The 144179-nt window shown below is 41.7% G+C and overlaps 1 protein-coding gene across 13 annotated transcripts; it reads right to left on the reverse strand.

Moving 5' to 3' along the window:
• Positions 1-10322: 10322 nt before the first annotated feature.
• Positions 10323-104219, reverse strand: ELAVL2 (ELAV like RNA binding protein 2). 13 transcript variants are annotated; one of them, XM_075411385.1, is made up of 8 exons: positions 104151-104219; positions 64410-64500; positions 61702-61939; positions 36508-36611; positions 19527-19680; positions 17050-17275; positions 13482-13520; positions 10323-12992 (listed from the first exon to the last, which is right to left on the reverse strand). In XM_075411385.1, the coding sequence occupies exons 2-8, from the start codon at positions 64479-64481 to the stop codon at positions 12665-12667; spliced, it is 1161 nt and encodes a 386-aa protein (XP_075267500.1). In that variant the 5' UTR covers positions 64482-64500; positions 104151-104219; the 3' UTR covers positions 10323-12664. The 13 variants fall into 13 exon arrangements, with proteins under 13 accessions (XP_075267500.1, XP_075267499.1, XP_075267498.1 ...); XM_075411384.1 differs by having other exon boundaries at positions 10323-12995; XM_075411383.1 differs by having other exon boundaries at positions 61702-61942.
• Between the last annotated feature and the right edge of the window lie 39960 nt (positions 104220-144179).

Here is a 144179-nt window from a genome sequence, read left to right on the forward strand (position 1 = left end):
TTTGAAACCTGGAGGTGGTGTTGGTCTTGACCAGGAGACGGAGACAGATGACTTAGAAAAAATTTTTCAAAAAACCAAAAGGAAAATCCATAAAATCCATTTGTTTTCAAGCATTGTTTCCACTAATGGGTGGGCCTCTTGTTGCTTTTACCATTCTGCCTCTGTTTCATGCAATAGGTCCATTTCGCAGCGAATCTTGGAAAGAGCAAATCTGTTTGGAATAGCATCTAACTGGATGAAGATTTCATGTTCTTAGCCTCTTTGTTTCTTTTCTTCTCCTTACTGTTGGTTTTATACAGAATATTTGCTGCACTGTTCCCAGACTACAGAATTCACAAACCCAACTGATTGTCTCAGCTGATTACCCAGCTCATCATATAACATCTCTTGCTATGCACAAAACTACTGTTTTGACAGCATAGAACTGGAAGTCTTACTTTGCCTTTGATCTTGCAATTCCAATGAAACTGCATATAAATTCACCTGCCAGTGGTACAGCGGAAATCAGTGGGAAGTCTGGTTTTCCTCTCAACAGTGATAATGTGCAATAAAAAAAATCATTAGCAGTAGAATTTACATAACAGAACTGAAACTAAATGGTGGTTTATTTTTGCACAGTTTATTTGCCTGCAGCAGACAGGGTAAAAATATTTTTTCCTTGACTATGCTGGGAAAGAGGGAATCTGCGTACCTCTACCGAACAGAACAATTAATAACCATTCTTATTGAATAGCAATTAATTATTGGTATTTCCAAATACCTGATACTAAACAAATGCAGCTCCACTTCATCCAGGGTCTGGGGAAGAAGAAAGCATTTTCATAGATACAGGACTTTAATGACTAATTTAACCTGACTTCTTTGTCTATATATACATTTTTTCGTGAAAATCAGCTACTTGATTTCATAATGGGCTCTATGCTTCATTAACATCTTAGAAAATTCTTGAACACCAAGAGAACACACCACCACACAGGCTAGTTTCACTAATCAGAGATTTGACCTTAACCCTTCAGATACAATTTGACATCTTCAGTGAAACACACTACATGGCTCACTTTCAGGAAAAATAATCACCTAGCAGCTTCCAAAAATTTCAATATATTTACAAACTCAATTTGAAGTGTAGAGAAGTGTGAATAGCTATAGAAAGAAGGGTTAACAAGATCACAGTGAAAAATGACTATTATTAGAACTATTCTTGTTCTAGAAGAAATAAAGCAAGTCTATCTCAGTGCTATTTTTCTCTTTTGAACTCATCATTATCACATAATTTTCTACTTTTCACAGTGAATTTCTGAAATTTCCTAGGACAAAGGCTCCTAAAAAAAAGCCTATCCCAGTAAGTTGTATTAACATTTATAATCTATTTAAAGGTCAGTTTCCAAAAAAAACTTTAACAGGTTTCAGAGTAACCACCCATAAGTGTTCAGGGCTAGGCTTGGCTTATTGCCAAGATATGGACCAGATAGCGAACTACAAGTGGCACAGCCCTATGGCCAGAGAGAAATCACACCAGGACACACTGTGTCCTCCAACACCAGCGTGACCCTGTACAAGAAGTCCTCACGCTGAAGAGACCAAGCAAACTCTGCATCAGAGATGCCCATGATCCCACGCTACATTTGAAGTCGGGTTTTGTCTTGCCGCCACTTCAGCTCTGAGGAAGGGAGGGGAGGAGGTGTGACAGGTTCCCTATAAACGTGCCAGACCTGGCATGGGAGATGCCCAACACAACATCCAACCTCTCATACACAAAGAGCAAGACCCTTGTTTCCCTCTTCATATATAGCTATTTTGTATATAGAATCATAGAATCACAAAATCATTAAGGTTGGAAAAGACCTCTAAGATCCAACTGTCAACCCAACACCACCATGACTACTAAACCATGTCCTGAAGCGCCATGTCTACACCTTTTTTCAACACCTCCAGGGATGGTGACTCTACTTCCCTGGGCAGCCTGCTCTAAAGCTTTACAACTCTGTCAGTAAAAAAATTTTTCCCAATATACAATCCAAACCTCCCCTGACGTAACTTGAGGCCATTGCCTCTCATCCTATAGCTAGTTACTTGTGAAAAGAGACCAATACCTGCCTCACTACAACCTCCTTTCAGGTAGTTGTAGAGAGTGGTAAGATCTCCCCCTCAGCCTCCTCTTCTCCAGACTAAAAAACTCCCCTTCTCCAGACCCTTCACCAGCTTCGTTGCCCTTCTCTGAACCAGCAACTCAATATCCTTCTTGTAGTGAGGGGCTCAAAACTGAACACAGTACTCCAGGTGCAGCCTCACCAGTCCCAGTACAGCGGCACGATCACATCCCAACTCCTGATTCCCTGCTTGTCCTGCACTTGCCCGGTGAGCGCACTCAAGATGAACCACTCCATAATCTTCCCCTCCACCAAGGTCAGGCTGACAGGCCTGTAGTTCCCTGGATCTTCCTCCCAGCCCTTCCTGTAAATGGGTGCTACACTGGTGATCCTCCAGTCATCTGGGACCTCCCCTGTTAGCCAGCACTGCTGACAGATGATGGTGAGTGGCTTGGCCAGCTCCTCCGCCTGCTCCCTCAGCACTCTTGGGTGGATCCCATCCAGCCCCATAGACTTGCAAGTGACCGGAGGCATAGCAGGTCATTAACTGCTTCCTCCTGTATTATGGGAGGTTTATTCTGCTCTCCTTCCCTATCTTCCAGCACTGGGGGTTGAGTACCCTGGGAATAACCAGTCTGACTATTAAAGACTAAGGCAAAGAATATCTTTAGCACTGTATGACAGTTTATGATTTCCTGACATGTGCTTTTAGGGAGCTGTTATGACTGTGAACAATTTAGCATGCATCGAACCTACTCCTGTTAAAAATTCACTATGTTATTCACAAGAGCACACATGCCAGAAGTACATTTTGGGGGAAAAGTAGAATGAAAAGTGCAGTGCTTACATGGGAATATAAATGCTGTTCACACATGCAAAATTACACGGTGGATTTGCCTACCTTACGTGGGATCTCTCCCTCTAAGCTGAACATGCAGAAACATCAGTGCCATATGTTTAAAAACACTTAGGCTGTTGGTCCTACACTCCTCTCAAATCTTCCTTTCAACTCTGAAGCAGTGAAAAGCTTATGCTTAAATACACAGAAAGAAAAAGATTACACTGAAGTTATGAACAATGCAATTTTTTCTTACCGTAAAGACCTCTGCTAGCAGGGGAATCCAGACGAGCTTCAAATTGCATAAGAAAATGCCTTTCCATCCATCCCAGTCAACGAGGTAGTTGATCTTTTTCTTTGGGTTCTCCCTCTATCAGCACCTTGAACAGATGCAACTTGTCAACTGTACCTATACATCTTGTAGCAACAGAAAAAGCATGTGCAGTCTCAAGTAAAGGAAAAAAAAGTTAGCATTTACACCTCAAGGTAACTTTCATTCCCTCATAAACCTTCCCCCAATGAATTGCTCCCTCATGTTTGGGGAGATTTATTTTTATTTGGCATACCTACTGAAGCTGTAGTAGTTCCAGAGCACCTGATTTCTTTCATAACTTAATCTGTAGTCATGGGAATTTATGATCTTCTGACTGCATCAGTTATACATGCAGTAGGGTGCTGCTGTAATTTTAGGACAGAAAAAAAATTAATACAGACTTGAGAGCAACACTGCATTTCAGTCCACACAGTAGGAAAGAGCACAGCCTTGGTGAAAAATGCTTAGCTTGCAAGCTCATGTTAGTAGCCAAAAGGAGAGGACAACATACCAGTATTCAAAGTGAAATGACACTCATATCCTTCTGCTCCCTTCTTTTCTCCAGAGTCTGAAAACATCATAGTGGCAATATTAATATACTAATATTAATAAATCCAAATGTGAAGCTACACTCCTTCCATAAAGCATTATGCACAAAATATCAGGCCGAAGCTGGAGGTGACAACACACAGGCAGCTGAGAGAAAAAAACCTCTCCCCCAAACCAACTTTGCTTCATTTACTAAGAAAATCAGATTCTTAAGAGGGTTGACAGAGCCTAGCTGTGAGCAAATGCTTGGATTTCGAAAAGAATGGTTCAGAATCTGCAAAGGAGCCTGGACAGCAAGAATTAAACTAGGTAGATCTCACATGATATTTCTATGGCAGCCTGGAGTTCCTCAAGGAAGACAGACAACAGTACCAGCATGTAGCTTCTGGCATGCAAGCAGGTTCATCTAAAATTAAACAGCATGTCAGCATGTCTGATGGAAGGTTTTCATCCTGAAGAAGAGAAGGCTGTGAGGGGACCTAATACATACTTACAAATACCTGAAGGGTGGGTGTCAGGAGGATGGGGCCAAACTCTTTCCAGTGGTGCCCACTGACAGGACAAGGGGCAATGGGCACAAACTGAAGCACAGGAAGTTCCATCTGAACATGAGGAAGAACTTCTTCCCTCTGAGGGTGACAGAGCACTGGAACAGTCTGCCCAGGGAGGTTGTGGAGTCTCCTTCTCTGGAGATATTCAAGAGCCGCCTGGGCAAGATCCTGTGCAGCCTGCTGTAGGTGACCCTGCTTTGGCAGGAGGGTTGGACTAGATGACCCACAGAGGTCCCTTCCAATCCCTACCATTCTGTGGTTCTGTGATTCATTGGATGCCTCCAAGAGACTATCTCCTCTCCTCCACAGCCAGGCTGAGCTGTTTTAAGAAGCTGAAGTGCATCTCTTCTGGCTAGACAGGCTCCTACAACCAAGTGCAGAGCTGCTCACTGCATCCCATTTGTTACTGTCATTTTGGTGACTTCCACTGCATAATGTACACATTCCTGGAGAAACACTAAAGAAGTTCAAGGCAACTTTCTGAACCCAAATTCTCAACTCTTAAATTTTCCACCTGTCTTGGTGGCTAAGTGAAACCAGATTATGACAGGAATGGGGTCTCTCTCAGAGCCTGACACTGCCTTCTCCCAGTGTATGGACACTTGGAGAAGACTGCTTTGCCCAAAACCACACAGAAACCCAAATGAGCTTCCAGCCCAAAAACCTGCTGGTATCTGTTACTGTGACTACTGCTGGATTCTGCCAAATAGCTTTGAATTTGCAAATTTACCCAACTCTTCGAAGCCCCCTCTGCTGAAGGGATACTTGACACAGGGTAGATTCACCAGATTACAGTGTTGTTTTCTAAACAGGGTATTTGGAAAAAGCTAAAGATCAGAATTTGAGGAGAAATACTTTGTGACATGTCACAATACTGCCATACTACTGAAGGACCTTTCATGTTTAGGAGTCATCTAAGAAGAAAACACTGTCAAATAACAGCAAACATGGTCACATAATGCCTTGACAAGACTCCCTGAAATCATATACCATGTTGCCCCTGGATTAGATCTTGTAAAGCTTGTTTACAGTTCAAAATTTATAAAAGTAAAAGATTAAGAATTAGACAATGCTCTAAGATTATCTCAGCCTTAATACCCTGAAACAAAACAAACCTTTCCCACCTGCAATATTTTACAAAAATTGACGTTCATCAGTGGAAGAAAGTACCTGCTAGTTCTGAAGAGACAAGACGCAAAAGAAAGGCTTTGCTACAGCATCTTCAGTAACATTACATAGTTGGAGAAGTCTCAACTTTTTCCAAGAAAACTGCTTTTGCCTTTAAGTGCCTGGTATGGGCCAGTTCCTACAGAAATCCTCATCTAGAGCAGCTGCTAAGGAAAAACATCTGTGGAACAGAAAACAAAGGAAGTAATTTTGATACATCTAATAATTACTTCAAATTCCATCATAAATAAGCAAATTTGGTCAACCCTTCACATCCTTTTCTAGGTAATAGCTACAGAACCTTATTGTGAAGGAATGCTTAAAGTCTCTTCAAAGATTTACCAGGACCAGGTGAAGTCCTCAAGAAATACACAACACAGGTGGCAATTCAGTCAACCAAGGAGGAAGTTAAAAATCTAATAAAGCAGAAGTGATTTTATTAGAAGTTTGCTTCTGATTTCTGTTTTTTTTTCTGATCTCTATGCTTTGCATAGATTTCAAAGAAGCCTACTATCAACTGACAGAACTGCTGAAATTTGGCATCACAAATTGAAAGCTCCTTTTCAGGTTTCTGTTGCCTTTGCTTTCAGTTTTTTTTCATATCCTTTTTTAGCTTCTCCAGAAAAGCAGAAGCAAAGCAATCTCGCTAGCAGGAAATGAAACACCCATTTCCCAGAGAAAGTAAGAACAAGCCGAAGGATGAAAGAGGGTAATCTCTGAAACAAGAGAAGTCTTAATGAGCCTCAGACAATCTGAATTTTCAACAATTTTAAACTTTCCTTTTTGGTCCAGACTTCACCCCTTCGGGGTTCCCACTTCCCCGAATTGTTCTGAGGGATGGCCATATAAATTCCTAAGGCATCAGCTTCAGGGTTATGGCAAGTACAGTTAAGCCATCTAGAATGTGGAAGAGCCTGTTTTCAATCAGGAAAGTAAGGTGTAGCATCCAGGAATGAGTTCTCACTAGGAAGCACGTTGCTAATCAGCTGTGGATCAGTGTGTGTAAGTCCTGTATAGGCAACCTAAAGTAATTAATTTGAAGATTAGTTTTGCCCTTTTGGGTCTTCCCTGAAGTCTATAAAATCACGGCCTACATTTTTGTTCTTAAGCTTTTCCCCTGTAACTTGCACAAGTCTATTTGCATGGCTTGGATACACAATGAACAGGTTGGTTAATAACAGATTGAAGAGGTGGAATGTGGCACAACACACGTCCTATAGCTGTTGAGTGTTGTAGCACAACGAGCAGGAATCTGAGGAAGCCTAAACTCACTTTTACTAAATATTTTGCCTATATAAAAAAAGCCCACCATCAGTGAGCATCATTTACAGCAAGCATTACAGTTATTTTCAAAATTCAGATTTATAACATAACTGAGTTTGTGGTAATAAAAATGGATACTGTAGCTGTTCTTGAATATGCAACACACCACTTCAAGAAGTAATTAAACCAGAAAGTCTCTGGAATCGTAACTTCTCAGAAACATGAAGGGTTGAACAGGGAAGACAGGCAGCTTGAAGTGTACAACTGAGCTGTTTTGGACCATCAGCATAGTGCTAATGTTAATCAAGCACATAAACAGTGCTTGCTGTATTTTGTATGACAGCACAAAGCACAGACAGCAGGAAAGAAGTGTTTCACTTTGACATATCTTCACCTTCCAACAGAACTGGCTGCCACAGAATGCCTTGCATTTCTGAAAGTTATTACCAAACTTTTGACACAGGTAGACAAGAAGAAGTGGTGGACTAGCTTTCAAAGCTATTTTAATTTTTTGTTAGAGAATATTGTCTTTCCTAAGTGCTGGCAAATAGCCCTGTTGTATCAGCACCTGGGTGACCTGCAGGAGCTTTTATCACCAGAATATTCATGTAAACATTTGAAATTAATAACATCCTTTCACTCAAAGCAACAGAAATACATGTGCTGTAGTAAGCAAGGGTCCTACGGCATAAATGAGAATAATTTAGTAAGAGTTGTTGCAAATTGAAATTCAGCTCCTCATGTTAAGAATGCACTGTATATAGTCAGCACTGTGCCTGCATTACAGTCACTAAAAATGTCATATTGACTTAAATTCACTTACATATAGGAGTCACATGATCTAGTACATAAAGAATCAGGTATTTTATTAACAGTCTGCAGCTATGCTTGGTTTTTAGAGTTGCCTTACACCTATGAAAAAATTAGTAAGTTCTCCTTGTTCCCATTTATGTCTCAGAGCAGAATGTTGGTCAAAAACATAAAATATGAGAGTAGTTACAATGTAAAGCAGCAACACATGAGACTTGATAGCACAAAATCAGGCAACTCTTAACCCACTGAACTCACTCATGTCACTTTGAATGTACCTGAAAGTTTACATCATTTCCCAAATTTTTGCGGTAATTACTAAATATGGGCAAGCAGCCAAGCTTCTCAGATCAAAACTGCTCCTCACTCCAACAGCAGACTTCCCACACGTTATCAGCTTACCTGTTCCATCTTCTCCCACCAAAAGACCCAGTCTCTCCCCCAGCTTTACTTTAAGCTGCTTGGCTCAGATGACCTCTGATGTGCTAGCACATCTGCTGGCCCAAAGCATTAGTCATCACAGCAGTAGTTTTGTAGACAGGTATCTCTATAGCAAATTATGGCATTTTAGTTTAAATTAGTTTAATTAGGAAAATTTCAGTGTAAAAATCAGTGTGCTCTTCTTGGTTATGAGATGTATACAAGTTCAAATACCGCAAGACAAAGCAGACAAAGCCCAACATGAAAGAAGGTGCAAGCACAGCTGCATCACCACTGCTGACAAGGATGAAATACTACAGTCCCAGACTACTATTTTACCCATGATGGAGCAAATCTCAAACTGTGTTCATTTCTCAAACAGTTACAGTAAAAAAACCTGAGATACTCTCTGCTAGTCATAAAATCAAGTTGTGAGCTTTTATACAGTAAGTTGTAACTAGTTTATGCTTTTCAAGATTTAAGTCTCCATTCCTATACATTTAGTCACCTTCACAGTGTCTGCTCTAGTCAGTACAGGTAAGTGTCCCAGACTTACCATACTCGACGACCCCTGCGTGTTATGCAACGAATACATACTGTGCATAACCCTAACAGGCAGACATTCACTTTAGAAAAAGGCATCTTTTTCATTCACACTGGGAAAGTGCTCTCCTCCTGAAGAAAGACTGCTGTAGACACAGGTGGGAAGTTCACCTGTCACAGCTCATTACATTGCATACCCCTCTTGCAGAAGAGGTCACACAAGCCTCAGGCATGTTTCTGGAGTAACACAGCCCCCCCCCCAAGTGCCCCAGCTAACTCATATGCCCCAATTACAGTCACACTTCCAGCTCGTCTTCTCTACCACTGTTAGTCCCACACAGATATTTATGTGTGTTTCTGGAACTCTTTATTATTTGGGTATAAAAGGAACTAGTTCTCCTCCACCACACTGCATAAAGCAGTCTCACATTTTCTTCCTTAGCTTTACCATAATAGAAAAGTACTACCTCTGTGTAAGTTTGAACCAGGTTCCCTTACTCATGAGCTCTGACTGCCCACAGGTGCTCAGCTACATATCAAACTCTCTCTCAGCAGTGACTTTTTCTCTGGGAAACTGCACAAGAACCTGGTCATTTTTAGTGTTGCTCTGACTGCCTCCTTGTCTGCAGCTAACCCTCAAAATATAAGGAATTTTTATTTTAAACTGAAGGCAGTTACATAAACACATTTTGTCCTCATTTTCATACAGCAAAATAATTCGACCACGGCTGGTTACACTCTATGCAAACTGGTGTAAGTCAAGAACTAGAATCATGCTCCTGTGAAAGCGTGGAAGCTGAACACAGACGTCCCTGCTGAAATATGAACTCCAAATATAGCTCCTCATTTGCTGCCAAGCACTGTCTTGCATCCTTTCGTTACTGCAGCCACCAAAGAATGTAACTACATGAAAAGTCATCAGTACACACTATTTCTGCAAGTAAAGAGAGTCAGTGTGTTAACACTAGTTATTGACTAACGTCTTGAGGTACTATTGTTTGTGTGTTGTTCACAGACTTATGACCTCATCATTCAACTAAACTTGGTTCCATGACACTGTAGCAATGGGAGATGCTCCACATCACAACACATGCTACAAGGTTTTGTATTGAAAAAAATCTCACAATAAAGATGTAAAAGAGAAGCTGAATGAAAACAGTTTAAAAAAGCTATACTGCATCAGCCACCTTTGGAATTGTATTCTCACCAGTGGAAATTCATCCAACTGAGCAAAGCAAATGAATCTAGCAGTCTATGTACTTTTAAAGGGCAAGAGACAGCTGACTAATCTTTAAAGAAATTCTTTAAGAGCTGGGAAAGGCAAAGAACAGCAAACTAAGGTTAACTGAATATCCTCTCAATTAATGGAGCCCGGAAATTAATGCAGTAATTAAACAGCAAATGGATATTGCAATAAAGAGTAAATCCTCCCTCCTATATTTATCCTAACACACTAGGACATTAACTTAGTTAAAGTGAACAGCAGTCAGCTAGACAGAAAGTTAATTTTTACAGAATGTGTTTAATGACCCTCATTTATTGTATCAGCGTAGTAGTGAGTGGGTCCATATGAAACCAAAGTGAAAAGATTTGAAACTAACTAACATAATAGAACTGGTACACAGCTCCAGTCTTACCTCCTTGCTGGTAACTAGGATCCTAAGCCACACTAAATGGAGCTCAAGCGCTTTGCAGAAACCTTTCACTCAGGCTGCTTACCCATTAAAGCAGCAGACAATACGGTAAAAGACCTGCTCATGACACTGTTTTCCCTTCAACTTTGTTTATTGATGTACTGAACATGAAAAAGTACAAAGGATCCAAACACAAAAGAAAACATGTACAACCTCTTAAATACTCAACGGAATATATTTTCTATTCCAACAGATGTGAATTAAGTCATACTATACAACTTCAAATAAATACCAGCCTTATGTTTTACTAAGTGCATTGATAAACACTGTAAAGTGAAGCCAAATTTACATGCCTTCTCATCAATGCTGTTAGTTGCTACAGTAGTATAGGAAAGAAGCATGTAGCTACTGTTTTCCCCACATTGGAAAGTTTGTGATTTCTATAGTATATACAATTTTTAATGCAGAGGATTAGCTTTAACAATCTAAATGCACCTAAGAATGAGGAAGTGCTCAGGAAGCCAATTGTTTTTTGAATAGCATTGAGTGGGTCAGCATGAAAACTCGCTTATTCACTTTAGCACGCGCTTCACAGTGTATGTACTGTACTATACTGAAAAATTTATAATTACAATTTAAAAGAGTAAGAACCAAAAGCAACTGCAAAGATAGTGTACAACTATGTTATGCATAGAACATTGCTTTTTCCAAGGGGAAGCATATGAGCATCTCAGTTCATACAAAAAGCAGGACGTAACTACATAGTTTTCAGTGCATCCTGGTGAAGGCATCAAACCCTCAGCTTATTTTTTAAATTTAATTATAAGCTAGATGCTAATCAGAAAATATTCTGTATTTTTTTTTCTTAAATTTCTTCAATACATGGTAAAGACTTTTTCTATTTCCCCAAATAGTGATTTAAGCATCATACAAAGTTAAATTTCAATAGCATACAGGTATTTATGGTTTTTGTACGAAAAATGTAAGGAAATTTGTTCAAAACCTATGACTATACTCTTTTTTTTTACCACAAACATATTTATAAACAGCTGAAGCTAGACTATCTACAGACAAAAACAGCAACAGATCTGATGCACTGTAAATTCAAGTCCTCAGGACAACAAAAATGAATAAGCAGACCTCAAGTAACAATGTTAATGCCATTTACAAAGAAAAAACTCATACAAAAACATTCAAAATTGAACATCACTTGGCATGTAACTTAAAAAATAAACTAAAATCAAAATCAGCTGAAAGGTTCATAACTCAAGGTCTTATTTACATTACACGAAGCTCAGGTGCTAGCCTTGAACATAACTTTCAAAATACCTCCAAATATACCCAACTCAGACCCCTTCTGCTGATTTGCTACCCTGCAAACCATGCTCAATGTCTTTTCTTAAGACAAAACAATTCTTCAAACAATAGCAAGTACATCACTAAACACCATGAGCTCTATCTGAAGGGAAGTCTTTAGGAAGAACAGATTTTTTCCCCCATCTCTCAGTATTTTAAGTTTTCTGCTTGCTCTTATATTCTTTTTTTACATTTTCATTTGCTTCAAAAATCACAGTGAGCCACCTATCACTTAATAACCAGGATGATCAAAGACTCCACTGATGATTACAAAAATGAAACCAACAGTGCATCCATTGACTCCTTAATACAAAGGTCTCAGAAGTATTTCTACATCATGAATCTTTCTAAATTTTCCTCAACAACTGCAAATTTCCTGGTAAGTTTCAAAAGCTCACTAGGTGTCATATGAAGAGATTTCTCAAAGTATTCAAGTCAAAATATTTGTTCCAGGACCAGTAAAAAGTTTCTCCAAATTTTTTTTTTTTTTTTTATAAAAATAGATGCTTTTTTAAACCCACATCAAAGAGGCTCTTATCTCTTTGGCAAGGTACTGCTTTATGAAAAGTTCTCCAGTATTCTTACAATAAGCTTTTATAATGTGTTCCCATTCCCCAACCCAAATGATAATTATAAAATAAATACTGCTTATAACTTCATAAATAAAATGTAAACTTCAAATACTTTTCTTGAACAACAAAACAGCAATGCATTAAAGTGTAAATTAAACACAAGGCAAATTAAGAAATAATGAAACCAACTCAAAAAAGTATAACACAAAGCCTCAGTATTTACTTATACATTAAAGGCAGTCATGTAAAGAGAAAAAACTTCTTCCCTTAGCTGAAACATTTTAAAAGGTCTACCTTCTTCAAAGAAGGCAATAGAATATGCACTGTGACAGGTAAAAACCCTGTACCTCTTGTCAATATTCAAACACAAAAGATATTTAACAAGTTTTAATTCAAATATTAGCAATAAAAAAATCTCACATATTCTTAGGATGCTAAGTAGTCATTTTATCCCCATTTCCACACTGACATACAACAAAGGCATTTACTAATGCACAAAGCTTCTTGTAAATTGCCTTTGTTGTACAGTTTTCAGATTAATGCACTGAGAATAACTTGTTAGGCTTTGTGCGTTTTGTTTGTTTTGAAGGAGACCTGCAATACTCTGTCCCCGAGGCGATATCCATTCAGGCTGGCTATTGCCATAGCTGCCTCATCATAGTTTGTCATAGTCACAAATCCAAAACCTTTGCACTTGTTGGTGTTGAAGTCACGGATGACTTTTACATTGGTTACTGCTCCAAAGGGTCCAAACATTTGCCAGAGGATACTCTCATCAGCATCAGGGGCCAAATTGTACACAAAAATGCACCATCCAGTTCCTGCATGTCCGGGGATATTAATTCCTGCCAAACTCGTCATTCCATCAATGGTCATTGGAGGAAATCTACTAAAGAATGGGGAACACAAGACAGAATCATAAAGTAGCGATTCACAGAAAATCCCAGCAAAAAAAAAAAATCTCAAAATAAAGCCGGAAATTATACGGGGCTTTTCACAGCATGAACACTGGCCAGACTAATAAGGTAACATCACAAATGTTTTTTCCCCCCCAACTGCACAAACACTATGTACAATACTATATACAAGTAGGGGGAACAGTGCTAGCTCTGTCTGAAATGAGTGCTAGGTCCGTCTGAAATGAGTTTAACACAGAAAACCAAAAAAAAGCATGCTATAAAACCAATGAGGATTAGTAAGTCATTAGAAACAGGAATTCCCTGGAAGTGCTGCAAAGGATTTGTATCCTTCATGCACCATGCACTAAAATGAACAATTTCAGCTAAAGTTCCAACACATCCCATGTAAGTCTTACTGAAGAGTATGCAAAAGACTTAAGTTCATAATAACTAAATTGCCTTAAGTCCTTTATTACCTCTTTACTCCATAAGCCATGTTGAGCAGATTGTCCAACCTGCAAAACATTTAGCAAAGTGTTCAGTCAGACTTTTCCACCCCTTAACCCTGACAAAACTTGGTATATTATTGCTACTTCTACATGAGGTTCTGTACAGTGCAGCAAAGTTAAAGTATCACTACTGAAAGAGCTGTGGCACCTTGATAAGCCTGATACAGTTGGTGAATACAAAACATATGTTCTTAGGTAGCATCCACAACCATACACAGTTCACTTCAGAATGTGCACCACTACCACAAGTTCAGCCTAACTCAAATACTGTCAGCAACCACCTCAAAGCAATTTTCCAGATTACTAACTTGTTTTGGATGAAGACTTTACTGAGGCTTCTGACAGTTTGCTGACATGAGTACCCAGGCAGACACAGGGTTTTGGAGCAGTAACAAATGTTACAACACGAACTGCAAAAAAGATTGTTCATTTTCCTACTACTTTCTAGAATAAAGTGTCTTTAGAATATACACACGAATGAGACTGTAAGCTCTCTCTATGCGTTTCTTCCCTCACCTCCCTCCAAGCTGCTGAACTGTACTATGCTACCACAACTCCAAATCCTTTGGAATTACTTAGCCAATACCCAGAATGTGCAGTGCCTACTAATTCTATTCCTGAAGTCCCTTACAGTCCTCTCTAAGAAAATTTCTGCCCTAAAGAAGCTCTGGTTTCTTCCTGGCAAAGCCCAGACATATGAAGAGAAAGTCTTGTTAAAGATTCTCTTCAGGACTCCAAAAACTATGAGCTTAGGTAAAAAAGGTAAAGGTACAATTCATTTAGTTTTTAGTTTACAGCTGCCTTACAGATCTGTACTTTATTGGGATTTCTCTCCAGTAATGACCTATATGATTTAAGAACCATTACTTGTTTACAGAATCCAAGCTCAAGTGCTGCAGTAGTGTAACTACACATGCACAAAAACCTTGAAGCAGAAGCATTTGGTCTTGTTTGCAGCTAAGTAAAGGTCTTAAACTACAGAACATGATGATTCTGCAGTGAGCAGGGTTTGTGAGATGCACGGACAAGAAAGCAAGCCACTGAACCCCTAAAAGAGCAGAAAAGAGGAAATTAAAAAAACCCTGAGTGTTATCAACAGGCTTAGTGTAGATGACAAGAGGTCTGATGTCATTAACATTTGGGGGTGGAGGGGAAGGTGAAGATCGCATACAAGTCCTTGCTGCAGAGCAGTTGGCTGAGGACTTCAGTCCTCAGTAATGGTATCACCGTAACACTTTTTATCAGTTACCTAAACCACTTAAACCATCTGGAATAATTCTCAGTGGCATTCACTGGAGAATTTTTAAAGATGCCTTAAGCTACACATCCTACAGAAACTGAGGAACAATTATGTATTTTGAAAGTCCAGCCCAAGATTTTTCTTACTAAGAAAAAAAGCAGCATTGTAGCGATCCTACTGTTCTTCACTACTAAAGTTTATCCTGACCGTTTTCAGGCCTCTGTCAACTGTTAACAGATATAGGGCAACTGTATCAGGTAATCCCATCTGAAATGTCAACAGCTAAGTTTTCTTGTATGTGAAAGACATGAAAGATCTGAAGCATCGGTGCAATCTGAACATGTAGTCAGCAACAGAGCTGGAATGGTGCAACAGCGAAGCAAAGACCTAAAAAACCAGAAGCGACAGATTTCCCTTCACAGCTATAAAAATTTAAAATATGGCAAGATTGTCTTTTAGAGACACAGAAGCCTGAAGGCCTTCCCGAAAAATATGAAGAAAAAAATCCAATTTTGCCTGCAACCCTAGCTTACCTTGTGACCAGTCATTTCAAGCTTGTTCTTCTTTCCACATCAATAAAAGTGAGAAAGATTTTCCTCTCCCTCTTATTCACTACAGACTTGGTATCTACTCAGTACTTTTTGTTACCATTGTATTTTTAAGTGTCACAAATCACAGTATCTCTTATGGTTGTTTCAGACATCATTTTACATTTAGTATCTCAGGGAAGAAAAAAACTTTTTAGTAAAATTTAAATGGACATTCATAAAACTACACTTCCTTTTTAAACAAAAACAAATCACAAACAACCAAATACAATTTTCAAGATTCAAAGAATAACTTTTCAGGACAGGAGTAATCTACTGAAACTACTTAACTGCAAAAACTTTAGGTTCTATCCAAACAAAAACACCACCAAAAGCTGGAGAATTTTCAAAAGTCTTGATAGATCTATCTCGCATATCAGTTAAATACAGATACTGTCCCAGCCAGGATCACAGCAGTACCAAACAGCCAAGTATCTGGGAACAAGTGCACCCCGGAAGAACTCGGACAAACATGCCCAGGATACGCTGAATGCTTTAACACAAAGGCTGTGTGCACCACCCCCAGCTCCATCATGATCTTGTTTCATACAGTGCACTTGGGTCTGTTCTGCAAGTGCAACTTCTACCCCTATGTTCTGTCTATGGAACAACTACAAGCCCACTTTTATTCAATATCCAGCACACTGTTTAAATTAACCCTTTTATTCCCTAAGAAACAGCAAGAAAATCTACCAAGTTATGAATAAAATTGGTTATCCCTTCCTTTAGGGCCGAAAGCCTACTTTAGTGCTGACCCCCACATCTGAGAGACACTTGCAGCACCTAAGGCTTAAAAGGTGAAAAGAATTCAGAAGTTCTACCAGAAGTGCAGTCCATGAACTCTGAATGTTTGGCCTAAAAGTGAGGGTAGCCAATACAGAGCTTTTGAAGTTTGGTGTATTCTCTTTGAAGCAAACTGCCAGCTGATTTCTTTTCTTGAAAAAATTGGTTTTAGTATATTACTGTTTAACACATTCCAGTCACATAGCCCAGGGGCAGAGGGTGGAAAGAAATGACCAAAACCACTGAAAAAACCCTGAGGTACTTATGAATGTAGATAATACAATATTTGTTTCACTTTGTCTCACCATCTGTCCTTTTCAATACACTAAATACCACAGCGAACTGTATGGCTGTAGATTCAACATAATGGGAATCTAAATCCACAAACACATGCAGAAAATATTTGAATAATCTTCCTTACAAAAGTTGTGGTAAGAGAAGACAAAGCGTAGCATGCAGGATTTAGACAACTGACAAGGAAAAAAACTGAAAGCCAGAACATGGAGGAAAGACAGGGGGTGGGGAAGAGGAGGGTGGCTGTGGCATGCCATATGGCTAAGAAGAAAACTGAATTGTCTAGGTCAGTGTTAACTGAATCAACTTGCACATTAATCAATAGTAATCTAGGAAGTTAAAAATAACCTTTAAAAAGTTTTTTTTTAGTGACTGTGTAGAATAAAAAGATGTCATCTCAGTTTAACTCCAAGTAGGTTTATTAGATACCAAAACGTTATCAATAGGATGGAATGCATTTTTGCTTTTAGCTGTATTGTAGGAGCATAGCTGAAGTTCAGCATTTTCATGTGTTTTCCTCACACACAGAAATTAGACAAACAGGGAAGGCAAACAGTGGAGGAAAACAAACAGGCCCCATGGGAACACGCGGCTTCAAGCATAGTTGCACACAAGTATGCATCTGACTTACCTAAAACGTTGAGCCTGCTGAGCTAGAGGTGCCGGATACCTTCTGTTTGGAGAATGGTACAGGTGGGAAAGGATGGCCTGATTGGTTTTTTGGCTTGGATTGTTAGCAAACTTTACAGTGATGGGCTCTGTGGCACCTGGAGGTTTCTGGCCATTCAAGCCTTTGATAGCTTCTTCTGCTTCAATTCGCTTGTCAAACCGGATAAACCCCACGCCCCTTGATACCCCTGCATAGTATGAAGGAAGCACACAATTATTTCAGAGACTCTGGAATATTAGAACTTAACATTTGATCTTCATAGCCAATTGCTATGTTAGTGGCCAACTGCTGTGAACACATGATAATTCTGAGCTTGTTAGAATCGAACTTTTGCTCAAAGTAGTTAACACTTTTCTACTATGTTTTTTTTTTTTTATAAATTGAACAGGATAAGATGTGTTGTATAGAAAGCTCGTATGGTTGAGGGAAAACACAATGGATACAACTTAACACAGTTAGCCAAAGGGGTAATTCTGAAACAAAGCAAATGGGGGGTGTGTGGGGGTGGGCGTAGAGGTGAACCTAGAAACAGCTGCACTGTAACCTCTGTTCAGTTCTGCTACTCTGCAGCATCTAAATTCACAGAAATTCTGTAAACAGCTGAGTGATCTGCTTCCAAGCAGCAAGAAATGGCTTATGCTTTCCTCGCAGCACCTCTTGAAGTCCGCTCCCTTGGAACCAATGAGAGAATAAAGAACGGAGTGCAGCTTCTAGATTGCAGTAGTGGGAATTATGGCCCTGTTTTAAAAGTTCACGGCTACCTCGAAGTAAAAGATTCCGTTTCAGCATACCACCATCTCTTGTAGGTGGTGCTTTTGAAGGAAGCTTTTCTTGGGCCATAGATTCTTTCTCAGTATAGAGAAGTCAAAGACAACATGTAAGGGAATCAGCAAGTGTTTATGGAAGGTCTTAGGAACATCGCACCTCAAATTTATACTGTGGCTTAAATATAAACACACTGAGGCATCAATACTTGAACCAATTAACATTAAAGCTGCTACAGTCTACACTACTTAGTTGCATGCTTTGTTGTAACACTCCTAAATCCATTTAGAGGCCCCTTGTATTTTGGTTCATGCATGAACAGACAAGTTAGATACTTATCTTCACTTGAGAAAGACATTAACAACAAGAAATGTGTTCTGTTCATAAACAATGATGATTTAAACCATTAAAGTGACAAAGTTTTGAAGAGGCAATCATCACAGCTTCAACTTTGCATTTTTCATCTGCCAGTTTGTGTCACAACCTTATTATTCATACCATTTAGAGTCCACCCCTTCCAAATTACTAACGGAAGAATGCTTTAACTTAAACAGTATATGCCAGAAAACTACTGTGCATGTACTAGGATTTACGAGTACTTAGAATTACAGTACACATTTAAAATTTTAACTACATTTACTTACCTGGCCCTTTTGTCAAATCCCACCATTTTTATGCATTAATATACAGGAACACACTGTAAACACCTATTTACTGCGCACAGACTGGAAATTTGACCCCCAAAGCTGCTGCTTCTGTAAGTCACTACTTGGCCTTTAGCTTGGCCTTTGGTCAACTACAAAAAAAATCCAAGCCAGCTTATTATTTGGGGAATAATTATGTAAGTGAATTTTTCCACCCCACACCCCTAGTTTTTTGGAAAGATGAAAATTTGGAGAGTCCTGCTCCTTTGTATTTTGCTTTGCACACTCAATACTTGTCATGTACTCAGCATTTCATTTGATTGCTTATTTTTAGAACAGGCCTGCTGCGAGCAGGTAAGGCAGCAAATTATAAAGCTCCTCAAAACCAGCCACCTGTGCCAGAGAAACCACATTACTGTAAATCAGCAGAGTAACCACAGAGTATCACTGACATCCACTCACCAGTTAAGACACATACTGTAACAACGTAACTAACCTGCTAGAGCTTAGTTCTTCAAGGCACTGCTAAGCACAGAACTTATCCGCTCCCAAGGAACTCAAAGCTCATGTTCTTCAGCATGCCCAAAGTTAATGAGGCAACCTTGAAAACAGCCTTAACAGCAATTGCCAGTCTGGGTCTTTTGTAATCCCAGACTCACGAGAACCAGCTGTGCATTTCTGCATAAAGCTTTATTTTTATAAAAAGAGTGTTTAATAGTGTTTCATAAGGCACATAGGGACTATTTTCACACAGCAGCTTGGAAAGAAAGATTACAGCGGATGTAAATTTATTACAAGCCATGAAACAGGCTTCAAACCTGCACCTCCAGGGTAGAAATGACTCAAGCTGGCTCAGTACACTCAATCTATTTTTGTCCATGCATATTTATGAACAATTCCAGCAGAAAATTGCGTTTTCTAGCCTATATACACCTTTCATACATTCTAGAGACAAGACTAATATACTGAAAGGTGAAATATTTCTTAAACAGTGCAAAAATTAGAGGAAGTATGAAACTGCCTACTTACCAGTGACTTGGTCAACCAAAATACGAGAAGTTATAATGCGTCCATATTGTGAAAAGAGCTGTTCTAGTTCTTTCTGTGTCATTGTTTTTGGAAGTCCACTAACATACAAATTTGCATCTCTGATAGAAGCTGAACTTGGTCGTGCATAGGAAACCTTAGGAAGAAGGAAGTAAAAAAGCTAGAAATCAAACACTTTAAAAACAGCTGAAATAGGACAGTGTCATTTGTTCTGAGACACTGAAATGTTTTTAAGGTCAGCCAGAAAAGTTATCTTGCAAAGCCAGTCAAGTGTTTTTTTTGGTGCTGGCTTCTGTGAAAACACTGAAAGAATGCAGCATAGACCACGCAGCAGAGGCTGACTACGTGAATTCATCTGTAAGGAGTATTTCCAAATAAAGGAGAAAAGCTAGGTACACACTCCAGCAAGCCTTAGTGGAGGAAAAGTGTTCTCAGCTTGCTTATGATAAGACTAAGACTACAAATTTAAGAAGATCCAATAATATTTTCCTTTAAATTATCACCAAAAAGCACTGCAAAATAGAACGAATAGAAATTTCACTTTGATACCTAGGTCAAAAACACAGAAAGGCAGTCCAAAGCACTTACGGGTTTCCAAGTGTTTTTGAAGTGCTGTACCCTTTGCACATCTGCTGAGCTTGCTATCAAATGACACACAATCATTCATGGGGTCAAGATAAACTCTGCTACATCACTGTTATACGGCTATGAATGGCACAAGTAGGAATGCAACTTGCATTTCGGTTGTTCAGCAGCTTGCCAGTTTCTGCAACACAGAAGTCTTGCAACCAGATGGCAACAGTGAGCTTCTCGGGTCCTTCTGGACAGAAGTTTTTATGTGCTGCCTCAAACTGTCATTCAGGTTATTAAGATTATCAGTTAAATCATAGAATGGTTTGGGTTGGAAGGGACCTTATAGATCACCTTGTTCCACCCCCCCTGCCACGGCCAGGGACACCTTCCACCAGCCCAGGGTGCCCAAAGCCCCATCCAACCTGGCCTTGAACACTGCCAGGGAGGGGGCAGCCACAGCTTCTCTGGGCAAGCCATTCCAGTGTTTCACCACCCTCCATGGAAAAAAAAAAAAATTCTTCCTTATATGCAGTCTATATCCATGCTATTAGTTTAAAACCATTACCCCTCATGCTATCACAACAGGACCCACTAAAATGATTGTCCTCGTCTTTTTTTTTAAGGCCCCTTTAGGTACTGGAAGGCCATAGTAAGGTCTCCCTGAAGCCTTCTCTCCTCCAGGCTGAACAGACCCAACTCACTCAGCCTTTTCTCACAGCAGAGGTGCTCCAGCCCTCTGATCATTTCCATAGCCTCCTCTGGCCCTGCTTCAACAGCTCCAGGTCTCTCCTGTGCTGAGGGCTCCAGAGCTGGATGCAGGACTACAGGTGAAGTCAGAGCAGAGGAACAGAATCCCCTCCCTCACCCTGCTAGCCATGCTGCTGGGGATGCAGCCCAGGATGTTGTTGGTCTTCTGGGCTGTGAGTGCACATTGCTGGGTCATGCTGAGCTTCCCAGTCTGCACCCACCCTTACACATATGCTACAAAACGAGCATGATGACTTCATTACCTCCCACTGAAGTCTGTAAAAGTGTTTTATCCTTATTACAGGGAAGGTTAGAACAGAACCATCATGTTGTGGAATACGACAGGACAAACTACTTTGTTCAGAGTTCTCCCTGTACAGAATATAAAGATAAAAAGGAGCCTCCAGAAGTGGTCAGATTCATCTCCTTTCCTTCCCTCCCTGCAACGCAGTCAGCCAACTCTGGGCAGCTAGAACTTCAACTCTGTAAATGTATCCTTCGCCTAATCCTGGGATATATTTTCAAATCCTCCCCGTCTCATTTCCATGCAGATCAGCAGATACTTAAAGACTCCTGTGGAAGCATAACAAAAAAGGCAATTGAGACAGAGCACACTGGAGACTAAACAAGCAGTACCCTGAACAGTGCTGTGATCGTTGGGCATTGTACCCAGGGGCTTTGTGCAAGGTGTCTTCCAAAGCTGGCTGAACAGGACCGACCTACAAAACTCGAAGCTATCAGAGAACACACTATCCAGCATAACAGCCCTGCAAGCCGTTCGTTGATCTTTCAACACAAAAGCCACACAAGTGCTAAACACCTGTGTTCAGAGTGCTTGTCTTATCTCCCACACAGGCAGCTGGAAATAACCTCAGCCTTTTCTCCTATTTCTTTTTTTGTAAAGATGCACAAATATAATCATAATAGAAAAGCTGCCAGTGTCCAGTTTTACAGAAGGAATGACAAAAGTTCTCAGTTTCCATGCTGTTTGTTTTGACTCCACTTAAAGCCAAAGCCACATTGAAGAACAGTTTATTTTACACTGGAGCTAAGCCCACGGAGCTGAAGATAACTTCAGTCCTCTTTCTTCTATATGCCCCCTCACTTTTTTATATTATTAGAAATACGCACTACGGTACTGTCCACAGATGAGCTCATGAAAATCACCACCATCAAGCTGCCAGCTAGAAAGCCACGGACCCTTTAGCAAAAATTGATTCAGTGTCTATGATGCCAAGTGTAAAAAACCAACCAGACAACTCCACCAAATACTAAAAAATACTCCTCACATCCAGTCATGGTGGGAATCTGCTATGCAACTTTGGACAAATCTTGCCACCTCAGCTTCCCATGTCACAGGAACCTCTTCTATAGTCCAGCACCATTTTAAATTACAGCAATGACAGAATCTTGTCAACTACTGGAAACAAGACACACTATAACAGTTGTTAAGAACAGCAGTCATGTTCCTGTACATGTCAGAATACTTGATTCCCAAGAGTCTTTCACAAGGTACATGAGAAATTTAACAGGTCCTTTAGGAAAGGCAAACACATAATCCTGATTTCTTAAAAACTTCCTACAAGTACATTAAAGACTGAAGTCCATATCTCATCGGGAACATTAGCTCTTTCAGAGGAAGAAAGCAAAGGACAGACCCTACTGTCTTTTGCTGTTTTTGTTAAACTAACCATGCCCTTTCCTTAGATGGTATTTGCAAAGTCAAGGATAATGAGTAACAGTGGAGCTACCAGAAATAGAGATGAGGACTGAGCACAGACTTGCAAGGCAGAAAAACAGAAGAGCAATCAGACTCCAGCTACCAGCTGTATGGCAGATTCTGATGCAGCTGTGTCAAGTGACTGATTTTGCCACATCTGTGCTGAAGAGACTGAAGTTTTGTAAAAACAGTTTTTTCCTGAAGTGGTAAATCTGTAACCATTATATGGCTGTGTAGCCAAAGCCCAATACTTGCAAGTTGTGTTAGAAACTAAATTCTTTTTTTATTCTGTATATTCAACTCTCACACTACGTACACGTCTATTTGAAAGGACAGTTTCTAGATCTTCAGTCATTTTTCCTACTCTTCTACAGGCAAAAGTATACACCTATGTCACCCCCAGGTGCACACAGTCTGAGACAGAAGCTGCACCAGAGACAGGAAAAGAGTGAAGCTTGCCTGCATTCAGCCAAAGAAGCAGCAAGGACACTGATGCCTACCCAAGAGGTAGAAAAATACATCAGCTAAGGAATGAAAGAACCTGCCCAACTTGCCTACTTTAGCTATGATCTTCTTGAAGAAATAAAGCTCCATGCCACACTTGGCAGGATAACCTTAAGGAGACCCAAGGCCAGAGAACAGAGCCAGACTGACAGGGGAACAAGACTAGACAACAAAATCCTGAATTATCAAAACCAAGCAGTTCTGAAGAACTAAGTAAACATTTATTTTCAAAAGGAACCCTTCCACCTCTCCCAATTTAATTCTATGTGGTAGGAGGACAGAGCAACCCAGTCCATTTTTTAACTGAACATAATGATGAACTGTTATTAATGTAAAGTTTGACACCAATGGAAACAGGGGAGGACAGACACTAGTTACAGATAAACTAGACAGGCAGCTGCATGCATCACTGGCACATGTCCATTTTATCTGTCAGTTTTGAAGACTCTCTAATTGAGATACACTGAAAACTGTTCTATCCAGTCCTATTTAAGCTGTGAGAGGGAAGTGTTTCTTTCCATATGCTTTTGGCCAGGTCTTCTGGAGAAAAGCCAGAAATCCTGGGAATGACCATCAGCTAAGGAAGGAAAAAAGTGACCTGACTTTCTATTTAACAAGAAAACTATGCAACTACTGGTCAAACATCATTTCACTGAGAAACCCAAAAAATACCCCACAGGTTGCTGAAGATTCAGGAGATATTGCGGACTTTAGCTTTAAACTCAAATAAATACCTGTTACTAAGCCATTTTCCAAGCATGCATACTTGCAAGTACTCAGAACAGAGGCTGCAGAATATAAGCCTCAAACTCATTTCAAATGTGATGAAAGTCTGTATGAATAGAAGATACCAAAGGCCTGCCGAAACCCCTAAGCCATACTTCATTGTGCTACTATTTTCCCAGTCTCCAAACTATCTAGGCTTTGGTCTAGTAGTTCTATAGACACTGATAGATTAAATAGCTCAATTTTCTATGCAATCTAATGCACTAATTGGACTTTCCCTCCAGCCACCAACTGCTTAACTGTCCAGAGTCATTCTGATTTTTACACATTAGATAGAATAAAATTGAGAAAGTACAATGTAAGCAGGAGTTGCGCTCTTATGAAAAGAGAAGGGCATACACAAAAAGCTAAGAAAAAGTCAAGTAAGTCACCTGTGAATCAATGCTTAACACCTAAAACTTCTTTCCCTCCTAGTCAGCGATGCTAAGATGGGCTAGAAGCAAATAGTTAATTAACAAGGTCTGCCTGATCCACAGTTCAAGTTCAGTAGTGATGAGAATGAAATCAAAATTCTCCCTTCTTACCCATACATCACACTGATGGGCCTCCGTGCTGGCTACCACAGCACAGCAGCACAGGTGGACACCGCAGCTCTTACAAAGCAAGCTGCTAGAACAGCTTTATAGGTCTAGAAATAATGTTGATGCCTCAGCTCACCATTTCTATTTATTGCAGGATCACCTCCAAGCCAAAGGTCCATTCTAGCTAGCAGGAAATCAAGTAAAGCTGTCTGTGGGCCTACCTGGATAAACAAGGGATCAAATTCCAACATAAAAACAATGTGTACAGGACAAAAGGACATATATGTACATGGTGTCCAATCACGCATGGACAAGATTACTAAAGCTAAAGCCCACCTGGATTTGAATTTGATGAGAGATCTGAATGGCAACAAAAAATATCTGTACAATATATTGTCAGCAAAAGGAAGACTGGGGAAAACCCACTGCTGAACAGGGCAGGGAAAGTGCTGACCAGGGACACAGAGAAGCACTGGATATTTAGTACTTTCCTTGCCTCAGTCTTTACCAGTACAATTGCCCTTCAGGGATCCCAGGCTCATGAGACAGTAGAAAGCCCGGAACAAGGAATACTTACCCTTAACGAAGGCAGATCACACCAAGCAATATTTGAACTGCAGACAAAAGTCCACAGGGCCTGAAAGATTGCACCCACAAGTGCCGAGAGAGTTGATGGATGTCACTGCAAGGCAACTCTTGGCTGTCTTTAAAAGGTCATGGGGAACAGGGAAGGTTTCTGAGGAGTGGGAAGAAGCAAGTATCACCCATCTTCAAAAGCAGCAAGAAGCTCTCTTGCTCTCTGGGTAGCTACAGACCTGTCAATCTCCACTCAATCACTGGAAAGGTGATTGAGCTACTAATCATGAAAATCTCCTCCAGTCACATGAACGACATGGGGGAACAAATTCCAGGGAGGAATAATCCCATATACCAGAAGATGCTGAGAGCAGACTGGCTGAAAAGCAGCTTGACAAACAACCTTGGAGTCCTGCTGGACACCAAGCTGATCACGAGCCAGCAGAATGTACTCTTAGAACAAAGATGGCCAACAGCCACAGGAATAACATACATAAAACTGAAATCCATACTTTATTACCAATATCCAGATACTACCTCTATTCATCTTGCAAGATGCAAGCACCAGAAATTCTAGCCAGGCAAGATCTCAAAGAAACACAGAACTTCAGAAACCCAGTGTAATTGAAATTTGACTGCCTTGGCCAAAACATTACTAGTGATCTGTGATTACTGCAAGTTAGCACCACTAGAGAAAAACAAGGACACCACAAAATGTTACTGGTATAAGAGAACTAATTCCCATACAAAAGGCTTGCCTGGAGGATGGGATATACAGTTTCAATTCATTATTGATATAAAATTCCAACTCTTTCACTTGCGATACAGATTTAAAGCAGAGACCCTCCAGACGCAAAGCACAGATTCTCCAGATTCATCTCCCTACCTGTATGCTGTCAGTTGGCTCATTCAGTAATTACTTGCCAATAGTTCTAGATTCAGTCTCTTCAAACAACATACATAGGCACTGAATTAACAGCTGTACTAAAGTATTACTTCCAGAGCTGCTTCAATAGCTGAATATTTAATAGATAAACATTAAGGTTATGCAATGTCAAAGCCATTGAACACAATGCAAGTCAAGCAGCAGCCAGAAAGCCTACAGTTTTAAATATTTAATGACACACACTGTATAACACTGAACACAGCTACTCTGGAGACATCAACTTAAGAACAGTTTTACTGGAATTTTCCACTGAAACCAGTAGCAAACACACTTGTTTCTAGAAAGGCAAACATCACAACACCAAATCAAAGTATTTTCACTGCTTTAATATTTGATTTCTTAACATCAAGAACTGATTCACAATTTTCAAGTCAAAACTGAACAGGTTAAAGAAGTTGCCAAAAAGAATAGACACCCATTCCCTACAAATGAATGTTTCAGTTTCTTACTATCTGCCTCTACCTTTAGGCACCTCAGTACCATACTTCATTTTTTTTTTCTTACAGCTTATTAGTAGTATAGAGGGCAAACAGTGTTTGTATTACCTGCAAGAACTTTAGGAAAAATTGATATTAAATTCCAAACACCTCTACTTAAGGTATTCTTGCAAGTCTTTAAACTTGTAATCTTTAAATATTAAAATAAGGATTTTTAGTAAATGCATTCAATTACTTTCAGCGTAAACTTTCAGCTTAAAACACTGCCTTATGGATAGTATCTAGTTCTTTTAAAATGCATGTTTCAATAGGGAAAAAACTCCAGACAAATTATCACCCAGTCTGTGAGGATGGAAATGGAATAAACCTTCCTGTAAACCAGACAGATTTATCTTGGGAAGAGGAATACACTAGGAATATATAAGCCCACTTGGCAGGCACAATAAAAACAAGGACATATTTCTTTGCTTTTGTTACAGCAATGTTCTCCAAGACAATTGTGCCAAGCAAGTGTTCTTAACTTGCACTTAAATTAGTGTATCAGACACCATGGCTCAAGAACTCTTCTTGATTTGATTTCCAGTAACAAGATGCTGCAGAGCACAGCAGAGATGTGTCTCAGCTGTCGCTAGCCTGTGATAGGTTGTTGTCTGAAAAAGGAGAGTACAATGCTGTAGACTCATCTCTGTGGACTACAAAAACATACTACTCAACACAGCTTCACTTATATATGTATTAAGTTAATAAATATAAACATATCCCATACAAGCTCTGCTTTTACAGCCTGCCCTGCAATAGGTAACACATTCATAAACTGGACACAGAATTAACAGCCTTTCAGCACTACCATCAGAAAAAGTTTTGCTGTTTTAGTCCATGTCTCACAGAGTGCCAGCTCTGACAGCTACAACTCATGCCAGAGTTGCAGTTGTGAGGTCAGCCAAGGGATCCACATCTGTTCTGTGCCCGTGCAGCTGAGGGCATGAATGCACCAACCCAACAGTTTGTGGCCTTTAGAAGGACTACAACAGAAGAACATTTTAGAGTCTGTAGTTGAAATTATCATTGTCTATTTAAACATAAGAAGTACTTAAATTCTAAGTACAAAGGAAAGATAAGAAGCAAAAGGACACCCAGTTTCCAAGCATTTCTAATTTCTTACCTCTCACTTTGATAGCCTTAAAGTCCTTCCTCCACACTTTGCATTCCTGATTCTGTCCTGATGACCACTCCCTCCCCACTCATGCACAACCACTGAGTATGAGAACCTCAAATTTTGGACATTTCCAATAAAAAGCTGTAACATTTCATACTGTCAGAGGACAAGAGTACACAGAATAATATCCAGCCCTCCACAGGAATAATATGAACAAGACCAAAATCTCACAACAGCAGATTCCCAACCTTCCTTCTGTTTCGAGAACTGAGGTGAATCTTTTCACAAGTTTTCCCTTCTTCTGAAGGAAACAAGTATACTTCTACTTCATGTTTGTGTCTAGGGAGCTGCTGCCAGACACTGGCAAGCACATCCCTTGGGTCTCTACTGCGTTCTTCATTCCAGAGACGCCTTGCAGAAATGCAGAAAACACTTATCAATTGCCATTTATAGTTATTGCTTCACTGGAGTATCTTACAACCTTTCACGAAAAACTATTACTGCATGGATGAAAGACACTCAGAGTCAATATTTAATTAGTATGTCAAAAACTTGAAAGCAACTAACTTAAGAGGTGAATTTGTCTCAAGACCTCCATAATTTCAAAAATAAGTGCAGCTATATTTTACAATAGTAAAAGTATTCTTAGCGAGAAAAAAAACTATTTAGATTTTAAAAAGCTCCAGACACATCTGCATGCCTGGCATTTGCAGCATTTTGGACCCATGCAGAAAGCTGTATCTCAAAGGACTTCGCACAGCACAAGCATGGCAGAGGACAGGACAATGCATCATCCCTCTCCGTAGTAACAAGCAGGTTTTTGTTGGTTTTGTTGGCTTTTTTCACTTGGTTAAAGCTTGGCTTTTGAGCAATGCCTGAAGTCTTCCTTCAGCTTCATACATTACTGTTGGCCCTTTCTAACATCCCCATTTCTGCGTCAGAAACCCCCTATGCAGGCTCAGAAAGGATCTTGCTGCACCACAGAGGTTTCTGGCTGCATGCAAACCTACTCAGCAGTATTGATCTAAGACCCTCTGCCCCAGGGAAAGCAGGAACAGACTCCTGCAAAAAACTAATTTGCTGCAATACAGTAGCTGGGGTCCAAACAAAAAACAAGCCATATAGTTGCTGAAGGTGAGATTAGCACATTTTGTAGCTCGGTCTGACACACTGTGTTATTTTCCTCAGAGTGGTTAGGCATTAATGAACAACCATGTGGCCGTAATGAGGTTTACAGGAAGCAACAGCAATATACATTCAGAAGCAAATCCTCCTCTCAGTATTATCCAGCAACATGAAAAACAAGGAGCCATCTTAAACTGGTTAAATAACATTCAAAGTCTGTGGGCATTTGAACTCCAGCGAAGAACAGAATTTACCTGGGGGTGAAAAGGCATGTGTGGGGTGGGGAGGGGGTTTAAAATGGAAATGCTGTCAAAGCTTTAACTGTAACATACCTAAAAGACTGTATAATTACCATTTATATAACTCCTGCAGAAATTTCAGGGAAAAAAACCACCTTTACCTTTGTTCCAAGACAAATTGTTCTTCTGTTAGAGCACTTCCAATTTTACCTTGAGAATACAGTCCTGAGGTATTTAATTAACCTGTCAAGACCACTAAATAGTCTGGCACAGTGCCCCCTCCTCTCAATCTTTGCTGATTGATAGTATCAGTAAAACTCACTAGCTTTAATTAAACCTCCAAATAGGATCCTCTTTTGCTGCTCACTAGATCGACGTTCTTTAGCACTGGAAGAAAAACCAAGAAGGTAAGGAGGGGCTTCTCTCACCTTCACAGCTCACTTGCTTTTGGTATTTCAACAGACTTTTTACACAACTCACATTTCATTGCTCCCCATGGACATTAGTTGATGAAAAAATTACTACAAAGAGTGACACTACCAAAATGTCCAGAGTGAGACCAGAGGAGGCCACAAAAAAGATGAGAGGGCTGGAGCACCTTTGCTACGAGGACAGGCTGAGAGAGTTGGGGCTGTTCAGCCTGGGCTGTTCAGCCTGGACAAGAGAAAGCTGTGGGGAGACCTGATTGTGGCCTTTGAGTACTCAAAGGGGGCCTGTAGGAAAGATGGGTACAGACTTTTTAGCAAGGCCTGTTGTGACAGTACAAAGGGTAATGGTTTTAAACTAAAGGACCGGAGAAAGGCCAATGTCACGCCAATCTTCAAAAAGGGCAAGACGGAGGACCCAGGGAACTACAGGCCGGTCAGCCTCGCCTCCATCCCGGGAAAGGTGATGGAGCAGCTTATCCTGGAGGCCATCATCAAGCAAGTGGAGGAAAAGAAGGTTATCAGGAGTAGTCAGCATGGATTCACCAAAGGGAAATCATGCCTCACCAATCTGATAGCTTTCTACGATGACATGACTGGCTGGGTAGATGAAGGGAGAGCCGTGGATGTTGGAGGTGACGTGGATGTTTCCTGGTGACGGAGGATGCGGAGAAGGCAGAGCTAATGAATGCCGCCTTTGCTTCAGTCTTCAGTGCTAAGACTGGCCCTCAGGAATCCCAGGCCCCGGAGGTAAGAGATGAAGCCTACAAAGAGAACGACTTTCCCTTGGTCAAGGAGGACTGTGTGAGGGATCGCTTAAGCGATCTGGACGTCCACAAATCCATGGGCCCCAATGGAATGCACCCACGAGTGCTGAGGGAGCTGGCGGATGTCATTGCTGAGCCACTCTCCATCATCTTTGAGAGGTCCTGGAGGACAGGAGAGGTGCCCGAGGACTGGAGAAAGGCCAATGTCACTCCAATCTTCAAAAAGGGCAAGAAGGAGGACCCAGGGAACTACAGGCCGGTCAGCCTCACCTCCATCCCGGGAAAGGTGATGGAGCAGCTTATCCTGGAGGCCATCATCAAGCAAGTGGAAGAAAAGAAGGTTATCAGGAATAGTCAGCATGGATTCACCAAGGGGAAATCATGCCTGACCAATCTGATAGCTTTCTATGATGGCATGACTGGCTGGGTAGACGAAGGGAGAGCCGTGGATGTTATCTACCTTGACTTCAGCAAGGCTTTCGACACAGTCTCTCATGATATCCTCCTGGGGAAGCTGAGGAAGTGTGGGCTGGATGAGTGGTCGGTGAAGTGGATAGAGAACTGGTTGAATGGCAGAACTCAGAGGGTTGTCATCAGCGGCGCTGAGTCTAGTTGGAGGCTGGTGACAAGTGGAGTCCCTCAGGGGTCAGTACTGGGCCCAGTCTTGTTTAACTTCTTCATCAACGACCTGGATGAAGAGTTAGAATGTACCCTCAGCAAGTTTGCTGATGACACCAAACTGGGAGGTGTGGTAGATACACCAGAAGGCTGTGCTGCCATTCAGCGTGACCTGGATAGGCTGGAAAGCTGGCCAGAGAGGAACCTGATGAGGTTCAACAAGGGCAAGTGCAGGGTCCTGCACCTGCGGAGGAACAACCTCATGCACCAGTACAGGCTTGGGGTAGACCTGCTGGAGAGCAGCTCTGCGGAGAGGGACCTGGGTGTCCTGGTGGACGACAGGTTAACCATGAGCCAGCAGTGTGCCCTGGCTGCCAAGAAAGCCAATGGGATCCTGGGGTGCATCAAGAAGAGTGTGGCCAGCAGGACAAGGGAGGTTCTCCTTCCCCTCTACACTGCCCTGGTGAGGCCCCATCTGGAGTACTGTGTCCAGTTCTGGGCTCCCCAGTTCAAGAAGGATGAAGAGCTACTGGAGAGAGTCCAGCGGAGGGCTACGAGGATGGTGAGGGGACTGGAGCATCTCCACTACGAGGAGAGGTTGAGGGAACTGGGCTTGTTCAGCCTGAAGAAGAGAAGGCTGCGAGGGGACCTTATAAATGCTTACAAATATCTGAAGGGTGGGTGTCAGGAGGATGGGGACAAGCTCTTTTCAGTGGTGCCCAGTGACAGGACAAGGGGCAATGGGCACAAACTGAGGCACAGGAAGTTCCGTCTGAACATGAGGAGGAACTTCTTCCCTCTGAGGGTGATGGAGCACTGGAACAGGCTGCCCAGGGAGGTTGTGGAGTCTCCTTCTCTGGAGATATTCAAGACCCGCCTGGACAAGATCCTGTGCAGCCTACTGTAGGTGACCCTGCTTCGGCAGGGGGGTTGGACTAGATGACCCACAGAGGTCCCTTCCAACCCCTACTATTCTGTGATTCTGTGATGTTGTCTACCTGGACTTCAGCAAGGCTTTCGACACAGTCTCCCATGATATCCTCCTAGGGAAGCTGAGGAAGTGTGGGCTGGATGAGTGGTCCGTGAAGTGGATAGAGAACTGGCTGAATGGCAGAACTCAGAGGGTTGTCATCAGTGGCGCTGAGTCTAGTTGGAGGCTGGTGACAAGTGGTGTCCCCCAGGGGTCAGTACTGGGCCCAGTCTTGTTTAACTTCTTCATCAACGACCTGGATGAAGAGTTAGAATGTACCCTCAGCAAGTTTGCTGATGACACCAAACTGGGAGGTGTGGTAGATACACCAGAAGGCCGTGCTGCCATTCAGCGTGACCTGGATAGGCTGGGAAGCTGGGCAGAGAGGAACCTGATGAGGTTCAACAAGGGCAAGTGCAGGGTCCTGCACCTGCGGAGGAACAACCCCAGGCACCAGTACAGGCTTGGGGTGGACCTGCTGGAGAGCAGCTCTGCGGAGAGGGACCTGGGTGTCCTGGTGGACGACAGGTTAACCATGAGCCAGCAGTGTGCCCTGGCTGCCAAGAAAGCCAATGGGATCCTGGGGTGCATCAAGAAGAGTGTGGCTAGCAGGAGGAGGGAGGTTCTCCTTCCCCTCTACACTGCCCTGGTGAGGCCTCATCTGGAGTACTGTGTCCAGTTCTGACCTCCCCAGTTCAAGAAAGATAAAGAGCTACTGGAGAGAGTCCAGCGGAGGGCTACAAGGATGATGAGGGGACTGGAGCATCTCCTCTATGAGGAGAGGTTGAGGGAACTGGGCTTGTTCAGCCTGAAGAAGAGAAGGCTGCGAGGGGACCTTATAAATGCTTACAAATATCTGAAGGGTGGGTGTCAGGAGGATGGGGACAAGCTCTTTTCAGTGGTGCCCAGCGACAGGACAAGGGGCAATGGGCACAAACTGAGGCACAGGAAGTTCCCTCTGAACATGAGGAAGAACTTCTTCCCTCTGAGGGTGATGGAGCACTGGAACAGGCTGCCCAGGGAGGTTGTGGAGTCTCCTTCTCTGGAGATATTCAAGACCCACCTGGACGGGGTCCTGTGCGGCCTGCTGTAGGTGACCCTGCTTTGGCAGGGGGGTTGGACTAGATGACCCACAGAGGTCCCTTCCAACCCCTACTATTCTGTGATTCTGTGATTCTGTAAAGGAGGGCAGATTTAGACTGGATATGAAGAACTTTTTCATGATGAGGGCAATGAAACACTGGCACAGGTTGCCCAGAGAGGTGATAGATACCCCATCCCTAGAAACATTCAAGGTCAGGTTGCACAGGGCTCTGAGCAGCCTGATCTGGTTGAAGATGTCCCTGCTCACTGCAGGGGAGTTGGGCTAGATGACCTCTAAAGGTCCCTTCCAACCCAAAGCATCCAATGATTCTATAATGTCTGTGCTTGCAGCCAAAGAATTTGTCAAGCTTCATTCCAACAGGAAGCTGACAGAATGTTTCATGTGAAACCTCATTTTTTTTAAATATATGCAAACCTATAAAGGAGTGGGAAGAAAACCTACAGATGTAATACTTTAGATAAAATATTTCTTAAATCTTTATTCCCCTGACAGGTGATAATTACCTGTGTAAACACCCTAATAGTCCAAAGAATTTAGGAGGAGGAAGCCTTACTAAGTCTGATTGTTAAGAAGCATAGCTATGTACAACACAGCTAGACATTCAAAGCTTTCTTATAAAAAACGACAACTCCTAGGCCTCTAGCCTGGAAAAAGTATTTTCCTTCCCTTTTCCAACACATACTTAAATACATGTTTACGTACGTATCACCAGCATTAATGAGTAAGACAACTGCCTGCCAGGTCTGGCACACAGAGGCTCTGCCACTTCAGGCCCTCTCACCCTGGAGAGCTGGCAACAGGGCAGCAAAAAGCTCCTCAGCCCCCAGTTCACCCAGTGAAGGAGGAAGGAGCACTGCGTTGCTGCCATCTGCATTGTTTCCTTGCCAGTCACCATCCACAAAAGACCACGTCGACCATTCAAGCAGTTTAGCATCCACATAGAAACAGCAAAGCGATATTGCTCTGTCCTCCTGCTACCCCTAATAATCTAGGTAAAAAGCTGTCTCTTCTTCAGCATCTTAAACAGCTCCACACCAGTTCAAGGATAGGCCATTTGTTTGCCCTCTTCTCTTTAGACAGACAATTTTATTGCACTTTCTTGTTAACGCAGAAGTCTTTTACAGCACACTAAAACATATTCCTATTCAGGCAATCTCACAATAAATTCACCTGTTTTTTTTCTTGAAGGAGTTTTCCCAGGAGCAAGGAGAGGGGAAGTCACTGAAAGCAGAAGCCAAGCCAACAGAACATGCACTGAATTTTCTTATCACTATGTGCAAGTCAGTGACTCATATGCTGTTTGCTACTCTGAATTGCCCACGTTTTGGCAGAATGATCTTTGCAGGACAACCCAAATGAAAAAAGGCATGGACAAGCAAGAAGGTAACCAGAAAATTCACTTCAGAGACAGAAATCCACATTTTCACCAGCTCTTGGATAGAACAGAGATCTCTTCAGTGACTTCCCTCCATCCCAGATGTTGCCCCAGAGGCAGCCAAGGCCTCAGACATCAACTTTTACCTCTGCTTGGTATTGCCTCCAGGCTCATCTGAGGAATATGTAAATTACAAAGTGCTTCACAGCAGGCTGGGCATTTCTATTAGTTCACAGTTAAAGGCAGACACTGTTGACCAGTCTCCTTTCAAGTCACTGTCACACGGACATCTTTGTTCTTTTAACAGGAGAAGCAACTGTCCAATGTATAAATGCCTTAGCCTTAAAACCTTTTAAGGATCCCCTTTCTGCAGTGTGGAACGAGGTAGAACCACCATCTTTAAATATCTCTGGAGAATCCAGTCATGAAGACTTGGCCTGAAACCAAGCTTGGGTCCAAGAAGGAAGAACAGTAAAATGGTGAAGGGAATAAAGCAGTTTTCCCCCCCTCAGATCAAGCACACTAACACTGAAAGATGCTGCTGAAGTTAAACAGGGCTGCATGCAAGCAGCTAGAGTCAGAATTCTACCTGTAACATGAACAAACGACATCTATAGATACTTTCTTCCTAACTAAACAGAGATTTTCTTTATTTTGGTGAAGAGGTCATTATTTCACCTTGTGAAAACTCAAATGTTTCAGATTTTCTTTAGCTAAGGACATCTGAGGCACAAATCCTCTAGCGTCACTGCAAGGGTCACTGTGTGGTATTGTTTATAACATGCGATTCTACTTTCAAGTCCTGGGAATTCAGGTGAGAAGCAGTGTCATTAGACATAGATCTGTCTACTCCATTTTCACTTCCCACCCCAAATTTTTGTTACAATCAACTTTTAGCTGCAGAAATACAGTGGCTGTTTGCATTAGTCACATAGCAAGGTGAAAGAGGATTAAGAATTCATATACCAGCAGTGTAAAACAAGTCACTGGAAACTCCCCACCCCCTTAAGGGATCATTTTGATTTGGGAGACCTGGCTTGATTCTCTATAACACCACCCTTTTCTGCCTGGCTATATAGTCACTGGAACTTCCAACTCATCACCCTGGACAGACATATCTTATTTGTCCAATCCAAGACATTAAATGTAAATATACACTGTATCTGCAATGATACTGGAATGCAAACCCATTCCCTTTCTCACCACTCCCCAGAAGACAGCTTCAAAAAAGCTGGAGCACAAAATGACTTTCCCGAGTTTTCCCTCAGAACAAAACATAGGGGAGACTGCCTGTGGGCAAGAAGTCTGCCAGAAGCACACGTCTTTCATCCTTTATTGTGAGCCATGATTCACTGTTTGTTAAACAGCAGTATTTAAGTTTCAAATAGTGTAATCCACTACTAAATCTTACAAATCCAGAAAAGACAGGGCATTCTAACCATAATTACTGCCACGTTATTTTTGTCTCAGTCATCTTTAGGTGGCTCTGCACTGCTTTTTAAGTTCAAATCTATTTAGAGGTGAGCTTTATGTTATGGCTCAAATATGACTCTAGTTTGAGGATATTCACTAAGTGATCAACTAGCAAACCCTGCTGTTTAATGAGGAAGAATGGGCTCACGGACTGCCTTCAGCCACCAACACCTGTTAAACATGTTCAAAATCTGCATTCTGTGATAAATTTTATTTCATATCCTCTCTCTATTTCTGAGCCCAAACAACTCCTCAAATGAGTATCCTCACTCTTCTGATAGTGGAGTAAGACAGTAGATGAGAAAAAGTACCTCTTGAGATTTTTGCTTTTAGAAATTCAAGAAACTGAATTCAGTAAACAAGATGTACAGGAGTTACAACACAAACAAAAATCCAGGAATCTCAAACATTAGAGACAGAGACTAGAGCCCTAGGAGTCCAGTAATTCATAGATAACCAAAATAGTTACTTCAGCTTTCCATTTTAAGGATTCGTAAGAGAAACGAGACACCAGCGACCTAAAAAAGGGAGTCTTAAGCAAGTTATACCATCATCTTTGATAAAGTAAGGAAGAAGCATATAGTCCAGTGTTCAGACTATGTGCAACACTGCATGTCTGCAACTAAAGCATACAACACAATTTCTCAGTTAAAAAAATCCAAGCTCACATCTAAAATGTTACCAAGTGCATAAAAAAATTTCAAAGTTTCCTATACGTAATCATAATCTACCTCTAAACAGACTACAAAGGACCAACCATCTGCTACATGGTGGAAGTCCTAGTCTATTCTATTGATATTAGCAGAATGCTTAAGGTACACTTGGAAAGAGAAAACAAATGCATCCGATCAACAAGTCAAAACATTTCAGTTTCTTTAAATCATAATTAACACTACATACTTTTATGGTTTTAGTCTGAAGTCTCAATCCATTCAGAGTGTTGATAGCTTTTTCAGCATCCTTGGGGTCAACGTAGTTCACAAAACCATAACCCAAACTCTGTCCTGATAAAAAAAGAGGAAGAAGAGTGATCATTAGTACCACAATGCTATGCAATTAGTAACTATTGGGGCTTAAAACCTAGACAAACACATTGAGCAAAAATTGTTTCTATTGTGAACAGTTTCTGCCCCAGATGAAGTTTCAAAGGCTCACAACACCTAGTTTCTGCAGCAAGGTTAGTGTTTTTTAACCAGCTTCCTCTGTTCCTGTGGTCTGCTCCAAGTCCAACACAGAAATGGCTATAGTGAGTTTAATGAAAGGCTTAAAAACTGCTACACAAAATAGGTTCAGGAGCTTGTTATGATCTGTTAGAGACTAAAGGAAGTGAAGGAGCTTCAAGGTTAAGATGACATAAAACTCCACTACTCATTTCTGAACTTTTTAATTGAACACAGAGAGTATAGTGGCAAAATTCTGAATCAGTACTTCAAAATACGTGTGTCAAATATACTTCAGTATCAAAATTTGAGCCAAATTTGAAGCCAAGTATTTCTACAAATGTTATTCACACATTAACTAGAGCCTCTCAGTAACAAGAAGTTTAGAGGCTCATTTTGTTTCTATAGTCAAAACAACTAGTACAAGTAAGTGGTCATGCGCTAAATATCATTCAGTAATAACGCAACGTTTTCAGCTTCTTTCAACACTGGTAATTCAGATGACAGATGGACATACAGCATTTTTAATTTGCTTTTAATCACTGAATCACAGCCCATTTCTAACAGTGTATTCTGACTAAGCACTTCTAAGAAGTGAGAGCTTGGCAGTAGTCATCTTGACAACTTCAAAGTATACCATCCTTAACCAGCTGCCTTCAGCATACCCCTTTAAAAATATTTTTTAGTGTATCAGAATGCAAAAAGGTAGAAAAATTTAATGTAGCAAAAGCATACCACTTAAGAATACTATCCTTCATTAACGTGGATCTTTTCAGAAACACTCTCCCACACCTTCACCGTTCTTTTTTTAGCAACTAAAACAAGGTCCAAAATCCAGTCAACAAGCCAAAGGGAAGCATCCAATGTATCTAATTCACAGTATGCTAGTTTGAGAGCTTGGAGATACAACAGTATTAAAGGATAAACAGTATTAGATAAAACACAGATGGCAAATTCATTTATTGCCAGAAAAGACACAAAGGAACCTATGCAATATTGTGTTTTTGTATGGTATCTATACAGCATATGTTAAATAGCATATCAAGCAAAAAAATTATGGGAAGTTTATAATTGATGAAGACAGGACAGGCTTTAGTAACAAGCCCACTACTGTTGACATTCACAATTTTGTACAAAATAGTCTACCACAGCACCAAAAGTTAGAGGACACCACCACCTCTCACTCCCCCAGGCTACCCGCATTCTTCCTAATCTCCTCCTCAAAACAGCACACACAAACACAAATAAATTGGCTAGATAAAGCCATGAACAGGTTACTATATGCAAAGTTATTAACAAAAAACATCCAAAACCCAACTGGACAAAGTCCTGAGCAACATGCTCTACACAGCCCTGCTCTGAGCAGCACGCTGAACAATGTGATCTCCACAAGTGGCTCCAACCTCAGCAATTCAGTTCTTCCATAACAAATAATATGGAAATATACAGAAGCATTACTGTAATCAAACTAATAAGGAAAAAGGCACTTCTAGGTTAAGCAACTTAGCTGTATCTAGGTGGAGCTGTAAATTAATACAGAAGAGCAATTTCTATACCTGTCACCTCTATGACTCCCACTGTCTGCAGAAACTCTTCCCAGCAGTATCTCCAAAATAGAGCAACTTAAAGGAATGTCTCTTTTTGTGCATGGCTTTTATTTTAGTCTTATCTCCTAATGCAGAAATGCTGATTTTTGGTGTTGTTACTAACCTAGTAAGGAACCCATTTAAACCACAACCTTAAAAGATGTTAAAAATCTCCAAGTGAAAGCTATTTCATGTAAGATGTTCCAAATACTCCACTACTCACAAATTCCAGAGTGAACAGAAAAAGATGTGCAGAAATGGTTTTTACTGCTTTCTATTCACATGATCTATTTTTCACATTAAAAACACCCAGACCATGGCAGGCAAAAAGTATACCTAGCTATTACAAAAGATATCATTCATGACCAGCTCTTCTGCAGACATTCTATTAGTTAAGCTTGATGAGTATTAGGCAGACTAATCTAGGAAGCTGCAAAACCAAAATCCAGTAATTTATTCAGGACAAGCTTGAACTCATTTCTGCATGTTTATTCTACAATTTTGCAATTAAAAAACCTTTTACTGTGAGGGTGGTGAAACACTGATGCAGGCCTCCCAGAGGGGTTGTGAAGTCTCCATTACTGGAGATAGTCAAAGTCTGACTGGACATAGTCCTGGGCAATCTACTCAGGAAGCACCTGCTTGATGAAGAGAAGTTGACTAGATTATCTCCAGAAGTCCTTTTTGCCTTCATCAATTCTGTGAATGATTTATTTAAATCAGTTTTGTTTAATTTGGACTACCATCTAAAATTCAAAGGTGTTCAGATCTAACATTCTAAGGTCCCTACATGACTGAAAAGGTTAAGAAATGGTAAAACTTCTTTAAGAGATCAAAATTTTGCCTGAAGATCAAGTGGTTCAATTACACATTATCAATAATTCAGAGTAAAAAATAACTTTCTTCATAGAAGCACATAAGAAAGAAGAATCTTGGCACTCTAAAAAATCAATACAAATAAGTAGAAATTGTACCTGATTTCTGGAATCAGAGGCTTGAGGGACCACCCTTAAGTCTTCCAGCTTGTGTTAAGGGAAGATGCTTAAGAGGTCTGCCAGTTCATATACAGGTGGCTCAGTTTTAGAAAATTCAGATAAGCATTTAAAAAAATACAGCAGCAGCTATATCAAATGACCCATCAAATACCCCAACTGTTGCAAAGTATGTCTGACAGGTGGTGGTACTTCTCACTTCATGAGAAAGTGCCAGCTGGGTTACAAGAACATAGAATCCCAGTTCTTTGAGTGTACAGGACTTCAGCCAAAACTTCTGTTAGTATCACTGAGGCTGTACAAGCCAGAGAAGTCCCATCTGATTGTGGATTTCAGATTGGGAAAGGGCAGCATACGCACTTCACACAAATTTTAAATCAAATTAAGTTAGAGATACCTGGCCAGTATAATCCAAACAAGTTCTCCTTGTGTGCAGCTGTTTCCCCCCTCCTCAGTGTCTAAACTTTTTACTTTCAAGACAAACCACATAGAAGCTAGATGCACTTAAACCCAATTAGCCACCACTTAGAATATCTAAAAAGAAGTCCTTCATTATTTAACTGTAATGATTAATTTGTATTGCCTGAAGCCAAAGAATTAACTGAACACTGACTGAAAATGGCTCTGGACTCTTCTATCTGTGCCCTTTCTACATTAAACTCCATTCTCCGAGACAGAAATCAGCAGAACACACCCTTGTTTCCAAGTCTACTAATACACTCCAAGCAGATTATGTGTCCGAGTCCACAATGGTGTGATGGAATGAAGAAGGTAAATCTACAGTTGTCCACAAGTTATATAATCCTCAGATTTAACCGTATATCAAAAAGCAGCATAGTCTCCCACTGTTTTAAGACAGGAATCAGTTCCATCTGGCTCTTGTCTCAGCTTTGTTTTTCTAACTTGTGCTTAATGACAGTATAGTCTAAAAACCTCTTGACACCTCTCCAGGTTAGCTGTCCTGGTCCTCTGTGTACTATGATGTGTTTAGGTATTCTGAATATCCAGTTTAGCCCTTCCTAGATCTTCAAAAATATGGCCTACTCAGCCTTACAGACAAGAAACTATCTGTGCACATCAGCTATTTATTCCATCACTCTGACCTATAAACAGTATTAAATTTAGCTTATTTAAAGAAAGTGACTGAGTTTCTTGGTTTTGTGAGTTATTACTTGTGCCAGTAAGAAGAAAACACTCACCACCTTCAAGGGGACTGCTCTGCTCATTTGCAGCAGCGAGCAATACTTCAGAAGTTACATGCTAAAACGATCAGTTGAGCTGCTTCTCCTTTAATGTTCCTGCAGCTACTTCACAGTACTGTTTAAAGCCGTTTCTGTACACTTTCCACTAAATTTTCTGCTTGAGACACTATGAACATTTGACAATGTGGTGCAACATAGAACAATATCTAAACAACTGGTAAAAGATGAAATCACCCAAAGTCAGCTGAAGGAAATCGCCCAAAGGAAAAGCCAAAACGACAAAATGATCTGGAAGGAATGAGGAAATGAATGAGCAAAAGCTGCTTGACTTGAATTTTGCTTCAACAAAATCTGATAAAAAAACAAAACCTGCACAGAAGTGCATCTCACAGGTCTGTAAGACAGCAAAGAACTTAAAGCAAAGGTTATGATTTGAAATTTCATATTCATTAGTTTTTTTATGTTTGATACAACTGACACTTCCAAAGGCAAATTCCAGCAGAGGTAGCAAAAAAATTCTTTTCAGTCAGGCATCTCTGAACCCAGGCATGCTATATCCACCACTAAGTGGATCACAACTTGCAAGTACATGGCCTGTAAGAAAACTTGAACTGGAAAGCACTATGCTACTTACTTTAATGAGCGAAACTGTTCCGTATATGTTTCAAGCGTATGAGCTTCATAAATGCCACTTGACCACCATCTATGATGACGATGCAAACACAGTACTTTATTAGATAACGACTACTTTTTTGGTATTACCATCAATATACAGAATGGATTTTGATAGGACAGTGGCAAAAAATAATTTCATGTGATTTATTTCTAATCAGTCTTTGAAAAGACTGCTCTAGAGACTGAGTGGAGATCCACATGCACACTAGAAAAGTGTAGACAGTAATTTACCATTAAATATGAAGCAAGAACAGCAATTCAGTATTTAGGAAAGAAAAGTAGACAGACTTCAAAAGCACTGGTCAGCAAAAGACCAAAAAAGTTTCAAGCAGGACAAGGGAAATAAACAAGTTGGAAGGTATAGCCATGGTCACAGTGCTCCTGAATTTACTACTGTGCCTTGGAAAACGTCACTTTTTGCTTTAAAAGTGCACAGGCTATAATTCACAATACTTAGTGGAAGAATCACAAATGAACTAGTTCTGTCCTGCACAAGTTGCTTCACAAGTGTTTACTATAGATAAAGCCTATTTAAATACTACACACAGCCTAAAGAAAATCCTCTGCCATACAGCACTCAGAGGAAGTCCCAAATGGATGCTATCCACAGAGCAAATGGTCATACAAAGTAGAATTGACACCTGTTATCCATTCTTAATGTTTTCCTTTAAAAACACCAGCAATATTCCTTAAAGCTGAATAAAGCCCTTTTAATATAATTGGTAAAACAGTATTTTCCTCCTGACAAAAACATTCAACTTTCCAAATAGGAATAATCTCATTCTAGAACTCTACTTATGTGAAAGGACTCCTTGATTATTTCCAGAAACTGCTTCAACATTTTTAAGGAGATAAATTATAGCAGAGCCCTGCTGCAAGAATTGAATTTTGTAAGTAAAAGTCATGATGAAGACTCAGGTTGGATGACCGCAGATGTGACAAGTGAAGAAATAAGAAAAAGAATTAAGAAACTTAACTGGTTGTTTTGCAAAATCCAAGCTAGGTCTAATTTTTGCTTAAGGTAACTCAGCAGGATTGTGGGATAAAAACATGCATCACTGCATAAAAAGTGACATGCATAATTGCTAACTGCATCACTGAAAAAACATACACTGGACTGTGCATTTCCATGAGGCACAGCTATTTACACCGTCTAAAAGAGGTTACTGCTGAATTACAGAATGCTCAAAAGCAATTACAAACCTGCTCACTTTATTACCATTAACTACTTACATAAAGCACTCACGAACTTCGAGAGGAACAGGAGATCTAGAAACTAGGAGATTTTTTCCTATTACCCTTTTACTACTGAAATTTTTCATAATGGAAATATAAGAAAGAGTTAGTGACATAAAAGAAAGAAAATGAAGAAATAAATACTGAGGCCATGTTGAACACTAATGCATCTCACTACCTTAAAAGAGTCCTCTGCTGGAGAAGCATTTGTGCATGACACGCTTGGTTGCATGAAAGCCTTGTGTCCTGAGGCATCCCCCAGTTGAGTGCTGGGAGACTAGCTAGTGAGACCTGTCACATAAGACAAGAGATTACTCTAGATAGGACAATTAATAGGACATTCTCAAGTAAGAGTATGGAGTAACATGTCACCTATTTTTCTGATCATTGCTGTAGTCTAAGGGTTTCACTTCAAGCCCACTTCCACAGTAAACACAGTTCATCTGCATTTGAAGGGGAAACCTGATATCACTTGTTTCTTGCAGTATATGGTGCCATTCTCAGCTGTATACATCCTCCCCCTACTTTGTTATCAATTTAGAGATCATATATTCTGATAAAATGAAGCACACTTTTTCTACATTCAAACGAAGTGTTTTCACTCTAAATGATGGTGGTGTCTTCTTGCTGTTGTCTGTCTATTGACAGTTTTAAGTGCTGGACTGTTAGTGGTGATTGCCTGTCCAATGCAGCAATTTACGCCTCAACTGGACTGAGGGAAGCACATGTAAACAGTAATGAACAGTTGTATACAAGTGCAGGATAACATGACAAAGGTTTTAGTCTCCCTCGATAATCCACACATAATTACCACCTTTTAGTAGTTTGGTCTTCTCAATTTTTACTGCATCTAAGCTTCCTGTTTCTCTAGAAAACGCAGAACTTATTTCCAAACAGCAATTCAGCTACACTGGAACATAAGAAAAACTGAGAGAAAGACTTTCCAAATTAAGTTATCTACCCCCACCAAGCCTGTTTTCTTCTTTCCAATAAACCTGCATTAAGATTCTACTGGTATGTTAAGGAGTTACACAAACAGCTGAACCAGGTCATGTAGTCCAACCACACTAGGCTAGTAGTTAAGATGTTTTACAGCCTCTTGTCTCAATTTCCATCGGAAGTTGCCTGCCCGACAACTTTTCTTACAAGAAGTGTACTCGGTCAACCTTCATTTCCTCTCCTTTTCTCTTTGGAAGCAGCTGCAACAGCCACAGACAGTGGCTTTTCTTCTAAAGCTTTAATGCATCTGCCACATAACAACTAAATTCCTCTATGCTGTACTTCCAAAAAGGACAAGAGCCTTCAGATCAGACAGCTTCCTTCAAGGCCAAGTTTAAAGATATCCTCTCCCTTTGACTACTATACCCATAAACCTGATAAGCAGGTGAAAGTAAATTTTAAAAGTGGGACTACAACATGTAACAAGATAAAACACCTGTAACTAGACAGATATGCAGGAATGTCTGCATAGCTGCTCCCTTCTGCAGTGGCTAAAGCATGACAGTTTATTTTATAACAGCCCTTGGAGTGCAGAACAGCTGCAAAATGCTTCTGTTATGCTTTCAATCTACAAGCTACCACTCAGTTTCAGGAAGAATATTCCCTAAAGCCTGTAGGCACCTCAGAACTAAGAAATACTATTTCGGACACCAGCGGCAAAGGCAGCATTTTCAACAGGTTTTCACTTAATGCTGGTGGGCTGGATGCATAGTAAGAGAGAGTTCAGTGATCTGAATGACACAGTACTGTTCTTGAGTTTGCCAGAAAGTGCTGAAGTGTCATTTACAATCTGTTACACCTTAAAAGAAAGGCTTGAAAGGTAGACAAATAAGCTTTAACTTAACACATGTTAAGGACGCCGTTTCAAAAGCTACTTCTGAAATACTGTGAGAGCTGTGTCACAGGAAAAGTCCTTGCAAGGTTATAAATGTGCACTGAACTCAAAAGCTGCTTTTTCAGTAGTCTTGCAACATTTTAACACTCCTGAAAAAGAATGCATGTTGTTTTCTGCACAACATCATGATTAGAGAGCAGGTGATTAGTACAGTTTTACTGTATGCCTGATTAAAGCATCTTGGGAAATTAACAGGTCTTCTCTGAATGTTTTTTGAGCAGAAACACAAAGTCTGACCCCAGAAATTTATGGCCAATACCAAGCCCACTTATCTTCTCATCTTGAAGTCTCCTGCCATCTACTGAGTCTGTGTCCTCATGATTCTCCTCTCTAAACAGCTGTTGCTAAAGATAGTTTCCCTACATGCATGATTGTGAGAAGCCAGTCTCCCCATACACAATTTGGCCAGTGCCGTAGAACTGTATCTTTGCTTGAGCACACAGCTGGTATTTTTTTTCAGCACTGCTCCATTAGTATACAATGGTATCATCAGCAGGTGACTAACAAGCACTGAAAAACAGCAGCTTTGGTACTACAATAGTTTCCACTGCTGCATTTCTTCCCAGGGTCAACTACTTGCATTATTTCAACAGTCTCCAATCTTCTTAAAAAAAGATGTCTTTGAAACCTTGGCACACCCACCACACGAGGGAGTCCTAGGCTGCTATTTCCCATCAGAGCTATTAAATACCCAGTCACAGGGCTGAGTGAGCTACCTTTTTGGAAGTAATTGCTATCATAAATTACCAGAGTACCCAGCTAATCCTGCACCTTGCCTGGAACTCTTCAACATTCTTGTAAGGTCTGAAGACCAAACAGAATAGACAATTTCAAACAATAACTTTTTCTACCCAAAAAGTTAAGAGTCAAAACGAACACTACAAATCAGCCAAGCTATCAAAAGCCTTTTAAGGATGTACTCAACTTCTGACTGAATGAGCTCTGTGAAACAAACTGGTTGATTTTAAGGAGCAAACAGGCTAGGTTTCTAAGTCCCACCTCCTCTCCTCCACCTACTGGTCTCCTTAACAGGTAAAAGTACTGCAAGAAAAGTAGACCCACTGATTGAGTGCTACCAACATTAATTCTTAGAATAAAAGGAGCCCAAAACTGTAACTCACTTTCAAAATGTCATCCTGATAAGCATATTAAATGAAAAGCAAGAAAAAACCCAGAGAAACACGTTTAGTTAGTAATACATCTGAAAACTAAGCTATAAAACTAGTTTCATGGTCTAGTACAAAAATTTACCACAAGCACACACTACTCATACTCTGGAAAATTACAGAATCACAGAATAGTATAGGTTGGAAGGGACCTCTGTGGGTCATCTAGTCCAACCCCCCTGCCGAAGCAGGGTCACCTACAGCAGGCTGCACAGGACCTTGTCCAGGCAGGTCTTGAATATCTCCAGAGAAGGAGACTCTACAACCTCCCTGGGCAGCCCGTTCCAGTGCTCCGTCACACTCAGAGGGAAGAAGTTCTTCCTCATGTTCAGACGGAACTTCCTGTGCCTCAGTTTGTGCCCATTGCCCCTTGTCCTGTCACTGGGCACCACTGAAAAGAACTTGTCCCCATCCTCCTGACACCCACCCTTCAGATATTTATAAGCATTTCTAAGGTCCCCTCGCAGCCTTCTCTTCTTCAGGCTGAACAAGCCCAGCTCCCTCAGCCTCTCCTTGTAGGGGAGATGTTCCAGTCTCTCATCATCCTTGTAGCCCTCTGCTGGACTCTCTCCAGTAGCTCTTCATCTTTCTTGAACTGGGGAGCCCAGAACTGGACACAGTACTCCAGATGAGGCCTCACTAGGGCAGTGTAGAGGGGAAGGAGAACCTCCCTCCTCCTGCTAGCCACACTCCTCCTAATGCATCCCAGGATTCCATTGGCTTTCTTGGCAGCCAGGGCACACTGCTGGCTCATGGTTAACCTGTTGTCCACCAGGACACCCAGGTCCCTCTCTGCACAGCTGCACTCCAGCAGGTCCGTCCCAAGCCTGTACTGGTGCATGAGGTTGTTCCTCCGCAGGTGCAGGACCCTGCACTTGCCCTTGTTGAACCTCATCAGGTTCCTCTCTGCCCAGCTTTCCAGCCTGTCCAGGTCACGCTGAATGGCAGCACAGCCTTCCGGTGTCTACCACACCTCCCAGTTTGGTGTCATCAGCAAACTTGCTGAGGGTACATTCTAACTCTTCATCCAGGTTGTTGATGAAGAAGTTAAACAAGACTGGGCCCAGTACTGACCCCTGGGGGACACCACTTGTTACCAGCCTCCAACTAGACTCAGCGCCACTGATGACAACCCTCTGAGTTCTGCCATTCAGCCAGTTCTCTATCCACTTCACTGACCACTCATCCAGCCCACACTTCTTCAGCTTCCCTAGGAGGATATCATGGGAGACTGTGTCGAAAGCCTTGCTGAAGTCCAGGTAGACAACATCCACAGCTCTCCCTTCATCTACCCAACCAGTCATGTCATCGTAGAAAGCTATTAGATTGGTCAGGCATGATTTCCCCTTGGTGAATCCATGCTGACTACTCCTGATAACCTTCTTTTCTTCCACTTGCTTCATGATGGCCTCCAGAATAAGCTGCTCCATCACCTTTCCCGGGATGGAGGTGAGGCTGACTGGCCTGTAGTTCCCTGGGTCCTCCTTCTTGCCCTTTTTGAAGATTGGAGTGACATTGGTCTTTCTCCAGTCCTCGGGCACCTCTCCTGTTCTCCAGGACCTCTCAAAGATGATGGAGAGTGGCTCAGCAATGACATCCGCCAGCTCTCTCAGCACTCGTGGGTGCATTCCATCGGGGCCCATGGATTTGTGGACGTCCAGATCGCTTAAGCGATCCCTCACACAGTCCTCCTCGACCAAGGGAAAGTCATCCTCTTTGTAGGCTTCATCTCTTACCTCCGGGGCCTGGGATTCCTGAGGGCCAGTCTTAGCACTGAAGACTGAAGCAAAGGCGGCATTCAGTAGCTCTGCCTTCTCCGCATCCTCCGTCACCAGGACACCCGCCTCATTCAGCAGCGGTCCCACATTGTCCCTAGCCTTCCTTTTGCTGCTGATGTAGTTGAAGCCCTTCTTGTTGTTTTTGTTTTGTTGTTTTTGACATCCCTTGCCAGCTTCAATTCCAGGTGGGCCCTGGCCTTCCTCGTCGCAAACCTGCATGCTCTCACCATGTTCCTGTACTCTTCCCAAGTGGCCTGCCCCTCTTTCCACATTCCATGGACCTTTCTCTTCTGCCTGATCTCCGCTAGAAGCTCCTTGTTTAACCATGGAGGTCTCCTGCATGGTTAAATTAAAAATCTCAACATCAAATAACACGTATTCACACATCTACCTTCCACAGAGGCAATAAAAAAAAATTTTAAGACAAACAGGCACTTAAATGCCATTTTTCTGCAATACAGTCATTGATTTCAGTACAGCGACATTTCAGGCTATTTCAACTTCTGCAAAAAAGACCGTACTCCAAAAATAATAAATTAAAGGAATATAAGCAGCAAAAGCTACAATATCACACAGAAGAAACATTAGAAAAGCCTATCTTCCAAAAAAATTACCTACTATTGGCATCAATATATGACAGTGAAGAACACAGTACTGAGGTTAAGTATTAAAGCCTAGGAGCTGAAACTCCATGCCTGTAAGGCTACAGCAAAAAAAAACAGAAGAACTTTACTAGACTAGGGACTTTTTTATAATTCAACTTCAGTTACATACGCTGCCTTCAGCGCTTTACTCCCTGAAGATCTGTCAGCCAGTCCTTGACTGAAAGGGAATAGTCCATTTTCTAGTGAACATTAACAGATTTTGTCACCCACTATGCAAGTGTTCATTTTACATCCAACACTATTTTCAATGAATTAAGCATAACTTTGTTTAAAGCCGCAAACTTCTGTCTCTGTATGAAGTTCATCAGTAATGACCCACCAAAGTACTGTAAAAACAAGTCAACTTCCTATTTTTGTAAAGAAGACTAAGTCAAGTTCACAATGACTTGACATTAGGTTTTATTCTGCCTTTCATCACTCCTAAGTTGAACACAGTGGAAGAATGCTGTCAAGAGAACACACATAACATTACAAGCCTATATACAAGGGCTCTTGTTTGAATTAGTCTCTTGGACCCACACAATCTTTCACAAGTCTCCTAATATTTCAGAGTGGAGATGTGTTCCCCCACCAGCACACAAAAGCAGAAATGCCACTGCATAAAAGACACAGCATTATGTTAAGATCAACCTAAAAACTGCAAGTAGTCACAGCCTACAGTGTCCTGAAGGCAAGCCAGTGGGGCCATGGGAAAGATCAACAGCACTTCTGGCCTGTAGTCCAACTTCCAGACCATGAGAAGTTTCACAAAGAATTTTCAGATGTAGGAATAGGAAACACTCAAACCTTTTGTTGTTTGCATTCGCACCTCAAGATATCAGAATGCTGCACAATATGCTAGGGTGATCTTCCCAAGGGACAAGCCCACAGAGCACTCCTGTGCCAAGACAGAAGGATCATTCAGCTGGTACCAGCTTTTTTACAAAAAAGTTACTGTATCTGCATAAATCACCACTGTCAACTGCACCCCAGTTAAGCCACCACAGTATTATTTTGACACTGAATAAGGCTAGAAGCAGACCCATACATGCAATTCACTTACCTGCAGAACTGTACCTAAAACTACCTCCATAGCTACGGTCTCTCTAACAAGGACTAAAGGGAGTAAGTACAGAATACGATCCCTGTTGCTTTCTTCCCATTTAAACATATATTATTGTTCAAGTTTCACAGGTCTTTGTTTGCATTAAGGCTTGAATTGTATTTTAAAAGCAGCTTCAGCAACTGGAGGGAAACTGCATGAGCCACACTGTGCAATCCCTAATTTCACTGCAGTTTGCTCATAGTTCCAGTAGATGGATTCTATTTACTGAACGCTCTTACAGCACTGAGCTAGCTAGGCAGCTTGCAAGAAAACATCCATAAACCACGATCACTGCTACAATTCAGTATTTGATACTTTGATGTTTCTTTCTCCTCAACCCGGTTTCTCAGCTATTGCTCTCAATCTGAAGAAACAGAAGTTGAAAACTGAATCAAAAGGATCAAACATTGACTTGACAGTTTATCCTGTCACACAGTAAGATTATGTCTAACAGCTATTAACAAAGCTGTAAGTTACCCTAAAAATCAGAATTTATCAGTAAGAGAAATGAAGTTTCATCTCAGCCAGGTTCAACCCTGCCACTTTACTAGCTTAGTGCCATGCTCTTCCCTTACATCTTGCACAGTTCTTGACACGACATGGAACATCATCTGCTACTTCAACACACACTCGATGTCAGATACAAAATGAGGGTGCAGCTCTGGTTCTTCCCTGCCGCAGGCGGAGAAGAAAGTCAAGGGTAGGGGGTTTTATGGATGCCAAGATTTACATGAACCTGATCAAAGATGTTCAGTAAGCCAGAAGAAACATTAACTGAGGGTTACTAACAGATACATCATGTCCAAACAGGGAATCTCAACCCCAGGAAGCACAGCTGGAAACAGGGACTGTGTGAGAAGGTGTATGCTTTCACACAAGCAAAAGTAACAAGGCATTTTATTATGGACACTACAGGAGGTTGAACACTCATAGTCTTGCCTGTTACGGCCTCTTGTGTTCAAATGTAACTAGTGACAACCATGAACTGCTCAAAATAACAATGACCGACCTAGGGAGTATGCTTTCTTAAAAGCTAAATTGTCATATTACAAGTAGAAGCTCCTTACTATGCTCAGGTGAAACTATACCATGGAATTTGCTAAATCAGTTACTTTTCTTGAAAGCTGGCTTGACCCTTCACTTTTTACCACTATTAGTACTAACATTTTCTATGCAGCTGAGAAGTTCTCTTCTGCATTTAATTTGTTCCTTGTTAGGAATACAGTCAGCAGTGTCAAATGTTCTGCCCTAATGTAACACCTAGTCATCTTAAACAACAGGCAGGTGGATAAAGCACCTTGTTCTGCCACTGGGGTGTTTAGAAGCATGCAGTAATTTGTGCCTCCAAGTAAAAAGGTAGCACAACACTTCAACAAATTCTTCTCCCAAACTTCACATTAATACATATAATTGTTGGGGTTTTGTTTTTCTTTCAGACTATCTGCTACTTATCTCAAGAGTTTTGAAAGACATTATGAAATGTACTGTGGTGAAAAGTTTGAAAACTGTATTTTGCCCCCTAGGGCACATTTTGCAAAAGTTACCTTGCAGTGTTGCTTTCAATCATGTGAGGTTTTTTTCTGGTCTTTACTGATGACTGAAAAACAGCAATGAGGTGATAAATGCTTCTCAAAAGAAATTTTTTCCCTAGCCTACATGTTAAATGTTAACTCAAAAAATATGCCCTTGCAAGTATGTCAAAGGGGAATATCCTTCTTTCAGTTTTAGTAACTATTATTAACAAACAAGAGTGACTACTAATCTGCAATACCGAGTAGTAGAAAACAAATGACTATTCATTGTAGTTGATCAATACACACACGAAAGGATACACTGAGAAAAGCTGACATTTTCTCATTGCTTGAAACTGAAATATGTCTGCAAAAAGTAATTCTTATAGGAATACAGCAAAATTCTTCCCAAAGGAAGCTTTTTTTATTCAAAAAGGATGGGAATAATAATCATCATATCTCTCTATAGATCCAAGACTTCATAACCACTGTGCAGCAACATTAGGCTTCAAATACATTCCAAAAAGGGCTACGGCTTAACCTGCCCGAAGCCATAGGTATTAGAGCAACCAGGATAAAAAAAAAAGCAACTTTTATCTTCAATAGCTCCAGAAACCTGGAAGACATGAAAGAATTCAGATTACAAGTCTCCGGTTTTAGACAGTTCTACCAAATGTCTCAAATAAGAAAAGCTAAAACCAGTAACTGAAACAACTGGTCAGTAGTGTGGAAAGTTTGAAGATAACATGGCTGTCTGTGCCTTTGATAACTCCAGGAGTTCGATAGATTTCCAAAAATTGTTAAAGGAATCATAAAATGAAATGTAGGACCTGAGTTGCATTTGTGTCAGTTATTTTGCCTTTACATGTGGATTAAAGTATGGTGTCACTAAAGCTAGAAGCTTGCACATTTTTCTTCTGTTGTTCTATAACTTTCTACCTACTTCTACTCACACTTGGCATACTCCAGGAAAACAAAAAACTCCATAGAAAATAGTGACATAAATCCTTTTCTGCAGTTGTGCACAAAGAAACATGATGTCGGCCTGGCAAATTCATACTGTAAGAACTGCCAGTTGAAGTGCACCATGATGAAAGAAAACGAAGTGTAAAGTGCTTTCATATAGTAAGTATAAATACAGGAAGCTAAAGAAAGTTCTTTGCATGTATTTAAGGTCTTGCTTCTATAATGCAATATACTAGCTGCTTCAATATATAATGGTCCAAACACAAACCAATTAGGACCATCTGGAGGAGCTTGTAGTCTTCTTACTTGCCACTCTGCTTACGGTGGCTGAGAGGAAGTACCTGCTTTCTGTAGGAACACCCAGGTCCCTGCAGTGAAAAGGGCTTCAGGGTGTGCAGGTCAGCAACACTGCTACACAAACTGAGGTAGACTTCACTGAGACACACCTTGATTGTTATAAATACATTGCACTAATCTCACAGTAGAGTTACCCTGAAAGGCAGTGATGCCTACAAAAACCTTCAGACTACTTGAGGTGTCTTTACGTTAGTTTCTATTAGAATGAACATGTATTCAAACAGCTAGCCTAGAATCGCTAGGACTTAACAGCAATACATACCTACACACACCTGTGCAAGCAAGCAGTGATTAAGACATGCCAAACAGGCAGCATGGGGACTGTCAAGGTGGAAGCAAAGAGCACCACCCTCTGCTAAAAACACACAAGATATGCCATATCACTAGAGGACCAGTGCCAATTTGCAAGACTCAATGCTTTCATGGGGTCTTTGTAAGTTACCGCAGTCACTGACAAGAGCAAATTTTCATCTGTCTGCAGAAAGTTTGAGAATGTATACTGCATTAATCCCCATCAAAAAGCACAGTGCTTGCTGAAAAGCAGTGATTTAATGAAGCTGATCTGATTCACTACATTCAGAGATGTACCTAATCATATTTAGCCTTATAAAAAAGTTCCAGTTTTAAAACATTAAGTCCCTACTTATGCTGTACACTGCGATCAGCTCAATAATTCAGGTTAATATATGGATGAATAAATGGCTTAACCATTTTAAAAATAGCTTGTTTCCTCAATATCAGTAGTAAAAACTGACTAATTAGACAACTAGACAACTTTACCAAATCTCTGGAACAGACTATGCAGGTTTAGTCAAACAGTTTTTTGCTACCTTTTTATTCATAAAGCCTGTAAACTTCTGAAAAGTCAAAACAGTCTCATGCCTGCAAAAGTGAAAAGCAAGTGGATGGAAGCACAAAGACAATCAAGTGCTATCTTGAGTAGTATACGATGGAACAAGTTCCTTCATTTCCACCTGCTTGCATGACTCACTTCCAGGAGACAAGTGAAGTAGAATAAATTACAGTTTACTACAAAAAAGCACAGTAAATGCCGCTAAGTCTGTTTCAATAACATTAAATAGCACTATGTAGAATCAGAGAAGAGCAACTATTAATATTGTAAGGATACAATATTAATGAGGCTTAAGACAAGTCTCCATTAATACTGCTCTGGATCTACACATAAGGCTTGTCTGAAAACATAACTCTTTCAGGATTGTTCCTGCAGTCCAGACAACAGGACAGTACTCCAGCCACCAGCTAGGTCGGCCAATGGTCTGCTGTTGCAGTTTTTCCAACAAGCACACAAAAGTTCAAAATTACTTTATCACCTTTACGGTACAACACACCAAGTCCCTACGGCCACATCAGAGACTGCATTTTACCAGCTGCAGAGTTCAAAACATGGACCACTTTGAAAATTAAAAAGCTGATGTTAAGAACAACCCTCCTCTTCACACAAAACCTCAGACAAATCTATGCTTTGAGGTCTTCAAGCAAGTTGCTCCAGAGAAGAGATAAAACAGTCATCATACATAAATTTGCTTCCAATCCCACTAGGTTTTTATTCTTGATTTCATTTTATAGTCAATGTCTGCACACGTCGTCCTGCTGGGAAGATACAGTTTGCCAGGCAATACCTTTTGTCCACAACCCTGCCTAAACCAGAAATTATCAGGCTGACAGAACTCATTCCTTATCTCAGCACACCACTAAGCAGTAGCTAGCAGCCCTGCCTCTTGACAAACTCAGCACACCACAAAAGAGCACCCAGCTTCAGCTAGCTTCAGCTGCTAAACTACTCTCCCATCACTGGTGCACTCAAAATCTTGCAGACACATCTGTAAGATTAGAGTGGTATAGGACTGCAAACATCATGGACATTGGGAGTAAAGGCTAAGTAGTAAAAAGAGCTGGGGAGTTTCACAAAAATACCCAACCTCTTTTGTAAAGTGGTAAAGTTGTAGTTGTCCACTCACGTGGTCCTCCCTGTATCAGGCACTAGTGCTACATAAGCAAATACCTGGAATTCTAGCTAATCACTGCCCTACCATCCTCAAAATCTTCATCTTTGTCATGAGAATGTCTAAAATTTTATAAAAGGTGGATAAACAGTCACTTTGCAGACTAAGCTGCTCCACAGATATGCCATACTACTTGTCTCCTCTTACTTCCTCTGGGACATGAAGAAAAAAGGAAAACAATTTGCCTAGTTTGTCTCGTACCTCATCTCCACATAAAGTACTTCAAGGCAGCAACAAGTCTAGCGTCTAAGACTAAGGCATAAGTATATGGCCATATTATCTTCCCATATTCCTGTAACATTACTTTAGATGCCCTACAATTAGTCTTACCTTAAGGCAAGTGAAAGATTTAGGGCTGAATCACAGAATTGCAGAATGGTAGGGGTTGGAAGGAACCTGTGGAGATCATCTAGCCCAACTCCCCTGCTAAAGCAGGTTTACCTAGAGCAGGGTGCACAGGACCACATCCAGGTGGGTAAGACGAGGAGTAAGCTTACACTGTTCAAAGTAACAGTGACAAGAGACTTTAAAGACACTGCTAGCCCAGGCTCAACTGAACAATAAGATCACTCTGAAACTTAAAGTTCACATATAGAAAAAGTCAGAAGCTTTGCAGTTATCACTGACAATGAATAAGGCTCCCAACAGCTCTGCTCTTGCCAGACACTAACATGGCCTAGGAGGTTTTGCTTTGGTATGACAGAAATAGAGACAACTAGGGAGCTTTGAGTTTCACATGTCCTACATTCAAGCAGCCAGTCAGACAACACTTTCTACTGCTTCCACTGAGGAGGCACAGTATCTCTCCCTTTATTACCAGAAGACTGCTGTAGAAGTCACAGCAAGTGTACGAGCTATCACTAAGAGACCAGTGTTTCACCCACGCTCTGTTGAGACAGAGCACCTACCCCACAGAAATAACCCCTTCTCCACCTCACAGCCTCGGCTGTTTGGGCAGACTACAACTCGGTGTTGTCTCCAGCTGTTTCCTCAGACTCTGCACCAGAAGACAGTACTCTAACCAAGGATCTGACAGCGTGGAGTCACTCCTAGCATAGCTCACACTGAATTACGACCAATGTTACTAGAACTATTACTGCTGTTAACATAAGCTCAGCTGTGATGACCTCAACTCGGTGTATGTTTTCTGTTTTATTCTGTGACCAGCCCAGAATCCTTTGCATTTATTACCATGTTTCTTCAATGAAACCAGAGAACATGCATGATAAATTTCAGTATTAACAACTGAAAACTACTTCTGTACAAACTTTAATTGCAAACATAACTACAGCTGCATCAACCACTTTCTGGAAGTGTTCAACTTCTAGGCAATTTTGACACAGTTGATCTGGACACCTGCAGAGTTGGGCACACATTTTGCACCTGCACTATGTGCAAAAGAGTAATTAGGCTATACATCTAAGCATGTGAGAAACTAGTATCTGCAGAGGGCAAGATGAAATATGTACAATTAAACAAGACAGATATGCCTGCTTCCATAGACTCAAGTTGACAGGACAGAAGGAGAAATGCAACTTCTCCTCTACGTGTCTGTCCATCACACTAATATTTCTAGACTGTAAAAGTCTACAAAATTTAAGGGTCACATAATAAAACCTAAGAATCATAGATTCTCTGAGACTATGACATTGACAACAAAGCAACACCACCACAATGTGACAGACAGTTAACAGCCACAGGCCAAACAGGAACACACGATTTTTGGAAAATGGTGTGCAAAAGGATCAGGCTTTCGACCAACACGTAAGCTTCACAATAAGGCAACCGAATCAGGTATGAAACAGTCCCACATAGCAGCAAACAGTAAGAATGTCCTGGAACAGACTTTATCTTTGTCTTCAGGTTTCGAAGGCAGGAAGCAATGCAAAAAACCTTCAGGTGGGAAGCACCTGGCTCCTTGTACTAAATGGAACAGTCTGTTACCAGGGCTTCAGAGCTACACAAGCCTACGAATGTGAAATACTGTTCCAGGCTAGATCTCTAAACACATCCTGCCTCATTTTCTAGGTAGTACAAGCAGGCATGCTAAACCACAAATGAAGTCTACATATATGCATTATTACTAGTTCAAACACATTCTGTCAAAAAGACAAGAAAACCTGACCGATCACAGAATCACTCTTTCAGAGAACTTAAGTTGCAGATTTTATGAGCATATGATTATCATAAGAGAACAGTACAGGAGTTTGAAGTCAAGAACACTAAGAAATTCTCCCAAATTTATGAGATCTGATTTCAGCTGCTCTCTGATACGAGAATCTGAATTCCATTCAGTTTAGCTAACAACTCCACAACTAATCCTGCGTAAGCAACAAAGAAACAAAGGCCTGAAATCACGGAGATTATTCCACAACATGAAAACTAAGCATTTGTCTTCCACACGTACAACTGAAATTGCACTAAAGAATGGGCATTAAAAAGAAATGCAGTATTTTTTGTAAGGACACCACATTCATGGCCATTTTTACTTATATTCAGGTTTCAGAAAGGCAGGTCTAGAAAATGAAGTTTGCCATACTAGGTGTTCATTTTTAAGTGGTAGCTGCCACTGTCTCTTGCATTTTGCCAACAGCCACTAAATCTACCTGTGTTGCACAAGCTTGTGCTTTAAGTGACTGAACACAGACAGTTTAATAATGAGACTTCATTCCATTTTACCTACTTCCCTCACATTTAAAATATTTTTATAATTATGCATGCTTAACATCAGATTAAGTAAAGTGTTATCTGCTGCTTTTGAATATGTAAAAGCACTTAAGAATCAAAACTAAACTACTATCTAGAGCAGCTGATAGCAATTCAGTTATGATGCTTTGTTGAGACTGCGGTCTTCCAGCTATTTTCGAACTATAATTAGTTCATGTGTTAGTTCTGTATCTCACATATACATACATCTGCATTAGTCAAAAACATACAAGAGTTAACAGACCCCCAAACATCTGGGCACAACGACTCATTCCAGACAGATCCTCTAGTTAGCAAGTAAAGATAAGCAACATTCATGCCCCACTTCTCAGATGCTGCTGCTCTTGATGGGATTCTCACATGAAGAGACTCTTGTTCAGCACCCTTTAAAATCTTCATTAGTATCAAGGTTTAATTTCTCTACCTTCGGTAAAACAACAGAACAGCAATCAGCTATTTTAGTTCCTGCTGAGAACACTTTCAACGTTTTTCCATTAGCTGAGCAAGTAAACTTCAGCTACCACAGTTGCCTCAAAAGCAAGTTACCTCCCTGGACTGAACTGCATGCTTGGAGATGACCAGCAGGAACCTTCTGTAATCCAGCTTTCTTTCCTACCTCCCTCACAACTAAATCCTTAGATAAAAAAATTAGTAAGGGACACAAACTTTGTTAACAGTACACTGCAAGGAACTATAGCCACTGGTTGAAATTATTGAAGTATTGTTTTAGCAAATTCCACTCCATGGAAAAAGCATTACTAAAACTACCAGAATAGCCCTTCATAAACAGGGATTCATACTGCTCACAGGAAATTAAGAAGTGAATTCCAGGGTGCCTTCCTTCCCTCCAGCAGGTTTCCCAGAGGCAGGCAGGCCCTCAAGCTCAACTCATCTCAGTCCTAAAGTGTGCAGACAGCTTCGAGGAACTGGAACACTGCTATAGTGCAGTCTTAAACGCACTCCAGTGCTGCAGATGTGACTGCAGACTAAATATTAATTAAGTCACAAGACAATTTGGTTCAATCCACAGCATACTCTGGCAAACATTTGGGTGAAGACAGCAGTAGCCATCCTTGATCCCTCTGAATTTCAACACGTGGCATGGGTGACTCAGTATGGAACAGACTCCTTAAGTTAAAACTTCCTAGTGGATCACATCAGTGAGGTACGGTCTGGGATGCTGACACTGCCTACTAACACTGTCAGATAGGTTAGAATTTCTTGTTTTCTTCAAAAAACGTTTCACTGCTAAGAAATGGTTCACCTGCACGTTTCAGTTCATTTACTCATGGAGATACTACCAAGATTTCTTAGCATTCCTACACTGGAGCTGTCTCATCTGCTTAGCACACAGTTCCAATATATCATAAATGAAGTTTCACCTCATGAAGCAACCAGAGGATGAATCGAATACTGATATGGATTAGCCTGAATTAGTCAAAGGCAGACCAAAGCTTTGCCCCTTATCAATTCTCATTTGCAGTTTAGCTTGTATGAAAGTGTATTATTGTTTCTAAGCTCCCTTAAACTTCTCCTCAGTTAAAGGTATTGACCAAGTATCTAGTACTCATGACAATTCATTTAAGATGAAAAAAAATACTTTTTTAATACAGGAATTAAACCCATGTAATCCTGGTATTTATGCCACATCTCTCCCTTCACAGAAACCTGGTATATTCCCTGTCTGGAATTGTAAAAAGAAAAGGAGAATCTGCTGTTCAAAAACTCTCTAGAAAACTTGAAAACGAGTAAGCATAGGACTGGAACTAGAGCATTCTCTCCCCAGCATCCACAAACACAATGTGATCTTGCTCCAGGCCACTTAAATCAGAAGTATCAGTCCCAATGCAATTAATAAGGTTAGATACCACATTTCTCAATTATTTATACCAAAATCTTTCCAAACAAGACTGATGTAGTGTTATTGCTGGCAGCTGGAAGTATGCCTCAAAGCCAAGGAATTGCTTTCTGATAAAGGAGAAACACCACCTGTATCTCCAATAGTTCCAACCCTGGAGTTCTCACTAAGAATGTAACTGAAATTCAAGATCCTTCTTAAGCATCACTTTCTGCTATACAGAAGACATGACACCTTCAAATAAGAGGTCTGCAACTAAGTCTTGCTCCATTCCACTCCCAGGCAACGAGTCTTTTAACACTAAGGAGCAGAAGCATGAGCTTCTAGCTTAAAAATCATCAAAATCATCATTGAAGGATGAGAACAATTTGCACATCCATCATTCAGACCTTGAAGTTCACTTCTGTGCGCCTGCAGCAGCCTCTTATTTGGGAGAAGCATGTATTCCTTAAGCAACTTTAAGAAGGAATTCTAAGTATGTGAATTCAGATCTGCAAGACAGATAAACATTTTGAATAACCATCCACCTAACTAATCAAGTACCAGTTATACCTTCTCACTCCTGAACAAAAGGTCAGGAAACAGCTTAGTACAGGACTTTGTTTCAAAGCACTGAAGTTATTACCTACAGATAATACAGGCTTGTTTTCTACACCAACCAGCCTTCAGCTGAGGACAGCAAGGTGTGGCATCAGCCCAGTCTAGTTTGACATCCCCAAGCACATTCAGTCCTCTTCACAGCCAAGAGCAGAGATTGCTTTGAGGTTTGGTCAGTCCAGGAGGACTAAAAGCAGCGGTTTCAGCAGCCATACTGAACTTTACAGTCGTAACTGTTCCCCTACCTGATGTCTTAAGAGCAAGCCACCTGCTATGAGAAGAACTGCTGGTCATTCAGATCCAAAGAGGAGACAAAGCGACCTTCATTCAAAGGCACAGAAGTCATATAGGGTCAGCTAGACATATTCAGTAAGAAGGAAGCCAAAGGATCAGTGCTGGGCTTTAAGCAGCCTCTTTGCTTGACACATTTCATGCAACTAAATGGTCCCTACCTCAGGGAGGGCAAGTTGTCAGCAATCGCCAATTGAAATGAGGAACAGCCACGAAGCACGTCCAAGTGAATTCACCAAAACAGAGGTATACGTTCTGGCAGCTGTCTTAAGAGTCATACTCCTCAGGCAGGATTCCTTTATTCTGTGGGAATTTGCTTTCAGATTAACAAACTGTGTGCAGAGTAGTCAGTAGAAAAGATCAAGACTTAAAATATCCCATTCTTGCAGTCTCAGCACAGCATCACTTCTCTAGGCCTGAGTATGGATATTTCTCCTCCTCTTTACTTTCTACTTTGTAAGATATCTGAAGTCAAGTATAAGATCGACTGATACTGTAGAGCTGAACTGCAGGAATTCCAAGAAGTAGGGCTTCAGATTCCACCTTGTGACTGGGAACACAGAAGTGTAGTTTGACAACAAAACTGTTTAGACAACAGTAGCCAAGACCTATAATCAAGAGTGAACAATGCCAAACACACCCCTTTATATGTAACAGGTTATTCTAACACCATGCACAAGTAAAAAAATTACCAGTCACAAATGCTGTCTCCAGCATGAAGAGAATGATGACAAAATACCATTCTCAAGAGACAGTGGTTATTCACTGTTGTATCAGTCTTTTCACTAATTACGTAGTACCAGAATGCAAATACGAGCACTGGCAATGAAACTACTTTGTATTATCCTAAAGAAATAGTCAGTCTCACTGTGCAGCAGACTAGATGGTCAAATGCAGGAGTAGATATCCCTAACCTCCACTCACCCTCACCAGGAGCAGATGCAGATGAATAAGTGTTTGGGAAATATTCCCTGTATGATCTTTTTACTGCCAGATTCTTGTTTAGGCATCATCCTTGTACCGATGTCACAGTAGTGTCTGCATCAATGTGGGAAAAGGCAGCATAACTTCTTTCTGCCATGCTAGAGAAGCAGATATGTCATCAGGACAAAAGAAGAACGCACACACCACATGCTGGAAACAAGTCCTGAGGTGGTCAGCAGAGGTGACTGAAGGTTTTTAGGCCTTATCCTCCACTATTCATGCACACAGTTGGGGAACAAATCTCTCCAGCATACCCAAGCCCTCAACACAAGCATGTGTAGTAGGGACTGAAGCCACACAATCTGCGTCAACTAAAGCTTCCGTCTCCCCCCTTCCCACTGTGACTGCTGGGTGAATACCGAGTCACAAAAAACTTCAGCATGAGAAAAACACCCATGTTCTGCCACTATCTTTTGATAATAGCAAAGTTTTGGTTTCCATCTCAAACCAAAGCAGAGAACAAAGCCTCGAAGAGGTGTAGTTTTAAACACACAGAAGCCAACCAGCACATTCAAGACTTGCAACCAATAATGTCAGTTAAAGATGTGTTATTGAAAGCTGGCTATTTGAGGACTCTGCAAAAAAGCCAGGAAATAAAGTACTAAAGTTGACATTTCTGAACAAAACTAATGAAATGTTGACATAAGTGGTGCATTAAAGTTTTTTAATGTGAGAGCTCTTAGGAGTTGAAAAATGGAGATGAGAAACTGAACTTTACCAACAACTCTTGTTCTAAAGTGCAGGCATCTACCTGGTAGTTTTTTTCACAATTAAACTCATCTAAATACATGTGACCTGTAGACCAGCTGTTGCTAAAATAAAAGCAGTAACAGACTACATCACACTGCAGTTCATACTTGCACTCAGACAGCACATACTGATTCAAGCATGCATACTAAAAAAACTGCTACAATGCAAAGGCAGCTTTACCTACAAAGCTGAGTAAGTGAAGTCCACCCTTTCCACAAGGTACACATTTAACCACCTGCATCCCTAAAAATGAAGTTCTGGACCAACTAGGGCTAATGAAGTAATGACTCCAGAAGCAAATAAAAACTCAAGTAAAACTTGTGTAAATATCTGTTTTTCCACATCTGAATCTTCTTCCAAAGAGTTTAAAGCTCAGAAGATTTAAATGCCCTGTTAATATTACAGCACTCAAACCTGGATGAAATGCAAATACAGACACTTAGTTTTGGGTGTAGAATCTAGGTAACAATGAACCCAAGTTCCTTCTGACTAGCAACATCAGGACTGATTTTTTCTGCCTTTATTCCTTGATTTAACAGAATTGAAAAACACCACCTGACAGCTCACTGCTTGGAAACTGAAAAGATGCAGAAAACCCCCAAACGAACATACCTGTTATTTTGTCCCTGACAAGCTTGCAGGATTCTATCTCACCAATGCTGCCAAACAGACTCTTCAGCTCCTCTTGTGTCATGTTCTGCGGAAGGTAATTGACTATTAAATTGGTCTTGCTGTCTTCCGTGTTCCCAGAATCAACTGGTGATGAGCAACTGTTTATGGTAGTTGAACCATGGGCTGTGTTATTGCAAGTTGGTCCATTAGACAGTTGTGTTTCCATGGCAGCAATTACCTGCTGAAAAAAACACAGAAAAACAAGAACCATCAAAAATCGTATTTCACCATCTATTAAGATAGTCCAGACAAGAATCTAAAACACCTGTCACTACGCAGAAGTGGTACTGCCAGGGCCATATAATGGCTCTATACGCAAAAAAACCACACCGATATAGAAGAATTTTAACTGTTAGTCAAGGCAATACTTTAGAAAACTTAACAGGCAAATAAATTAGTCACTAAAATCTTCTAGGAACTCTCCCAATGAAGTCAACACTCAAAGCTTAGTTTCCATCCTCCCCCATTCCCTTCTTTTAGGGGCACCGCAGCATTTCTAGTATAGAAGTTGTCAAGCAGAACTGGCCTGTTGCAAGGGTAATCAATTCCACTAACTTACAACAACTGAAATACAAAACATAGCTTTTAAAGGGATATTATTTGGTTATTTTCAAACAGGTGAGTGTTAACTGTATCCTGAGCCTATTACTCATAAGCAATAGCGGAAAGCAAGATTAGTAATTTAGACGTACTTTGAGACATAAAAATGTGCTGGAATGGAAAACACACTCTTCCTTGATACCCTCTAGGTCAAACTCCTGTCACCACAGGTTGGAAGGAGGTTTCTAAATGCTTTTATTTGATTAAATTGACAATTCTTAGTTCTCACTTCCTCCCTCCCCTGTACCCTGAGAACAGTTAAATTTGATACTTTAACTTGATTGATTTTAGACATCAGAATAAGGGAGTGATCACCACTCCAGGAACTACTGTGTTTCACCTTGAAGTAACTGACTGTATGGTTGGCAGACACAGCAGCAATCATCTGAGAAGTGTTAGTGCTTGCCCACAAGCTACCTCACATACAAAAGGCTCTCTGCCATCTCAGCCAGTCACTGAATGGTAGCAGTTGGTGAATGCAGTGGATTTTCAATGGCAGCCTAATATCCAAGACTTGGGTAATCTACCTTGTTTGAGACTAACCATACAGGACAATGTTCAGACAACTCTATAAATGCATTCTCCAGTACTAAACCTTTCAACACAGAAGCAAGACTCATCAAGAAGTTTCACTAAAAAAAAAACAAAAACAAAAAAACAGCAGTCACTGAAATCCAACCTCATACTTAAATTTGTAGGAGAAGTTCTCACACAAAAAAGCCTATTGTAAAATCAGAGTAATGTCATGACCTCCGGAGGTTATCTGTCCTAGCTGTCCTGTTCAAAGCACCATGTGCAATCAATGCATACCCAAACAGCTGATTACATCAACTGTATTCAGGGACTGCAAATCTGAATTTCCTAAAAACATGACAAGGGTAAGTTGTTTTATTCAGACACTCTTGGGAACACATTTCTATGTTCTGCATACAGAAGTATTTTCCCAGAGATTACTTCAGCACAACACCAAAAAAGGGAATATCCACCTAATAAGAACATTCAATATAAAAATGTGATCTAGTTTTCCTGAGGAGCTACAACTGGAACAACAGTTTCTTCCCTTGTGACAAACTCCAAGGGGTAACCTGCTCCTGGCACTGTGATGATACAAGTCTGCCGAAAAGATGAGAAAGTAGAGGATCCCAATTAAGATAAATTACTTTTCAGAACACTAGTATATCTGGCAGAGCTAGTAGCCACACATGTTGTGCTCTGACTGAGACCCTCTAGCATTGCTTTTTTCCCCCCCCTCCTCTTTCTTTTTTCTCAAATTTGACATGTTCACTGTTCAAAATTAGCAGAATTTCACAAGGACAACAAACAATCCAGACTTAATTACATATTTATTTTCATGTTCAGGTGGCAAGAATGAGATCCACAGCCAACATTCAAGTGAACAGCTGCAGTAGCCTGTGTGTGCTGAAACTACAGCATTTCTCAGCTATAGGACCATCTGCTCCGAATAAAGTGATACTAATGTGTTTCACAAATAATGCATTGATAGGCTGACACACAACTGTTCGTAAAACAAAGCACTACTTCAGCAGTTACTAAATAATTTTTAGCCAGAAAAATAGTTTAAGAGATAAATTTACAGTTTTCAATACTAATACATATAAATACAGTTTTATTTCTTAGAATAAAACTTGTAAATATACTTCTAAAATAGTAATCATAAAAACACAGTATACAGGTTTTTAAAGTTACTGCAGTTTAGTATTCAGACCATACCAAAACCATTTTAGTACAATACTACTCTTCAATTATCCACCAGGTATTTTGAATTAATACTAAAATCTAATTGACATTAGAAGAAAGGCAAGCCACTGCAGTGTAAGTTCTACAGGAGATCACCATATTATAGAAAAAGGTTGTCATCATATGCCAGTGCGCTCTAGGGTCTCACAATAGCGACACAACCTACAGCCTGTAACAAAACATAGAAGAGAGTAAACATTCCAAATGGGAGATTGAAGAGTTTGGTATGGCCTCAGCACTATTAACATGTAAAAAAGCAGCCTACAAAATTTAAGAAAAATCCCACAGACCCCAGTCCAAGGCTCTGCTGCCCACGAACCACTTCTAAGCAGAGAAGCCACATCACAGAGTCTGACTGCCATGTTAGTTTGGAGTTGCCGTCTGCAATATGGACACAAAAAGTACCGTATGTTAGATTAGCAAGATAATGCAACAAATCAGTTTGTACAAATTTACAGTAATTGCATTTATGTTCCCAGCACATCCATGTAGTGTGGCTTAATTGGATTTGAGGCAATTCCAATCTAATCTTTCCAAATTCAGTTCTAAAATTATTTTTCTTACATAAAATGCTTATTTGTAAGAATTTTTAAAAGATAACGCAGTCTAGTTAGCCCTGCATCTATACTGGAAACCACCTCCAGAACCACACCATGCCTACAAAGAACTATACCACAAAATCAAATTTTTAAACTCCAAGACCAAAGGAACAGGAAAGAAACGCAGCGAGTTGATTTTCCATTAATACGCAAGATGACCATGCACCCCTGAAAACCAGCTCCCCTTACATGCCTTCCCAGCCCACAAAAAAAAACAAAAGATAACAAACTACTTTGCTAGAATCCAGTCTGTTATTAAAATTCTAGGTTTCAAAAATCAACTAAAACATTGCACAGGTGGTATTCAGTAAGTTTCCTTGCAATAGCTGTTTAAGAGTACCACTGCACATACAAGTGCCAGTGGAGTCAAGAATTTCTCAAGTGGAATAACTCCAGCAAAATACGCAACAGAGTTCTTCCCAAGGGTGCTTTTGTCCCCAAGCACACTGTTGTTTGTTTTTAACTAAATCATTGCAAACCCAGCTGGATTTGAATTGAACTGCACTAGGAGGATACCACAAAAGTTAATGGGCCATTTGCAGATGATAACAAGTAGTCCAAATGTTAAATATAACCACAATACTGGCACAAATAGGAAGTCTCCCGACTGCTGCCACAGCTTGAGACTGGTGTAAACACAAGATATCCTTCTAGCCCCTGGTTAGCAGATGAGGTAAGTGTTGATAACCTGATAAAAAAAACAAGGACTCACATTTTGGAAAACTGGTACATTCAGCGTTTATTAACACATACTTCAAAACCCTTCCTGTTTTATAACAGCATAAATTAGTCTTCACTTCAGTTTGCTACCAAAGCCCTTATGATTAGCTGATACCGAAGTCCATATGGTTGCTTGACTTCATATCTGGTCTCTATCTCTAACTTAGGTTGACAAAGACCTTTAATCATCTCTCTTTATGCAAAAAAACATCAGGCATTGGTATCAGCTGCAAGCTTGGAAGCCATCCTCCCTGGTCTCAACCCCAAAACAATGCTAACAGCTGCATTTCTGAAGCTCTCCCTTGTATACAGGCAAGTATGTTTGATGAACTACTTATTACATGAAGGAAAACTTAAGAGTGTCAACAGACTTCTTTTAAGTTCATACAAGCTTTACTAAGGAGACCACATTAAAGTAGCAGTCTACAAAATTGTGTCCTACAGAAAATGTAGTGATGTGCATAAGATGATATATTTGGATCTCTATGGCTCTCAAAGCAGCATGACTTGGTAAGATTATTTGCTTCCTGTCAGCCATGGGCTGCAGATGGAAAACTGCAAAAGGGCAGCTTACTCATGTGCACAGGACTTCAGTTTACTTGCTACACAGACTTCATTGTGCCCTTCAGAATCGCAGCACTCCTCAAAAAAGCAAAGAGCACCTCTCATTTGAAATACTTCCTGTCTGCATAAAACATCTATCTTCACTGAAGTGTTTCACACAGCACCCACACCAATGTAAAAGTCAGTTCTCCAACTACCACAGCATTATGTCACAAAATCAAATCCTGCTCTACCAATCCTTTTACCATTTTTATTACTTTCAAAGCTGTACAGAACGCTCTTTCACATCTAGTTTGCAAAACTAGAGATCCTACCCTTTTGTTTACACTTCTACCTGATCCGAAGAGGGATATAGCTAATTACACCAAAGAAAAACACGTAATTTAAAAAAAAACATTTTCTAGCATGAAAACTGTACTTTAAGGTTAAAACCGCAGCACATTAACAAAATATTTTGAGCTGTAAATAGTCTCAAAAAAAGTTTTAAGATGTTGAAGAATCCCTAGTACCATTAAAAAAGCCAATACAGTTTTTGACTATTAGCCTCAGAGACAGTATTACACTTCAGATTATTAAAATTGCTTAGCAACTACTGCATTCCAAACCCAAGAAATCAGTAAGTTCAGGAAATAAGGCTCTATGCCTGTTAAAGAAATATAAGTTTTTCTCAGAAAACATTCAGATTAAGAGGACAGAAATTACATGAATTTGGAAAAGGAAATGTGCTCTTTCTTTACAGTTCTGATAGGAAGCAGAACTGAAGACACAGTTGTTCAATCTGGCAAACTGAGAGGTTCCCTTTGGTAACATACAGTGCATGGGAGCCATCTACCTTTCAATAAACTTGCTTTTAATTCACCAAGCACAGTTAAGTGTTTAAGAGTGTTTGGATTCAAAATCTTGTTTGTAGCATTAACTGAATCCTACTTTCTAATTAGCTGCAGCTCAAGTAATAAGTAAAGTTTGCTTGGCAGAGAAGCAACCAGGCTTTTTTTTAAGACCGAAGACATCAGGAGTTAAAAAGCCCTATGGTTTGTGTGGTTAGTTCTGGTAGCCATAGAACAGTTCCAATTATATCATCAGTAAATTTTTATATGACAGCTTTAGAAAATAAAGCAGAGCTAGCAAGGTGAAGACCAGCTAAACAGTTACAGTTGTCTACAAATTTTCCCTGCAAAACAGGTATTCAGGTATGTAACATACTGAACTGCTAACGTTCAGCTGAAAATGGAAGCTGAGTCTGGATCCTGGCACTGTTGAGACAAAATCAAGGTGAGGTGACAAAACAGAAAAGCCTTCAGCCACTGTTACCCCCTCGGGTGCATATGCCAGGGAGATACCTTTAGTGCATCACACTTCTGACCAAAGCCTTCCTACCATCTGTTTTGATTCATACCTGTGCATCCCTGCCATCGAAGAAAAAACCAAAACATTATTTCACATAGAATTTACTTCTACTTACAGACACCACACCAAAATCATTGCACAGATCCCTGCCCCAAGTAAACTATATACATCTAAATAGAATTACATAAAGGTGATTACAGAAAAATCAGTACCATAAATCTAAGTGGTCAGACACCAGATGTTGAACACATCTGCCTCCTCCACAGGCTACCACTGTTCAGAGGCAACTGGAGCTGCACCATGAGATGCTTCCAGCCTCAGGGGTCACAGCTGACAACACTCTTGGCAAAAATCCGAAGAGATCCTAAACATGCTCCCGAGTATCCTCTTGAAGAGTTATATACCAGAAAACTTTCAGAACATGCTTCAGGATTCAGTATTTGCCCTTTTGCTCTTGGGTACAGACAGTGCAATGGAAGCATTATTGTGTTACTATTTGGATAAGCAGATGTTACAGACTGTTTTCATAATACCATATAGCAGAACAAGCAGAACCCCATGCCTGAGTACAATGTCCTTTATCTATCTATGTTCCACACACTAAGGTCTAAACTACAACTTTAGTCTCACATTGTAATGAAGTTACTCTTTTTTTTCAAGTTCCCACTGTTTTCCAGAGAATTTATACCACCTACTTTGACTCACAACAGTAATGAAGATAATTTAGCAAGGATAAGCTGTTTGTAGTTTGATGAGTGTTGCTAAACTCCTTAAAGACAGAAAAAAGAAAATCATCATTATTTGAGGGCTCACTGAAAGGCAATATAGGACATTACCTAGATGCTAGATTTTGCTTTAAAAAACAGAACTCAAATTTTCATATTTCCAAAATATATTTAAGTGCACACTTATTTGTGCTTTGAATAGCTGCAATTCTTAATGGTTCCTCTTTACTGTTTTCTATCTCACTGGAGTGTTAACTTGAAAAGCTTTTTTTCTTCAAATAATCGAATATCTTATAAGCCTGAATGAAAGCACAGCATTAATTCATGCATACTCAAAAAAGCTGTACAGTAAGAGACAATGAAGACTGTTGAATCCAGCATAAGCAAAAACTGTTACATACACTGCTAGAACATGCCCAACTTCTTCACGGGTAAAAGCAAATACAAGAGAGAGCATCTCTTTAGTCAATCTTGCTTGTCAGAACAAAACACTACTCACTCAGTTTTCCTGTAGGAAGGACAGTTGTCAAGGAGAGCCTGATTGTTACTTTGATGTCCACACATTAACAGTGCATACTGTACTCGGTGAGTCTGCACAAACAGGCCAAACAATACTGATTTCTTAGTCTGTGTTTTCACTGTTACTTTAAAACAGCATAAGAGAGCATTTCTCCATTAGCAGTCCTCCGCAACTGCACATACATTCATGTCATACCCTCCATTACACTATTGAAAAAAGTCTGTAGGATGAACTAGATTAGGGTACTGCTCCAGAAAACTCACTCAGCCCAAGATAACCAACCAGCTGAGTATGCCTTGATTTATGCAGAGTTATGAGAAAAACTTTGTGATACAATACTGATCAAAGACAAAAAACCCTCATGGAAAACTTACAATCAGCTTCTGATAAGGTGGTCTCAAAATTTTCAACATAACTTACAAAATTATTAATGTAAACACAGGCAACTAAGACCAAAGAGCAGAGGAGACCTATGCAACAATAAAACGCTGAACTATACAGCCTAAGGTGATAGGTTAGAAGGGCAACCTTTTCACACTGACTCTTGCATGAACCACCAATACTGCTTAACACTTCTATACCTTGGCCCCAAAGGCATGGTGAGAAAGTGAATGAAGAGATGGCAGGAAGATATTAAAAAGGTCATACAGGATGTAACCAAAAGGATTTTAATTCATCCTTATGACTAGTGCTGCAAAAATTAATCTGCAGAAGCTCTCAGCAAAGATTCAGAGGCAGCTAGACAGACTTGCCCATTCCAGGTAGGCAATGAGAAGGTAAGTGGACAACTGCAGACAGCTGAACAAGAAAGCCATCAGCACAGGCATGAACTCTGCCACTAGAAAAGAGCTTGATAGTCCTGGTGACTGCGCAAGAAGGACAGAAGGAAGAAAATTATCTACTGAATGTAAAAAATATATAATGAACACTAAAAGTGTAGACACAGATTAAAAAAAGAGTCTCCACACAGTATGCAATCCTTTTAGAAACTCTGGACATTCCTGTAAAACATCTAAGAATTTATGGGATGCTCTAAACAATGCTGTACTAACATGACCAGTGTATCAGAAGAGAAGCGAGCATTAAGACTCACAAGCAGTTCTGAAAAAAAATAATGCATGAACAACAAGGTGAAAACAGTGCTTGACAAGCAAGTAACTTAGAGACCATGCAGGGCACTCTTCTGTCTGACTGCAACTATGGACTAACTACCTTGTCACCTGGGGTAAAATTACCCTGTACATCTCCCTCCTTTAAGTTATCTTAGAACCATACTAGAAATACCAACTTCAACTGTCTTCTGTAAAGACAACACCTGCATTCTGTTAAGTGATCAGCTGAAGTGAGACTCCAAGAAAGTAAAACCATTCTTACATTCTTCATTATTCTGGTGCGTTTAGACACATAACCACTTCTACCAACATAACTTACTCCCTGAGCAAGAACACATCAGCATGCACCACTAATCAGCTTCTGCACAGGATGAAATAACTCAGAACAAAGTTACACTCTTTCTTTTCATTGCCCTCTTTCATTTAAGAAAGTTTAAAGCCAGTGGAGGAAACAATCACTTTTGTTATATTTGAAAGCCTAACTAAACATCAAGTTGGGCCTGTCTGAACACAGCCAGTATTGCTTATGTTCAGTAAGTTCCACCAAACCTGTCACTGGATCACACAAACAGCCATTCAGACCTGAAACAAACAGCAAGCCTCAAACAAGTTGTGAACAATTCCAGACTTTATCAATACTTTAAATGAGACTGTGGTTTAAAGGAAAGGATATCCTCAAACTTTTCAACTGCATCCTACCATTCATGGAATCTTGCCAACTACAGTTTTTGCTCTTGCTCATTTAAACATTTGAGCATTCTGTCCCAGTCTCACATGCTACCTCCCAGCCTTCTAACAAAGTGCTCTCCAAGGCAGTACAATTCTGTCAAAATACAGATATATCCTGCAAAAAGTAACAGTATCTTACTGCAGGTATTTCCCTCAGCCTTACACATCTGCAGTTCTCTTGAGCAGCCTGTTGAGAATAACAGAAGAAAACAGATCCAATGGGGTGAAAGGAAACAACTTGAGGACTCTTCAAACAGAGCATCTTGATAGCCTGAAAGGTTTCAAAGTCAACATCCACTTTTAAACATACAGCGCCTGCTACACTTGAACTGGGTAGGATGCCTACTTCAACATTTCAGCATTTACCTCACTATTCCGTTGGGCTGTGCAAGACTTCTTTCTCTTTCACTCTGCAGTTACATCCTCACACCCCACTAGTAATTTCAGGAGCGGAAGTTTCACCAATAGCCAGGAAAAAGAAGCAAACCAGGTTAGTCTGACTCCGAACAGACACCCAAATTTAAAAATGGAAGTTAGAAGAGACAGCTTCTTCCCTGTCAAGAAAGCATGTGTTAACTTCAAGGCCACCTACTACTCCTTTCACTCTCCCATTCCTGCCCCCGAAGGAGAACACAGCTGAAAGGTTTTGCCCCTCATGCATCCAGCATTCCTCAGTGCAACGGAGGGTCAAGCAATGGATGACAGGACACATTTTCCAGGCTGAAGATGACAAGATTAGAGGAACACTTCTGCTCTGCTGATTTTTCATGGCAGCACTCCTCTTGCTCACAGCTCCCTGGTAAACTGGAGATGGTTGGGCCCACCAATCCAGCAGTATCGCAGACACTGCCACCAGAGGCACACCCCAGCAGAGCCAGATTTTGAGAACCTGGTATGTCCATCACTGCCCTACCCTTCAAACTGCAGGATGAATCCCCTCAATTTCCTCCCTTCAGGCAAGTTTTTCTCTCACAGTAAACTTTGATCTCAAAGGTGAAATATGCAAGGAAGTTGCATGACTGAATATCCCTAACCCGTAAATCCTCACATACACAGCTAGTTAGCTAAGCAACTGACATCCTCATTCCCATATACAAACGGTAAAAAAAAAATCGCCAGCTAAAAGTCATAAACCAGCAGCCTCCATGCCTCTCCCTTCCTCCATGCCCTTTTTTACAAGTCCTTTCGAAGTGGCATCATGCTGGCACAGCAACACTAAGCCTGCAGACTCAGACGTCTCCACTAGCCCAGATCACCAGTGGCCTGACAGAGTTGACAGAGCCATGCCACAAGTTGGAGATGATGTCATTCTTTTAATTCTAAAACTGATGGCATGCACCATTACATACACACAGAATCAAATCATTTTTGCACAGGAAAAGTTAAACCATCCACTGAACATTCTGGGGAAGAAGAGATCTTCAGTAAAGCAAGAGTTCCACCAGCAAGCCATGGCAAGAGGCACTGGAGTTTGCCATGAACTCAGCATAACAGTAGGTATGACAGCAAACAAACTACCTGAACAGCTGGGACAAGTTGTCACCCAGAATTGATTCAGTGACCTAGGATTACATCTCACAGATGTTAAAAACCATTCAAATACCAAATACGTGCTTTCCTGCATTGGCAAAAGGCCTCAAAGGAGCACGTAAGGTAAAAAATAGGGATTTAACATAATTGACTTGAGCTGAACAATTTTTTTCACAGCTGGGCATGTGGGGTTGGAAGAGCAGAAGTATCACTGTTCAAACCAAGACACTTCCAGTCAGCACTTTCTGCTCTCTTCAGCCAAGAGCAGCTCAGACTTCACTTACAGCCTTATGAGACTTCCATTGCTTCACCTAAAAAAGATTTAAGATAATCAAGGAAGAGCAAAGAGTTCAACAAACCATCCTTGTTTGACAACTCATAATTAACTAATATATGAAAAATATGGCCAAAGCCAGTTTACTCTGAACACCTATTATAGACAAAGAGTAACTAATCAGTCTCTAAGTTGCATTCTTAATGATCTGAAGTTGATAATCACATCTTTTAGGAAAAAAAAGCTTAAGACACCTCTGACTCCTCCCTGCCTACGCCACCAGTAGGAAGTCACTGCAGTTCCGTGAATGCAGATCCCAGTAACAAATGAAGAGAATTTCGTTTCTTAATCCTGCTATACCATGAGCAATAAATAATGCAATGCAGACGTAACATGACAGATCCATATGCTGTACCGAGATGACTTACGTGCAGAAATCTTTATTTGTACAATCCAACTAAAAATGCAGAGAGACAGATACCTAAGAAGTTTTCCTATTTTAAAATAATGTTGCTCTTTATTTCAGTCAGCACAGAAATCTTACCTAGGTCTTAAGGTTTATGATTTCTGTGGATGGGAATCCCTGCACTAACAAATTCAAGAACAGAGAAACACAGCAGCCGAGATGCCAGAACCCTTTGTTAATTTTCTAATTAGGTATGTCATAGTTAATACTGTTAATCATATTTTCCTATCATTCTGTCCAGAAAATATGAAGTTTCTGGGGCCATTTGGCTTCCATAAACTCCAGCTTTCTCCTAACTTTTTATTCACAGAAGGCTGTATCTAATTTGTGTTTCACCTCTAGTGTTTTCCAGTACTCCAATTTCCACCAAACTAAGTATCACTAAATTGCCTTAAGATACTGTTGTTCCTTACATAGGCTAACCTATATGGTTTTACTTGCTATATTATTTCATGTATTATCCTGTACTAGTTGTTATACCCAAACATATTAAAACTTTATAACTTCATGTATTTATGAAGTAGACATTTTAAACATTGTGTATACATATTAATGAAATCTAGGCCTTGTAAGGTGATTTTATTTCAAGTTAGTTTTGAAAGGCTGACTTCACTGTATTAGATTTATCATTGTATCAAAAAACTGAAGTAACCCCATTTCATAGTAAAACTAATTATATGCTTCATTCAATAGCAAAAGAAACAGTAGTCACAGAAGTACACCACTGCAACAGAGCTCCTGAACACTCAGAATTGTATCTTTCTCATTTTATTCTCCTACGCACATCTCTAAACTTTAATACTACAGGAAATTCAAAAGAATTGTTTGCAAAACAAGTTGGTGACAAGACTTAAGATAGCACAATAGCAAGAACAAAGTCAGTCCAACAGCACACAGCTCTGAATTTGCTTGTTTTGCTGCCCTGTATCTGTGCACACACATCAAGCACTAGAATGGCCCCTATGCCCCAAAAACCTCCCTGTTCACACACACTACAGGACAAAAAAGAATGTAAACAGAAATCAGACATACAGCAGCAACCAAAAATTTACTTTGAGAACAGCACCAGCATCATATTTTCCATCTGTTGATATCTGACTTAAAACACCCTTGCTTCTTATCCGGGCTAATCAACATACTTTTATTACCTTTTCACTACAGCAATGCACCAACTCAGACATAGGAGGGCAGCTGCTTACACCCAGCACCCAAGTTTGAGATCTGGAAGTTAAGACCTTGCTTATCTCTAGCATCCTTCATAGCAGACCTGACAAATCACATTATTTACCATGGCACCCAAAGGCTGACCTCTCAAGTGCTGAATACCACCTCAAAATAAACCAGACAGTGGATTTTACACTTGTGACATCCCTCTGACATGGAGAGAGGAATCTGAGTTTGGAAGTTTGTTTTGTAATGAGTTAATGCCAAAACAGCAACAAGCCCACTTTCACAGCAGGGAACATCATGCTTGGTGAGGGAAGGGGGTGTTTTGTAAAACAAAGGCATCAGTAAATTAATAAAGGCTGTTCAGAAACAGTATGCATCTTCTCTCTCGGAACTTTTACCTTGCGAAGAAGATTGCAGTGGTTTATACTGAATCTCCTAACATACAGGGTACTTTTACATACACTTTACCAGGATCAAGTAAAGAATGTGTTTTACTACAGCAGGAAAAAAAAAATATATCAAGAGTAAGCACTGGAGACATGCTGACAACTGGTCAAATGGCATCAGTGCTATGGAGAACTCCAAACAAACTGCTATTGTCAGTACTAAAGTCCTTGCTGGTATGATTTGGGATCTTGCTGTCCTATATGATGATACATTCACACTAAATATATACAGGAATTCCAAATAGTTGAAGCGGTAGTTTGTAGTGTTGAACTTCCCTAGAACCCCTTTTCAAAAAAGGGCCATCCAGATTACATTGGAACAGATTCTTCAACAAATTATAATAGAAGCAGCTCTGAGTTTGAAAAAGTCTGTTTCATTAGGTGTCAGCACAATCTAGCTCTAAAAGAAAGCCTACCAGGAAGAAAACTATTTATTCCACACTACTCATTCGGACCGGCTGTTTATTTAAGCTCTGCTGCCCACATTTTTAATGTGAGCATTTAAAAGAACAGCGTAACTAGGAACATAAGGATATAGGCATAAGACAAACAATCATCCACTTCTGGATATTAACTCAGTCAGGACAGCAAAAATGTGAAAGGAGTCAGTTATACAAAGTGCTATATTGTCTCACAGCCAGAAAGCAATGATTTTTCCTTTTTCTGCAGTGTCAGTAACTACTTAAAGACATTACATTACTTCCAGGACAATGTCATCATTCCACCTCTACTCCTGCCTCCAAAAAGGAGGCAAAATGTTCCAACTATCTTCCACCTATTCCCTAATACACAGACCAGCATCTTCAAATGCTGAAGCCCTGGTATCTATGACCCACACATCTCTCTTTCATTTTCCCATTATACAGGTACAACATAAAAGAACCAGAACATAGTGTTGTTAGGTTATATATAAACCAACTTGGAAGTCAAAAAGGTATTCACTTATTTCACTCTGCAGGCATGTTATACCATTCTACACTAAGCAGATCTTTCAGTCAATGCTCAACTTTTAACTTTCAGAAGTTTATTCACTGCTTTGTAAAGTTTTTGGGGAAAAGCAGTGGAAAAATAGGTTCAAGTATGATTCCTAGCAACAGCAGCAGGGAAAAAGGAATTTACGTCTTTCTTACCACAAATACTACACAAAATGCATGGTCACTACACATAACCTGCAAGCCAGTGCCTCAGATGAAAGATCTGTAAGTGCTCAGCCTATGCATAATAGGTAATGCAAGAACTTTACAGCTCTTTTACTCTAGGCAGCGAGAGCACATCAGGACTAGTTGTCTAAGGGTAGCAGTAGTTGCGAAAGTTATTAAAAGGCCATTGGTTTAAGGTTCATGACTGCAGAAGTTTAACCATACCAAAGCTCTGGAGCCTGATGTTGTAGAGACACTTAACAAGCTAGTACATTGGAAGCCTGGAAAAGGTAAGCTAAAGTTACAAACCTACAAGTCACTTTAAAGACAGTCCATGCCACCAGGAGAGACAGGGACAAGAGGACCAGGATACCATCACAAGAAAAATACGAAGAGCAGCATCCTAACAAAGGATGCCATCAAGCATCATCTTACTAATGATGAAAAGAACTTGTGGTACAGTAATCCTTTCCAGCTTGCAAGAAGTAGACTGTTGGTAATTTATCTCCCAAACTTACCACAAACTGCTAGCAGAAAAATACCAGACAGATTACATACACTAATTATAACCTGCGCCGCACAACTGTGTGCAAGTTTAGATTTTGCTCTCTTTACTGTGACTCTTGAAAGGACATACAACTGCTCTGGAAGGATTATTCTGTTCCTATACAACAGGTTACTGGAAAATGGACTCGGCATAGGCCAAACATCAAAAATTTTCTTACTTCTCTCAGCAGTTTGTAATCTCCTTACAACTGCAAGAACAGCTACTGAAGTAGGGTCTGTAAGGCACAACTCTGAATAACCTCCACTGAAACTGCAAATTCTCAGTAGGCTGGTAGAAGGTTAAACAACTGCAATAGACAGGCTTGAAACAGATACAAGCCAGGTGTTTAGATTAAAGTTTATTGCGTTTTTCACCAGTGTAAAATCAAAGTGTTTTTTCCATTTTGTTTTTAACTGAGATCTAAAACACACCCAGTAGCAAAAGAGATCAAACAGAATGCTGCCATATCCGTCCGTACTAAATCCAGACAAAAAAAACTGCCTTTCCTTCTAGATATGCGGACAATGACAGCAGCTCTCATTCAAAGCCATATGACGACTTCATCTAGCTGAAGAAATAGCTAAAAATGTTTAGGAACAGAAAGTGCTTAACACAGAAAGGTTCTCAAGTAGCAGAGGCTGTCCTCACAATAAAGACATTCCATATGGTAACTATTTTTACACTGTTAAGTATCAGAGGTTACAGAAATCACATGGGTTTCTCCAAACCACCAGCTCCTCAGCTGATATTCATCCTTTGCATAAGTAAAAGGCAACTTCGGATAGTTTTTAGAACCAACATAGCTCAAACTCAAGAACTGCATCCCCTTCAAAGTGCATTTAGCTTCCGTAACTAAGTATTATTTCTAGCCAGGATCTGAAAGGAAAGCAAGCCTCTAACTTTTGATAAAAATACCTAGAGCATTCAAAGAAGATCAGCTGAATTATATTTAAGCCAGTTCTAATTCACTGCAGCTGCATCTAACTAACTAGAAAGAAAAGCTTGTGGCTACCATAAAAGCAATACATCTCAGAGCTCAGTGGCTGAACACTCTCCAAGTTTCCAGCATTCTTCACTCAGCTGTACTCAGCATCAGCCACTGAATGATCTCTGTACTGCAGGTAAGCATGTAAAACCAAATCTCTTGGATGCGTTATCAAGGAGGTATCAGACAGGGTATGCTACCTGGTATGTTCAAATGGTTGCTGGCAAAGAGTATCTGCATTCCTCGATCATTGAAGTACTTATCTGCTTTAAACACTGAAAAACAGAATTCCTTCTTGCAAAGATGACTCATACACAGACTTCAGCATAGGAGCTTGTGATCAGCCACACTGAAATCAGATGAACAACCCAATTTCCCAGATTGCCTGTAGGGTTTTCAAGTTCATCTTTCCAACAGGTGACTACGGGTGATCTAAAAATATCAGGTCTTGATGCAAGTGCAACAAATACTGGTTAAGAACAGATCCATGCATTAGTTGTACACAAAAAAAATCATTTAGGGATTCCCACACAGAACTATGTAAAAGTTTTATTTAAAATGAACATAAGTGTACAGCACGCGTTACATCTGTGACATTACTAAACTCAAACTCAAGTCTTTGGAATACTGTCAGTTCTCTCCACCAAGAGCTTCTCAAACCTGAGCTCAAGCAGTTTATTGGTAACAACTGGGAGTCATCAACTGGCCTTTGATCTACTGGTATGTTTTTATGAAAGTCACTGGTTAAGACCAGGGTTGTGCCAGGAAGTTCACCATATCCTCCTCCAAAATCTTGCAAGCATTTTTCCAGTCTTACAAACACTTCTGGCCTCCAGAGTGTCTCCCAAGTCATATGACTGCAAGTTATCCAGTTCCAAACAGAACAGTATATAAAGCATACTAAGTAATCTAAAGTATTCAAGGTTAAGTTAAATGCATTTACTTCACCTTCTCTCATCATCTATGTTAGAAAGCAGAGAGGGCAGGGAGGGATGTGATGCAGGAGAAGCTTCAGAACCTACTCACTGTTTTCACCTTTGACAAAGCCTGATCCACACCAGATGCTTCATAAAGTGCTGTCTATATGGAAAAATCAGTAAGATTAAAGGCCTCCCTTATACCTCTGATAGCACAGAAGTGACATGCTGAATACAGGAAACTACACCAGTTTACCCTTGACAGCTGGACTTGTTTCACAGCAGCATTTAACACATGGGAAGATTCACAAATCTACTGGGGAGACAGAGAATGGAGGGACAAAAAGCATTTTTGCTCCAGGACGTTTAACAATAAACTACTTTTTTGCTTATGCTACAGAGAGTTTTGAGCTTTCTACTTCATTAGTCAAAGAATATACACAATTAAGTCAGCATCCTTAAATAAACCCTTCAAAAGGGACTCAGGTAAGCCTCAAGGAAGAGAATTACAGAATGGCAGGAGTTGGAAGGGACCTCTGTTGGTCACCTAGTCCAACCCCCCTGCCGAAGGAGGGTCACCTACAGCAGGCTGCACAGGACCTTGTCCAGGCAGGTCTTGAATATCTCCAGAGAAGGAGACTCCACAACCTCCCTGGGCAGCCTGTTCCAGTGCTCCGTCACCCTCAGAAGGAAGAAGTTCGTCCTCATGTTCAGACAGAACTTCCTCTGCTTCATTTTGTGCCCATTGCTCCTTGTCCTGTCACTGGACACCACTGAAAAGAGCTTGGCCCCATCCTCCTGACACCCACCCTTCAGATATTTATAAGCATTTCTAAGGTCCCCTCGCAGTCTTCTCTTCTTCAGGCTGAAGAAGCCCAGCTCCCTCAGCCTCTCCTTGTAGGGGAGATGTTCCAGTCCCCTCATCATCCTTGTAGCCCTCTGCTGGACTCTCTCCAGTAGCTCTTCATCTTTCTTGAACTGGGGAGCCCAGAACTGGACACAGTACTCCAGATGAGGCCTCACCAGGGACAGTGTAGAGGGGAAGGAGAACCTCCCTCGACCTGCTGGCCACACTCCTCCTAATGCATCCCAGAATGCCACTGGCCTTCTTGGCAGCCAGGGCACACTGCTGGCTCATGGTGAACCTGTCGTCCACCAAGACACCCAGGTCCCTCTCTGCACAGCTGCACTCCAGCAGGTCCACGCCAAGCCTCTAATGGTGCATGGGGTTGTTCCTCCCCAGGTGCAGGACCCTGCACTTGCCCTTGTTGAACCTCATCAGGTTCCTCTCTGCCCAACTTTCCAGCCTGTCCAGGTCTCACTGAATGGCAGCACAGCCTTCCGGTGTCTACCACACCTCCCAGTTTGGTGTCATCAGCAAACTTGCTGAGGGTACATTCTAACTCTTCATCCAGGTCGTTGATGAAGAAGTTAAACAAGACTGAGCCCAGTACTGACCCGAGGGACACCACTAGTTACCGGCCTCCAACTAGACTCAGCGCCGCTGATGACAACCCTCTGAGTTCTGCCATTCAGCCAGTTCTCTATCCACCTCACTGACCACTTGTCCAGCCCACATTTCCTGAGCTTCCCTAGAAGGATGTTACAGGAGACCGTGTGGAAAGCCTTGCTGAAGTCGAGGTAGACAACATCCACTCTTCTCCCCTTATCTACCCAGCTAGTCATGCCATCGTAGAAGGCTATCAGATTGGTCAAGCATGATTTCCCCTTGGTGAATCCATGCTGACTACTACTGATAACCTTCTTTTCCTTCACTTGCTTGATGATCTCCAGGATAAGCTGCTCCATCACCTTTCCCGGGATGGAGGTGAGGCTGACTGGCCTGTAGTTCCCTGGGTCCTCCTTCTTGCCCTTTTGGAAGATTGGAGTGACACTGGCCTTTCTCCAGTCCTCGGGTGCCTCTCCTGTCCTCCAGGACCTTTCAAAGATGGAGAGTGGCTCAGCAACGACATCCGCCAGCTCCCTCAGCACTCGTGGGTGCATTCCATTGGGGCCCATGGATTTGTGGACGTCCAGATCGCTTAAGCAATCCCTCACACAGTCCTCCTCAACCAAGGGAAAGTCATCTTCAACCTTCATAAAGTAGATCAACCACACACTAAGCTGTAATACACAGCAGCAGTGCCTTTAAACAGTCTTCCATCTGGAGAGACACTAACTGGTATTTCAAAAGTATGTTAGTATGCTTAAGCACTACAGCCTAAAATTAGGAGGATTGTTTCCCCCAGAATTACTTCCGTATTTCTCTTCCCTTCTGATTTTTCACACAGCACCAAAAACATTTTACGTTCTGTTCATCTAGAATTTCTAAAAAATAATCCAAGAGCACTATCTGTTCAGTGAAGCACTTTCTTACAGCTGATTTGAAACACAGGTATCAAGTACTTCTCCCCCTAACACGACCCATAACGCTCCCAAAACCAGAAGAAACAGTGTTGGATGGGAAACAGTCTTTAAACGAGAAACCAGAAACCAATATAAAATGGTAAAGACAAAACCCAGAAACTATCCTTAGTGCCAATATTTTAAAAAACACTAAGCAGTGCAGTCTCCCAACTGTCACACCAGTCTGTTACATTCCAATTTGCTTATGCAAAGTACAGATTGTTATATTTCTCTACTACAGTAAGTGGATTAGCTACACAGACTAACATTATTAGCAAGAATCTTTGGTACTAAGAAGAGGTATGACTCTGGGGGTGGATTTTGCATTTATTGAGACAGGTGACAGAAAAGAAGCAGCAGGAATCTTTCAACAGACCTCAGAAAGGAGTAAGTGGTAGAAGTGATTCAGCTGGCTGAGAGCACCCACTTGACAAGCAAGTGGAGAAAAGTGGCATCAATTGTTTTGCAAACCTATCACAATTGGATTACCTGACCCAGAATAAACTGTACCAGTGTAAACTGACCTAGCAAATTCTGTTCAACTCAGGGAGCAATCTGCTCCTTGGACTGCTTGTTCCTCCTTATTTTCAGCAAAGTGTTTGTGATTCAGTAGTTCAGCAGCACATAATCTTTGTATCTTGGGAGTCCATTACAGAGGGGAAATGCTATTAATACAACCTTCATGAAATGAAACAAGCTCCTTTACCCCATACAGCTCTGTCCCCCAAGCACTGGTGCTGCACAAGACTGCAGAACGGAGAAAGACTAAGTTTCTCTAGCTAAAAATAGGTACTCCTGAAAGCTTTAAAAAAATTAACTGTTAGCATTTTACTATTAATATGGACAAGAACAAGCTTCAAGAAAAGGAGGGTATCCCAAGTCAAAACTGACAAAATGTTAAACCGTACCAGTACAAAGTAAGTGATGACAGTGAGAAATTAACAAAATCTTCAACAAGGGAGCTCTAGAAAGCTGGGAGCCCTCCATTATACAGGATCTTTATTTCCAAGCCTTGCACATTTGAATGTTTCATATACCCCTTTAAAAAAGCTATCAGTTATGGATCCTTACAGCCTGCTATAGTCAGATGTGTCTCAACAGCTTTTAGACATATGCTAGTCATCCCAAGGCTGCCAGTGGTACTGAGCGGTCGATCAAATCACTGTTCCTAGAAAGAGCATGCTATTCTGTCTGGAAATCCAGACTGTCCACACCATATTTTTTTCTTTACCTAGAGGTCTTCAAGGGGCTTTCTAAACTTAGAACATCAACTTTGTCTTGTTACTAACTGAAAAAAGACTACAGTTCTAGTAAGTTCTTCTCCAGGCAGCTCTCTCCCAGCTCTCTCAACCTCCCCCCATAGCAGAGATACTCCAGTCCCTTTAACATCTTCAATACCCTTCACTGGACTCTCTCCAGTATGTCCATGTCTCTTGAACTCAGGAGACCAGAAGAAGTGTCGACCTCTAGGCAAAAGCCAGGCAGAGGCTTTGTTAAATAAAGTTTGTTTCATTCCTAATAACTAAACACTTAAACCTACCACAAGAATTTGAACAAGAGCGAAAATAGCTGTATGTATATCAATGGATGTGAAACTCTCCACATATAAGATACCACTGGCTGTTAACTTAGTACTTCAGTAAAATCTACACCATTATAAGAAGGCAATGCAAAAGACTCAACCCTCCATTATCACTCCCCAACAATTTCACAATCAGAGCATTTTTGAAAATTTTTGAAGAGTTACTAACTGAAGGACAGTGTTCCAAAGTGACAAGTAATTTTTTAACTTTCCACTATGAGCATAAGTCATTTGAAGCCTTCCCCTGTCATGACAGCTAGAGTATTTCCCATTTCAGTGGCTTGACAAAGAACCAAAACTCCAGAAGACCCAAATCAAGAAAATAGCAGTCCCCATGATCTACTTGCAAAGGAATTCCTGTAAAAGACAGGCAGAATACACAGAAATCCAATTTCAGTTGTTAATGATGCAAATCCTAGATACCATGACCCAGCAGGCTATGTTCAAATCTGCTAAGACATTCATCCAAAAATCACATTGCTCCCACTTCTGGAATGCTGTGAAAGCACTTCTTTCACTGATGCCACACAACAGATTCATCTGTACCTAGGGCACTGTGCCCAGTCTCAGAGCTTGGCAATGACACCTTGCACCTTTGTGTATGTGTACTGCTCAAAAAGATAAAAATCAGAAACACAGAAATAAATGCATAACCCTCTGGTTAATGACCCAGGGCTCTACCAGGTGAAACACCCAAGAACCCTGCAGTTCTCTTTTCCGCTTTTTCATATCAAAAATCCATGAAGTTCCACATGCAACTCCAAACACACTCAAAAGGCAACTTTCTTTACACCTGAAGTTTCAGAAGTCCAAACTATACAGTGTTTGCACAAACATGGAAAATCCCAAATTTGACAGGGATAAGCAGTAGTCATATAAAGCATCAAATTTACTGATAATGACCCACATCATCAGTTTATGTTTCAAATCTGAGGCAAGCCACTTGCTTCCTGGCACTGCTCCAATAACCTTGTGGCATAAGAAATGCTGCAACAGATAAGCTGTTTCTTCAAGCAGGTCTTCTTTAGTCTGTCATATACCAGTACCGTATCTCACCCAATTTTAGCAGGTAAATTGTCAGGTAAGAGACCTGTAAAAGCTTCCCTTGACATTCTCTGAAAAAATCTCACTTTAAAAACAGTTGCTTTCATCAGGAGACAAGTGGTGTTCAAAAATAAGGAAGTCCCCTCACCATCCTTGTAGCCCTCTGCTGGACTCTCTCCAGTAGCTCTTCATCTTTCTTGAACTGGGGAGCCCAGAACTGGACACAGTATTCCAGATGAGGCCTCACCAGGGCAGTGTAGAGGGGAAGGAGAACCTCCCTTGTCCTGCTGGCCACACTCCTCCTAATGCATCCCAGAATGCCATTGGCCTTCTTGGCAGCCAGGGCACACTGCTGGCTCATGGTTAAACTGTCATCCACCAGGACACCCAGGTCCCTCTCTGCACAGCTGCACTCCAGCGGGTCCATGCCAAGCCTCTAATGGTGCATGGGGTTGTTCCTCCCCAGGTGCAGGACCCTGCACTTGCCCTTGTTGAACCTCATCAGGTTCTTCTCTGCCCAACTCTCCAGCCTCTCCAGGTCACGTTGAATGGCAGCACAGCTTGCTGGTGTATCCACCACACCTCCCAGTTTGGTGTCATCAGCAAACTTGCTGAGGGTACATTCTAACTCTTCATCCAGGTCGTTGATGAAGAAGTTAATCAAGGCTGAGCCCAGTACTTTATTCAAAAATAAGGAAGTCTAGCCCCATCTTTATTCTAACTTTTAAAACAAATATTTTCAAACTACCTGCTTCTTTTCAGAAATTGTGTGCATTTCGTATCAAGTTGACACACTAGATACTCACCCAGCACACTGTGCACCATACCACCTGGCTTCTAAAGGAAAATCTGACCTCAAAAAAAGAAACTGCACCAGGCTGTGTCAACATGCTACTTCAGCTTCACTTTTCCCAAATTACAACCCTACCCAATATCTTTTATAATGCATGAAAATTAATCTAAAAACTGATTTAAGTGTTCCACTGCCATCCAAATTTGTTTATACTGAATTTCTTTCAATCCATTAACTCAGCAAGTTAAACCCTTACCTTGCTCCTCAGCGCAATCTGTCATACAAGGGTAACACTGTCTCACAAGGATCTCACATAATGAATGATTCAAACAGTGGAAGTGTTAATGGCATGAGGCACAAAATAGTAACTCTTCCTTAGCTCATAACATACTTCATTCTTGTACAGATTGCCAAAGTGCTTTTAATTCTATTTCTATTCTTTGCACCAGCTCAGCTCAACTGGTACACAGGACACAATGTTTTGGCACAGAATGAAGTTATTTAAACACTGACAGTTATACACAACCTAAAACAGATGGTCAGTTCTCCTGTAAGTTTAAAACTTCAGGGAAAGAGCCATGGAAGCCTGGATGTGCTCACTAGGACTGTTCTTCTGATAAGCCAGGGAACTTAATGAACCTGCCAACTGCAGTTATTGCTCTGAAGCTACAGGTTTAGTAGACTTACTCAGAAAGACTACCCTACACAGGTTCAGCCTGTCTTATACCTTTTAATCATCATTTTCTATTGCATAAATAGATGCCAGACATCTGCTGTTTCTTCTACTCAAAAGCAACGATTTGAGTCAAAACCTGTTAAAGCACAGAAGGTCCTGTTCGCGCCACAAAAACTAAGCAGGCCAACATCCATCCAGTCAGCCAACACAAGAGTTTCTGTCCAAGGTACTTCAATGTTGCTCAGACCATACAAACAGGAGCTCCACCTGAAACACTGGCCCACTAAGAACAAAGATAACTGAAGAGGTTTTTAACTCCTGGGATTTTTCTCTCACAAAACCAGCCCACAATCTACAATATTTTCTACAGGGTCTTCCCAGAGATAATTCTAACCATCATGCCTTTGGTGTGCTGTAACACTTTCTCCCACAGATCTTGTCAATGGCTAAACTTGTTAAAATCAAGCCCTTTTACAGAGATGACATTGAGAAACACAAAACGTTCTTGCTGAGCTCAAAGACTTATGACAGTTTATCTCCAGTTCCACCATTAGTGTTTTTGTCCTTTATTTAGAAATCATTCAACTTCATATGAGGAAATGCTTGAGTTTGTCAAAAATAGGAGAATGATGCTAGAGAACTGACTCAGAAAAGTAAGATATTTAGCTATTTCTGTAACAAGGAAATTATTTTTACCTTTAACATTCTCTGATTTTTTTTATTGGTACATCAGCTCAGACAGAAAGCCATCATGTAGCATCCTTGATGCTAAATACAAGCAAAAAGAGCAAAGACCACGAGCAGAAAAGGTAAATCCCAGCATACAAGTGAAATTTTCAATTACAAATGAAGATTTCTTCCATTAGCTCTCAACTAAAACACGAACTTAACAAAAGAAACAGCCACCTTTCTAGATAAAGTGCCTACCATAATTTCAGGTTCCCCTAGAATCCAGGCAATACTGCATGCAGATTGGAACTGAGGATTACTTGTTAGTAGTAAAGCCCAAACAGAGGAAACAAGAGTTCCTTTAACAAGTCTGTAAAGTACCATGCAGATGAAAGATCTCCTACCCCCAAAACACTTGCAGTCAAAGGTTGCAGAAATGATGCAGGAACAGCGGTGGCAAAGGTCTATCTTAAGATTTAGCAACAGCTTCTATAGACTCAAAGGCAACAAGCTTAGTACACATTTACTCAGGCATGAGTTGTCCGCAGTCTTCGCCAGTTTATTAGATGATGCTGCTACTGGTTAATAATGCACTTTGCTCCTCTTCTGCAACACCAGAGTTGATTTTATTTCCTTATGTAACATCTGTGTAAACTATTGCTTACATAGCGCAACGCTTCTTCCCTAAAGGTTAGGGATGAAAAGCAAACTCTACACATACTTGACTGTTATTGGCATTCTGACAAGGTCAAAAAGACCTTCATCTAGACCTCCTACCAGACACATTCTTTTAGGCAAGTCCTCAAAATGAGAACTTAGCTGGTAGAGCACATTCAGAACTTCCCCAAAACCAGATACCTAGCAGCTATTGCTTTTTCACACAACTCAATATGGAAAGTAGATAATGAGTAGAACAGTAATTTCAAAAAAACCACTCAAACATGCACTCCCTACCACAGCAAGTCTCCAACTACAGCCTAACAGCCTGCAAAGGAAATGAGAGTTACCCACGGTGTAACAGTGTTCTAAACTACTGCCCAAGCTGCATCTTAAAACACAAGGATATTAACTGCTCTGAAATACGATAGGAAGCACAGTAACTCCTCAGTAAGTTAGAAAAATTTAGTTTGCAGATCTTTACTTCATAGCTGTTTTTGCTGATAAGTGTAAAAAGCAGAACTAAAAACAGCCAGTGCAAACAAGCTCTTAAAAATGAAGCACTTCATATAGAGGGAAGAAAAAGCATTCTGAACTTTTTTCTTTAAGTGCTAGAAAGTTTCCCAATTACACAATGTGTACTTCAAAACTGTGGACGTTAATTCAACTTACCAGCACTGCTAGAGACTTAGGTCAACTTAAAGACATCTGGAACAAAGGCAGAAGGAAGTCCACACAAAATGTGGGCCTGCTGCTGAATGGGGCAGGGAACCTGGTGACAACGGACAAGGAAGAAGCTGAGAGTCTACTCCTTCACCTTGATCTTTACTGGTAAGACCAGTGCAAATAAAAAATGGAGGGGAGTAAATAAGACTGGGCCAGACTCTTTTCAGAGGTATTCAGTGTCAGAACAACATATTATGTTTAAAAATACAAAAATTTATTTCCACAGTGAACATGGACAAGCACCAAACAGCTCACCCACAGAGCATGCAGACTGTCTCTGGGCAGAGCAGAAGACATTCCAAGCACAGCTGGACACTGTCCTGGGCAGCCTCCTCCAGGCTGACCCTGCTTTAAACGAGGGGCTGAACCAGAAAAATCTCCCAAGGTGCCTGTCAACCTCTCCAATTCTAAATCATTTCAGTCATTAATTAACTCATTAAAATACCTTTCAAAGTTTTTAATGAACTAAAAAAACTAAAGTATGCAGTAGAGGGCTGTTAACCCCTAGCACCAGCTCTAGTAATTAAACCAGCATTGAACACAAGCCGAATACATTAAGTCTGTGTCCTTCTGTTCTCCTGCAACCGGAAAGAGTTACTGAAAAGATTCCACCATCCATAAGTGGTGGAAATTTATGCATCCATCCTGTAGTCATCCTATTACTCCACTTGTTAATGGCAAACAGAGTTCATTCATACTGTACTTCATTAATATTCAAATGCACTTGCAGGTACAGGAATATATTATGTTAAGTCTACACATCAGCTTTTACCTTCCACAGTTGTGTCAACAGCAACAATTCTTAAGAGGCAAGATAAGGCGATGAGAAAAAGGGAAAGAGACTTAAGGCATATCTAAATTCCCAGCCCAAGGTCATGCACTTATGAAAGTTTCAAGCTATTACGTGCTACAACCCACAGGAACGTTTGGGAACAATAAGATGGCACATCACCCATACGTCCTATGGATGGACTCAATACCTCTAAGGTGTCCCTTAGAGAAAGCACCAATAGTAAAGCAAAGGATACATTTGTGTTACTCAATTAACCAGCATAAACGGAGAAAGAATTCACACACACAGGACTCCAGAGAAATTACTTGGCAACGTAGCATTCAACCTTTAAAGTATTAGCTCAATACTGCTTATTATGCATCCATTAGCTTACAACTCCTTATGCAGTCCTCCATTTACCATGCAATTCCACTCTCCAGTTTCAGATAGAATACACTCTAGAACACTGCCCAGGATAAGAGTGTTCTCAAAAGCACATTAGAGCATTTCACCTACTGTCAGGGGAGCAGCCCATTTTGTCTAATAAGCAACATTTTTTCCCCCAAGCTTACAGATCTGCCACTGTTAACCAGCATAAACAGGTAACTAAAAGCAAGACCTGTGCCAAGACAATGTTTCTTTCACAAGAGGCCTGCCAACACTACCCTTATCTTCTAAGTAACTCAATGCACTCAGTGAATTAACAGACTTAAAGGAAGTTCAAGAAATCAAGCTTTATGCTTCATTTTTTTTTATAAAGATACAACTGCTGATATATCAAATTGGTATATCTCCCCAATTCCGTTCTGACATTTCTACTGCACAGCCTACCTCAAGGCTGTTTGTGACAGTTTCCTTATCAACTAGAGACAGACAAGATGTGTTATGCCTTTACAGACGCTTCAGAACTGAATCCTTCCATGTTCAGGAACAGTTGTATGCAAGCTATAAAAAGAAAAGAAAAAAAACACACTTGGGAATGAAATGAAGCAGAAGGAAATTGCCTTGAACAGCAACTGTTGCTTGATCCATTGTGCCACCATCACTGTTCTGGCTTTCTGGGATTTTTTCCCTCCACGTATCAAATCTTGCCTATGGAATTCTTCACCAAGCAGACTCTCCACTGACATCTCCTGAAAGCATGAAGTTTTACAGCTGTGTTATACTAAAGTAATTCCACCCTCCCCCACCTGTTTAACCTTTTCTTGCCTGGAGCACCTGTTAGATTGAGTGCATCTGCATTCTCTTACAATCACCTTTGCAGTCCTATAGCTATCAAGCACCTCCAACTTCAGTTTACTGTTGACAATGGTTTTGCTTCCCACCCATCACTCTCCATACCGATGAATGCCACAATGAGAAATTTCAAGACACTTTCAAGATCCGAAGGACAAAATGACTGGACAACAGTTCAGTGACACCATTCACGCTCAACTCAATGTAGATGACATCTATCACTCTTCTGCTTATCCACAGACCAATTAATTTCAAAGATGGTCTGTTCCACTACAGTTTACCCTTGGTAAATCAACTGTGGCTATTAATCTTTCTTCTAATTTTCACAGAGATGACTTCAAAGACTACTCACAATGATTTACTCAGGGACTAGAGTGAGGGTCCCCACATACTCCTCACTGCATTCACTTTTAATAGCAACAAAACTTGCTTTTCTCCAGTCATCAGGAACTTTCCTCATCTTCTTAATCTGCCAAAAATATTACTGGCCTCATCATGACAGCAGACAATTCTCTCTCAGTACCCTCACACTCATGGACCTAAAAGAGTTGAGATTTCTCAAGGGACCCCAGACCTGTTCCTCTTCTACTCCCAGCACCCTCCTTGCAGCCTCTCCCCATGCAAAAAAAAAAGCTCAGGACACCCTGTCAGTAAAGACTGAAGCAATAAAAGCACTGGGCACCTCACAGCCTTGTCTGTCTGCCATCAGTATATCATCCACCCCATTCAGCAGCAAGCCAGCAGTCTCCTTTTTAATTATTCTTAATTCTTCTGCTGCTACATTATTGGTACAAACCCATCTTGCTGCCCTTGACATCCTTCACCAACTGTAGCTGAACTCTGGCTTCTCTAACACTATCCCTTTATTCACTGGCAATGCTCCTTCTTTCTGTCTTGTCCTCACTGCCATCTCCTCTACACCTCTTTTCTGCACTGGAACTCAGACACCAGTTTCCTGTACAACAAAGCCTGATATGTCTAGTCATTTTCCATAGTGCTAGAGGAGTACCATGCATCTGAGCTACTCTTCCAACAGGCAGATTGTTCTTCCCCCTTTTTCCAACAGGGCCTGTATACCTCCATCACTGGACAGCAGCCACACCAGAAGCCCCACCACGTCTCAGTTCCTCCAGCAGTCCCACCGCTCTGGCCTACACAAAAACCTCTGCCTCCCACTGCTTGTCACCTGGGCCGCACACACTTGTATACAGGCACTCAAAGATGGCTTTCTTTTGGCCTGTTTTGCCCTTTGAGGGCTTTCTCATTCCTGTAGCTCTGCCCATATCTAGAAACCCAAACTCCATCCTCCTCACTTCACTCGAAGCTATTACTACTGCACCCACACACCATACTCAGTTTAAAGTCCTTCTCCCCAGCTTGTTAAATCCTTTGGCAAAGATGCTCTTCCCTTACTTTGTCAGCTATCCTACTTCTCTGTCTTCATTTCTCAAACAGGGGCACACTATTGCAAGAGGCAAAATGCTGTACACAACGCTAGTCACAGAGACATTTATTAACTGTCAAATAGTATTTGCTTCCATCAAAACTCTTACCCTTCCGCTGTTGGATTGAAAAATCCTCCTGCAGAGCTCCCATGTCCTTTGCTTGCACTCTCAGAGCTCTGTGGCCAGCCTGACTTACTTCATTCTTCTCTTGGCTGCCAGTGTTGCCCCCATGAATAAGCAGCAAATAGTGAGCAATTGTGCAGAAGCAGGACAAGCCTCAAAGCCCTATGAAGCATCCTGAATCACAGATACGAGAGAAACAACCCTTCCATGACAGCACATCTGTAAGGCAGGTGCCCCTGTACCTCACTAAAGTCAATCCCTGACCACTACCATCAGCCTCTACTTCTACACATTCATGATTACTATGGCTCTGCACTGACACTGTAAATTCAGATCATCATTCATCCATTTACAATAGATACTGAAAAACAGGACACAGGATAGCAGTGGGGACAGACCATCAGTTTATCACTGCCTAAAAAGCAAAGATAATTGAGTAGGCAAGTTTTAATACCCAGCCACTTGTTAAGGGAGGCTGACTTGCAACCTGGAGATGCAATTACTATGCATCTGAGTATACTACCTAACACCAAACACCAACACTTTCTTTCACTGCTCAAAAAAAGGGACAGAGACCTGGCAGAGAGAGACAATTTAACATCTGTCACTGCTGGGGAGGGAGAACAGCTTATCTTTAACCCTGGCACTGAACACAAAACACTAACATTTCCCCAGACCACAGACAGGTGGTAGGACCAACTTCAACAGCTGATTTCTTTGTTCAGCAGACGAAGAATGGAGCAAGTGATGTGCCATGGAACTATTCTCCACCTAAAAATTAAGAAAACCTCCAACTTCTGACCCCCTCTCAGGATGTGTGGCTGTCAGGAATACACACTCTGACAGAAATACCTGTTCTGGAAACATTTAAAAACCTCAAATGCCAGTATGAATGCAGACAAAAAAAACCCTGGATGTACATTCCTGGTCCACTTTAAAGTCTATAGTTATTTCTTGTTAACTAGGTGACAGACCATGGAGAAGCCACATCTCATAGGCACACAAACATTACAGCAGACATACCTAAATTCAGAAGCCTTTTAGCACACAGCACAGCCATCTTCACCCTTGCGTACTGTCCCGCTCAACCAGCTACACCCGGTCACCAGTGCATTCCCCTTTTTTCAGAGATTCACTGCCCTCTGGCACAGATCAAGGCACTGACCGGTGACCTGACTGGCTTGCCAAACATCCACCCAGCCTCCGACAGGACAGGGGGGAAAAAACAGAACGGAACAGCTTGTAGGTCAAGAAAACAGACAAGGAAATAACTTACCAATGAGTGTCACAGGCAAAATGGACTTCACTTGAAGACAATCAATTTAGCATGTTGCTATTTAAAATGGATTTAGCTAGTGAGAAATAAAATCAAGATGAAAACACCTTCCTCTCACCTCGAACCTCATCTTCCCTGGCTCAATTTCAGTCCTTCATTCCCACCTCTTCTGCCTCCCTTGCCACCTCCCAGCAAGGTCAAGGAGGACGGGGGTTTACAGGCACACTTTTCCCCTGCTCCAGCAAGGGCACTCTGCAGCCAGCAGCTCCTCCAGGAAAACATCCACCTGCTATGGCGTGGAGTCCTCCACAGGCTGCCATGCATGTACCTGCTCCAGCACGGTCCTCTCCATGGGCTGCAGCGAAAGGCCTGCTCCACCATGGCCTCCTCCCCCAGCTGCGGGGCCATGCCAGCCCCAGGCCAGCCATGCCGCTGCTGCTTCCCCTCCTCTGACCTCAGGGCCCACAGGGCTGTTTTCCTCATGCTTTGTCACCCTCATTCTACTCCACCGGTGCGCCATTTTGTCCTTTCTTCAGTAGGTTTTCACAGAGGCACCACAGACTCCCCTGACAGGCTGGGCTGGGTCCTGCAGCGATGAGGCCACTGCTGATCTGGCTGGAACCGGCCGTGTCCAGTACAGGCAGTCCCAGACCTCCTCGCAGAGAGCTCAGCCGGCTGCAAACCCCTGCCCTGGACACCCAAGGCAGCGAGCTGCCACTCCGAGGGAAAGCTCCGCAGCCAACTCTCGCCCAAGTCCAGACACAGAACTTGCAAAGTCTTAGGGAGAGAAAAGAGGAACCCCGCCTCAGACTCTACTTCAGGTTTCCTTGGTCACTGCTTTCCTGGTGAAATCCAGGGAGTTGAGAAGAAAGCAATTTATGAGAAGTTCTGAGACTTGAGACAAAGCTCCTATTTCTCATCCAGCAGGGGGCTACACAAGCAGTAAAAGTAGCATTTTCCTGGGGCGAAGCACTCATCTGGGTGCCTGCCACCACATGCAGGCCTCCACTGGCAGGCAGCAGGAGGAACTACTGGACAAAGCTCATTCTCCCCACGTTACTTTGGTGCCAAACTCCTGATACAGAGACTGAAATTGGTCATTTTGCCCGCATCCCCTCAGGGAAGCGAGATCCATCACCCCTAGCATGTAGTTCTCCTCCATGCCTTCTCAAGCCCAGACAGCTTCCTCCCCGTGGCTCTGTCGCTTCTTCAGCATCTCCCAAACCACCACGGCAGGGCCCAGGGGGGCTGCATCTGCTCTGCTCCTGCAAGACACTGGCTTCACCACAGGAAGTGACACCAGCTGATTAAAAACAAGTGATGTTCAAGCCCACCCAAGCAAATTTCATCCCTCAAGCCTCACATGGGGAGACATACGGAGGACCTGTTTTGCTGGAGTGGAGGAAGAGTAATGAAAGGAGAAAAACTACTTTTAGAAATCCATGTAGAGGAGTAAGCAATGAAGCAGGCTGCTTCGTAACCTATCTACGCAGGGAGTTTGGCACAGAGTTCCCTCTGCTATGAGAATAGCTTCTCACTATTTAGTCCCATCTAGTTTTGTGCTACACACAAAGCATCTATTTTTGAGCAACAGCTAGCACCAAGAAAGGCTTAGGCACTCAAAAGTTTGCCTGCTACAGAGGAGCCACCTGTGGGTAACTGCTCCTCAGGAAACACTTTTCTTGACCCAAGAAGCCTGTCTGACACTTTTTTTTGGTTTAGAGTGGTGCGAAAAAATCACTCTTCAAGTTAAGGAGATACAGTGCGTAATCTCTCTGGCCAAACTGAAGACCTACAAAAAAATTACCATCTAAGAAGAAAAACCTCCAATGTTTGCCCGTCCATCTTCAGGTCAAAGCAGCACAGAACCTCTGTAGTGAGTAGACCACCAAACAGCATAAGCCTCCAAGCAAACTTTTAAAAAATGTTTAACACGAGAGCATAACGTTGCTACCCGTTTTGATTTGGAGGTTGTCACCGTTTAAGATCGTAGTGTCATAAGCATGCAGGTAAGCTCATCATCTTCCTCAGGCCAGGAAGGAAAAAACAGAACTGACATGTAGCAGAAGAAAGGGCGTATCTGGAAGCTAAGGTGGTATACTCGTGTGGTATACCCACGGTCTGCTGAGTTTTCAAAGAGCATTACAGGTACTATGGAGCCTGTTCCCATTTAATCCTGTCGGACAACTTCTGTATTTTTCCACTGAAGATTAAATAACCCTTCAGTTCAAGACAAACACCTACCATCTGCACTCAAGTGTTCAAAGTTGCCCAGGTAGTATTAGATCATTAGATCATGCCTACATCATGGTGTACTTGAGCGTACCATTTCATATGCATTTATGTAGGTCAACAGAAAGTCCTGCATACATGTACTGTATTTGCTGAGAATTTACTCATTGTTATCTTAATTTGGACTAAACATATGATTAAAATAACATGTCTACAGATCTTCCTAATAGCCTAACAGACAGATTTTTCATATATATATATATACACACATAAAAGCAGCACAGCCTTCTTAGGTAAGCAATCCATAGAAGAGATATATAAATCAGTCTTTACAAGGGCAAGTCAACCCAATTTAACAAACGGGAGGACAGTTACAGTTGTATGGCAATTAATTTTCAGTATTAGAAATATTTGAGCAAGTACTAGCAATAGCCACTAAGTCCCCGAACTTGGGCCTTCGGACAGTACATACCAAGATTATGTGATATTGATATGCGGAAGTGTAAGTTAAAACTGATAATGAACAGTTAAGTCAAAAAATGGAAACTACTCCTAGAGAAACTATCAACTCATTTTCTGTTCTCATGTATTGCTTCAAACAGGAAACCTCATGCATTTGATCATTCTATGAATTCACATTGAACATGAGCAATTTAACTTAGCATTTCTTCAGAACCATTGATATCCTTGTTTAAAAACATCTAAACGTTTCAAAACAGGTAATCCCTACTGCACTTGGTTACACATATGCAGTACTTGTAGAGATCAAAAAGGCCATATCCACGAAAGAAAAACAAGACTGTCCTTTGCCACAGCAAAAGCCTGCAGTATCTACTCTTTTTGTCACAGATGCTTCTGTAAAACTAGATTATCAAACTCAAGTATCAATAACGTAACCTACATTTTTCCTAATACTACCCAACTTGGACAAAAGTCCCCCTCACAGACACTTTATCATAGGTTCACAGAATGGTCTGGGTTGGAAGCAATCTTGAAATACCACCTAGTTCCAACACCTCTGCCATTGGGAGGGACATCTTCCACTAGATTAGGTTGCTCAAGTCTTTGTATGTGCTATCTGTATTACATACCGCTTGATGTGGAAGCGGTCACCCTCTCATAAACACTGAGTTTTGCAAGAAATCTTCCACACAAAAAGGTAACCCTACAGCCCAGTTTAATTTAGGCAGAGAAGAGATCCTTGATCAGAGCTATATCCAAAAGCCTTGGTCCCCCATCAGGATGGCTAGTTTTATCCCCTTCAGCTGCACTGGTTCAGAGGAATTTCACTACAAGAACCACTCTCCTTATAAAAATAGCCTCTATCAGAAGACAAGCGTGACTCCACTTAATTTTCTTTCAGTTTGCTCAACTGTTACAGAAAAAAAATGCAGCTACTCAGTTGGTTAACGAGGCTGTAATTCTCATCTTGCCTACCAACATTTCAACCATGGATGCAGTCCAAGGCAAATGCTATTGCTATGCCAAGTTTCACAGTTTAGCTATCTGAATGCAAAAGCAGCTTCTAAAGTCTTCCTCACTTTATGCAGTTCACTTTGTCAGCAATTTTCCAATACCCTTCAGAATGGGTGCTCTGGCCAGATTAACAGCAGCAGTTTTAGGTCAGAAACTCAGTTTCTGGTTACAGCACAACGTGTAAGCACATCAAAATGAAAAACATTAAACTATTAATAAACTAATTTCTTCACTACTGCATGCATGCAGTACATGCATAGTTTGTTAGAAAAAGCATATGGTGTTTTAGAGTCACGATTTTAGTCGTCCCTCTTTTGGAAACAGAAAGCAGCTTCTGATGGATACTTGGGTAGAAAGGAGCCACAGCAGGAAGTCTGACGAGATTTCTAAGCATGTTACTAGAGATAAAAATAATACCCTTAACTATAATTATCGCATGTATTAGGATTTTAAGATTTAGATTTAAAAGCCCATCTTAAATCAATTGTGATATGCAAGCAATAGTGCTCATCTCTTACCTTTAACTAGTTACATTTGCTGGTTCAAGACTCAAAATGAACAGCAGATACAGAAAAAGTAAATAAATCCCAAGATCTTGCTCTGCCTTTAAACTGGGTCAATGCATATGAAATTTAATGGTAATGAATGAATAAAAATAGAGGTCACAACATTAGTTTTCTGACATTTCAAGAGGACGAACAAATGGATAGCACTGAAACAAGGACTCCGCTACAAAAATAAAATGGGAACATAACGAAGGCATGTTTGCTGCTGGCATTCTTGCAATGTATTACCCATTTCAATGCAATGGCTATGCATGTATATGCTCAAAGCAAATTCCAAAGTCCAAATACCCCCCAAGAATCTTCTCTGCTGTGACTGCCACAATAACCTACTCCCTCCTGCACTCAGCTTCCTAATCAGAAACACCCCTTTTTTTCACCACTACTCCAACAGACCACCTCCTCCTCCCCACCGTGCATGCACTTTTCACAGGGTCACCTGGAGCAGTGCTGCAGGAACCTTAAACTAATCTGTAGGTAAACACATGCATTTGTGCCCCACTGGCTCCATGAGCTACCTAAAGCCATTTGGCCATTCAGCATATTTTTGTCTAAAAGGTGCTGCTTAAGTACAGGCACAGCTGTTACAGCAGCATGTAAGGGAGAAGACCGTAACTTCAAGAACACATTCACAGATGCCCTGAAAATACTGAAGTTAATCCCCGGCAAGTGGAGGAGCACTCTGCTTTGGTACCAAAGCTAAAAATCACATGCCACAAACATTTCAAGTATAAACACTAGTCAGACAAACCCTTGCCCTTTTTCTGGTGCTTAGGTTTTTAATTTCTCACTTTTGATATCCATTGTGGCAAGCCTAAAACAGGGAACTCCATTTCTTCAAGGCATTCCATAGTTCCATTAACAACAGACATAACATGAAATCCCCAGGTAATTTTACCTTCTTTAAGGTATATTAACAGTAAGCTTCCCATGCCACTACATAGAAAAAGCCCTGCAGATCCCTGCACACAGAGGCCGACCACCAAAATCTCAGTACAGAGAGAGGCAGCTCTCGATTCCAGACTCCCAAAACCACACTTTTTTCCCCTACCAAACTCTATTTAGATACTATAAATGTTAATGCTTGGAATGAAGCCACTATTCACCTTCAAATAAAGACAAAGCCAGCCTAAGTGGCCCCTTTCACATGTTCCAGTCCCGTGGCATGAAGGTATGGTTCAAGTATCTGCAAAACGCACTGGAACTACCACCTCACTCTGGCAATTCAGCCCAGCAGAAATTGCATAAAGAACATCTGCCCATTTTCTTCTCTCCAGCCTCCGCCCCCACCTCACTTCAGGTAATACGGCAGAAGCCTTCAGCAAATCAATATAATCAGAAACATCAGGCAACTAAAGAAGCCACAGGGAAACCAACTCCAAGCACCCCTTCTGACCATAATTCTACATCTGAAAAAACATGTAAGGACAGTACCGAAAAATATTATCAGCGGGGTAAGAAGCAGGGATGCTACTGGTGGAGAAACTGAATTTACATTACTCTTCCCTTTACATAGCTGAATCTCATTCTCTCAGCCCTTATAAATTAAGGCTACTTTGGCATTTGTCTACAAATGTTTATTTGAATTTCCTGGAAACTAACTCGGTTCATCCATTCTGTAAAACAAGTTCTACTAATTTCCTTTCTGTCATTAAGACTTAAAGTACAGAAGAACTTCGGTACTCCAGCAATAATGCAACGGCAGTTTCATTCCACAAAAATACACAAAGCTTATTCAGTTAAATCTGAGTAAGTACCTGGTTAAACAAACTCACCCTGGCAAGTCTGAAAGCAAATGCAGCTAGCACAGACCTATAGAAAGACTGCTCAACACATCATACAGAATACTCCAGGACACCTTAAACAGCCTTTTCGACCTCTGTGTGGATTGTTTTACAAAGTATTCGAATGAATAATTTTTCCCTATTTTACCAGTACTTGGGTATTAAACTTTCAAGAAACTGCACATACATACTTTACATTACATTCTAGGAACTCCGTAACTGGCCAGTATTAGCATTTTCTAAATCTACTCCACACTCAGCTGAAGACCAGCAAAGTTGCCTGGAGTCCTTAAGACCATCCTACAGTGTCCTCGGCACTTCCAGTGTTTTCTAGGTTTTGAGTCATTTGGTCAAGCATTCCAGGTTTACTGGGAGATAGCTGTTTCTCGTTAAACACAGCAAATCACAACACTAATTCCTGCAGCATCTTACAGCCTCATCTAGCCTAAGCACGAGTTTGCGCAGCTTCTGATCAGCAGCAGCACTGAGCCACCCGGGACACCGGGACCGTATGAGTGAACGGAGAATCAGGATCATAAATGCTTTAGGAAGTGAAGCCTAGAATGACTCTCACTCTGACCCTAGGCTGGTGCAGTCATAACAGGGAAGCACTGCTAAGGCATTTAACACCTAACTCTCATCCCGACTTTTTTTATGAAACTACAGCTGTTTCCAAACACGCATTATGTCTGGGCTTACTGTGACTATCAAAACAAATGAAAATGCCTGTTGCTTAAGTATCTGAGTACCACAAGGAGCAGTGGCTCATACAGAACAGAAAACAGTATGACAGTAGTTTAAGCTCCATCTGCAAAGCTTCAGCTTGTTCCCAATTTGCATTTTTCAAATGTATGTGAAGTAAGACCTTCCCATTAGAATTTCCATCATTATGTAATTACTGCTCCTAAAACTCAAGATATTTTGCCGGAGGAGTCAGATTTAGACTTTGAGCTATTTCAAAAACTCTATGTGGGTTTAGAATTTTTAAGTAAGTTCCTGAGAAAGCACGCTTTTAAGATTTCTGCCATAAGCTGTTTGTAACTATTTCACTCAAAGCTGAAAGACTGCACTCCCTTCAAAAGCACCAACTACTAAGGCCAAGCGTTTCACCGAGGTCATCTTTCCAAGGTGTGCTTTCTGCAGAGCTGTATGCCAAAGTCTATGTGAAACAGTAAGCACTTCCAAGCACAGGGAAAACCAACAATTAGCTGTTCTCTAAACACAGCTTCTGTCAGATTTAGCACGATATTTAGCTGCTCAGTGGCAAAATATTAGATGCTAGGAGTCCCTACAAATCAACAGCAATGCCCACTGGGTGAAAGCCGCTTGCTCGATGCTGGCAGTATCTATGAGCTTCAGTGGGAATCACTCAAGGAGCCTGCCTCTCTTATTTTGTCACCAGAAACTCAGGATGACTTTTTAAATTTGAACAGCAAGGATGAGGCAACAAAACATCTTGATCCGGCCCACCAGTTGTAGCAGCTAAAAGCTACCAATTCTAACTCTGTTATACCAGCTTCTCCAGAACTAATCCTTACGAGTAAGTCAAATTAGGTAGATTCACACAAGCAACAGATGAAAAAAAGCATGTAGCGGCTTCCTTCAGAACTGGAACTACAGATGTTGAAGCCCAAAGCACCATCAGCTAATCCCACTGGACAGTATTGTGATTTTTCAGTTGATATGGAGGCTGTCAGAAAACAAAGCTCTGTGCACAAAGGCAACATCCTCTCACTTTTAAAGTCTTTGCAACAGCTAGCTACATTCACTGCCCTCTCTAGATACTAGCATCTATTAGAAAAGCATTACAGCAACAGCAAAAATGGCTTCAAAGCAAGACTGAAATGTATATTCACCACAAATGGAGTTTATCTGTTGGCTAACAGTCTGTTTTATTGCTATGAAGATCAGTTGCAACAAATACAATCAAAAGCCATTACCCTGTTAGACAGCAAGAGTTTTACCTGTAAAAGCAGCATTTCAACATCACTGTTACTAGGAAGGACCTTGCGCCTGCATCCTTGTACTATTTTTACCTGCAAAGTCCACCTCTTCAACAGCATTGACTTACTTTAAGAAGCACAGGAAAGCTGAAGTGTTCCTCAGGCTTTTAGAACATTAGATCACATCATCTGTTTTCTACTTGGTCCCCGAATAAAGCAAGCTTAGCTTTGTCCTCCCCCCAAAATGCAGCTTAGCGTTACTGGGACTTCAATAAAATTCAGCCTGGGGCTTTACTGTAGTTTAACTATTGCCCTCCAGAAGCCTGGGAAATTGATCTGAAAGCCTTTTCATTTTTGTTTTAAAAGCAGATACTCCAGATCTAGCAGCTGTTTATAACAATTTCAACACACTACACCTGAATCACCCAGCTCAACCTGAAGAGTGTTGGTACAATTTTTGAATAGGCAATAGACAAATCAATGACAACAAAAGCCACACTGGTAAAAGGATCTTCCCCTTTCACTGAAAAACAGTGTTTAAAACGAATCCATGGAGAAGAATGAAAATTGATGTTCACATTAGTATGGGGAAGTCACAGTAAATTTACATGTAGAAATACTATACTAGTTTGATTAAGCAAATAATAGGAAGAGATTTATGCAAATATGAACATATTGAAGAGGTATCTGTCGCAGAGACTAAAGCAACCAAAAATCTCTACTGCATACAGAAAGGATTGACCACTCCACCAGCATAAAAACACACAAAATTAAGACAGCTGTTGCTGAGTGGAAATACCAGTTCAGGTACAGCCATAAGACATTTGAAGAGAGAGTTAAAGATGCACTTTGTCAGATTTTTAGTAAGCAAGATAAAATTCCTTAGCAGTTTCAAGGTCATCTGTATGCTTTCCATAGTTGCAAGCGCTCCCAATATATAACAGCAAAAGCTTCAAATACGTAGATTTCTCTCTGATTAAGCAATAGCCCATTTTAAACAGTATGTAGAGTTACCAATTCCGTATTTGCAAATAGAATGATTTACGCACAATAGCTATAAAACAGATTGGAAGTCCACTCTTAAAACTATCGCCCCTAATACATTTCCAACAGGCCAGGGAAGAGAAGGAGGAGGAAAACAACCTAATTTCAGGATTCAGAATCCAGGGGATTAAAAGGAAAAATGCAAAACTTAAGTTCTAGCTAATACCGTGGTGTCCGTTCCCTCAGCGGAACAGGTTCCCACTTCCTAGGGTATTTTCTGGACTCCCACAGTTTCATTTAACATTGGCCATCAAGGCAGAGATAAATAGCAGAGTCAGACGGCACGCAGTATTTTTAGCGAAAAAAAAAAAGAAAAAAAAACCCGGGAAGAACCTTTTACCTTTCTAAAAACAACCCGCGCACATGCGCGTTGTGAAACACCCAGCTCCTCGGGGGCTGCTCCTGTGCCAGCCACCAGCTCCGAGGGAGCGGGCGCCCGAGCCCTGCGCCGCTGCGGCGCCAGCGCGCTTCGACGCTCCGCAGGTACAGCGGCGCGTCTGTCTTGCGGGCTTCGACTACGCCAGCTACATCGGCTGGAGTAAGACCACTTCGCTTACTTTCTGCAGGGTAGTTTTGAGGTTTTTTTTTTTTCTTCAATAAAGACGAGTTTCGCTACTCTAACGAATCACACCTGTAGGTCAGCGGAGGCAGACGGGGATGCCGAGCTGCTCGGACCCCGCGGTGGGCAAAACCGCGCCCCCCCCTCCGCACACGGCGCCAGGCCCAGGTGACTACGGGGCGGGGGCTCCCCCTCCCCGCCCCGTGCCACCGGGGCGGCCGCGCCGAAATTAAAACCCCCGAAATAAAAAAAATAAATAAAATAAAGCGGGTAACAAACGTGCAACCTACCTGAGCCGTCCCCCCTCCCCCCCCCAGTAACCCTCCTCCGGCCCCGCCGCACCTCCCCCGCCCCCCCACCCGTAGCCGCACCGGTGCGCCGGGAGCCGGCACCCGCACCCCTCTCCCCCCCCCCCGCCAGGCGCTGCCCCGGCGCTCCTCCAGCAGCCGAGCCGGCGGCAGATGCACCGCGATGGGCATCCGCAACACGGTTCGGCCAAGGTCAGACCCGAACAAGGCGGGAAACGAGGGGTGCAGCGGGAGAACGGGAGCCGCGCTCGAGTGGCAGTGCCCCGCGGACGGAGTGGGTGGGGAGAGAAAGCCATTCAGGGGGACGCTGCAGACAAAACAAAGGGTTTACTGAACAGTGTTTTGTCCGGAGAACAGGTGCTAAACTCGCCCAATTAGCACCGCACGGGAAACCGGGGGGTGGGGAGAGACGCTCAGAAAACCCTAAAGGGTAGAACAAAAAAAATGCCATGAGACCCATCGAGGACGGGAAAGGGAGAAAAGCAATTCGGGGGGAGGAACGACACACACACACACGGACCCCACAACAAACCCGGTCTGCAACAGGAAGCCCCCCTTCCTGCATCAACGCCGCGAACGCCTCGGAGTTTACAACTGGGAGCGCAACACGGCGGAAAAACACCGGCCACCTCCAGCAGCCAGGGAGAGAGAGGGGTCTCCGCGCACGCCGGGTCTGGGGGTCCTGCCCAGGCACCAGCGGCCCCTAGCTCAGCCTCCCCCCCCCCCCCCGGAACTCCCCGCTCTGGACCCGCTTCTCCTCCACGCCTGCACCGCAGCGAGGCCCGGCGTCCCGCCGCCCCCTCCGCCGGGACCTCACGCCGACGGCTCCCTACCACCCCCCGCGCCCTAACAGCCCCCCTCGGCCCGGGAACCCGCGCTGCCCCTACGGGGAAGGAAGTGGGGTCCCCGCGAGCGCCTCACCCGCTGACGCCGCCGGTGCCGCCCCGCCGTAGAACGGAGAGGAGAAGGGCGGTGGCGGGCTGATAAAGGCGCCCACCGCCCGCCCCCGCGGCCGCCGCCTGACTGACGCCGCCGGCGGCCACTCAAGGAGCCCCGCGCCCGCGGCGCCGCGCCCCTGGGCCCTGCCGGCGCGGGGAGCGCGCGGCAGCGGGGCTGGCCCCCGCCGTTCCCGCCGGTGCGGGGCAGGAGCAGGGCCCGGGCCCCCGCAGCGCTCGCTCGCCTCCCCGCTGCTCCCTCCGGGCAGCCCCCGCCGCGGCGGGCAGCACCGTCCCGTTTCCCGACGGCGGCCCTCGGAAGCTCCGCTCCTTCGGTCCCGTCCCGCCGGGAGCGCCCGGGGGGTGTCACGGGGAGGGGCGTCCCGTCCCCGGGGTGGGGTGGGGTGCGGGAGGGGGGGACGGGGACACAGCGCGGCTCGGTCTGCCCCAAGGCCGGTCGAAACACACCGCTGACCGAACAGGTCCGGCTGATCCTGCCCCGGCCGCCAAACTTCCCCCGAGCGCAGCGGGGACCGCGCCCCGCACCGCCCCGGTAGGACCACGGACAGGGACCGGCGCCGCCACGCAAACTCCGCGCACGCCGCCCCGCCTGCGCCTCCCGCGCAGAGCCCCGAACAAAGGGGCGCGCATCCCCCCCCCTCCCCGGCAGTGCCTCACTCACCTCCACGAAAAGACACGGACAGCCCCCACCCCCCCCGACGGCGACCGGCTCGTCCCGGGGAAACCCCGCGCGGCTCCTCCGCACCCGCTGACAACGCGCGCTCCCGCTGCGGCCCTTTGTGCGCCGTGACACCGCGGCCGCCTCCTCGCCCCGCGGGAGAGCCACGCAGCGCCGCGCGGCTAATGCAATTACAAGCGGGGGGGGTGTCGGGGGGGAAGTGTTTATCCCGGCTAATCCGCCAAGGCAGGTTGATCTCCTCAAAGCGATCCGGGTCCGTCCCCACGGGGGGCTCCCCCCGCGCGGGGGCGGCGGGAACTTCGCGGCCGAGCCGGGACAGGGTAGGGGACGGCGCGGCCGCTTTTCCACGCGTGTGCGCGGCACCTCCAGCCACCCGGCCCCGGCCGCCGACGAGCCATGGGGGGGGGGGGGGGCGTCGACGCAGGTAGAGCCGACGTCATTGTAGGCGGCATGCAGCCCCGACCCCCACCGCCACCACGGGAAGGACCGAGCCACCACTTACCTCCCTCTCCTCGGATTACCAAAAAAAAGAGGGGGGAAAAAAAAAAAAAAGAAAAAAAAAAGAAAAGTAACGGTGCGGTTCTCCCAGTGAGCAGGAGCGGGAGGCGGGTGGGTAGTTCTCTCGAGAGCTGAATTGGGGACAGTTCTGAAAGGAATTAAAAAAAAAAAAAGAAAAAGCGACGAAACAAAAAAATCCTCGCCCCCCCTCCCCCAACGAGTCCTGGGGGGAAAGGGGAAAGAGGGAAAAAAATATCAAAAAATAAAGAAAAAAAAATCGGAATCAAGAAAATAAAAAAAAGGGAGAACTCAAACGGCGAGGGAGTGACAGGAGTGCCCTCCCTCCGCCGCCCCGCCGCACCGAGCGCGGGAGGGAGGGAGGGAGCGGGGGAGGGAGCGGGCGGGGGACGGGGGAACAAAGGGACGCGGGCGGAAGGGCGATCTCGGGGACGGGCTCGCCCGCCCGCTCTCTCCCTGCCCGCCGGTCCCTTCCTAGCGGCTCGCCGCCGGGGCCAGCTGCTGCATCGCGGGGGGGAGGAAGGACGGGACGCGACGCGACGCGGTGCGGTGCTGCGCCGTGCAGGGAGGCGGACCGCCCCGCAGATTTATAGCGGCCCCGCCGCCCGGCTCCCTGCCCGCCGCCGCGACGGGGTGCGTGCGTGTGCGCGCCGTGACCGGCGGCGCGGTCGCGGGGGTGCGCGCGGGGGGCGGGTGTCCGTGGGCGGCTGCGCCTCGCCCCCCCTCTCCCCCGCCCCACCCCTCCCCCCCATCCCCTCCTCCCGCCCCGCGCCTACCCCGCCGCCACGCGCGGCACCGTCTCCGCACCCCGGCGCAACGCGGCCTGCACAGCGGCGCCGCGCTCCCCCATTGGCCCGTCAGCCGCCAGCTCGCCCCGCCCCCCCGCGAGGCGACGGCCGCCCATTGGCCGCACGCGCCGCCACTCCGGCAGGCCTCCATGGCGCCCCCGGTTGGGGGCCGCGTCCGCGGTTGCGGGTGGGCACGGCGGGGGTCCGGCGGGCGGGAGCGGCCCGCGGCCACGCGTGTCTCGGCATCACGGCGCGGCGGCCCCGCGCCTCCCTCCCTCTCTCCGCGCGCCAGTGGGGCGGGGCGGGGCGCTGGGCCGGTGGCGCGGACACAGCTGCGTGGGGCAGCGGCGGCGCGCGGCTGCTCGGCCGGCCACGTGGGAGCGGGGCGGGGCGTGGCGGAGGGGCCCGCGGACACGGCTCCCTGTGCGGGGGTGGGGGGGTGCAAGAAACTGCCCTGCTCAGCTTTCTGCTTTACCTTTTCTTTTTTTATTGTCTTGTTTTGGTGGTTTCTTCCCCCGTTCCGCGCAGCCGCGGCCGCGGCACCCCACGCGTGAAGCTGCGCCGCTGCCCGGGGCCGCCCGCGGGGTTTGCCCGGCCGGGAGCGGTGCTCCCTGCAGCAGACCTTCCGGGGGGAAAGAGGGGAGAGAAGGAGGGAAGGGAAAGAGGAAGGGGGGGAGGAGGAGGAAAAAAAAAGCTTTTGCTCGTCGTGCGGCTGATTCCCACGTCTCGCTCGGAGAAGAAGCGTTTGCGGAGCAAATGGTGTGTGTATGGAAGAAAAAAAAGAAACCTGCGCGGCATGCAGAACCGAGCCTTTTACTCCTTGTACTGCTTGACCTTCATTGCACTTGATCCCTTGATTTTTTTTTTTTCATTGAAATTGTCATTTTTTTCTGGAGTTTGAAGCGCGTCCTAGACGTGGCTTTTCTTTTGTGCCTCTGCTGGCACGCAACGCACGAGTGCGTGCAGTGTGTTCCCCAGGGCAAAGCACTTGGCGCCTCGCAGAAGGCAAGTGCTTACTTAGAACATTCTGGTATTTGCATGTAGCAAGGTGCAAAAATAACGAGGCGTGCGGTTTCAAACGGAGACGTAAAGTAGTGCTTCTGGAGAGCGTCCTTGGGGGCTGATAAATGGCACGATGAAAGAGAAAACATGGTTGTGTGTGTGTCACCTGTTCCTGACGTTCTCCCTGTCCTACCCCTGTGACAGCAGCCAAGCCTTGTGCAGGGCCTGATGTTCCGTTTCAGGTAATTTGTTCTACACCGAGTGTGCCTTGGTGTTTTTCTAGAATGCGCAGTCTTTAGCTGATTATTTACAACCTATCACCAACGCTTGGAATCAGCAGCGCTCCGAAAAAGGGAACAACTCCCTGGTGGAACAAGTGCCAAGCTAGCAGCTCCGAGGGCTGCGTGAAGAGGGGGGCAGGGGTGGCTGCTCCCTCAAAGCTGTGTGTGCAGGAGTCCTGCACAGAGTGGTGTCTGTTCACACGCAGTCTGCAGAGCTGCACGTGCGAATTGCGCTCTCAGCAGTGCCTGTTAGCACTCGAGTAGGTCCTCTGAGCCTGCACTGTTGTTCAGCTTATGTCCGATGCTCGCTCTTGTCTGACTATGGCAGCTTTTACCTTCTGATACGGCAAAACCGATTTTGAAAGTCCCCTGATGATGCCACAATTAACGACGAGCTTGCTCGTGTTCTTTGTGCTGTGAGTGCATCTATCAACAAGCTTTGCATACATCTTTCGGGAAAAAAAAAAGCCATTATTTGTTCTAGGCTGAATTTTGAAGCATGAGTTAGAGCAGAGACTGAGTAGAAAACATCAGTAAAACCAGTGCGCTCTGTTGCTGTCTTTGGAATTACTGGACTTAGCTGCTGGTAACTTTCCTTGTCCAGTTTGTGTTGAATGTGTTTGAGTAAATGACAGAACGTCAGTGATGTATGAGATGAGAAAAAGGGAAAGAAAGGAAGAAAGGGAGAAAATAAATAAGGTCTGTGAAATTCATAAGCAGTTGAATGCATTGCCCCCCCACAAAAAAAAAAAAATTAAAAAAATCTTGTGGATACACAGCTGGTCTTAGAGCTAAAGAAACTTGGCTTGAAGGAGAAGCCAAAATACGTGGTATTAGAAACCACAAGCGTGTCTTTCTGAACTTCCGGGGAATTAGAGGACTCTGCTCTCAGCAGCTTCCCTGTCAGGTCTGACACTCGGGATTCTGATTTCATCTCCACCCCTCTCCCCCTGAAAAGAAACAATCCTCCAGCTGTAATTAGCGACCAGCTCTTAGGGACAAGAGCCAAACTTTATGCGTTTTCTTTCGAGGCTTAATATCTCCACCGATAATGCACTCATGCCTGTCACATTTGTCGATACAGAGTGCTAAAGTGAAATTGGGCAGAAAATAGCTGCTCGAGTGAACTGTCTCGCCACCGGCCCTTCCCGTCTCCAGTGTGTTTCCGCAGGCCCGCGATGCCGGCGACGGCAGAAGAAGGAAAGCCAAATTCACCCCTCTCCCAGGAAAAACATGTTTGTTTTTTTCCTGCAAAGTCCCCCTTTGCTGAGGTAGCATGTCTGGAAAGAAGCCTTTATGATTAGCGGTAGCTGACTGTCTGGACATAGCCTTCAGCTAACGCGTGCGCGGCGTGCTAAGCAGCCGTTGGACGCGGGAGGGCTGCGGGGGGAGGAGGGAGAGGGTCCGCTCCTTTCGGCGGGCCGAGCCCTCGGGCCAGGACCAGGAGCTCGGGGAGCGGCAGCGAGTGCGGCGATTGCAACGCGCCGGCGGGAGGAGGCTTCACAGCGACCGAAAATGGCAGGGGGAGGGGGGGGGGGGGGGAGAGAAACGGGAAAGGAGAAACCGAGCGCGCAGAGCTCCGCGCCGCCGCGCGCTGCCCGCCGGGGGGGTGGGGGGGGTGGGGGGCGGGAGCGGGCCGCGTCAGCACCACGGACAGCGGCGCGGCCCGACGGCGCGGCCCGGCCCGGCCCGCGGGTGCCGGCGCGGCGGGGGCAGGGGCCGGCTCCCGGGGCCCGGCCCGGCCTGCTGGCACCGCGGAGACCGGGAGCACGGCGCCGGGAGGGAGCCTACCCCTCGCCCGCCCCCCGGTAAGGTACGCGGCGTCGGCCAGGGCGTTCAGGCGCGGCACTGTCTGCTCACACCGGTGCGCGGGGGTGTGAAGGTGTGCGTGTTACCGCACCCCGGGGGGACTCCTCCGGGCACTCTCACAGCGCGGGACGATGTTTTGTCCCGTGACTTCGACCGAGCAACGCCGACGGGCATGAAGCCTTTGGAGAAAGTCTTCAGACAGACTCGTACCTCCCTGGCACAAGGCATACCGGCGCGGGCTCTGCACTGCAGTGTGTGCGGTTGCGTTACCTCCTTCTTCTCTCCCAAAGGCTCTCTGTGGTCGTAAGACACGGACCTTGTGTAGAATTGCAGTGGTACAAACACTGCAGCTGAGGCTGCTACGTTCTGCTCCATTCTGTCACGCAGCAGTGTCTGAATACTAATAAAAACTATTCTTCAGAAAGAGGTAAGCGTCTGGATGGGGAGAGGAAAGGGGGTTGTTCCGCTTTTATCGATCGAGACTAAAAGGATACCTTAGAACTCAGTTCCACACTGCTCAGATTTTCTACAGACAATTGTGGAACCTTAATTCAGATAAATATGACACCCGAAAGAAGCTGCCTTTATTCACATTACTGTATCTTTGCTTGTTTCCCACTGTGACCAGGCAAAGGCAGATTTCTGCTCCACCGCAGCCTAGGTAGCTTCCTTTGTAGAGGATTTGTATTTCCAGTGGTGTGTAATGCACGTTTAATTGTGAAATACTCAGCCTGTGCCACCTGCCAGTCAACCGCTGCCATCAACCTTTTTTGTGCTCGGATCAAACGCTTGCACAACAGAGAAAGTGACAGCATCAGGGCACAGTGACAAAGCTGTAGTTTGCACCGAAAGACCAAGGCCCGGAGAGACACTGCAGCTACAGAAACAGCTGTCTTATCAGCACGTTGCAGAGATGGAGATGGCTCAAGAGGTCCTCAACAGATAATGACTTGAATAGGTTTGCAATGCGCCAAACTTCACGCTTGATAAGGCTAGCCCAGCGTAGAGAGCAGCAGAGATCCAGCTCTATTCTATTTTATCTGTGCTGTAAATTAAGAAATTGAAATTCAGGTGGCACAGCCAGCATGTTGCTGATAATCCAGTGAAGTAAACTGTCATTAGGATGTTTTCAGCAAAGAGAAATAGGTTTCTCTTACTAGATGCTGCTTTAATAAAAACACCTTAACAGCCCCGTCCCAAATCACTGTCCCAGCAGTACCTGAACTGGGGTGGGGGTTCCTCCTCTGTTTCACTGTTGTGACATGTCTTTGAGCCCCAGAACAAACTGTCCATTTGGCTGTCAAGTTCTTTACGAAGGACAAACCACTTCCACTTTGAAACTGCAGTAGCTTATTTTCAATTCCCCATTTTCTCTGCAGGAGAAAGAACTGCACTGTGATTTTTAATAAACAGCAGTCAAGCTCGCATTAAAGCACACAAGCTCAATTCTGTAACAGACAATAGAACCAAGTGTTTGCGAGCACCGATAAACAAAAAATAATTGCTGATGTGAAAAGGATCTGTAATGGACCTTCAGAATTAGTCACTTGACAAAACATAAGCCATAGTACACTCTAAGACATTTTATAGGAGCAGAAAATCCTGTTTCAGACTGTGTTTTTTGATTGACTAATGGCATTGAATTAGAATAGTGTAGCTCCACCTTTTTCCAGCAGAAATACTTAGTTTAGGCTGAGTTCAGCTTACCTTTGGTCTGGGTTTTTTTGAAGAAAGCTTTGCGGAAAATGCAATTAAAGGGAATGTAGATGGAGCACGTAACCTGAGGTCACAGAGCATTATTGTGTAAAGAAGGGATGGCTGCATTCACTTAACTCCTTGTGATTGATTCCTGAAAAGTCAGAGTAACCGTATGGGCTTGTAAGCTATCACGTTATCTAATTTTGGCCATTAAGGCTAACTTTCTATCTTCTCTGGGTAATAGTTTAAGACAAGGTTAACTTTATTTCTTAACAGAAGACAAGTTGCTGGATCCTTATGCCAAGAGTAACTTGAAACCTGAACAGAGACATAAAGACTTAACACTCAGACTTGTTAGATGGAGGGCAGAGAGGTGAAACCAGTTCTGTCCTCCTGGTAATCTAACGACGTGTATTTGGCCTTAGCCTGTCACTTAAACATATCTGACAGTGGGAACTAGCAAGGAAGAAGAGGAAGAGGAGTAATAAGGATGCAGAGGATGACTTGTTTCTTTCATGTTTCCAGACGGCAAGTCTCCTTCTCTGGAGATATTCAAGACCCGCCTGGACACGGTCCTGTGCAACCTGCTCCACGTGATCCTGCTTTGGCAGGGGGGTTGGACCAGGCGATCCACAGAGGTCCCTTCCAACCCCGAACATTCTGTGATTCTGTGATTCTGTGACTCTCAGAGTCAAGAGGAAAGGTGCAATCAGGTGGGGAGGGAAGGGAGGCGTCTTTGGCACATACAGATTGTTGGAAACACCTCTTTGCTTGTCCCTGAAATTTGGGGTTCTTTCCAATGGTGTGGCGGAGCGTAAAACCACAAGGAGAGGGCAGAAGGCAGATGTGGGCAAGGTCAAACTTGTTCAGTGACTTAGGTGGACTGTGCCGTTTTAACATATGCAAATTAGTGCCAAGTGGATATTCCAAAAGCAGAAAAACACTTGGTTTTTAAGATACGTTTCAGCAGCTCACAAGCAGGTAGGTAGCTTAATGAAGGTCACACATCAGAGAACTCAGCTTTAACAATTTGCCTTCACCCCTTCTAGTTTGTGAGGAATATATAGCCAGAGCCTGAAGTGATTGATACCCTTGCCAGCAAAGCACTGTGTAGATGTGAGGAGAAATAACCTTGCGTAAAAGAGACAATCAAAAGCAAAAAAGTGATCAATATTTTTAATGCTGTTTATTCTCCAAAAATAACAAGTCCTTTTAAATTCTCCGGTGAATCATCCCAAATAATGTCAATTCAGTTAGATTAGACTTCGACCATTACAATAAGTTTCTCCAGGAAAGAGATGTATGCTTATAAACTTACTGTAATTAGTATATCCTCTCATGGTATTAAAGCTGTAGGAATATTGACTTAAACGATGGGGTTTACTTTTTCAAAAGCCTGTATCTGTTGTCGTTTGTTGAGGGAAAAGCACATATTACACAAAGACACTTTCTTTAGTATGCCAGCATATTTCCTGCTGACAGCATAGTGGAGTGAAATAGTGGCTGTTGCTACTATTATTCTATTGAAAAAGTCCATATAAATTCTGGAGTGTTTGTATAATATATAATTAGATCATATTCAGATAATCAGATCACATGTGCAGTAGATGGATTTTTTTTTTTTTTTGACCTTGTAAGGTAATTCTTTAAATACATTCCAAATCGCTTTAAGTATCAGCTTGAATCTTTTGTTTTATTCAATGAAGACAATACGAATCCAGCTGGCAATTATGATTCAGCAGAGGTACACGTGGTGTTCTACTCTAACATGTAACGGTCGGAATTTTGAAGATGTATGAAAGTAGTATATTTTCCTCCTCCTCCAAATAACGTTAATCTTTTTTTAACATGCAGCTACTGCAATTGCTCAGTGGTGGGGAGTGGACAACTATCTATAGACTCTTGAGAAGGGATTTTAAAAATGCTTTTTTCTTAGTATTATATTAAAGGCAGTTACCTCCTTTTTCATATGTACCCCTTCACGCTTGTCACATAACTGCACCAGGTTCTTCTCACTTTTCTTTCACACATTACATATATTACAATTTGCTTACAAGGAAGTGGCTGAATATTCAAAAGCAGTAGAATTAGACTTTGTCGACTACTCCTTGCCATTACTAGCTATGTAGATCACATCTCACTTCCAAAAAGCACTTCCCTTATCTTACTTACACCGATCATCAAGATTTTACTTTGAAGTGTTAGGCTAAAAATCACTACTTTTTTTTTTTTTTTATGTCAAAATTACTCACTTGTGGATGACTTAATGGACTTTTACTGGTGCTGGCCTAGTTTTCTTGTCTTTAAATGCTGGAGGCTTTGTTTGTCCTGCTTATACAACTCTCTTTTTTTTGCATCAGAAGTATTATGCATAGCTCTGTACTACTTTGATTTTGCTGGAGATGAGTCATCAGCAAAATCTAGACTGTAAGTGATCATGCAGCTCCGAATATCTAAAAGGTTATTCAGACTAATAGTAACGCATTACACTGTAATATGGTTTAGTGGAATCAAATACGTGATAAAATTACAGCAAATTATTCTGATGATGTCATGGACATTCACTCATTCCTGAAAGTTCTCCTGTATGTCAGGCCATTAGGTAATATACAAACACACTGCAGAATGGGTTTGAAGGTTCTATATTCTTTCCTTTTTTTTAAACAGAGATTCAGGAAGAGGGAGATTAGTCAGTCTTTTTTCTGCTTCTTGATTCAAAAGAAGCCCCCAAAATTACAACACTAAGAAAGATAGACCTGCCAGGAACAAATCGTTGGGTAAATCCTATTCTCTTCAACAATCGTATCATGTTGCTTAAGGCAGAGAAGTAGTATGCGTTGGTTTTTAGAAGTATGTTGCCAGCCTACATTGCATTCTCATGTGATAAAAAGGAAGCATAATGCTAATTAAATTACCATAAAAAGGGTATACAAAAATATATCTGGAGAACACTTAGTGATAGTTCATTGCCAGATGAATGGCTGTATCAAAGAAGGACCTACTGGCGTGTATCTTTTAAGGTCAAGATAGTATTTCTGTCCATGTTTTGGAAGATGGAACATAGCAAATGGTTATGAAAACTGTGGACTGCAGCAAGAATGGTTGTAAACATTTGATGGTTAAGTGATGAATACAAAATGGTCTTTTGGGAACAGAGAGGCTTACCAGCAAGATAAAGCTCAATGAGGATAAGTGGCAAGTGACTGTGATTTTTAGAGAAGTGAGATCATAATAAAATACACAAATAAAAACCAGAGAATAACAGCAGTACTGAAGAAGAGGTTGTAAGGTACTACGGCACCATACTAGAAGAGTCATGGGAATATGATGTTGCAAGAAAGAGAGGTTTTAGAAAACATGACCTATGAATGTATTTTAAGGGAGAAACTGTTTACAAACAGGAACAGTGGCAATGGATATATGAAATTGCTTTGAGATGTAATCATTGTCAGCAGATTAAGGTCAAATAGTCTCGAAGTGCATTGTAAATTAAAAAAAAAGAAAATGTCTTCATTCACAACACAAAATCTAGATTAACAACTGGAAAACATTCTCTAAGAGTAGTGAAGTACTAGAGCACATTACTTAGGCAAGTTGCTGGGGTTCAAAGTTGGATGCACACTTTATTTTTCCTCATAGAATTAGGACAGATTATTTGATCTCTTCAAGCTCCTTAGGGATTTACATTTCTGATTGATATTATTTCTCACTACCAAAATGACTAAAGTTCTAAATAGTTCTTTTCCATTTTTGTCTTTTATAATCATTTGAATATCTAAGAAAAACCCCAAACACAAAACACCAAGAAAGACAAAAAAAACACAAGAAATAAATACATCTGATAGGCTGAGGAAAAAAAGCTGTAAAGTACAAAATAAGTTCTCTACGCATTTTTCATCTTTTGTCAGTAAGCATTGAAACCAAGCAAATACGAGTCTGATGAACAAAGCTATTTGCATTCTAGCATTTTTTCCAGATGAATTCAAAGACTGATTGTTTTTTTGATCTCCTAGACCTCTATCTTCAAAGTGCCTTTCAGTGTTTGGCTGTTGATTTTTAATTTGCTTCTTTTTCAGTCCACTTGAGACACGGGAATCCAGAAAAAAGCTAGCTGCAGACAATCTGCATTCTGAACAATCATGTGTCCTTTCATAATTCCCATTCACTTCAAAATGGTGACATATTAACTCACTAATGAAAAATTTAATCTAAAAACTACTCAACCCATAGCATAAATGCATGTATCTACCAAATTCCATCTCCATGAGAAGTAACAAATTTAAAATTTTAAAATAAAAAATTTTAAAAAGCTGATTTAAATTGTAGGATATTTAACACAAAACAGAAAGTAAAGTCTTGTCATGTGTCAAGGTGCTGTAAAACATCTGTGTTTCTACTCAAATTTGTGTTCCAAACCTGAGACCTGCCTTCCTCCCTCAAATCACGTTTAACCATATAAAACTTAAACTGCTTTCATTCTTTTTTTTCTTTTGGTTTGGTTTTTTTTTAAAGGTGTTGACAGGGAAAAAAGGGAGAGAATTAGCATTACACGATGACTGGATATTGCCTTTTAGATTCGGAAAACATACTACTCCTTCCCAAAGACCTGACATGAGATCTACATTTCCAATGTCCACGAAAGAGGGTGAAAGCAACAAAAACAATTAAGCCACAATTATCACAAATCCTGAAAAAAGGCTTACTTAGTCTCTCCGTCCACAGTCCTTTTCCTCTTTTTCCCTGCATGGCAAATCTTGAAATTGGCAAGATTTATACCAGATGTATTTATTTTAGCTAGCACTTAATTGGTGCTCCTAGCTGCTACAGAAAGACAAAATGTAAATCTCAGGTTATTCTCCAAATAATTATTTAATACTTGTTGGCTACAGTTCCTCCTTAATCCTTGTAAAACATCCCTATAATTGTCATTGAACATTCAGAAAAAGAATATAATAATTGAACTGTGAAAGTTATGTGCATCTTTTCACTTTATGCCACTTAGGTGTGTGACATCTATTTGTCTTTAAATGGGATATTATTAGTTCTCATAGTCTTTGTTTTATGTATTCAGATTCCCCTGTTTCTTTAGCACATCCAAACAAGCAAATACTTTGTGTTTTTCTGTTTTGACTGAGTAGTTCAGGTCTGAAAAGCCTATTATACCTTAACTATGCAAATGAGCATTTTGTGTCACGCAAATATATTGTGTAGTATGATGTTCAGGCAGTCACTTATTCTGCATCATTATCTCTTTGGAATAATTGCATTTTCCACGGACGACTAAGACAGGGGGATGAACTATTTATAGCTTGTACCTGTGTAGAGTCACCACAGTTTCAACACATCTTAAGAGAATTAATATTTAAAGGCATACTTCAGTGAAGATGGTTTCTTAACGTGCTGCCCACTTCCACAGCATGGGTTAAAAAGGCTGTTAAAGTCACAAGCAAAAGAGTTTCTCCTTGCAGCCTGTTATACAGCATCACCACCTACTTTGCCATAACTTGCTGATAACTTGTGGCCATGCTACATCCCTCAAGGGTCTGGAAGGTGTGGGTAGAAAGCAAGCAACATCACCAACTGAATGAATGGGCTGTGGGTGTAAAGTAATGAAATGCCTTCTCTACAGAGAGAAAATTGAGGTATTCAAGAACAGGAAAATAGATGAGGGAAGAAGATATTTTAGGCTGTGGGTATTAGAGTCAGGACAGACTGCCTTGTTTACACAGTAGAGAGAAATCTGTCAGAAACAGCGCCACACAACAAATCAGAAAAAAAAGAGAGCTACTACCCTGGTTAAAGTTGGGGTGGGAGAGATTCACACTGGGGGGATGGAGAAATGTAGACTGAATTCCTCAGAAGCAAAATTTTCCCCTGAAACTTCATCTTTAGGCTAACAAAAGAGGGAGAGGAGGCTCAGCCCTTCTTGCATCTCCAGAGCACGTGAAAATAATTGGTCAAGACAAATCTTCTAACACCTCCTGCCAGTCCACAGGGCTGTGACTTTCCTGGTTCTTGATAATATAAGACACGGAGAAATGGGGTTATTTGAAATAACAAAGCTGGGGTGAGTCTTTATATATTTGATGCTTCTCTGACTTTCACTCTTATCTATTCCCTCCCCCAACTCTGCGTTGTAAAGTGCTGATTCAGCCGTATCAAAGTATTGTCTTGAGTAGTCAAAATGCTTTGAACAGAAAGAATACATAACTACAGATAACTACTAACTACGCCTTTTTATTTTTCCTTAAAAACAAATATACAAACCTAGAAAATGTTTGCACAGTCACAATGAATAGACACCAGTTTTCTTCCTCGCTTATTTTTTGCTTTGCTGCTGTTGTGGAAAATAAGTTGTCATTTCTGTTTGGACAAGGCTCAGGAGTAGCATTGTAGAGCCATAACGCTGTGGAAACTTCAACACATACTTTGTACTCCTTGTTGTGGTAATCTTACTGAGATAAATGGGAATATTTATTGTGTGTGAAGTCAAACGTGCAGAACACTTCTCATCTACTTACCTGCCAAGAACTTGTATTACTTAACATTATACATGTATCATTTCACATGAGATAATGTGTGTACTGTATGTAGAGGCTGTTCTCAAATGCAATAGCAATGTACACCAAAAGCACCACCTCCTTCATTTTGCAGTTCCATGTGAGAAAAAAATTATTATAGTTGCTTTACAAACTGCATTAGTAATCATAAGTCAAATTCCTTAATGTAAATTGTAATAAAGACTTTTTTGCATTGTTTGAGTAGCAACAGACATCTTCATGAATTACTCTGACATTATGTACAGCGAAACATCTCTCTTTATTCTTACTGAGCTTCCCTTAGGTTTCAGAGGAAAGAATAATCCTTTCTAGTCTTACATGTTTAACTCCTATTATGCCAGTAATGTTCAGTTAAGCTTTTTTCTTTTTTCTTGCCTTGGTTTTATTACCATTACCTATAACAGATTTTTATTTTTTGTGCCTTTTTTTTTTGTTACAATTCATAGAAATTCCATAAAAAGACTTGAGAATAAATATACCATATATTTAAAATAAACCCTCCTCAACAATGTATCTAGTCAATTTATATTCATAGCTGTAAGTACTGAGGTATCATCTTCATCAACTTCTTTATAATGTCACAGCTAATATATTAGTGTTTGCTGGTTCTGTAGGAACATTTTATAATGCTGCAAATTTGGGTTCTAAATTCAACAAGGCAATCACACCAGAAGCAGAAAATATAGAGTTAAGATCAGGTAACCACCATGAATAAAGCAAAACCTGAAACCTAGTAAAAAGCAAGCCAAATACAAACTACAGTTGTTTTCCATTTTAATGAGGTACTAAAATTATATTTTGCAATTCTTTATGAAATATTATACTTTTGCACAGCTTTCTGTCAATGCTTGTTTTGCATATGTTTTCAATACCTTCCATGTTAATTTGGCTTAAGATGCTTATTCTGAATGATAATGTAACAAGAAGTAAAAGTAAGCAAGCAATTACAGAAACTGCATAAATACTTCTCCAGCTGTAGAATCCAAGAACACTTTGTTGCTGAAGTATGTAGTGTGGCCAGTTTGTAATGAGGACTGTGAAGTACTGTTTGCCATTGTGAAAATACACCATCTACACAGAGTTTGGTCTGAGAGTGATATGGCAGAATGCACACCATTATGCTATAAACTCACTAGCGCAGAAACACGCCCTGAATAGTTTAGGAAGCAGATATGCAATTAAGCTACCTTAGAAAAGGTAGTAAGTTTAGAACCTAGATATAGCGGTTCATTTAATAAACGATTTATAAAAAAGAGTAATACAAAATTCTCTTTCTATGGTCTGCTTTCCTAAAGCCATCTCCCTCTCCCATCCTTGTTAAGTGCATGATATTTTGCAAATACAAATTTGCATTCTCAGCAATGGCAAAACTGAGTCCTAAATACACATAGTTTGATTTAATATAAATTCATATTAGGTGAGAGGGATAGAAAGCAAAGCAAAGAAGTAAAACTTTGAGATAGGACTCCCAGCTTGGATTTCCTGACCCCGGTTTCTCTGGGTTGAGCTCTGATTTTCAGGCAGTAGTGACAGGATCAATTGTTTCTTGATAATGAATGAAAAGTGGGTGATAGCTCTGATAAACTCTCACATTAGCTGCTCTTATCATCAGTCACCTATTCTTTACTCGCCTTACGGACAGGACTGATGTCAGCCGCGCCATTCTTCTGGCAAGCCATTTCATTTCCCCGAGCAGCTGCACGAGGCAGGGCACTGCTGCAGTCCCCCGAAACCCCCTGCCCCGGCGGGGCAAGGGAGGGAGGGAAACGCAGCTCGGTGTGGACAGGAGTGAGGAACTTGTGCTGAAACGAGGGGAATGGAGAAGAACGTAGATGCAGTGTCAGGCCTTTGGAGGAAGTAAATAACCTTTTCATCTGAAAGCCGTTTTTCGAAAGGAAAAGCACCTCCACTACCGCTCAGCCATGCTGCTGCTGTAAAACCTGACCTGGGTCTGGCTGTGGCAGGGGCACAGCAGCCGCTCCTCCCAGGGGCAGATGTTGCTGCTGTGGCTCCCGCATCGCGCGGCAGACTCGGTACTACGGGACGTTCCAGCTGGAGGTGAAACTGTCCCGAAACTATTGGTGGTCCTGAATATAGCTGCTTGGGAACGGAGCAAGACGCGTTCGCAGCAGCCTGCCGCCTGCGCTCCGGGCTCCGTGCCATCTGCCTTTGGGTCTCGGGGAGGTGTGGAGGGTACTGCTGATGCTCACAAGGCCTCATCAGTTTACGGGACTGAGTGCCTGACTCCCAATGCTGTACCAACAAAACTGCAGTCAGTGCATGTTTCAGCCACATTCTCTCTGTTTGAAAAGGACTTTTTTTTTTTCCTCCAGTCTGTAGGCCCTGTGATTGTTCTCTCTGCTTACACTGCTACTACCAAAATTCAGTAAGTCTCTTGACAAGCTAGAAAGACTCGAGCTGACAGAAGTTTTGCTTCTATAATTGAATGAAAGGAGTTTCTGACGGTCGGCGAAGTTTAACCTCTGCAATCATATGAGTATTAAAATTTAAGAAACAAAAATACACATTCATCCCTTTGTGAGTTCCTACTTTTTTCCTGGTCTTCTCCTTGACATAAACCTGCCACGTGGGAGACTAAATCTGTGAAAGACTCTCACTTTCTTTGATGAAAGAAACAGGTTTTCAGACAGCTGCTGCAGCCTGTCTTTGAAGAAGAAGCTGTTGATAGTACTGGTTTTTTACAGGTCCCCTTGACTGGTAAGCTGTGATTTATACAAAATGCTGCACTGATTGCCAGCATAAAGCAAGAAGCGCAGGACAAATGGCAACACATATGGTCAGACTTCTTTCTGTAAATTGCAGGAGCCTCACTTCAGAGGACAGGTAGAGACCGCCCCCAAAACTATTTACATTTCTAAGCTAAGTGATACATTAGAAGATACATGTAGAAATTTGAACATGTCAGTTTTTTAACCAACCATGTGAATTAAAGAACTGGTTACATCTTTCCAGGTCTCGAAAAACCTCTGTGCCTCTTTACTACTGTTTATGCCAGTGTTCATGGACTGCCAGAGACTGCAGCATCTTGACGCAATTCACTGGGACCTGTTCCTCTCTGATCTTCACTGCAAAATTTCTCCATTAATATTCTTAAAATGGAATTAAACTGAAAATTGTTACTGAAACAAATTCTGGAGAAACCTTCTGGTCCAGCCCAGCTCATTCCAAACGTCACGAGGTTTGACAGATATGAAAAGTGAACTTACGATCAAAGCTTGTATTATTTGCCTATTTATTACCTCCTTTAGTCTCTACGCTTGTGCCTGCTCTAACCTCCTTTCCTCCTCACCCGTGTTTCTGCTTCCTCTGATTTCTCATTTCTTCTGGAGAGGTCAGACCAGCAGATGCCTTGCAAAATAGCTGTCAATCTGCTTTATGTTTTGTCCTCCAGAAGTCGCCCCAACCACAGTAGAGACCACGGTATCTTCTGCCATCTCTGGCCTCTAGCATTGTATTTCAAGTTGACATGAAGGGTCTGGTCTCCCCGTTGGCAACCCTATTATAGTACTGGCCACATTTGAGTGTTTGAAAAGAAAAAGCCTACCCACTTCAACACCTCCTGTTATCTCAGTAAAATGATGTTTAAATAACTGAACTGGCTTCAATGAACTGTAGTTGCCATTTTCCTGCTTCTCAGTGAGATAAAATGGAGATAATTATGAAGTGGAGGAGCAGGTTTAATGAAAGCCAGCTTCTTTTGGTATATTCCTGAAGCAGCAATCATCATCTGTTTGGCTTTTGAAGAGCAACAATTATAATCACTTAAAATCCCAAGGGGAACAAAAATAGAACTTAGATTAGCATATAAAATATACAGCTGGATTGGGCAAGCCTATAAAAATCTGGGAAAATCATTCTAATTTGAAAGCTATTCAAAATCACAAGCAAAATGAGTTCAAGAGTATTTTACATGTTTCTTCCTTTCTTTTCCTTTTCAGAGTAGTAACATAACAGCATTTATAGGATTTTCCTAAAACATGGAAATGAAAACCCAATGCTAAGAAAGACAGTAAGTAAAAACAGGCGAAAGGTCTACTTTCAAAATAACAGATAAACTTAGGCATTGTAACACCATCTTTAGCACGTATTAATCTCCCAATGCTCTGACATAGCTGTATTGCAAAGCCATGGGCTATACTCCAAACCTGAAAAATAAAAATGTCGCTGAGACAGATAGTTACACATTTCAGCTTTATGAGACAACTGAGCAATGGTAATACCTTAGGAAACTAACAACAGACAATCTTCATTTCAGTAAACTGTGAACTCAAAGACAGAATTATTTTTTTTAGTACTACTGCATATGAAGTACTTTTAACAATTTTGACTTGAAATACTAGGTCTACTTATTCTCAGTTAAGGGTAAATAAGACAGTATGCAGCTGCAAGAATGAGATTCAAAAAAAACCCTACTTCTTCCAAAAATTTTTCATGGACAAGAACATGAGGAGTTTGGATTGTTTCCTATCTATAATACCAAAAAAGTGCAAGCGTATGTTCTCAGCATATTAAATATCTCCTATAAAGAAGCTATCTTGCAAACTCCAGTTTATTCAGTAAGGTCTGATCTTCATGCCTAAGGTTCACTAGTATAAAACACATTGTTTGCCTTTGGTTAGAAGATACTACACACTTAGAGGTTTTGATACCAAAACCAAGCAGGTCTTGAAGGCACAACTGTTATTTCCATAAGGAGATCTCTGAAATAATAATCTAAAAAATCAAAATTAAACATTGCAGGATTTTACTTTGACTACATTGTACAGAAAAATATTTAAAGATGGCCTGAGAAACTCCTGAACAAATTTCTTTTTCTGTATTGCCCAGTCTTGTGATGAGCATCTTCAAGCAAACGTCAGCTCTTCCCCGCTCCTCCACTGCAATTTTCCATTTTCTTCCTTTCATTATCAATCTCGATTTCAAGTAATTTTTATTATATGGTTATTCTTAAATAGATACTTTTTTTTATATGTATTACTGTGATTAAGCAACCATTCCTTCAGAAGCCTGAGCTTCCTGAACACTGTGTTAAGGCCAAAAATTACAGCGCACTTACTGATCCTCTCTCTTGCTTTAAGGTAATACCAGAGAATACCCAGCAGGTCTTTTTGACAGACTTCCCAAGCCATCTGTCTGATATTCAGCATGCTTTGAACAACATAGTGTACCATGGGATGTAAAAAAACATCACAGCACATTCAGCTTAATGTGGAATCCAATGGTCATTAATTTTTAAAGAAATCATAACTGAAGGTGGGACACCAGTCAGGGAACTAGTTTTGCTCTTGTTTCTCCCCCTCATTCCCCCCCAAAAAAAAAAACAAAAATTGGCCTTATAATTTTATTTTTTACTTTTTTTTTTTGTCTTGGTTTACATCTATTTCAAAAGGTTATATTTCAATAGAAATATTAAAACATTCTGCAGCACCTGAATTTAGTATCCCAGTGTGCTTTAATGAATATTTCATAACTAGCGAGACAAAATGAGCTCAAAAGGCATGAAGATCTTCATATAGCTCTGAAGAATCAAAACCTTTACTTAATGCTAAATATTGGCTAAAACTAAGCATCCTGTACTCCCTGGGCCTCAATGCCCACTCCTGACACTCTGTTTATCACTTCTGCAGATTGTCTGAACAGTCAGTAGGACTACAGGAACAAGAAAGTCTGAAATCATGCCTAGAGGGAATAACCAGCATCACTTCAGACCATGCTGACCCCAGCAGCTAAGACACAATGCAGAGTAAGTAATCACTGAAGATGGAAGCACTTTATTCACATTAAACTTACTGTTGGAGGAAAAAAGTGTTTGAAATCGGAGTATTTGTAGATTTGTCCCTATGCTGAGGCTGTATGCGGCCATACCTCTTGACATTGTTAATGACATTAAGTATTTAGACCTCATATTCAAAAAGAAGAGTTCTCAGAAATGTGCCAATTTTGCACTTCTGTGGCTGTAGATGAATGCGTAGATTTGATTTCTGGAAGAGAAGTAAGTCTTAACTCCCAGACTAAACATAAGCATCAGGTGAACAGGGGAAGGGAGTCTTCTCATAACCCTGAGAAAAGCGTGGGGACCAACGTCACAACACTACCCAAAGCCTGAGCAATACCTTGTGCATTTCACAGAAACAACTTGTCTAGCCATAAAAACTGCTTACTGTCTGCTTGGTAGGATAATGCTCTGGTCATGTTAACCCTCATGTTTATACCTGTAATTTCTAACAAATACAGCTCTATTTCTCCTCAGGTAGACTAGACTGACATTTTTGTCACCCGGTCACTGAACACCACCCATGGCAAACAACACAACTCATAAAGCCAACTTTCAAGAAAAACACCTGTTTGATGAACAGCACTCTCTGCTGCCTAAAAGGTTTGGTTTCAATACAGATTCTTCTTCACAGATACCTATGTACATTTTCTGCTAGCGCCAGAGGTCTCTGAATGCCTGAAATCCTGAAGAACTGATCTTAATATCACCAATACATAAAAAAGCAAAAGTTTCTTTTAAGAATTGAGGTTTTAAAAGACTTAGTGACTTAAATAGTTCCTAAAGTATATATTTTAATGTGTTTTGCACTTCTATGGTGTTTAGATAAATTTAATTCCAAGGACTAGGCAAAATTACAAATATTTCGTCCTCTCTAATAAATATAAGGCATGTGTATCCATGCAAGTATACCTGCCAATACCCTGTTATAAATATAGCATGGAAGCAGATTTGGGACAACTAACAGTATTGTTGGGAGCATCAGAGAGATGTGCATTCCTCTAAGTGCATTTCAAAAGATTTGTGGACTTTATGGGTGTGCAGAATCATTTGCAGGATTTGGATAAGCAGCTGTCCTTATATGAATTACAAAACATTCAAGTTAGGAAATTTAACTGGCTTAAGTAAGATCTGTTCAAAAAGACCCAGATAGTTTCTAAACAAAGCAGTGTGATTTTTAAATTTTTTGTTTTTCTGCATGCAAAATCTTGGAAGGCGTAAGACTTTAGCGTGCAATTAATTGAGCTTAAAATTTGTAAGGTGCTGCAGTGACTTCATGAAGTAGGCTGAGATTGTTAGATGTTTCTCACACTTCTGACCAACAGACCTCTGCATTTCTTGAAGATGGAAACCCTGCAACAACTGCGATCTTATTTTTCCATGACTTCTAATCTGTTCTGTAGTAATGGGCAAAGGAGTCTCATTTAGAACTTTGATTCTAAAAATTTCAAACTCTTTTCTGAGAAGGAGAATCCTTGCTGAAAATTAGTAGTTGAACCAGTAAGCAGTTCGATACGAAATCATGCTTTGATTATATGTAAGTCTGCAATATATAAACTTGAAAAGTATCACAAATCAAGACCTAATAAAGTCATATGAATACTTTGGCAGATAGGTAAGCAATTGAACTGTGCTTATTTGATATGAAGATCTTTTTGTATAGTCGTTCCACAGTAATAACTCTTCAAGATAAAACATATGATCAATTATATTAAAGTGCTAAAACAAGAGGTGCTTGTTACTTTGTTTTGTGTCTTAAGTATAGAACTATCGCTGTAGTTTACTTTTTTCTTCCAACAGAATAAATATCCCATGCCTTCTGCGCATTTTTGGCACTTGGTACCTAGCAACTGAGAGGGATTTTCACACCTTTTAGGTGGTTTTAAAAGGAAATAATCTCAAAGCATCATTTAGAAATGAGGAAGCAGAAGAGGGTGCCCAGGAAGCTCTCAACAATCATCTTTCAGTTTTCAAGAAAATCTTTAGTATTTGATGCAGTTCTGGTAGTTTTGCTGTTGCCCTTCAATTTAGGTTCTCATTTTTCACACTAATGCTGGACTTCTTTGAAGTAAGAAAGTGTGGTATTCACATGGATCAGAAGAATTTCAACTCCTTTCCCACTCATCTGCTGTAAGGCATGTACATGGGTTTCCCACCCCACCCCTGGTAATTTCACACACAATTCCCTGTGCATATTTTGCTTACAGTCACTGCTCTAGCTGTCAGTAACATTTCCATTATAACATCCAACCATACATTCTTCAGCAAGCTATCACACACCATGAGTCTGCATCAGCGTGCAGACTTTTTCCCTAGGCATTTCTAATGACAGAGGAACAGAAACCCTTTCCTCTACCATCTACCCAGACTATCAAATTCTGAGCCACTGTCAAGCAAGATAATTCTATCACATCTTGCACCCCAAATCTTCCAGTTTTCTTGGTTGTCAAAGCCTTTTGTCAGCAGTTTGGGTTAAGTCTGATCTATTGCATTCTCAGCTTTTTATTTTTTTTAATTTTTTCGATGTCCAGTGTCACTACTGCATAACCTGTGGTATCTCCACAGCCAGACACAGGTGAAGGTGAGTGAAGGTGGCCGCTGTGGCAGCACGGGTGGGCTCCAGGCAGGGAGCACGGGAGGGCTGCATAATTAGTGGGTGGTTGCTGCCACCAAGGCTGCGTGCATCTGTTTGAGGCGTGATGAGAAAACAGACAAACGGGCACAGGTAAATCTGTCTGCTCCCTACCCAGGAAGCTGGTGGCATTTGGCGAGCATATCTGCAAGAAACGTGAGTTCCATTCTAGTTGGGGGAGTTTCCTGACAAATTCAACATCTTTTGCACTCCACACTCACAGCTTTTCTCCTGCATAGTGCTTAACACATAATGGAAATAAAGGGTAAGTGAGCCATTACTGAAAGAGACTTCAAAATTGTAAACACTTCTAGCACTTAGGTTCTGTGTGGTTGCTATAAAAGGAAAATATTAATACATGTGGTGGATCCAGTTTCCTTGGAGAAACAGCCTTTCAGACAGAAAAAAGCCCCACCTAGCCACAGAACTATGTGCACAGTTTACTGTCAGCAGTCTGTCATAATGGATCAGCTAACTGCAGCCAGCGCAGGGGCAAACTCTGCTGAAGTCACTGCCCCTAACGAATACTAAACTGAGTGTGTTCTTCTACTTGCCTATCGCAGACTACTGACTTTGTCAGAGGAAGAATAATATTTTTTAAAAGAAAAGAAGACAGTTAGGGCAAGCTAGTGCTGGAATACCTGCGGATTCATCTAGCTGTGTTTGTGGGAAATGCCAACCTGAACATTATTGCCTTTGGACAGAGAGCATTAAAAAGAAAAAAAAAAAAAGATAAAAAACTAGTTTCTAAAGGACGAAATGATCTTAGGGCAAAAAAAACCCCTGCCTGTAGCTACAGTGGGAAGTCTATAGCTTCTTCTTACCCACTGCCAACTTCAGTTCTTCCCCCCCTTTATACAATTTAGACTACGTGTAAGTTCTTTCAGTAACAGGCAATAGCCTGAAAGTGCTACCAGAACAGTGACTAGATTTACCACTGCTGACAATTATCTGTGTGGCTTTAAGTAACGGTGAAGTTAAATAATACTGACTTACAGTTACTTTCTATAGAAATGATTCTGATGTCCACAGAAATAAGTCAGTGCAAGTTAATTATCACTGTCCAGCATACGACAAAGTCTAACCTAATGCTAAATGTCGCAATGAGGAAAGTTACCTCAAGTAATCACAAAGTGAGGAAACTGCCTGATCATTCCTTTAGCTGGCTCAAGCACCTGCAAGTATCAGTTCCTTAAAAAAAAAAAAAAAATCAAACTGATAGCATAAATGAAGTGAAATGAAACCAAATAATTTAAAACAAAACTAAACTAAATAAAATGAAATAAAATTAAATTAAAAAATAAAGTAAAATGAAATAAAATTTAAAAATAAAAAGTAAAAAAGTAAAATGAAATAAAAAAATAAAAAAAAATAAATAAAATAGAATAAAATAATCAAGCAGAAAATGGGACTGCCCGGCCCGTCCTGTGAACTACGGCTCCTCGGGAGCGCGGCGCGCTCCTTGCCGCAGAAGGACGTGCCTCAGGGCGTTTTCGCCGCCACCCCCCGCCCCGCTGGTCTGTAACGGGCGGGCGGCGGGCGCGGGGCCCGCCCTGCGGAGCAGCAGCCGGGGCAGCGGGAAAGGTGCCCGCTGCGCCCGCGGGAAGGCGCGGGCCGGGCCGGGGTCCAGCGGGCGAGGAGCGCGCTGTGCCCGGCCGCACCGTAGGCGCCTCCCGCCCTGTTCCGCCGCCCGAGGGGCCTCCCACGCTGCGGGGGGGGCCGCCCGGCCCGGCCCGGCCCGGCCCGGCCCGGCCCGGCCCGACCCGGCTCGGCCCGGCGGAGCTCCCCGCTCTCCCGGCCGCTGCGGGGCGGGTCCGCCGGCTTCCACCGCCGGTGGACGCGACGTTCGTGTGCCAGGGCCTCCTCCTACACTCGCCCCCACCGACGGTGCTTGCTGCTTGATTTTATTTTTTTTCTCTAAACCCGATTCCAGAAGAAATTACAATAATTAAAAAAAAAACAAACAAAACAAAACACTTACCATTCTGGCCTCATAATGCCTTGTCATGGGCTTAGGGAAAAAAACCAAAACATAGACACAGACATATCTATGCGTTTGTGCTGGGGTCAAGGAGGGAAGGAGGGGGAGAACTGCTGGCGCTGTAAACTACGTCTAGAAATCACCGCACAACGGGAAGACGAGCAGCAGCCCGGACCAGACACCACCCCCCGCCCCTCCAGACCATGTAGGAAAAGCAAGGGAGGTGGGTGGAGAGGTGTGGGTAGAGGGAAGGGATCCACGCTCCCGTCGGGCTGTGGGAAGCGCCCGCCTTCAGGGAAAAAAGAAAAAAAAAGAAAGAAAAGGGGGGGGAGATAAAAAAATAAAGAAAGAGGGGGAAAAAGATAAAAAAAAATAAAGAAAAAAGGAGGGGTGAAAAAGATAGAAAGAAAAAGGGGAGAAAGGAAAAAAAAAAAAAAGAAGAAGGGCAAGGCCCGCCGGCACGCCGAGCCCCGGGGCGCTGCCGGCTGAGCCCTCCGCGCAGCCCGCCGGCTGTCCGGGACCGGGCCTGAGCATCCCCGCTTATCCCAAGCTCCTCTCGAGATATTCCACCCCCCCCCGCCCCGCTTGCCCCCCCCCCCGGGCAACGATGCGGTGCAGCCGCGTCACCACCCGCGCTGCTCCCCGCACCGCTGCCCCGCGGGACTGGCCCCCCCCCCCCCGGCCCCGACAGCCTGCCCCACCCCCCCGGCCACCCTGCCTCAGCCCCTGCAGCTGTGATGCCACCCCTTCGGCGAATCTCTGGGAAGGTGCCGCTGGTGCGTGTTGGGGAGGGGCTGCATGTTGTTCAAATGCCATGTGGGGTGTCGGCGGTCGACACGCACCTCCACGCACAAACTGCCGCGTTTGCGAAATAGCCTGCTGTGCGCGCAGCCAGCCCCACGGTGCTCCGCTCCCTCCCGCAGGTCGGCATCACGAGCCCCCTGTCAGCCCACGCGCCGTGGAGCTGCGGAGCCCGTGGCCAGAGGCACCTTTCGCTGGAAAATACCGGGCTGCCTCCTCACCTGCCTTCTGCACATCACCAACTCACGCTGCTGCCTCCTCCTCCTTTGCTCAGCAGCTTGGCTCCACGCCCCCGAGCTGTCCACTGAGAACATGAGCTCCTGTCTAACGGTCAGTCCCCGTCCTGGCACCAGGGTGCACTTCATCCTCTCGCTTCGTGGCGTGAGTTTGGATGAGCCGCTTTCGGCAAACCAAATGGAAAGGAGCTGGGCGTGCAAGCGATGGGGACTGTGGGTGCCTGAACTGCGGAGATCTAAAGCCTGCTTTGCTCTCTGGTGGCCTGGGGGGTTATTCAGTTCACCTCCTCTCCTGAAGTGGACATTTTCTAGCTGATAATCTCATTTTCCTAGCTGCCCAAATGCTCCCTGAGACCTTCAGCATAAAGCTGCTCAGAATGGAGGTGGCTTGGCCACTGCAGAGGCTCATTTCTATCTGTTCTGGTGCAGAGGACAGACAGCTCTGTAACCCTGCTTCTTGCATTTATCCATCCTCTTCCTGACCTGATCGTCTACAGCAGGCAGCTGGTATTGATGCTGCTGATGCTGCCCATCTGATACTGATCTTAATCTGATGATACTGTACCAGCCAGAGAATTTGGGTAGGAAATAAAATGAATTCGGGAACTAATTTTTCATCTTGGCATCTTGCTCAAAGGCACTCTCCCAACGCCTACCATGGCTAGAAAATTTTCCGGGAGTAGGAGCTACCTACCTTTTTGTTGAAGCTGTGCCAGCATGTTGCAAGGACTTGAAGATGGTGTGTCCTGTTAGCTACTGAAGTCAAAGGAGAGATTACTATACCCTCCAGTGAGCACTGAATTTAATCTAACTTCTTTTCTTTAGTCTGCTCTTAGATTTTCCTGTATTTCTGTCCTGCTTTCTATGTTGGCCCAGCTTTAAGTTACTGAAAACGTTTGGAAAATTAGTGAATTTCCTCAATATTGACTAGAATTCATGGAGGTCAGGGTGATCACATCTTTGAAAAAAGGAGTCCTTTACACTGGCGAGACTTCTGTCCTTCCAAGAATGTGATGCATGAGAAAAAAATGTAATTGATGTAGAACATGAGAGTAGATGGTAAAGATTTCCCTTTGGTTAGCCTACAGATGTATTGAGAAATGTGTTTGGGAATAAAAATTGGTCAGATAATATGCCACTGTGTTGGTTATCATGGACCATTTAACTTTCTGACTGTGAGCTTTTTTGTTCTTCTTGCTGGAGGTTGTTCTTCCTTGTCCACTGTTCTGATGCATTTTATACCAGAATGTGGGCAGCTGGACTGCAGAGAAGTGTGGATGTGAGGTTTCAGCTCTTTAGTCATTACAACATCTCATTATGAGACATTTCAAATCCAAAATTCTTCTAATAGAACTGCATCTCCTATTTGAACATGTCTTCACTGTTTCAACAGACACTGTGCTCTCCCAATCTGTGTTTTTAGGTCCATGTTGTTTATGTAACATGACAAACAAAGAACAATTATTTTCTCATTAGCTGCTAGGCAAATGTCATGCCCTCGGATTTCAATCAGCCAATGCAAATATCATCATAATATAATCTATTTGCTAAATTCTTCCATTATATCCTCTAGGATAATGGCTAATATTTTTCATTTCAGTTCATGTGCGTGAACTTATTTTTAGATCTAAATTGCTGACTATCCGTTGGTTCCATAAATACTCAAATGTTTCATTTTATTAATAGCATTACAAAAAAAAAAAAAAACAAGCAACTCTTCATTGTTCAGCGTGGATTTGAGTGAAAACATGTCTTAATTCGAGACTCTGGAAAGTGAATATTATTAAATTATAGATGTTTGGCCTTGGCTTTCTGCCAAGATGAGACAACTTTGGCTTTCTGCTCCATATATCTTTTGGCACCTGAGGTGACTTTGGTCTACCATCCCCAATGTAGCTGAACTGTCTCCTTAAGTTATAGTCACACCAGTGGCAGAAAAGTATAGGAGTCTTCTAAATTAAAAGGCAGAAGTTTGCCTGTTTCTTTCTGTCTTTTGCTTTGAGATTCTGTACAAGCAGTTTCAAATTTTCTCTTCTGCCCTGGGGCTTGGACATATTTAGGTACCATCTGGAAAGCAAGGTCAGAAAAAAATATGTCAATTGTCTATCAATAGACAATGCCTTCTTATTCAAAACGCAGAAGTACTCAAGCTTTAGCAGTAGGAGATGCATTGTGTCATCAAACAGTACTACAGAGAGCCACAAAGAAATTGCATTGTGGTATCTATGTGTCGATAGCTGATGATGCATCAGCTTGAACAGTCATTGTCATAACATACTTACTTAGTCTAATGATACATATGCAACGTCACTTAGTTTCCACTCCTTCCGTTCCAAGCCCAGTGGCAAAAGGCAGTGAGAGATTCACCCCACTTCACGTCCTCACAATGGTTAGAGAGATGCCATCTTTCCTGTCGGTCCTCCCAGCACAGGTATTTGACTTCTCTCTGTTCTGTGACGTTACAACTGCTACTGTTGTCAACCTCCACTCCTTCAAAGTTAGCTGTTCAAGGAAGTGTAAGTGGAAAAAAACATGCCGGTGACAGAAGGTTACAGAATGTTGTACCTATTTTCACTTGGGAGCACCTGGGTAGGAATTGTGTTAGCTTTCAGTGTGGTCCTTCTGTCTGTTGTCGTCTCAGTCCTCCACAGCCATCCTTGCAGGTTTTGTCTTCAGTTAAGAAATAGAAAGAACTCCACTAAATGTGAAAACATGGGAACCAACATGAAAATATTGTTTAAAAATCAACAAAGTATAAACTCAAAAAGAAATTTTCACTCAGTAAGTAAATAGACAGTCTTGAGAGTTGTGAGAAGAGACCATCTAGCTGATGGCTGATAAAATATCTGCACATCCAAACTGTGTACAATTAGAAGGGCTGCATGATTTATCCATTGTAACAATTAACTAGAACCATGTGAATGACACCACTAAGTCTGAGAAATAACTTTGCTTTTATTTCTCCCCTCCTTCCACTCCCCACCCATTAGGAAAAAGACCATATGGGAAAGCTTTTCACCTTAATGAGAAATATCTGTGTGTGGTTCACTCTTTTTTTGCCTAGGTGCATGGCAAAGAGTTTTTACTCTCTTTCAGGAGTTGCTTAAGCCACTCTGGAGGCTAGTCACCAAACAGAAGTGGAATCAGGCTTGTTACGAGGACTACAGTTAGATATGTGCATTAATACATGTACAGTCATCACCAGGAGACTCAATGGTTGCTGGAGGAAATTTACCTTGTTTTTGACACGAACTTGCTGTACTCTTAGGGGGAATGTCTACTTCCATTGTGTTCTTTTGAACAAGATAAACTTGCAAACATTTTGATGAAAGATGGATTTTTGGAAGACAAGTCCTTGCCTTTAGGCAAAGAAAGTTTTAAAGACAGATAAGTAGATTGACACATTTGTTTTATTTTGGTAAAACAGTTCAAGTGATTTTTTTTCTAATGCAAAACTATTTTTAACTTTCCAAGTGCCTTTCACTCAAACATCTTAAAATTAATTTATTTCAGTGTCTTCTTGGTCTTGTGAGATAAGTACATTTTTATCATACAGTTTGTAAGTGGGTAAAGCAGGTAAAGATCAATGAGAAATTCTATTTCCATGCTCGCTAGAATTCCTGTAATGAAAACCTGAAAATTTGAAAAAGGGTTTCAGGTGATTGTACTATGTACTAGAAAAATGTGATGCAAGAGGTCTTTGTAGCTGTACTTCATTTTAAGCACAAATTCTCCATTCCTTCCATGACAGCGCATGTCACTGATTTGTATAGGTATTGGACATACTTAAAAGCTTCAGGAATATGCTCAGAAAATAGAGAAAAAGAAAGAAATGAAACACGGATAAAACTCAGTATGGGTACAGTTGTTAATGTAGGTAGTGAACTGCGTGACAGAAGCTCCTACCAAAGGTGAGTACCAGGCCGTCTGTGCAAAATTGTATCTGTACAAATCTTTCTATCTCTTGCATGTTTTCTTACTACTTGTAATAGTAATGAACTTCTACTACGTGTAGAAGTCTTTCACGTAGCATCACAATGATTACCACTAGAATTAAAGGCTCCTAATATTCTTCAGAAAACATTACTTTTCAAATAACTGTATTTAAAATTTCTGTGATTAGTGATTCGACTTAATTTGGTGATTTGGTCTGACAGAGGGCTCTTTGCTCAAGTCAGGCATTTGAACACACTCTGCACTGATTGACCAGTCTTTTGATGAGAGGGAAACTAAGAAGGATACAAACAGACTGAAGATTATTGTAGTTAATTTGCTGTGCAGGATGTTTTTTTGTTAGAATAGGCGTCAATACGAAGTCAAAAGAGTGCATGTAATACACTTCTGGTCATATGCCACATGAAAATCTGTCATGATATCCCTTCAGCTTTAGTTTCCCTGTACCTTGAGTAGACAGTTGGTGGCAAAAAGAGCTCGTGTGAGCCTGTGACCTCCCAAGCTGCTGGCAAAAGCTTGGCTGACTGTCATGAGGCCAAGATTTCCCTTTGCATTTCAGAGCACAACAAACTTGGTTTGTGAGCACAAGAACAGATTTGGTTTGTGAGCGCAAGTGAATTTCTGCATGAAAAGCAGCTCATAATAGCCTGTGCTGGGTTTTATGTGAGCGTCTGGCTGCAGCAAGACTTTACTGCTAAGTAATAATGTTGTGAGTAATCTGGTGAATGGTTAGAAAGTGTGAAGGATCAATAGCAAGAGCTATTAATTTCCATTCTCACCTCAGACCCCAAGTCTGTGATTATATTTAATTCAAAAATCATATTTACAGGTAAAATAGAAAGGAGGGAAAATCAATTTTTTCTCTATAGACTGCAAGAACCTGTTCCTAAACCTGAATGCTTAACAAAACTCAGAAAGCACTCTTCACAGCAGGTTGGGAAAGCAGCTTAATTTGGAAGACAACGGGCTTGCCCGTGCATAGGTAGGAGATCCCATTCACTAACTTGTTGTGGTTTTGTGTTAACATAAATAAATATTGTACTGTTCCCTCTAGACCCAGTTTTTGTTTTCCACCTCAGATCCAAAGCCTAATGATGCTTGAGCACTCCAGCTGCATAGTTTGGAATTCCTAAAATAAGATTTTTATCTTTATCCAGAATTCCTTTTTTTTTCCTTCTTCTTTCTTATAACTAGCAGATTTTTAAAAATTCTTAATGTGTATTCTGAATGATTTAGGTTGGGGAAGTGTAAGGGAATTGGTAAAGCACAAGTTCAAAACACAATTAAATTTCCATTAAGACCTCACAGACCTTTTGTGAGACTTTCGTATGAGCACCTAACTTTATAATGGGCGCTAAAATGTGATTTTCACCAGTATGCTCCCAGGATATTGATTCACTTTTTTATACTGCTACTGGTTTCTTATAATTACATTCCCCAAGCTCTTCCTGTCCGTGTAAGGTCTACAGGTACAACTGAAATCAGCATTTACTCAGAGGTGGCCAGCATATCAGAGAGTTGGGTAGATGCCCAAGGAAACATAAGAATGCAGACATGGGGTATGACTCAGTTATATTTTGGTCATTGCATCATGTATGGGTTGTTACATGGAACCACTATTATCCTGCAAATTTCCCCCTCCCATACCTATGTTGGATAGAGAATGCCTCGCTATCTTTGTATAAATGTAGTTGAGGTTTATGAAAAACAGAACCACTTGTGGGTATTACTATGCAGTGGCTTGTGAGGACAGGCAAGCCACTGCTGCCGTTCATTTGAAGTGCTACCAGTTCTAACCATGTCTCCCACTACAGGCAGAAGAAAAGTCTTCAAAATGAAAGAGATATGCAAAAACCTTAATCAGGTAAAATATCGCTGTGCCTGTTTTCCAACATGTGGACACCTGGAACAAAAACCATGTCCAAGTTTCCCTACACTAAGGTAAGAAGCAACTGGTAGAAAAAGACAACTACCTTTCTCTAGCTAGCAATTATTTGGGTTTACGTATTTATTTAGTACACCGTAAGGTTGCCTTGCATGTGAGTGGCACGACTAAATTATCACCTATACAAGTATGTAGGATGAACAGGGTGTTGAAAACATTCTGGTTATTCAAAACATACCACCAAACATGGCAGTGACTACTGAATTAGTGTTGAAAGGGAAACAATAGATCATTATAACAGGATTTAAATATTGAATATTTTTCCAGGAATAACAAGAAGTACAAGGAAAGATGAGGTAAACACTGGTAACTACCAAACAATAGCTAATTTTCGTGGTGCAAGTCATGTAATTTTGCAGAAAAATGGTACATTCTCGACTTTTGCGATATGGATATTATATAGGCAATTTGCAGCTCTCTCTTCCTAAGAAGTTTTATTTGATCAGTTTCTTCGCTGGAGAAATTTTGTGTAATTTATGAATGTTTATGGCTGTCAATAAGAATAATGTTACACCTTTTATAAATGATTTTCCAATTTTATAAACATTCTGGCAGTGGTACATAGAAGTAATATCTGTTGTCTCTGAAGGATAAAGTTATTTTATAATTTACCATTGCAACTCCCGACCATTTGAGAAAACGTAAGAGATTCCACTTTCTAACTTCAATTAAAATCATATGTGGCTGTTGCTGGCAGTTTTGAGATCTCAGTAGTGATGACGTCAGCCTCCATGTGTGTAAGGCCTATAAATATGTATCTGCAAAACAGAAGACTAAGAACTTTGTTTCTTCAAGGACATGGACCAAGCAAGTATTTTGCAAGAGCTGGGTAATACAACAGAGGCTGTTTACAAATGTCTAGTCAGGAACTCAATTGTTCGAAAAGGTGGACTTGAAATGTAACAAGGGCTGTTTTTCAGGACAGAGAATGTGTTACATCTTTATTCCCTTTTTTAAAAAAAGAAATTTTTAAGTGCGCATTAGGTTTTCTGCAATCAATACTTTAAGGTTAGAATTTGTTTTTGACATAAATGATATGCAAATAATACTGGAATAATTTTATTGCCTTTTCTACTGACCATGATTCTGCTATCTCCTGGGCAAGACACACCACTGCCCCTTCACCTTGTTGGTAGGTACGTACAGGAGACTTGCTTTCATTTCTGCTGAATAATCCAAGTCCCTCCTTCTGCCCTTTTTTGCCAAGGGGAAATTAAAAGTATCATGCCAGGATTTAGCTAGTAACACCATCTTTGGTTTGTATCTGTTTGCTGCAGAAACTCAGTCTGAATAGTGTTCAACTCTTGAGAGTCTGAACATCTTGGTATTTCTTCAGTCAGATTCAGTTAGGATATGAAAGATGATAAAAGTGCATTTTGGCAGGAAAGCTGAGAATACTATTTAAAGAGATGGTCTCAGCTAAAAGAAAAAATGAAAATAGGAGAAAAAGAGGCCCCAAAAGTTTCAGAAGGAAGCACACTAAATGTTGTCCCCCAGTGGTAGAACTTCTTAATGGTTTTAGCATATATTAACTATCAGGGTACTACCAGTCAATTGATACCCGTGAATGTAAGATTTCCACTTACCAGAGTGATTGTAATTAAACTAAAGTAGATCCTTGCTGTTTTGAGAAGACAGGAAAGCTCTAAGATAGAGAGACTCCTAAATAATTCTACCCCAGACAGCTCAGCCTTGGGAGGGCAGACTCACCAAACTACAGAGATAAAGAGGCACCAAGAGGGCAACAAGACCGGAGCAAAACAACCTGGAAGGACACGGTATACTGATCTTAGAACTGAGTTTGCGCAGAAACAAAGGTCAACCAGCGGACCCTGTGATGAGGAGTATGAGCCTTCATCATGGGACCCCCAAAGACCACCCGAGGATGCTAACAGACATGCATGTAAGACATTAACATCGGCTAATTAGTTCTTGGGAAAGTCATGAATATGCTAAGCATTTCTTGGAAATATAATGACTATGTATATTGTGATTGTATTTAACCTGAAATGACAGAGTGTTTGACGCGCACGTTTGGAGGACAGATGCCCCGTGTGCCTGGCGCTGTAATAAAGAATACCTGCTTAATAGCCCTCTGACTAGTGAGTCTTCAACTCTGGCTTTTCACGTCATCACAATGTTTTAATGATCTTCTGCTTCACCTGAACGTATGCTTTGCTTTCCCATGGCAGGGGGGGTTGGACAAGATGACCTTTAAAGGTGCCTTCCAACCCAAACCTTTCTGTGATTCTATGGTATTGTTTCGCCACATGTTTGTAATGTAAATAGTAATAATAAAAAAAAAAAAAGCATGACTTCTACGTGAGTAAGTAACGCATTACAGAATTGCTTTTGCTGTTCATTGTGCAATAATCAGACATAGGACAAGTCGTGTAATTGGTCACTTCCTCAGAGTTTTTCCTCTCTTCCTCAGCAGAGCCCCAGTTCTTGTGCATGTTTAAATTATATTGCAGAGAATCTTTTCACACTGAGGTCAGTTTGAGGGGGTAGTTTTGAGTGTGCTGTTCAAGATTTATCTTCATTTTATTACTGTGAAGAGGATCTTCATAATTGTGCTTAAGAGTTTCCTGCATCCTACACAGAATTTTGCTTTTTTATGATTTCTTTGGAATATGCATGCGTTTCATAAAAGATAATCAAATAGTTTTATGTCAGAGCATCCTGGTCAGGAGAAAAAGTAAAAGTGGAGTTCTTTTTCCTGTGATACAGCGTGAAGTCTCTCAATAAATGTTTATTTCTTTTCTGTTGTCTTTAACACTCCATTGGTTCAACTAATGCATTTTGTATTTTCTTCTGTGTTGGAACAGAGGCTGAAGCAGTACGATGGTCCTAATCCACCTGTTTTTCAATACAGTTATGTTGGATTGCAAAAAAACCTGAATCAATCCAATTTAAATCACTTATGTCACTTTATGAATTCTGAAAATGAAATATTATTACTGAGTTTAAGAAATGATGACTTCCTTCTACAGATTTGAACAAGTAGATTGTGGACAACTGTTGCTTTTTGATTTCTATAGTGGTATTTATTTCCCTGGGTCAACAAAGCTTAACTCTGCCTTATACAAAGGGCCTAACGTAAATTTAGATTTTATCCCTGTGGCTGTGCAAAAGCTGCCAGTGCAGAGATATGATTACAGCTCAGTGGTTCACTTTATCTTCTGTCATTCAACACTGCAGAACGGGGGGTGCACACAATGTGAGGAATGAATCAGCTGCTGCTTTTGCTGACTTGATCGAGGATGGTAATTCTTAGGAAAATTCTTCTGCAAGGTTTTGGTCATAATTTGCGAAAGGCTGGGATGTTAAGGACATAGAGAGTTAAAGAGCAGTGTGGATACCCTCTGTATTTACCGGTGTTGATTGTACACTTTAGTAGATTTATGACTGTTCTTCAATGAAATAGCTTAATCTACCAAACCCTTTCAGAGCTCATCCTGTAATGAACAGATCTGAACAGCTCAAAGTGGCTTAATTGAAGGCTGTATCTGTGATTACAAATAACTTAAGAGGAGACACGCCTTCTGATATTCCTGTTTCTCCACTCTTAATAATGTGTTAACATTAAGTGTAGCAACCAAACTGGCAGTATCTTTGAAAGCTTCTGGCCTTTCGGAAAACATCCTAAAGTGCATATCAAAAAGGAAGAGTTTTAAATATCTCTAAAAATAATTGAAGTTCTTTATGTCCCTGTAGAAGAAGGAGGCCTACGAACAGTATCACAAATAGGGGCTTTATGTTTCCTAGTATTTCTTTATGCTTTGCATTCTGTTTGTTTTTAAAAAAAGTTTGCATGGGATACATGCCATGTTCTACCAAAAGAGTCAGATAGCAAACTGCAGCATCTGCAAGTTGGCAGATGCCAACCTGTTTGCACCACTTTTATTCTACCCACTGTTTTTATTTTGTCTTGTACATTGTTGCTGCCATCCAAACTGGTGGTGGTAATTCAGAACAGCTACTAAAAAGCATATTTATTTAAATGTGTCTGAATTTACATCATGCCATAGTTAGAGTTGGGGAGCAACCTCTCTGTCAATTCAAAACTCTGTGCTTATTTGAAAACTATTGTAGAAATGTTCCCATTAGAGACAGATGATTTTTCATGTGACTTTCTACATAAGATTCAGTATCACCCTCATATTAGTTACAGACTGCAGATTTTGTACAACTTGAAGTTTACTAGTAGGTTCTATTTTTTAATAAATATAGATTCAATTATATTTAATGTGAAAATCATTAGCCTAGGAATATATAAGAATTAAAATTAAAACTGTATCCTCACTATATATTACACTGATAAAGTACTTCTGGTTGTGTATCCCTGTTTCAAACTCATATAAAAAGTCAGACATCGCTTCCTACAAAGCACAACACAACAAGCTAAGTGTGGATAATAAAACATATCTACAATCTCCCTTAACAGAGCTGAACAGATGGCAAAAAAACTTTTTTGACTGTAGGAAATATCCTTTAGTTATCACTGTATTATGGAAGACTGCAATACAATTGGGTGGGAATCCCTCCAACATAATTTATTAGTCCTACTTCTTTGTCGGAGTGCCATAAAGATGCACATCTTCACAAATGAAGAGTTGCAGTGCACCAGAGAGACATAGTATTGGGTTCACTTTGAAACTGTGAAATACCTAGTATGTTAGGCCCACATTTTTGATCTGTCCTTTCATGTTTGTCCTCTATTTTATGTTTGTTTCTCAGGCTTGAAGCTATAAGTCATTAGTTTTCTGAAGCACTGAATGCCCGCAGATTCTGTAGGTCTGTATGACCTTTGAAAGCCGGACTCTAAACCCACTTAGTGGCTGCTTCTAAAAATTTGGTCTTACATGGCTTTCCAGACTTAAACTTTTGTTCATCCCACTGATACTAACTCTGTACTTCTGCAGCTTGCATCTCAGAAATATTCAGAATTACCATGCCTTTGTCACCCCACAAAATGGAAATTTTAACACTGACCTCCTGTGGAACTGAGCTTGTAGTAACTCTTTCCAGGCCACTTCCCTAATGCAGTTAGATTGATCCTAAAGCTGTAAAAGAAAAGTCTGTGTGTTTACAGAGCCAGTTAGTAATTTGAAATACTTACGCTGCAATGACAGGTGCTATGCACAAGCTGATGTCTGATGTGCTGTTAAATCATTAAAATGGAGTCTTCAAAGCTGAACCTCGAGTAACTAAAGTTTGCCTGAGCTACTGAAGTAATAGTGAACATCAATTGACATTGCTAAAGTAATGGAGTACAGTGAAGAGGGACACAGCTCTGTTACATGTACCCATCTTGAAAACTTGATCTGCGTTTACTACTTGTCTTGTGTTCACATCCACAGTTGAAGCTGGAGCACTGGTTGGCTGGATACACTAAACATAAAGGAACACATGGTGCCTGCTCTGAAAAGTTTGCAGTCCTTTTAAAGTCAAGACATGATGCATTAAACCGTAAGTTGCAGGGCCATAAAGAGGATGTGGGGAAAATACTAAAATCTGGAGTTGGTAGGGAGTAACAAGGTGAAAGATGTAAAATTCAGGGAAGTGAATTGCCATTGCTTTCCTCAGGTGCTGGGATACAGAATCATAGAATCATAGAATCATTTAGCTTGGAAAAGACCTTTGAGATCACTGAGTCCAACCATAAACCTAACACTGCCAAGTTCACCACTAAACCATGTCAGTGAGCGACACATCTACACGTCTTTTAAATAGCTCCAGGGGTGGTAACTCAGCTACTTCCCTGGGCAGCCTGTTTCAGTGCTTGATAACTTTTTCAGCGAAGAAATGTTTCCTAACATCCAACACTGTTCCTCGTTTTCAGATACTAGAATCAAGTGAGCATGTTTATGGTTTAATTTTTTTTTAATCCAAGTATAGGCCTTCAGGCTGTTCCCATTCCTAATGCTTTCCCTCACTGAGGGAAAAAGAAGACCCTTGTCTTTATTATTTTAATACTTCATCTTTGTACTTGGACACCCACCTGCTCACATCATTAGGGGATTGAGACTGTAGGGATCACAGCTCTGTGACCAGGAAACACTGGGGGCACTCACCTCTACCCTTCCCTTCAAAAATCACCTCTAAAAGGAAATGGACCAGCTTACTCAAAGGTCTCCAGTACCTGTGACTGCCACACATGTCAATGGCTGCTCTATCCCAGCACTTTCACCTCTTCTTAACTCCAGCCCTTCACTGCGTTCACTGTCTGCATCAACACCTAGCTTTCCAATGCATTGAAGGTTATCTGGTTTACTCCAGTTGATGGTCAAGCGCTCAGATATTTCTGCATAAAAGTGTTCATTTATCAAATCAAAAAGAATTCAATTTCTATGATGGTTGCTGTTTAGGACTCTGGCTTAACAAATCTTAGAATTTTACTCTCCTGGTCACATAGGTTGCCACAGTAGTCTGTTCATTTGCTTTTCTACAGATATGTATTCCTGTGGGTTTTATTAAACAAATGTAAACCAAAGGACTTCAGTGTTATGACGTAACATCTAGTCTTGCCCATTTAGAAAAAAAAATCTGCGAAAACTCTTGCTGCAGAAAAAAGAGGGAAATCTTTCAAAAAAGCATAAAGAATATTTAACAACACCATTTTGTGAATGAGGGAGGTGGTCTCTTAAATGTTAAGTAACAGCTAAAGGCCAATACTTCATTATTACTATTTTTAATGATAAGCAAAGGCAGCAAGAGGTTCTGAGTAAGGGATGAAGTATTTAAATGTCAATTATTTGTCCCTAAACATACCACATCTGCCTGGGTGATAATTACAGTTCTTGGAGACACAGCTGCTGAATGAATAAGGTAAAAAGTTAAAAAAGAAAAGTAGCTTTCATTCGTTCACTTGCTTTCTGATACGAAATTTTCCTGTTCTGGCAGCTAAGACCCTCAACACGAGGTCTGGTGGATTCTGTCTGCAAAACTGTTTAACAATACCGTGACAGTATCATCAACATTGCCTTGTCCTTGACCAGGTGAGAACAGACCACAATCCTGACCATAATTCAGGAGTTTTGCACTCTGGAGTTCTGGATTTTTTAGATCTTACTTCCTCATCACTGTATAGCAAAACCTAATTTCTTTGCCCAGACCACCTGTATATGTTGTGGTTGTTGTTCTCAAAGTTCTTGTCAATTTTATCCTGGAAAAATGTTCCACTGACATCTCTGGGACTTTGATCTTTGACTGTGTTGCCATCATATACCCATTGTTTCAGCATAATAAGGTGAGTGAAGAATGCTTGTTTCCGATTTAAAAAAAAAAAAAAAGGAAGAAGATTGTAGCCCACCTTAAAGAAAAATCCCAAACTTTTGAAGTTCTGCATTTGTCTACCTATCTTAGGGGCACACCCTGAAGATCAGTCAGTCTAGAGGCCTGGGCTTTTCCCATTTTTCTAGACTCTTTGGTTGCTGCCAGTCTTCCAAGCAGTTTGCTGCAGTGTCATACCTCTGTGACTTCCAATAAAATTTGTTAATTTGGTATGATCTCAGCAAACATTTTTATTTCTGCAGCTTGGTAAATAACTGAAAAAAAGTAGTTGGAACTGATCTTTATTGCTGTGAGTGATGGATACATAGAGGCAGAAAGACAGATTCTGCAGGATTCATTTACTCTCCACTTCCTTATCTACACCAGCGCCCAGGTTTTGATTGAACATACATAATAACATCGTGATATCAAAGTATCCAGAATCAAAATACCATAATTTCTGAACTATTTTCTTCAGAGACCCTGTCTGATTCCTAAGAATGGCTTCACTACTTTATTTTAGAGGTAATCCGTGATTCATTTCTTTCACATAAAAGTTTGCAAAAAAACCAAATTCTCTATAGTTTCTCCTGATGCTTAGTTTACATGGAGATAGGAGTCGGGACAACAGCCTCTGCTGACCAGTCAGTGCAGTTGGTGGAGGGAGGGATGGGTTTGTTTCACTATGCGGAGTTCTTATTTCTTTCTGATAGCCTGCAAAAAACTGAGTGCCTAATGATGATCCTCAGCACCAGATACTTCTGTCAGAGAAGCACGTGGCAGGATCGTGCGTGGATGGAAAGAGAGAGAGAAATTTTGTTTCATTCTTTTATTTTAGTAAATTTCTTGCCAGTTTTACATAGAAAATGAGCCTGGATGAAGTATTTTCTTGTACTTGGGTATTGGAGACTCAGGCTGAGAAGCAGAGCAGTCATGCATTCCTCACAACAGCCAATATCAAGTATTTCAAAAGAACATGCAAAAATCACCTTCAGACAGCTTTGGAGCAGTCATTCAAATGTTTTCCCCAGGAATGTTTCTTCATCATCTGCCAGTAGCTTGGTACAGGACAACTGCAATGTGCATGAAAACTTTGCTTTAGAGGACCCATTCTACTCTCTGCACCTTATGTAGCTGCTGGATGCTGTTTATAGACTTTTACATATCATGGCAGTCTCTAAATGGCACAAAGTGACAAGAAATTAAAATTAAGAAAAAATTATTGATAAACTTAAATGATTAAAATTTATCTAGTTTCTTGCTGTAAAAAGGCACCCTTGCCAGTGTAGGTTACAGGAGTTATATATAACATCTATGATTACATTTTATTCAACCCACTCTTAATGATAGTAATTAAAAGTAGATTATAGGTATCCTATTAAAAGTAAGAGTATCGGTTATTTATTAAGGCATTTCAAACTCCACATGCCATCTATACACAATACGCTATTTCATTGCTACTACATTTAATTTCTTGTGTTTACCTGATTCTCATTGTGTGAAGCAGACTTTGGGCTCAATTTGCCTTTGGTTATATTACAAAGACAGGGAAATTTTGGAACTTTAAGAAAGACCTAGATAAAAATATAACACCTATGTCATTTTAGTTTGTGCGGGATGGCAAGAAGTTTAAATGAATAACCCACAGACATTTATGTTTGATTTTCAGATTTCATTCTGAGTTATGGGTACATATCTGGAAGTAAATATGCACAGTACTGTAAAAACATGGTGGGAAGCAGTGTTAGAGACTCTTTATCTAATTTATCTTGGTTATCTTCAAGTGAAAATATAATTACCAAGGAGTAAAATGTTCTCAGGCTAGATTTTATGATAATTCCACAATCTGTGTATGTAACCACTACAAAACCAACGTTTTTAACTTCTGAAGGAGAAAATAAGTGCAGAACCCAAAGCTTTAAAGAAACTATTGTTTCTGAAATGACACCTAGGACAGACAGAACAACAAAACTGGCTTCGACTCTTTCAGCTGAAGAGAATGGTGTGCCCAGGCCCAGTCTGAGGTGAGTTAATGCAGCTCTGTGTAGGGAAGCTTGCATTATGCCTTGCCGCCTTATCTGTGGAAATAAAAAAGCAAGGGTGGCAATCCTGTGCTTTCCATGCAGTCAAAAAGTAAACCATCACAATAAATAAAAGGAAATGGCTTTAAGGGCTGAAAGAAATGTTTTATCCAGTCATACTACTTATGAAAGCTGACAATTTGTAATGGGTGTTGGCAAGAGAAAGGTGCAATTACTTCTCTCCTGCTGTTGGGTTGCGGCACTGCTCTGCCCGCGGGGAACCTGGGAGCAGTGAGGCTGGGGGTCCCTGTCCTGTCTGGGCTCTGTTGGCTGTTGCTGACAGGTACAAAATAGGACACAGAAGTTGAGGTGCTGTATAACACATATTACAGAATAAATGGGATTCTTATGTTTACAAAGGCAACTCCTGCAGCACTGCGTGTGAGACTCACAGAAGAGGTGGGGCGAGGGGGGGAAGAAGGCACCTACAAAATGCCATTCGTACCTCCAATGATACTTGCAGCAATGGAAGCATCTTTACCATTGCTAGAACACTAAAGGGCTATAGTTTTAATTCCCAGTTGAAGTTACACAGTATTGTCGTGTCACAGGGAATGGAGTTTCAGAAGATTTAGCTATTTTTTCAGACAATGTGGTTTTCTTAGCTTGCTTCAGAATCACAGAAAGAGTAAGCTTGCAAATCTTTTAATAAGGCAATTACCTGCAGACAAAGATTAGATCTCATGGCACAATAGATTTTTGCTATATTATTCAGTATCTTTTTGATATTCCACTGTCACTAGACAAAGGCTTTGAATAGTAATGTGACAAGTCTATTCAGGAGACAACAATACAAGATTCCTTAATTGTGCTCACTTGTATGACACACAAACCTGCACTTAATTTTCCTGCCTGTTTTGAAAATGTGGAAAGAAAATACTATTTAGATTCAACAGTGCTTTTAGTGCTTTATCTGTGAAATCTGCATTTTGTATTTGTAAAACGAAAATGTTGAGATAGTCAATCACTTAATTTTTCACATACAGTGAAAATCTTATAATCTCCTGATTCAAAATGTCAATCTTAATATAGAAATAAATTTCTTCTTATTAAAAAAGGCAAAAGAACTGAACAAAATACAGACTGCAAAAGGGAGGCTGTGCTATTTTCAATATTTTCAATATGTGGAGTCTGTAACTCATGTTTGTTTTCCCAGTCTCTGCCAGAGAGATAAATCAAGAAAGATATGGAAGTATGTTTTCTTTCCATAGTTTATTTTGTAAGTGGCATTATGTAAGCAATAACATTTTTACATTTTTACTTGCTACAATGATGTGCATAAAAGAGCTAGTTGTCATTATTCCCAGCTTTTAGAGGGAGGCTGAGGTAGAAATGTGATGATTTGAGGGAGGCCACGCTGTATACTGACAGCAGATCGAAGGTTAAAACCAGTACTGCCTGGACTGCAGCGCATATCCCTATGGGCATGACAAAATGTCACAGGATCTTCCAAACGGGGATGGAAAACTCCTGTCATAAATGAACTTCTCACTTCACACAGACAAAAATCATAATCAATACTATGTATTAATCCCAAATCTATGAAGCCATTCTGGACACCTCTCAGAGGATCTGAGGGGTGTTCCCCAAATGAGTAGTGATGTAGTCTTTGATTTCAGTTATACAAATGAACAAACACACATCTGATAAATATACATAAATGCAGATATGTGTAAAAATACTACATTAGCATAAAAATAAAGCAACAATTAAAGCTTCACTGTTTGCTTGTCTTACAGAGGAATAAGCTTTTGCCTGTAGGAGTCCATTGCACTTGAAAGATAACTTTATTTAATTCCATGTTTGGTGTAGTAATACTTTTTTGTTTTGTTGCTTTTGCCCAGAATATGGCTGTTCATACTTATTATTTATTCAGAACAAGACTTCATTCAGATTTTAAGAGCAGTGTTTGGCCACAATGCGTAGTTAGAATTTTTCAACAACAGAAAGTCCTTCATTGGTCAAATA

The sequence above is a fragment of the Opisthocomus hoazin genome, chromosome Z, assembly GCF_030867145.1.
Source record: "Opisthocomus hoazin isolate bOpiHoa1 chromosome Z, bOpiHoa1.hap1, whole genome shotgun sequence".
Classification (NCBI taxonomy): Eukaryota; Metazoa; Chordata; class Aves; order Opisthocomiformes; family Opisthocomidae; genus Opisthocomus; species Opisthocomus hoazin.

Coding starts and splice junctions, on each gene's coding strand:
- ELAVL2 (XM_075411378.1), bottom strand. CDS start 64,481: ATGGCAGTCAGACTCTGTGATGTGGCTTCTCTGCTTAGAAGTGGTTCG. Junction 36,612..61,701: donor TGTCAGGGACAAAATAACAG/GTATGTTCGTTT, acceptor TTTTTTTATCAG/GACAGAGTTTGGGTTATGGT. Junction 19,681..36,507: donor TTCAGACTAAAACCATAAAA/GTATGTAGTGTT, acceptor CTTCTTCCTAAG/GTTTCCTATGCACGACCAAG.